The 114,412-nt window shown below is 53.0% G+C and overlaps 3 protein-coding genes across 11 annotated transcripts; 1 reads left to right on the forward strand and 2 right to left on the reverse strand.

The window, feature by feature from the left end:
- Positions 1-17,301: 17,301 nt before the first annotated feature.
- SLC17A9 (solute carrier family 17 member 9) lies at positions 17,302-34,745 on the reverse strand. Of its 4 annotated transcripts, none has more exons than XM_008011512.3 (13): positions 34,509-34,739; positions 29,026-29,223; positions 28,485-28,624; positions 25,640-25,739; positions 23,895-24,025; positions 23,184-23,280; positions 22,873-22,969; positions 22,232-22,319; positions 21,111-21,145; positions 20,552-20,667; positions 20,020-20,075; positions 19,869-19,898; positions 18,994-19,266 (listed from the first exon to the last, which is right to left on the reverse strand). In XM_008011512.3, exons 1-13 carry the CDS (start codon positions 34,565-34,567, stop codon positions 19,103-19,105), a joined length of 1,311 nt encoding a protein of 436 aa, XP_008009703.1. In that variant the 5' UTR covers positions 34,568-34,739; the 3' UTR covers positions 18,994-19,102. The 4 variants fall into 4 exon arrangements, with proteins under 4 accessions (XP_072861410.1, XP_072861411.1, XP_008009703.1 ...); XM_037982565.2 differs by having other exon boundaries at positions 19,127-19,266; positions 21,111-21,171; positions 34,509-34,742; XM_073005309.1 differs by lacking the exons at positions 18,994-19,266; positions 19,869-19,898; positions 20,020-20,075 and adding an exon at positions 17,302-17,757 and having other exon boundaries at positions 21,111-21,171; positions 34,509-34,745.
- A 7,241-nt stretch (positions 34,746-41,986) lies between these two features.
- On the reverse strand, positions 41,987-49,021 carry GID8 (GID complex subunit 8 homolog). The gene is made up of 5 exons (XM_008011524.3): positions 48,822-49,021; positions 45,999-46,128; positions 44,419-44,615; positions 43,913-44,110; positions 41,987-42,889 (listed from the first exon to the last, which is right to left on the reverse strand). Exons 2-5 carry the CDS (start codon positions 46,114-46,116, stop codon positions 42,716-42,718), a joined length of 687 nt encoding a protein of 228 aa, XP_008009715.1. The 5' UTR covers positions 46,117-46,128; positions 48,822-49,021; the 3' UTR covers positions 41,987-42,715.
- Positions 49,022-49,138: 117 nt separating this feature from the next.
- Positions 49,139-110,639, forward strand: DIDO1 (death inducer-obliterator 1). 6 transcript variants are annotated; one of them, XM_073005325.1, is made up of 17 exons: positions 49,139-49,286; positions 72,691-72,901; positions 73,582-73,779; positions 76,235-77,075; positions 77,844-78,165; positions 80,786-80,998; positions 82,026-82,239; positions 90,932-91,388; positions 91,526-91,685; positions 93,107-93,223; positions 93,344-93,448; positions 93,745-93,880; positions 94,105-94,633; positions 95,369-95,522; positions 96,329-96,418; positions 97,267-97,462; positions 105,949-110,639. In XM_073005325.1, exons 4-17 carry the CDS (start codon positions 76,237-76,239, stop codon positions 109,128-109,130), a joined length of 6,714 nt encoding a protein of 2,237 aa, XP_072861426.1. In that variant the 5' UTR covers positions 49,139-49,286; positions 72,691-72,901; positions 73,582-73,779; positions 76,235-76,236; the 3' UTR covers positions 109,131-110,639. The 6 variants fall into 6 exon arrangements, with proteins under 6 accessions (XP_072861426.1, XP_008009734.3, XP_008009751.3 ...); XM_008011553.3 differs by lacking the exon at positions 49,139-49,286 and adding an exon at positions 60,090-61,049; XM_008011543.3 differs by lacking the exon at positions 72,691-72,901.
- The last annotated feature ends 3,773 nt before the right edge of the window (positions 110,640-114,412 follow it).

The raw sequence follows: 114,412 nt of genomic DNA on the forward strand, positions 1-114,412 counted from the left end.
TCCCTCCCAGGGCCTCCCATCCTTCCAGGGCCTTCTCTCTCCCTCGCTTCCCAGTCTGGGGAGACTCTGGCTTCGCATGGAGCCTGGGCTGACCTCTACCCCTCATCCATCCAAGAACTGTGGCCTCTGTACAGTCCTGGCCCGTTTCTCGGAGGCTCATAGGGACTCTGGAGGCAGAACTTGTTCCTCCCTGCCAGCCAAGGCCCAGAGTCAGTGCCACGGAGAGGTGTCCGGCCTGCGGCTGCCTCGTGCTCTCTGTAAACCCAGCCACGAAGGCCCAGCTTATGAATATTGATGGTGCCTCCTTTGTGGTGAGCGCATGCCCAGTTACCCGGGCCTGATGCAGAGCAGCCACCCCTCGAAGATCGATCCGGCTTTGTTGAGTGTCAGGACACACGGCGGCGACAGATGGACGCTCGCCTTCAAGCCTCTGTGCGCCTGGGCCCGGCACAAAAGAGCCCAGGATGTTTTTAATATCACACACTTGCCTCAGGGCTTGTTTTAAATCCCCATTTACCAAGGGTTCCAGCTTTTTATCAGTCAAACGCCTTAAGCACTTTGTCAACCTGGACATCTGGCAGCACGTTTAAAAAATTTTTATTTGCTAAAATATTTAGTAGCGTGGCAGGGGGGCTAGCTGGAGACTTGGGCGGCCACGCATATGCTCACACCTGGCCACTCCTGCAAAAAGCTCAAGTTGCTTCGACAGCTCGGGGCTTGGCTGCTCCAGTCCAGGACGGGGGAGGGAGGTCAGGAATCGGAGAGGATGAACTCTGTCCTGGCAGGAGGGGCCTCCTATGGATAACCAGAATCTGCCCCAGTCAGGGGCAGGGTGGGCACTCTTGGGGAGGATTTGTAGCCCGCCCCACACACCAAAGACCAAGGGGGAATCTGCAACCTAGGGAGACAGTTGCAGCTGAAAACAGGGGATCGGCCAAAGCTGTACATCTGCGCATCTCGAGAACGGCAGAATTCAACGCATCTTCAACAGGACGCAGGAGCCACACAGAGGTGTCCAGCCCAGTGCCCTCAGCCAAGGACAGATCAGTGAAACGCCATCCACCCCGGCACCTCCATGCCACGGTACGCCCTTGCAGTGTAAGTGAAGCACGGATTCCTGCTACAACAAGGGCGAACCCTGAAAACTCGACGCTCCGTGGAAGAGGCCAGACACAAAGGATACTTATGATTCCACTTTCATGAAATGTCAGAAATGGCAAAGCCACGGAGACAACAAGGAGATCAGTGGTTGCCGGGGGTTGGGGGCAGGGGTTGGGAGTGATGGCTTACAGGTACAAGGTATGTTGTGACAAATTGAAAAGATTCTAGAAGTAGATGGTGGTGACGGTGGCACAACATTGTGAATGTCCTTAATGCCACTGAAAAGCGCACTTAACAATGGCTGAATTTGCCGGGAGTGGTGGTGCGGGCCTGTAGTTCAGCTGCTCAGGAGGCTGAGGCGGGAGAATTGCTTAAGCCTGGGAGGTCAAGGTTATGGTGAGCTGTGATTGCACCACTGTAGTCCAGCCTGGGCTTGCCTCAAAACAAACAAACAAACAAAACAAAACAAAACAAAAAAACAATGGCTGAAATGGTAAGTTTTCTGTTATGTGTATTTTGGCACCTTTTTTTTTGAGACGGAGTCTCGCTCTGTTGCCCAGGCTGGAGTGCAGTGGCGTGATCTCAGCTCACTGCAAGCTCTGCCTCCTGGGTTCACGCCATTCTCCTGCTCAGCCACCTGAGCAGCTGGGATTACAGGCACCCACCATACACCTGGCTAATTTTTTGTATTTTTAGCAGAGATGGGTTTTCACCGTGTTGGCCAGGATGGTCTCGATCTCCTGACCCCATGATCTGCCTGCCTCGGCCTCCCAAAGTGCTGGGATTACAGGCATGAGCCACCACGCCCGGCCTTTTTTTATTTTATTATTATTATTTTTTTAAGATGGAGTCTGCTCTGTCGCCCAGGCTGGAGTGCAGTGGCGCCATCTCAGCTCACTGCAAGCTCCGCCTCCCGGGTTCACGCCATTCTCCTGCCTCAGCCTCCCATGTAGCTGGGACTACAGGCGCCCGCCACTGTGCCCGGCTAATTTTTGTATTTTTAGTAGAGACGGGGCTTCACCATGCCAGCCACGATGGTCTCGATCTCCTGACCTTGTGATCTGCCCATCGTGGCCTCCCGAAGTGCTGGGATTACAGGCGTGAGCCACGGCGCCCGGCCTGGCACATTCTTTACAAAGATAATCACAAAGAAGAGATGGCGCTGGTGTCGATGGTCTCGGCCTTAACCCTGCCAACACTGACTGATGGTCACAGGCCTCTGCGTGCCCACTGAGGACATGACGATGGACAAGAGTGGCCTGGCCTCACCTCAGTAGAATCCCCAGTCACGAGCAGGCACAGCAGTAACTAGCCAACTCAGCCTGAGAAGACGGAAGACTTCCTGGAGGAGGTGACCCTTGGGGTGGGCATCCAGGCAGGGGAACAGCACATGCAGGGCCCTGAGGCAGCAATGAGGGTGCTCAGGGAAGGGGAAAGGCTGTGTGGGTGGGGGAGGGGGACTAAGATTGGGGAGGGCGGTGCCAGGTGCCCTGGCTGGAATGGAGGTCAGAGGCCTGTACTGGGGACAGGGAGGGGTCTGCTCTTTGCCCTGAGCGCAGGGGTTGCCACTGTAGGAAGGGGGTGGGGATGATGAGGGTAGTTCAAATATCTGTGATGGAAACCCCATTCTGTGTGCCCGCCGGGGAAGCCACGGGCCTGCAGTTTTGGGGCAGGGCCCTCAGTCCTCTGTGAGGGCAGGTAAGGAGGCATTACCATCCCCCACCCTCTTCTCAGCCACCTTTAAGGCCACCCATGGGTTCCACAGCTTCCCTATTCCCCCTTCCAGGAACAACCCGGGTTCCCTGCCCGTGTGAGCCATCGAAGTGCAGCCAGCTCCTCCGCCATCCACTTGGAGAGGGCTCAGCCCCCAGCACCTCCCCCGGCTGGGTCTCAGTCCCCCGGCTGGGTCTCAGTCCCCCGGCTGGGTCTCAGTCCCGCCTGCAGAGCCTCTGGAAGCCAACTCCAGAATGCAGGGGCCATGAAATGGATTTGTCTTTGCCTATTAATTAACAATGCATTAGCCCAATCACAATGCATTAGTTGGAAAGCCAGGAAGGACGAGAGTTATAGCCGTGAAATGGTCCCAGGGGCAGTGGCCGTGGGCCAGGCAGGGTGAGGTGGGAGGCCATCATTTGTTTTCAGGCTTAAACATGTGACCTCCTCCATGTTCCCTCCCCACAGCCCACAGGATTGGGACAGGGGAGATGGTGCTCAGCCCCAGGACTTGCCCCTAGGCCTGAGAACCCAAAGGCTTCTCATGCCAGATCCTGAGGGCAGGCTGCACTCCTGGCCCCTTGGGCTCACAGTTCTGGCATCCAGCAGAGAAGGACACCCAGCTCTAGGGCTGTCAGGGACCCCCAGAGCCTCTGAGCACAGGGAAGACACAGGGCAGGGCACCCTCAGTGTGGAGAGCCAGGTGGGGTCTGGAGAGATGAGGGTCCTCCCCAAGCTTATGGCCTGGCAGCTGTGGTCACTGGAAGGAAACCTCTGGGAGGAAGTGGAGAGAGGTGGGGAGGGGTTGGGGCATCTCTGCTGTTGGGGCACTCCTGGAGGAGGCCAGAGCTGGGCACTGCTGGTTGCCTCCCAGGGTCCCTGCACTCAAGGCCTCACCAGCCTCAGATGGGCCCGGCCTGCTCCTGCTGCCTCCTGCTGCCCCCTCTCAGCCTGTCCCCTTCTCCCGATGCCCAGGGCCCTCTGCTGTCCCCAGCCCAAGTGGAGTCCTGGTCCCCCAGTCTCTGTCCCACCAAGGGCCTGCTTATTGTCCCCCAGCAGGTCTTGGTCTGGCCGCTCCCTGGCCCACTGGACCCTGAGGCCTCACACCTGCACCCACGGTCCACAGGCTTCACGCTGGCGAGGAGGGAGACAGCCCCGAGGCCTCGGAGTGGGTCATCCTCAGCATCGAAAGGAGCACACTGAGGGTCAGAAGATTCCGGAGGGTTCCGTGCAGCCAACTCACCCTTGGAGTCCTCGCCTGTCCTGGATTCTCACAAAGAGACGGTAAACCGCCGCCCCCAAACCCACCCAGCCTTTGCCCACACTGGTCCCGAAGCCCCGCCTGCCCTCCCCAGCTCTTCATGGCCTCTCTGCCCTGAGGACACCGCGCCTGGCTTCCCCTAGCCCAGGGTCCCACTTCCCCACTGCATGAGCGGATTCATGCAGTTTTCCGAACCTGGGAAGATGGTGGGACTTCCCAGCACCACGGACAGAGCCTGGGGCCGAGGGGAGCCCCGCAGGAACCCCAGAAGGGTGCACACGACCCCATCCTGATGCACAGAAGGGACAACAGCACGAGGTGACTTTGAGGACGGGGGTGGCAGCGGCGCCTGCCCAGCTGAGCCTGCCCCAGAGGAGAGACCCACGGAGGTCACTGGGGGGAGGGGGAAAGGGAGGAAAGGGGGGAGGGGCGGGGGAGGGGCAGGGCCAGCCACCCGCCGCCACCTGCCGCCACCGCCCGCCACTCCAGAAGCCGTCTCCTCTGACACCGGCCCCGCTCACCGCAAACTTCTTCAAAGGGAACATTTGTTCTCCTCTCAAGGAGACAGGCACATCCTCTCCCCTGCTTTCAAGTCCCGGCAAAGGCGCCAGTCAGCATGAGCGCTCTTGCCTGGAGCCTGCCAATTACGCCGGTCCCGGAACGCAGCCGAGCTCTCGTGTGACCCGCGTTTCAGCGACAGGAGGCTGCCCGAGCCCCTCCCGCCGAGCGGCTCCGCGCCTGTGACCCCCGCCCCGTGCCTCTCTGTGCGCCCCGTGCCGCGCTGTGCGGTGCCGTCTGCACCCCGTCCCCGGGGGCCCCGTGGGTCTGGGCGCGCGGCCTCTCCACCAGCGACGCCGGACCCAGGCCGCCGGTTTGGACTGTGTTGTCTCCTTTACCTTTAGATGTTCAGCAGCATGAATATTCTTATTTTTTATTTAAAACTAATTTGGAGTTCTCGCTCTCCAAGGGGCTTCTAATCACCAAAAAGTGCCTCCGGCGAGAGCTGATTGACAGGCAGCGTGGCCACTTCTGAAGAGCAAATTGGCCACTGGCAGCACGGCGCACAAAGGGAACGCGCAGTGCTTATTATTTATGAGCTATTAGGGAGAATGCGATTAGCATCTGCTTCCCACATGGGCAAAAACACCTGTCAGACATCAGGAAACCGTAAAACATTGCACGTTTAACAGCTACTTTGTTTAAAAAGTCATTAAAATTGAATGTCAGCTAAAACTTAGGAAAATATTTATACTTAACCCCCTTTCAATGGTGCTGGTGAGCAAAGGAAGATGGGACTGATTTTGTCCGGGACAGACACCCGTGGTTTGAGTGCAGAGAGGGCCGCCCCTTGAGCAGGCACCGCCGCCGGGCTGGGCAGCGATGGGGGGTGCACTTGAGCCTGAGATGCAGGGTTAGGACTGCAGGACCCTCGCCCGTGGGGTTCAGACCAGAACTGGCAGCAAAGCCCCCTGTCCTTGCCTGGGGCCGCTGGAATGAAAGGACCCAGTCAAATCTGGCAACTGTGGGCTGCAAGCGTTCAGAGGCTATTCTCCTCTCTTCGTTTTTCTGCAAACAAACCAAGTTTCCTTGCCAGCTCTAGACAGCGTCCAGCCAGCAGGGTTGGGCAGGGCTGGCAGGCAGTCCTGTCTCCTCGCCTCCCCTGCAGGGTCCCCTGCACACTGGCTGAGACGGCAGCTCTCCGCCCACGGGGGGATGACCGCTGCCCCTCACTCTTCTCTCTGAGAGCTGCCAAGAAGCCGCCAATTAGGGTGATCCTGGAGATGACTGGGGACAGGAGCCTGTGGCCCAGAGCGGGTCTGCACCGCAGGCAGGGACGCCAATGAAGGAGCTGGAGCAGCCTGAGCCATGCTGAGGGGCTCTCCATGCTGGAGTGTTGAGCATCTGTCTGTCCTCTGCCGGGCCCCAACGTGCCCAGGGACAGGGCGGGCCTGAGCCGCTTGCTCTCCATGGTCACTACTCCATATGGACTGATCTATATGGAAAATCCAAGACCATCACGAGCTTTGTATTGCAGTGGGAGGCGCAGAAAGCTCCATTATGGACAGAGCTGCTGTCACCTCAGCCTTCCTGGCAGAGGGGGCAGAGAGGGCCCAGCCAGACAGAGCCACGTCCTTGGCCCTCGCTGGATGAGGGGAGGACCAGCCAGGGCATCGAGCTCTGGTCAGGCACAGGAGCCAGTATGTGTTCTCAGCTCTTATTGGGAGACCCTGGCTCAGCTGTTTGGGCCCCAAACATTTGTGATCCAGGTTTTCGACTGCTTTTGCCTGGGGCCTGTGCAATGCTGTTGAGCTCAGGGTCACGTTTGTTACCCACTAAAGGCAGATGGGAGAACAACATCCACTTGACGTCAGCTAGAGCTTCAAACCTGGCCAGGAAAATGCAGGTGCCCAAGAGAGATGGGACATGATGATTGGCAAATTTTGACAGTGGCCAAGCCTTGTTCTAAGTTTTCCACATAAAAAAATTAATGTTGGTAAAATCATTTCCTCCAATTAAACATGGAAATGGAAAATGTTTGAAAACTGGGTACGTGACTGGTGATCCTTGAGTTCCCTTGGCTTAGCTAGGGAATGTCCTGGAAAGTCCCTCCTAAAACCATCTGCTCCATGGGATGCTGGCAGAAACACAGAGACAGACTGTCCTGGGGTCAGCGTGGAGGCAGCGGTCGGTCTCGTGGTGCCTTCCCGAGCCTGTGTCCAGGTTGTCTATTTGGGGGAAAAAATGGCGGCGCAGGGAGCACATAAACAGCCTAAAGGGCGGAGGCAGCTCCTTCCCTGAAAACCCCTCGGGCCCCGTGAGAAACCCCAAAGGTGACTAAGTGTCCACAGGAAACACCCTGGCCTCCGAGGGTCCCCCCGTCCCTGGACGGCACCGTCATCCACCAAGCTCTGCCCCCCAGGACAGCGGGGTGAGGAAGTGCTGCCCGTGCCCAGCTTGTGCCCTGAAGAGGAGGGGCCCGGCTGCTCAGGGCTTGCCTCCAGCTTCCCCACGCTGGCGCAGGCTGAGGGAACAGAGGACGCTTGGGGACAGGAGGAGCTGCAGAAGCAGAACCGAGACTCAGAGACCATGGAGGAGGTGGAGGCTGAGTCTTCCTGGGCTGAGCAGGGGGAACTCCATCCCCCAATTGCCCAAACGAGCTTCAGGAAAGGCTCCGGGCCTTACTCAGGTGAGCAATCCTCTCATCCTTGCCTGGGCACTATCCTGGCTCTGGGGGAGGAAGGAAGGAGGACGGCCTGGGTATAAATGGCAGGGAGATGCCCAAAGGAAGTAGCCAATCCCAGATCCCACTCTCAGCCACCTGGGACAGTTGAGGTGGTGTCCGGGGTTGGAAGCAGGGAGCAGTTTTCTTGGCCTCTGGGGCTCACAGCCCCCTGGTGTGTGTCCCTGCCCAGGGAGGGGGTTGCTGAGCAGGGGTGTCTCAGCAGAGGGAGAGGGGGGTGGGACGGCCGCTGCCCTGGACAAGAGACCCTACGACCCGGCAGGAGAACGCTTTCCAGCAGGGGGCACAGGGGGACCACGGTGCACAGACGTCCAGCATCTCGAAGGATACTGACCAAACCCCAGAGGATGACCGGGCAGCGTTTCTTCCCTCCGTTCGCTCGTGTTTCACCTTCTCAGACAATGGTGTGCGGTTTCTGTGACGTCCATCCAGGTGACATCCTAAAACCAGAAAAAGGAAGTGCACCAGGAGGGGAGACAGCCCACGGGAGCTGTGAGACCCCACCCTGGCCTCGTACCCTCTCAGGGACTGGCCGCCCCAGCAGGGTGGTGGGGACGGTTCTGGGCCACGTCCACGTGCTCCGCTTTCACAGGGGTATCAGCAGCTCCCTGACACCAGGCGGGCTCTCGGGACCCCTCTACGGCCTCAGCCCCTCCTGATCCTCCCGTGGATCACAGTTCTAGCCATTCTAGTGGGCACGGCATCTGGTGGGGGTTTCTATTTTGTTTATGATGACACGTAATAACAGTGCATGTCGCAGGCACAGCGTCCCATTGCACACAGGGCACAGCCATCGGAACAGCGCAGCTGGCATCTCCACGCCTCAGGCGGGTTCTGTGGGGCTGACAGACACTCCAGGCCCAGCTTTCCCGGCTCTGGAGCTTGTGTCACCCCGCTCACCACAGAGCCGCGTCCCCTGTGGCAGCACCGCCTGCCTGGACCCATCCCCAGGGCTCCATCTGTCCCCAGCTTCCTCCTGGCTGGACTGAGTCCTGTGGGATTGTGGCTGAACATGTCATCTGCCGTGGTCCTCTCAACCCGGTTTAGTGTTTCTTTCCTTATTAATATGGAGGGTCTGCTGGGAGCCCTCCCAGCAAGGGGCTTGGGGTCTTGCCTTAGGCCGGGCCCCCACAAACTTGACGGAGATGGAGATTTGCCGAGGGAGAGTTCTGGGGCTGGGGGGCAAGGCAGGGCAGGGGAGAAGTTAGGGTGCGATGCGGCCCCGACAGAAGCTTCTGCGGCCCACAGGTGCTCTGGAGCCTCCGGGGCTTCGGCTTCAGGGTTGATCCCCCACACTGATCAGTCGTCAACTTGCCAGCGTGAGACCCAGGAGAGGGGCTCAGCTGTGAGCCGTCTGTTGCCACAACTCCTCAGTCCCCAAGGAGGTTGGGGCAACACCGGGGCAACGCAAGGCTGTCGTACGCTCTCGGGCAGCCTCACTGCTTGGTAGGCCCTGGGTCCAGGACAGGCAGGAATGAAGCCTTGCTGTGCTGGGCTGAACCGTGTCCCTCCCGTTCCTGTGCAGAAGCCCTAACTCCCACCTCAGGTGCAGTCTCATTTGGAGTTAGGGTCTTTAAAGAGGTAAGGCGGGCACACTGGGAGAGAGCTCATTTCTTTTGTTTGTTTTTGCTTTTTGAGACAGGGTCTTGCTGTGTCGCCCAGAATGGAGTGCAGTGGCACAACCATAGCTCATGGCAGCCTTGACCTCCTGGGGTTAAGCATCCTTCCACCCCGGCCTCTGGAGTAGCTGGGACTACAGGCTCGCACACCCACACCTGGCTAATATTTCTTCTTCTTTTTTGTAGAGACGGGGTCTTGCCATGTTGCCCAGGCTAGTCTCAAACTCCTGGGTTCAAGCAATCCTCCTGCCTTGGCCTCCCAAAGTGCTGGGATTCTAGCCACTGTGCCCTGCTGAGAAAACTCATTCTTATTGTTTAGGCTGCCCTGTCACAGGGCCCTGCTAGGGCAGCGGAGGTTAACTCACACCACACCGTCAGACCCACCCCAGCACCAGCCTGTCTGTGTGAGAGTTCCGGATTCTGTTCACGGAAAACGTTCCTACAGGCAGCTCTAAAAATAGATGGCAAGGGGCGAAGGGGGCAGAAAGACCCAGAGCCTCCCTGCTGGGGGAAAGTTGGGGGGAGGTATGGGTGTGCGGCTGGTGTAGGTGGGTCTGGGGCACCAGAGGCAGTCCTGTGCCTGCTGGGGGAAGGCTGGGGGAAGATGTGGGTGTGGGGCTGGTGTGGGTGGGTCTGGGGCACCAGAGGCAGTCCTGCGGCTCCTGTGCTGGGGTGGGAGCGTGCCCCCAAGACCCCCGCATTACAGGGGCACAGGGAAAACAGTAAAATACATTTCCAGCCTGAGTTCTAGCTGAAGGCTCTCCAAGCCGGAGGAAGGAGGGAAGATGTGAGCCACTGCAGGTTTGGAGGATGGTAATTAATGTTAAAGGCATTCAATAATTTAATGGGACAGGCTGTATTTTATCCCGCATGTCTCTGGCATTTTTAGTGGCCTCTCAGGTTTGTCCTTGGCACGGACACCATTGGCTGAGGACTTTTTCCTGAAGCAACTCTGAGGTCCAGCTGCCCACCTCAGGGGTGGGGTGGAGGTGAAGTCAGTGCTGGTCAGATTCTCTGTGAGCAGCAAACAGCCATGAGCAGAAGCCAGATAGCCACAGAGGGCTAGGGCTCTCCGGGCAGCAGCTGGCTGGCACTGGCACTCGGGCCAGCACGCAGGCATTCCCTGCCCAGCACTCCCTGCCAGCCCCCTTCTGCCACCAGGGATCCTGGGACTATTCTCTTAGTCAACAGCTTTCCCTCCTCCAACCAGCTCAGACACCCCCACCCCCACCCTAGGTGCATGTCCGGCCTCTCCCGGTGGCTCCTATGTGTCGTGATTCAGCTTCCTCACAACATGGTGGCCGGGTCCTGAGAGTGAGTGCCCAGGAGATACAGGCAGAAGCTGCAGAAGTCACATTTTAGCTTCAGAAGCAGTCACAAGCCCCCACCCCCAGATTCAAGGGGAGGGGACACAGGCTCCATCTCTTGGGGGAAAGAATGTGGGCGCCAGTTTTAAAACAGCCTTAGCAGGGCACCCTCCCACGATGGGCACAAAGGTGCCCAGGCAGTGCTGAGATGGGAAGACCCTAGAATTTCTGCAAACCAGTGTAGGAGACAAGTGTCCCTGGGTCCCCCTCAGACGTTATACTTCCAACCAGCAGATAGATAAGTTGGCGGGGGGAGCGGGGGCAGAGAAGAGTGTTTGGACCCCAAGGGGGGGTCACAGGGGCCTTGGCCTCCCCATCCATGGCTCTCTGGCCCAGGGCCCCTCCTGTACCCCACACAGCCACCAGGTTGTCCAATGGACTCCAAGGAGCTGGTCTGGAAGGCGAGGGGTGCCCTGAGGGTGGACGCCCCCGGCAGCCCCCACTCCCTTGCACGAGCACAGCCTCCCTGTCAGCTTCTTTGAAAGTTGGGAGCGTCTTTTGTATTTTGCAAAGGCCAAAGGGCCAAGTGCACCTTTAATTAAAATGCACGTCCTTTAATTAAAGGCCTCATAACACATGAAGGGCATCCACTGAAATACGATGCGTGACATAGTCATTACCCTGCTGTTAATTACTAATTAATGAAGCTATTTCAATTAATAGCTTCCCCACCGTCGCTCCCCCTCGGACAGGCCCCGTGCTGGATGTGTTAGAAGACAGACCTCAGCTCCAAGCCAGCAGCCGGCAACACTGAATATTCATGCCTCGACTTCCACGCTTTTCAATTAAACACAATAAAGTAAATTCCCGTCAAAAGTGTATTTCCAACCGCTGCCCATCTTTCCTTCTGACCGACTTGGCAGGACCCGGTGGAGGGGAGGGGCCGGGCAGCCTGGCGGTACCCACTGCCGACAGGCAGACCGCGGCTGGAGGGCTCCTGAGAGGTCTTCCCACGAGGGCGTCCCCAGGCATCGTCCCAGCTCGGTGTCCCTATCCAGGGGGACGAATGTCCAGGGTCCCCAAGGGGGCAAGCGGAGACCTCCAGGTATTGCCGTCCCACAAATGAAGGACAATGGCCCGGAAATGGGAGGACAGACAGCCCAGAGCGGAGGAGGGGTTATTAACATACTAATGATGGCTATTAAGCTGCCATTAAAGATCCTGATTTAAAGAAAAGACGGAAAGGCCGGGTGCAGTGGCCCACACCTGTAATCCTAGCACTTTGGGAAGCTGAGGTGGGCGGATCATGAGGTCAGGAGATTGTGACCATCCTGGCTAACACGGTGAAACCCCATCTACTAAAAATTAAAAAAATTAGCCATGCTTGGTGGCGGGCACCTGTAGTACCAGCTACTCAGGAGGCTGAGGCAGGAGAAAGGTGTGAACCCGGGAGGTGGAGCTTGCAGTGAGCCAAGATTGAGATCGTGCCACTGCACTCTGCCTGGGAGATAGAGGGATACCCTATCAAGGAAGGGAAGGGGAGGGGAGGGGGAGGGGAGGGGGAGGGGAGGGGGAGGGGAGGGGAAGGGGAGGGGGATGGAAGTGGGGAGGGGAGGTGGGAGGGAAGGGGAGGGGAGGGGGAGGTGGGAGGGGAGGGGAGGGGATGGGGAGGGGGATGGAAGTGGGGAGGGGAGGTGGGAGGGAAGGGGAGGGGGAGGGGGAGGGGAGGGGTGGGGAAGGGAAGGGAAGGGCAGGGCGTCTCACAGTGACCAGGAGGGGATGTGAGTAGGAGAGCCCTGGGGAGGCCGGCGTGGGGCTGTCAGGAGCCTGGGGACAGGACCTGGGGGTCAGGGAGCTAGGGCAGGAGGGCAGGAGGGCAGGCACAGCCCCAGCCCTGGAGGGACGTGCAGGGGGTGGGGTGGGAGGGCTCAAGGCAGTGGGCTTGGGGAGAACCCGGGAAGTGACCAGGGTGGGGCCTCTGGGGCTTGTGGGCTGCGAGGCCGGCAGGGGCAGTCGCGGCTCCACTGCAGTCCGCCGGGAAACTCGTTCTCCCCTCCACAGGCCTCTGTGTTTCCCAGTTTTCCAGACCGGTCATCACAATAGTCAACATTTCCAACAGGACTCCCCGTCACAGGGACTCGAAATCCTCGTGCAAAGTCCAGTGGGAAAGAGCAAGCGCAGAGCTGGGGGCCGGGCGGGGGGCACTGCAGCTCCGGGACCCCCAGAGCCGGCCCCGCCCGCGCGTGACCCCGCCCCAGCCCGTGGTCCGGAGCCGGTGCTGCACCCACAGCCCTGTGCCTCGCCAGCCTCCCCGAGGCCGCGGACCCGGAGCCGCTCCTTAGACGCTGATCGTCCTGGATGGGGCCGGGACTGCAGCCCCCGCCACGGGTGGGAACTCCCACCCGAGCCGTCTGTCCACACTGCAGCCCTGCCCGGCCCTGCCGAGCCTGTGCTCTGTGAGGGGAAGGGCACGGGGGCGAGCTGGGCATGGGGAGGGCGGCGAGGACGGCCTGTAGCTCTGCCCTGGGCCGGGATTCTGCCCCTCGTCCTTTAAGGGGGAGGCAGGGCACGCCGGACACCCAGGGAAGGACGCGCCGGGCACCCAGGGGAAGACACGCCGGGCACCCAGGGGAGGACGCGCCGGGCACCCAGGGAAGGACGCGCCGGGCACCCAGGGGAGGACGCGCCGGGCACCCAGGGGAGGACGCGCCGGGCACCCAGGGGAGGACGCGCCGTGGCGACCCAGGCTGGGGACGGAGGCGACGGTGAAATTCCCGCGTCGGTGCATCCGGCCCCCGAGGCACCCCCAGCAGTCCTGCGAGGATCCAGTGCCCACGCCTGGTCCCCTCCCCCACGTCCCGCTCGTGGGCCTCACCCTCTCCCTCCTCCCATCCCAAACTGGACGTCACTTTGCCCCCTGCCGTCCCCCAGGCTGTTCCTCCACCTCATAGGTCTCCCTTCCACCCCGTCCGTTCTCTGCCAGCAGAGCGGCCGGCGCCTCCCCGCGCGGGGTCCCGGGCAGGACACAGCTGTGCTGGGAGCGCGGAGCGGGCACAGGCCTGTCCGACGGCGCCCTCTGTCGGCCCGACCGGGAATGACCACCGCGGCCGGGTCCTGAGGTGGTGGCACACGGGCAGGTGCACACTCAGACATGAACACACAGACGCGCATGTTCACGTGCACACGCACATGCGGCAACTCGCACACTCAGGCACATGCACACTCGGATGCGTGCACACACGTGCGTGCTTACCCACACTCAAACACAGGGCTACACACTCATACACAGACACTATACACTCCCACACACACTCAGACACAGGGCTACACACACACACAGACACTATACACTCCCACACACTCACAGGGCTACACACACACACAGACACAAGCTCCCACACACAAACACAGGGCTACACACTCACACAGACAAGCTCCCACACTCAAACACAGGGCTACACACTCACACACAGACACTATACACTCCCACACACACTCAAACACAGGGCTACACACTCATACACAGACACTATACACTCCCACACACACTCAGACACAGGGCTACACACTCACACACAGACACAAGCTCCCACACACACTCAAACACAGGGCTACACACTCACACACAGACACTATACACTCCCACACACACTCAGACACAGGGCTACACACTCACACACAGACAAGCTCCCACACACAAACACAGGGCTACACACTCACACACAGACACAAGCTCCCACACACACTCAGACACAGGGTCACACACTCATAAATGCACACACAGACACATACATGCTCCCACACGCAGCCCCGGCCGGCCAGAGCCCCTGCTTCCAGGGCACGAGGGCGCCAAGGAGAGGTGCTGTGGGCCTGCTGCATCCTCTTGGCTTTCAGCTGCCCGCAGGGCTCCAACCTAGCAGCAGAGTGGTTTGTCGGGCCCCAGAACAGTAGTGAAGACCTGGGTCACCCTGGGGGTGGCACAAGAACTGCCTGGGGCTTCAGAAAATCCAGACCCAGAAATAGGAGGTCCTCATGGGCCAGCATCAGGATCTGAGGTGGGCGGGCTTCGGGAGCCGGGTTTGATGTGGCACTGACAGCACGTCCTGCCTTCTAGCAAGGTCCCAGGTGGCAGGCACCAAGCACCAGGACCAGGAGCCTGTGTGTGGCTGGGGGTCTCCTGCCCAAGGCTGTCCTGTGCTGACCTGCACAGAGGCCTCCAGGCTCAGAATCCACCCAGGCAGGCCCTGACACTCGCTCCCTCCGCAAATGACCGCAGGGCCTGGACGCTCCTCCCCAGCCTTCCCAGGCAGGTTCCCTCTCATTCCCGCCCGCGTCCCAGCCCCTCTGCCCCAGCCCGTGGCAGGACTGCCACCCAAGCCTGGAGCTGACCTGGCCGAAGCAGAGTCAGCAGCTGTGGCCGAACAGCTCGTGGAAGAAGGAGCCAGCACATGGGTGAATGGACGAGCAGGCTCTGCCACCAGCACTCACTCTGCGGCCGAGGAGCCTCCATCCCGCGGTGCATCTTACTCCAGACCGCGGGGCTCCCACAGCTCCTGCACCAAGATGCCACAGAGCTGCCCCGCAGGGTGCGGAGGGCATCTGGGCCTGTCTTCAGCGACAGGAACGTGCAGACCCCACCATCCCCTCTGCTGGAGCTGGAGAACAGGCACACCACCACAAACTTCAGGACTCCCGACCATCTCGGGTTCCAACATCCGCCTGACGAAAGGCCGGGGAAGTGGCACCCAGAAGCCGCTGGGCGGGAAGGGGGTGGGCCTGCCTGCTGTGCCTGGGCCTGTGCCCCCACATCCCACATGACAGCCTCCCCCGGCCTCCACTCTGCAAGGACGTGACAGAAACTTGACAGAATCCAGAGGGCCTAGGAACCTTGGTCCTGCAGAACTGTGCAGCCCACGGGGCGGCCCGCACTGCCCACCTAGTCCTGTATCCCTTCCGGGTTCTCCACTCCAGTTCCCTGGGCAGGCTGCCTCCTGGCTCTCAGAGATTTTACGGCTGGCTGTGGATGTTAGACGGTGCTAACTGGTTGGGCACCGTGGTTCATGCCTGTAATCCCAACACTCTGGGAAGCCATGGTGACAGGATCACTTGAGCCCAGGAGTTCAAGGCCAGCCTGGGCAACACAGCGAGAGATGGGCGTGGTGGTGTGCACCTGTGGTTCCAGCTGCTTGGGAGGCTGAGATGGGACGATCGACTGGAGTCAGGGAAGTTGAGGCTGCACTGAGCTGTGATTGTGCCACTGCGTTCCAGCCTGGGTGATGGAGCAAGACCCTGTCTCCAAAAAAAAAAATTGTAAAAGTTGGCTGGGGCCAGGCGTGGTGGCTCACGCCTGCAATCCCGGTACTTTGGGAGGCCGAGGCAGGTGGATCACCTGAGGTCAGGAGTTTGTGGCCAGCCTGGCCAACATAGTGAAACCCCATCTCTACTAAAAATACAAACATTAGCCTGGTGTGGTGACAGGCACCTGTAATCCCAACTACTTGGGAGGTAGAGGCAGGAGAATCTCTTTTTTTTTTTTTTTTTTTTTTTTTTTGAGGCGGAGTTTCGCTCTGTCGCCCAGGCTGGAGTGCAGTGGCCGGATCTCAGCTCACTGCAAGCTCCGCCTCCCGGGTTCACGCCATTCTCCTGCCTCAGCCTCCCGAGTAGCTGGGACTACAGGCGCCCGCCACCTCGCCCGGCTAGATTTTTATATTTTTTAGTAGAGACGGGGTTTCACCGGGTTAGCCAGGATGGTCTCGATCTCCTGACCTCGTGATCCGCCCGTCTCGGCCTCCCAAAGTGCTGGGATTACAGGCTTGAGCCACCGCGCCCGGCCGAGAATCTCTTGAACCTGAGAGGTAGAGTTTGCAGTGAGCCGAGATCAAGCCACTGCACTCCAACCTGGGGGATAGAGTGAGCCTCTGTCTCCAAAAAATAAATAAAATAAAAATAAAAGGTGCTAAGTGCACACTCATGCTCATAGGTCCATTAGTGGGTGAGCAGATGCACAAAACATGCCTTATCCACACAGTATTTTATTCAGCCTTAAAAATGAGAAAAATGCTGACACTTGCTGCAAAACGGATAAAACCGGAGGACACTCTGCTGAGTGAAATAAGACAGACGCAGGCAAACCCAGCATCCCTCGACTCGCACTGGTCCCCAGAGCAGCCACACTTCAAGTCGAGACACACAGTAGAAAGGGGCTGCCGGGGCTGGGGGAGAGCAACGGGGAGCTAGCATTTAATGAGCACAGAGCTTCAGTTTGGGAAGATGAGAAAGTTCTGAAGGCAGAGGGTGGCGGTGGCTGCACAACACAAATGTACCTAATGCCACAGAACTGTGCACTTAAAAATGGCTAAAATGGTGAATTTTATGTTATGTGGATGTAGGCAAGAGGAGGAGGAGAGAGAGAGGAATTCATTCACAATGCACGGACCCCATCTCTGAACTCAGCCACAGGTAGTTTCCTGGGCGTGGCTTCCTGGTCTCCAGACAGCAACTGCCAGGCTTCTGGAAGCCCCTCCTCCCCTGAGACCCCCCAGCGGTGTCCAGCAGGGCCGTCCCTAAGCCTCTGTGGGGGTGATGCTCTGGGCTGTACCCATGGTGCCACAGGGTTAGGACTGACCGAAACTGATGGTGCCACAGGGCTAGGGCTGACCGAAACTGATGGTGCCGCAGGGCTAGGGCTGACCGAAACTGGGGAGATTGTAGGAGAACATTTGTGCTCAAGTGTAAAATTCCACTTTGTCTTTCCGCAGCACACCTGGGCTGTCTGACTCCATGGGGACCCCACATCTTGGGAAAGCTGGGTGGACAGCTGATAGCGGGGCACATCGCTGTCATCTGAGACACTCAGGACCCCTGCCGGCAAAGGAACCCCAAAACCCAGCCTGGCTCTGCTGGCACACTCATTTCAACACTCCCAGCCTACGAGTCTGTTCCTGGGGTTCTCCTTTGACCTGGTTCCAACGCGTCACTAGTTTCCTCAAGAATTAGTTACAAAAAGTCTTTAACATGGTGTTCACTCTTAAAAAACAAAGGTGTTAAATAAAGCAACAGTTTTCTTTTTGAATAGTTTAATAGTTGCTATTTAAATAAGGCTTTGGCATGCTTTTCCACATTTTTAGGTTTTTTTCTTTACATGTACACCTTGCAAGATGTATCATTAACTCATGAAACCACCAGCTTGTCAGGCAATGAAAAGGGAGGTAGAAAGAACGCCAGAGGCCGGGTGCGGCGGCTCACGCCTGTAATCCCAGCACTTTGGGAGGCCGAGGCGGGCGGATCACGAGGTCAGGAGAACAAGGCCATCCTGACTAACACTGCGAAATCCTGTCTCTACTAAAAAATACAAAATAAAATTAGCCAGGCGTAATGGCGGCGCCTGTAGTCCCAGCTACTTGGGAGGCTGAGGCAGGATGAAGCAGGAGAATGGCGTGAACCCGGGAGGCAGAGGTTGCAGTGAGCCGAGATAGCGCCACTCACTCCAGCCTGGGCGACAGAGCGAGACTCCGTCTAAAAAAAAAGAAAGAGAAAGGATGGGCGGGGAGGGAGTGAGGGACGGAGAGAGAGAGAAGAAGAAAGGGAAGGGAAGGAAGGGAAGGAAGGGAAGGAAGGGAGGAAAGGAAGGAAGGAAGGGAAGGAAGGAAGGGAGGAAGGGAAGGGAGGAAGGGAAGGAATGAAGGGAAAGAAGGAAGGGAAGGGAGGAAGGGAAGGGAGGAAGGGAAGGAAGGAAGGGAAGGAAGGAAAGGAAGGAAGGGAAGGAAGGAAGGAAGGGAAGGAAGGAAGGAAGGGAAGGAAAGGAAGAAAGGAAGGAAGGAAGGAAGCCAGAAAGGTGGGTCTGTGTGTTCTGGTGCATGGGGCCCGCCCCCGAGGAAGGTGCCAACCGTCCCTGGAGAGCAGAATCACCAGGCCTGGGAAAGCCATGCAGGTTCGAGAGCCTGTGCCACGGCCATGCTGGGCAGGGCCCAAGGGGTAACCAGGCATCTGTCCACTGAGAACACTGCTAGTGCGGAGGGATCCACAGGAGGAGAGAGCGGCGCCAGGGTCCCAGAGATGGGTCAGGGTCTCTAACCCACCACCCACCCGTGCCCTGGGAGTCTCTGTCAGGCTGGGAGACGCAGAGACTCTGAGGTCGTGTCTCGAGGGTGGCTACCCGGGGAGGCTGAGCAGAGTCTGGAGACATTTCTGGCTGTTGTCTGACTGGGAGGAGGGAGGGTAGGTGCTGCTGGCAAGGGGTGGGTGGAGGCCAGGGATGCCTTTAAGCATCCTACAGCGCACAGGGCAGCTCCCACAACGGAGGACAGTCCGCCAGAGACATAGCAAAGTGGGCTGGGGTTGGGGAGGCTGCAGCCTGGTGCCAGCCTCACATCGGCAGGCGGGCGCTGCAGGAGGCTTGTGGAGAGCATGGCGGCTGCAGGACGCTTGGCGGGACCCACAGCAGCCACGGGAGACTCGGCGGGACCCACGGCACTGTGGGAGGCTCGGCGGGACCCACGGCACTGTGGGAGGCTCGGCGGGACCACGCGGAACAGATCGTGGTGGGAATGAGGCTGTGCCTACTAACAATAACTCCACTCACCCTAACGGCCACACCAGCCTGTGAGGAGGACAGGGCCAAGCCTGCTGGCAGGTGGGGAAACTGAGGCCCAGAGAGCAGCGAGCCTGGTCTGGACCCAGGCCCACCCCACCCTCCCGCCAGCTGGCGTGGACTCTCCTTAAGGAGCTTCAGGCTCTACACTGGTTTGCGTTCCTCTCTGCTCATGCGTCTGACATGGAGTGACCAAGTCCCACACACTGAGTCCCCTCTGTCCCGGGGCTGCTGGTGCCTGGGTCCTCGGAGAGGCTGTGGGGTTGGGAGCTAGAGGTCCTCGTGGGCGGAGCTCAGGTCCACCCTCTGGGCCTGTCCAAACACCAGGAAGGTGCACAGCCCCAGGTTGCTGATGATGGCCACAAGGTTGAACAGGCAAGTCCAGGAGCCCGTGGTCTCGATCAAGTAGCCGCCCAGACACACACCCACGACACCTGCCCAAGAGAGGCCCAGGCGGGCTGAGCATTCCCGGGCAGCCCAGGCCCCACGCCCACCCTAGGTCCCAGGGTAGTGCCGGGGAAGGGCTGGGGGTCTAGTGCCTGATAGAAGCCCCCATGGTTCCCAGGGCTGAATTCGGTGTCCCAGCTGTGGGTCAGGCTCAGACTTGGAGGGTGTTGGAGGGGCAGAGATCTCAAAGGCCATCCAGGAAATGGCCTGGTAATGAGTCCCCCTTGTCCCGCTGAGGGGGAAATGGGAACCACAGGCTGGCCCAGGCGAGGCTGAGCTGGAGAAGGAGCCCCCACCATCCAAGGCACTCAGCAGGGCCAGGCTGTGTCCCGGGGACCCTGGGCTACCAGGATTGGAACGTATTTGTGAGTCAGGGCAGATGGCGACCCTTGAGCCACCTGCTGTCAGCAAAGTCCAGTGGAACCTGGAAGGCAGCCACATCCTCCTCTCCTGGGCCTGCTCTGGGGTCTGTGCCCTCCCCTGACACCGGGACCCCCTCTGAAGGGAAGCACACCCCCACCCTGCAGCACCTCGGTGGGCTCAAACCCACAGACAGGCAAACTCCTGGGCGCAGAGCCCCGCCCCTCACCTGCCAACGCCCCAGCTGTGTTGGCCACACCTGTGAACAGGCCGGAGCGAGAGAGAATACGGACAGTCAGTGAAAGCCCTCTGGGATCTCCCATGGCCCACCCACCTGGAGGCCCAGGGAGGGGCAAAGCTGGGGTGGGCAAGGGCCTCACCAAACAGAAAGCCGGCGCAGGACGGGGCCAAGTCCTGGATGTTAACGGAAATGCCACTGCGGGGAGGAAAGAGGGTGGTGAGCGGCCCTGGCCACCACCGAGCTCGCGGCCCAGGGCTGTCAAGGGGGAAGCGAGGAAACAAGGTCTAAGTGGAGCCACGGGAGGGGCTGGGAGACACTCAGGCCTGCTCCCTGGCCAAAACACGCCAGCCCTGCACACCAGGCCAAGCCGAGCCCCAGCCGCCCGTCTTCATGGAGGACCTGGTGCAGGAAGTGTCTCCTGAGAGTAAAGCACTGTGGGGAAAGCACGTTCGCACCAATCACGCACACGTGCTGCTCACTGATGGGAAGTGCTGGTTCCTACAGAACTCCTATTGAGTCTTTGATGCAGTCGCTGCCCAGCAGCTTGGGAAGGGGGTGAAGTGTGAGGAAGAGACTCAGAGAGAGGCGGACAGAGATCCCTCTTCACATGCGCGGCCCTGGGGCATGCGGGCAGCACCGTGGCTCTGGTGGATGGAGCAGTCGGCCCTTACCTGTGGTTGAAGGTCTGGAGGCCGATGGAGGCTGATGCAAAGACCACAGACTCACAGAAGCTGGAGGTGTGGCCCAGGCACAGAGCAAAGACGCTTGAGAGGCCAAGGCCCATGCCCTGTAGGAAAGCAGCACTGTGACGGGCAGGCACCCGGCCTGCCTGCAGCTGGGCCCTCTCCTGACTCAGCCGCCCGACAGCTGCCCTGGGCACACTGCACAAGGGTCAGGTCAGCTGGGACCGAAAACCTCTCCCGGACCAGGACCCCTAGAGGAGATCTGGGAGGAGGCTCCCCAAGAATCAGCCCCGCTCCACGGGAGAGGCCCTATTCGACGTGGGCAAGCCCAGGCCTGGGCCCAGAGGGGCACAGGATGCTGACCCCAGCCTGCCCCCCAACAGCTGTCTAAACAGCCCCCTCTGGACCCCGGGACTGGACACGTGGAGAGGCCTGGTGTTTGCCTGGTCCCAGACATCAGGTGACTTGGGGACACAAGCCTGTGGTCCTGGGAGACCCTGAACAAAGCAGGGATATCCAGAAAGAATGACTGGAATGATTCTCCTACCTGCATGAGCTTCCGCACCGTGATGGCTCTGTAACCTGCAGGGGAGGGACGGCTGTGTAACCTACAGGGGAGGGACGGCTGTGTAACCTACAGGGGAGGGACGGCTGTGTAACCTGCAGGGGAGGGACGGCTGTGTAACCTGCAGGGGAGGGACGGCTGTGTAACCTGCAGAGGAGGGACGGCTGTGTAACCTGCAGGGGAGGGACGGCCGTGTAACCTACAGGGGAGGGACGGCCGTGTAACCTGCAGGGGAGGGACGGCCGTGTAACCTTCAGGGGAGGGACGGCTGTGTAACCTGCAGGGGGAGGCTGAGGAAGGGGCTCCCTTTAGGCCTTTCATGCTGACACCCCAGACAGTGCCCAGAGGGGTTCCATCTTGAACAGCTGCAGAGGGGCAGCAGGGGAGGAGGAGGCTTGGGGCTCAAGACAGCTATCCCGTGCTGTGGGCAAAAACGTGTGCACACACGTATGCGTGGCACAGCTATGAGGCACCGCCTGTGCCCTTGGAAGCTTCCCAAGGCGGGGTTCTGGGCAGAAACACAGAACAGCCACACAGCAGTGACAGAGGTGGAAACAGACGAGCGGCCCCACTTCCTCTGCTGCTCCAGATTTTCTAACTTTTCCACAACACGTGTGTATTCCTTTTGCAATTAGGAAAAACACGAATGTTCTAGGAATAGGCATACATGTGTGGAGAGAGCATGTGGGCACGCGTGTGCATCTGCCTGCGCCTGTCTGTGAGGGCACTGCACTAGGGGAAGAAACACGCAGCCCACTCGGGGCTCATCCCAGCGTGGGTCTGGAGCACATGGAACAAAGACAGAAGCTCTTCCAAAGGTTCTAGGATGTTTGCAACCTCTGACCCCACCAGGTGCCTTCCCAGAGGTTCAGGCGCTGCATCTGGCCCCCAGGGGCGAGCTCCACGGTCACCGTGAGACCAGACCCTCTCACCACAGTCTAACCCCACCCTTTAAGGAGGAGGCCGAGCCTGGAAAGAAGTGTCCCTCTGTCCCAGCTCTCCATGTGCTGAAGCTGCACCCCCAGGAGAGGAGCATCTTGCCCCTTGAAAGTGAGGTGAATCAGGGTGTGGCCCCCGGCCCCGGTCCCCGCCCCGGGGCTCACCCTGATTGATGAGATGATCAGAGAGAAACCCGCTGAAGAGACTGGCAGGAATCGCCACCAACCAAGGCACCACGTTGAAGATCCAACCCTGCAGGGGGGAGTGTGGCCTCAGAGGGGGCCAGGGCTAGCACCCGGCCATCTGGAAGAGGATACTCAGGCTGGACAGCCCCCCATGCCCACCACTGCCCAGGAAAGTTCTCCGCAGGGCCAGCCCTGCTCCTGGGAATGTGCAGCTCTGGAGTCTTGACCACCACCCGGGGGGGCAGCAAGACAACCTCAGAGAAGGAACCGTACTGACCGCAGGTGACCCCTCTGTCCACATCCCGGGTCCTGCACCGGCCTCCTCGGGCCCTGAAGTCGGGCTCTGCAGGCCAGCAGGTCACCGGTGAGGGCTGGGAGGGCTGCAGCCACAGCCGGAAGGCACCGAGCGCCCACATCGTTTCCAGCCTCAAACACAGAAACCTGCCCCGAGCATGGACTGGGTCCTCTCCAGAGGAAGAGCCTGGCGGTGCCAGGACCCTCGGAGTCCAGGAGGAGCTGAGGGTTCCACCATCTGCAGGCCAAGGACCCGCGGTGCCTGGTGCAGCTCAAGCCTCATGCCTTCTGGGCGCTCCTTCACCCTGCAGGAGCCCCCGACTCACCTTGGCGTCGGGGAAGGTCTCCTTGAAGAAGGTGGGCAACCAGGAGATGAGGACGAAGAAGGAGCAGGCTGCAGAGAGCTGGGAGATGACGGCTGCCCTGCGGGGCCCAATGGTGGACCATGACTCTGGTGCTGTGCAAGCTGGCCGGGCCTGTGGCACCCACCCCGAGAGGCCTCTCCTGGGGGCTAGAGTCCCACCTCTCTGAGCCCTAGGCCCTGCTGGCTCAGGGGCTGTCAGATCCAGCCAGGTTCACACCCCCATGGTCACCGGCCCTGCCACTGTTCCAAGGGGCGGTACAGGTCCCAGCTCACCAGACAGCAGGCTTCCGGAAGAGCCGTCTCCAGGGGACTCTGCTGTGCCTGGACACTGGCAGGCCTTGGGCCAGGACTCCCAAGGCCAGGATGAGATCTGAGAGAGCAATGGTTTCAAAATGATGGTTATCAGGGTGGGAAGCGCCGTCCGTTTCCAAAGGATTGGGGATTGGGGATTGGGGGTGGTTCCAGAGGGGTCAGCAGCCCTCGTCCACACCTCAGGCTGCACACGGGCGCCGGCCTCCCGCCCACACCTCAGGCTGCACACGGGCGCCGGCCTCCCGCCCACACCTCAGGCTGCACACGGGCGCCGGCCTCCCGCCCACACCTCAGGCTGCACACGGGCACCGGCCTCCCATGGCCTTCCCTACCAGGCACCTAACCGCGTTCTGAACGACCCTCCCCACAGCCTCCTCCAGAGCCCCCTCCTGGCCACCCAAAGACTCGGCTGCTCCTGCACCCTGCCTTGACCTGCCCAGCAGGTCTCCCTGGGTGTCTGCCTTAGCCCTAGATGGAACCTTCTAGACCGAATTAGGTGGCAGAGCCGCTGACAGCACAGCACCTGAGCACTTTGCCTCACTGGTGGATTCTTTGAGAGGTCAAGGCCGCTGTCTCCGGGCTCCTGCTCCAGGCTGCTCAGTGGCTGCCACCAAGGGAGGAGGCACTGGGCAGCCGTGGGTGCCCGGGACTAGCCCGCCCGGCCTGCGTTACCTTTTCCACTCAGCAGGTACCTGTACACGTACCACACCCAAAGCAAGGTGAGGCCGCCGGAGAAATAGAAGACGCTCTGCCAGCCGTACCATTCCAGGAGCAGGGAGCCCACTGCCCCGGTCAGCAGCGTCCTGCAAAGACAGGGGGAGCGTGGCCAGGCCCCTCAGCGGCACCCCTCGGGCGAGGAGGGGCCTCTCAGAAACCCCACCTTGGTGCAGGCTGAGCCCCTGGAAAAGAGGGTGTTTTCATGGCCTTCAGAGCGGCAGCTCAGAAGCCCCTGTCCCGGCCTGTTTGGTTAAGGACTCCGGACACTCGGGGCCAGTGGGGCCAGTCGGGCGGCTGCTGTGGAACTCATGTTGTTTTTCACATCTTGCTTCTAGGCCTTCACGTTGGCCTACACTTTGTCATGTGGATCCTTTTCAACTAAAAACGGCACCGAGGAGGAGACGGTGATGAGAGTATACTACAGTGAAACTCCACACGGTTTTTGTGCTTCAAATCTCATTGAGGATAAAATTCACAAAGATTTCTAGATGCAAAAATACCACGACGGCCAAATCCAACAGCCCCCATCCCCTGTCCCCGTGATCTCATTGTCCCAAATAGCTCCTCAGAGGCTCCTTCTGGGTGCAACCTGGCTGGCAGCCCAGCCCCCATCTGCTGCAGAGACCCCTCCGCTGGCACCTGCGGGAACAGTTAACATCATGGCAAAAGCAGGAAGAGAGAGACCCAAAGCCGGGCCTGGCATCCAGATGGGGCCTCCTTCCTCCCGCTGAGCCTCTGCGGGGTGGACACAGCTCCTGGGGCGGCAGAGTTTGGCCTTGGGCGCCAGGGCGGGCTGGGGTAGCACTCTTCCTGCCCCTTCCAGTCCACACTTGACCCTCTCTCTGTTCCCCACCTGCGTGCAGAAAAACCGCAGGACACCCAAAGAAACCAGGTTTTGGAGAAGTGAGGATTCATTCTTTTAGTAGAAGTATATCCCCTCTGGTTTATCTGAAATTCACATTCCTCTGGGCAGTCTGTTTTTATTTGATGAATCTGGTCACCCTGGGCCTGCCTGGGGCTGCTCCTGGCCCCACCTACAGGGGCCGCCTCCGCCCTCTGAACCTCAGCAACAGTAACATGAGGGCCCGAGCCCAGTGATTGGGAACCCCCTGTCAGCTCCTGCACCTATCCACCCTGCTACAACCATTGGGACGGTCTCCCACCCCAGGCCCGGCCTCGATCCAGGTTGCCAGCATCGCTAGAGGGTCTGGAGCTGCCCAAGGAGTGGGCACTGGGAAGGAGGACTGAGGGGCACAGGGTTACCGCCTTGTGGATGAGGACAAGCCGCCCTCCAGCCAGCTGATAGCCCACCCCGGCCCAGACGCTCCAGGGCTCACAGACTCTCCTGTCGGGGGTGGGGGCCAGCAGAGGGTGGGGACAGCATCTGACTTCGTTAGCACAGATGAAAGAAAATGAGATGATATGGCCACTCCCCCAACCCCTGTCCCCAAGTCCCAGCCTCATCACCTGCCAGCCACTCCAGAAAGGCAGAAATATGCACAAAGCAAGCACGGTGCCCGGGGCTGGCACCTGCAGAGCACAGCCTTGGGCTACAGAGCCCAAAAGGCGCCTGCCGGACCCACCTCACCCATGGTGGCCCTGCAGGCCCATGTGGCCCATCCCCCACCCAGACCAGGGGCCACTTGGCAAGGGGCTCATCTGGTGGCCTCTCCTGGGCCCCATCTGAGGCCAGGACTTACCCAAACTGGGAGCCGGCGCCCACGGTGCTGTAGGTGAAGGCTCGCTCGCTGTCCCGCACCTTCTGCGACAGCAGGCTGGTCAGGGCGGGGAAGTAAACCCCTGCAACGAGCGGAGGGAGAGTCTCTCGGGGTCCAGCCAGGGAGGCTCATCCCGGCCCATCTGCTCAGGTCTGGGCTGTGATTCCAGAGGACGTCCACCTGTCCCTCTCGCTCACCTCGCCCACCCGAGGGACCAGCAGGGCAGGGTTTTTTGTGCCACTGAGGAAACAGACTCCTTTTGGGCGAGGCTCGCTCAGGGTCGTGCCACCCGCATAGCTGCGGGAAACACCCCTGCTTCGAAGCCAGCCCTCCCACCCCACGCACACGCACACGCACATGTGCACACTCTCACCGCCGGCCTCCAGCTGTGCTCTACAGAGTCCTGGCACCAACACACACACACACGCAGCATGAGCACACACACCTGCACACGCACGGGTCCACCGGCACACCACTTCTCGGCAGTGCTGCACGGTGCTCACACTGACGCAGGTACACGCATACGCACGAAGATACACACCTGCAGGCACGGAAACCTGCCGCACGCGTGCACAGACACGTACTTCCCCCAGGAAACCTGCCTTTTCCTGTTGTAGTAACTGAGCTTCCTTCCAGGATTTCTTTTGGACCAAGTGTTCTCGGCCGCTTTAGAAGTTTGGAAACCACCTCACCACCCCATGCGGCCCCACAGCCAGAGGGCCCTGAGCCTGGCGCTGTGAGGGGAGGCACCACGAAGCCACCGTGACAACAGAAACTTGTCCCCCAAACCCACGGGCCCTGTCTACAAGGCGCTGATGCTACCCTGCGGGAGGGCATCGTCAAACAGACGGCCACACACAGGAAGCGCCTGCCTGGCTAGTGCCTGTAACTTTTAATGGCAGAGCGCTCACTCACAGGCTCACGGCTCAGAGGCAGGGCCCATCCCTCACTCCATCAAGGGAGGCTGGGGGCCGCCTGGCAGGGCTCCGTGGGGTTTCCTCCCGAAGTCCGATACCCCACAGCAAGAGCCACAAGTCTTGGGACACCCGGCGTCTCTACTCTGCCCGAGGACAGCGTGCACAAACACGGCAAAGCCAGCCGCAGGTGGTGCCCATGGTTACCACGTGGCCGCCATTGCTGCCCCCCAGACCACCAGAGTAGGCTTGTGGGCACAGGATGACATCTGACATTGAGACGTGCCAGACTTTGAAGGTTTCTAGAAAACGGAATGTACCACAGGTGCCAAGTCATCATAGCACAACAAGCTGGCCCCCACAGAGGAAGCGCAGCTGGAGCTGGCAGCGAGCCCACGGGGTCTGGCTGCCTGCTGGGTCCCCAGAGCTGCCCACGAGGACAGCTGCCTGCCCCAGGGCCGAGGGTCTTCTCAGTGACACCTAGGAGGCATTGGTCAGCCCAGTCTGAGGCAGTGCCACTGTTTTCTTCACAGCTTCAGCCTTGGGACCCTCCTCCCTCACCCCGAAGACCCTCCAGTAAACAAAGATGAGGGCCCCCGCCCCCCGACAGGCCTGTCCTCCCCTCCAGGTGGTTGCGATTTGTTCGTTCCTCCCCTCCTCCTCCAGCTCCTGCAGTGGGACCCGGGCAGTGCCTGGGGAGGTGGTGATGCTGGAGGGGCTGGCTCTGGGATGGGGTCTCACAGTAAACACACAATCCTAAGTCCTCAGTCGCACTCACTGCACCCTCTTCTGAGGGTGGGCCATGCACAGGGCCCAGTGGGCACTGGTGGTATGGCCCTTGTTCTCACGTGAGACCCTGTGACCATGACAGTGGCCTCTCCTGGGCAGACCCCCTTCCTCTGTTACGGAGAGAGTCCCAGGCAGCACCTTCCAGGCGTCGCCTTGGGGAGTGAGGGTGTGGAGAGGGAGGAGAAAGAGACCTGGGAGTGAACTCCCCAAAGTCTCTGGACTTGGGGGAGAGGGAGGGCAGAGGTTCTAGGGGAGCCATGGCCAGGGATCTGAACCTGATGCCAGCTCAGGAAGGTAGGGGGAGTCCTCAGTGGGGAGTCTGGATGGCCCAGGACACTGGGGGAGGAGTAGCCCAGCCGGGAACTGCCAGTGGGTGGGGCAGCCAGGCAGGCTGGGGTGGGGCGGGCAGGTCCCTGCAGGCTGGAGGCCTAGCTGTTTCTCCAGGGGACTTCAGACAAGTAGGGGCCCCCCAAAGCCCCCTTGGCCCCCCACCCACCTTGTTCTCCTGACAATTAAGGCGCTCCAAGGCCCTAGTATTGGAGGCATCATCAGCATACATGTGACCGAAATTCACAAACCCAGAGTCCCACAGCAGCTGGAATCCGCCACTGAACTAAGGTGTATGGTAACAAAATTCAGGGGCAGGAGCAAGTTCACTACGCAGGTGTCCCCTGTGATCCTGTGTGTCACTGCAGAGTGTGCACTTACAGAAGACACATGCATGGCCACACGTACACCTGCATATGGGCACGCTCACGCACGTAGACACGCATATGGGCATGCATATGCACATACACATGGATACGGGCACGCACACACACGCATACAGGCATGCACACCACCTGCACACACACATGCACACTCACACGTGTGCATGCACACATATGTACACATATGCACAAGCACACACATACGTGCACACTGCTTGCACACGTGTCTGCAGGAACATACGCACTTGCACACGCACACACACTGGTGTACACATGCACGCAGGCATACCCATACACACACACTTGTACACCACCTGCATGCACACGTGTACCTGCACACACATCCGTGCACACTCCCCTTGTCTCCCCACCTGGTGCCAGAGAGCGTGAGGGAAGTGCCTGAGCGCCCCTTACCTTGGAGTAAGCCCATGAGGATTCGTGAGAAGGTCATGAAGGCCAGGTGGGCACTGCTCAGCTGAGCGAGCAGCGGGGTGACGGCTGTGATGGAGCCCCAGGCAGAGGCTGACAGCAGGATGACCTTCTCACCCCCAATCCTGGAGGGGAGACAAAAGGCGGTGAGGATGTGGCTGCGCAGGACCAAGGAGCACCACCCTGACTCAGGGCCGCCCTCGAGTGGGTGCTCGGAGATGGGCCTGGCCTGTCTGCCTCTACAGGGCCTGCTTATGACCCCAGAGCTGCCTCGTGAGGAGACCAGGTACTCCAGGGGAGCCGCCTGCCTCTTCTGCCTGCAGGGCCCTGGGGCCTTGCCACACCTGGCCTCTCCCCTTCCAGCTCCCATCTTCCTCCGGGTGTGTCTTCTGCCCAAATTTATCTACCAAGCTCCTTCCCCAGGAGTTGCATCCTCTGTGTGCAGCAGCACAGCCAGCCCACTGGCCTCTGGAGGCCCCAGGGGAGCAGCCCCCACCAGCCTGGAGACGGGGAAAGGGGCAGTTACCGGTCCCCGAGGTGGCCGCCCACAACCTGCGTCAGGCAGTAGCCCCAAAAGAAGCTGCTGAGTACGATGCCGGCCTCCTTCTTGTTCCAGCCGAAGTCCTGGCTCATGGAGACAGTGCAGATGGGCATGCTGGAGCGGGCGCAGTACAGCAGGCACGTGCCCAGCAGCAGCGTCCCTGTCCATGCCTGGCACTCGGGCCTGAGGGAGAGGAGATGGTCAGGCCCTGGGGAGGCCCCACAGCCCTGCTGCTTCGAGTTCATCACTCAGAGACCTCCCCCCAAGCTGGGGGATGTGGGACTGAATGGGGACAGCTTCGATGGAAGGCAACTTGGCAGGCATTCAAATGCCTAATCACACCTGTATGCTGACCCCTGGGAGGACACAGGCAGCCAGAAATGAGGCACAGTGACGGCTGGGAACAGCCGAGTGGCCAGCACTCAGGCAGGTCACAGCAACAACTCATCCCCACAAAAGGTGCCTGGGCTGGGCTCTGCTTATTCCCCATGATGGGCAACCAGGCCACCAGGCCCCCAAAGCCAAGGACCAGCAGCACGTGGTACCACATTCTCAAGCCTTCCTCGGCCCAGGCAAGCAGCAGACAGGCACCAGGCAGGAATGATGGCTGAGAGCCCACTGACTGTGGGGGTGGGGTGTGGTGGGTAAGGGGCCCCCAGAGCGGCAGGGCTGAGGCAGTACAGGAGGTCCTAGATGAGAACCTCAAGGCAGCTGGGGCTGGGTGGCCAGGAGAGGACACAGTGCCAGGGGGACGGTTGGCCCCTTGAAGGAAGCTGGGCAGGGGTGAGGCCTTCCCAGCCAGGGCCTCCGATTTCTGCACATGGCTCCTGGCTCCTGTGCAAATGAGGCTCCTTGGCTGCTGTTGTCCCTGATTAAAGAGAGTTATAGGGAAGCTCCATCCCTGGGTCCTGTGGCTGAGCCAAAGGCACCTGTTGGGGGTGAGCTGGGAGGCTGCTGGGGTGTGCAGATGTGTGAGGAGAGGTGCACGGGCTGCAGGGCCATGGGGGTCAGCAGGACTCAGAGCCACACACAGGGCTGGACATGGACAGTCCGCTAGATACTCAGACTTCTCTCTGTGCCCTGAGATGGATGGGGGCACTGAGTGGGGCCCCAGATGGGGAGGTCGCCTGGGGGAGCGCGGTTTGGAACTTGCTGAGTCAGATGCTGGAGAGGGGGCTTGGGCAGGGTCAGCACTGGATCAGCAGTGACTCTCACAGAGGAGGGAAGGGCCTGGGAGGCAGGATTCCCCATCCCTGCCTCGAGCTGGGGGAGGGGAATTAGAGGATTTCCCACTGGCCACTTCCGATTTTTGTGAAGCAGGTAAGGATGGCCCCCTGAGAGCACAGGCTGTCAGGAGGGCAACAAGGACAAACAGCCACTTCGAGGTAGGGGTAGGGGCCAGGTCCCGATGGCACGCTGGGTGCTGGTCACCCCTGGGAGGCTGGGTCTGCACAGTGGGGAGGGGAAGCTGATGCCAGGGTCCAGCCAGGGCTCCAAGCCTGGGGCCTGAGTCTTGGCCAGCGAACCAAAGGGGTTCGAGGTATTAGTGCTGGGAGTCTTGACGAAGGGCAGGACTGAGGACCGGCAGGCCAAGGAGAGGAGAAGGTCAAGGGTGAGGGCCAGGGTGCCATATGGACAGCCCCTGTGGACTTCAAAGTCACCCAAGAGAATGGCAGGAGTCAGCCGAGGAGGCGTAGCCAGGAGCCAAGAGCCAGCATCGCCAGGGATAGGGGGACATCCAGGAGGAGGAGGCCGCATGGGCCTCAAAGAGAACAGGGAGAGGGTGACCAGCAGACGAGTCGGACACTGGAGAGTCTCATCCCACCCTTCCCAAAAGGTCCTGTCTGCCCGTGCGGGGAGCCGGCTGCACTCGGGGGATGTGCTCCCAAGAACCTGCCAGAGTGGACGAGGGTGTGCCGTGGAGAGAGGGGCAGGTATCTGGCCTTCCTGGCGCTCTCTGAAAGTCTGTGCCTGGACGCTTCCCACAGCAGAAAAGACCACCAAGTCAGGCACCTGGCAGTCTTGACCATGAGCTTGACCTTGACCATGCCTGAGGTCAGAGCCAGGCCGGCCAGCTCACACTCCCAGTCCTGGTGAGGGAGGCCCAGTGAGATCTTAGAGGCAAGAACAGCTCGCTCCAACACCTCCCGCTCTGCCAGAGGCTGTCCTGCTCCAGCCCCTCCCCACATCAGGGCCAACCATTAACCCCTGAAGTCTGGAGAAAGTCGTGTGGGAGGAAGTGCTGTCTGTCCTGGAACTTGGCTGTGAGTGTGGTTTCGCCAGCATCATTTGCAGCCAGCTTCCACTCTGGGGACAACTGGCTTGCCCCATATCTGGCTGTGGCCTGGGTCTGGGGACCAGGTCTGCTCCCTGGGTTACCACAGAAGGACACAGTCCTCACTGCCAGCCCGCCTAACCCAGTACAGCCCTGGCCTCCACGCCCTGCCCTGGCGTGGTTGATACCCGCAGCCCTGTTATTTATCTGGCCCCAGGCTCTCTGTAAACAGTTTTCATTGACTTAACGCAGGAGGCTTGCAGAAGGGACATGGGGGCCCCACCATTAACTTTCCACTAAAAGTCACACAGTCCAAAGGTGCCTTTAAAAAGGAGCTTTAGGGACAGGTACGGTGGCTTATGCCTGTAATCCCAGCACTTTGGGAGGCGGAGGTGGGCAGATCACTCGAGCTCAAGAGTTCAAGACCAGCCTGGGAAACATAGGGAGGTCCCCGCCTCCACATAAAGAAAAACACAACTTTAAAAATTAGCCAGGGCTGGGCATGGTGGCTCACATCTGTAATCCCAGCACTTGGGGAGGCTGAGGAGGGTGGATCACGAGGTCAGGAGTTCAAGACCAGCCTGGGAAACATAGGGAGGTTCCCGGCTCCACAAAAAGAAAAACACAACTTTAAAAATTAGCCAGGGCCGGGCATGGTGGCTCACATCTGTAATCCCAGCACTTGGGGAGCCTGAGGAGGGTGGATCACAAGGTCAGGAGTTCAAGACCAGCCTGGACCACATGGTGAAACTCTGTCTCTACTAAAAATACAAAAATTAGCCAGGCGTGGTGGCAGGTGCCTGTAATCCCAGCTACTCCGGAGGCTGAGGCAGGAGAATCACTTGAACCTGGGAGGCAGAGGTTGCAGTGAGCCGAGATCAAACCACTGAACTTCAGCCTGGGCGATAGAGTGAGACTCCATCTAGTGAGACTCCATCTCAAAAAAACAAAAACAAAAAAAACGAAACAAAACAAACAAAAAAACAATTAGCTGAGTGGCTGAGTGTGGTGGTGTGCACCTGTGGCCCCAGCTGGGAGGCTGAAGTAGGAGGATCACGTGAGCCCAGGAGGTCAAGGTTGCAGTGAGCCAAGACTGCACCATTGCACTCCAGCCTGGGTGACAGAGATTCCGTCTTGAAAAAAAAAGTGTGTGGGGGGGAAGGTGAGGGACCTGTGTCCAGGTGGTACCTGCCCCGCACTGTCTGGCTGTTAGCTAGAAATGGCAGAAAGCTCAGTGGCACTGATTCTCACCCCCATCGAGGCCAGCACAGTGCTGAGAACACAGAGCCACTCCCTGGCCTCCTTGGAAGGAGGAAGTCAAGAACAGCCCTTCCAGGCAAGCAATCTGCCCTATGCTGCAGGCGGCAGCCACAGCCCCTTCTCTGAGCTGGGCAGGTGGTGCTGGCCGGGGGGCACAAGGGCACCCTCCACAGCTGCTGGGAAGACAAGGATGTCAGGCTGGAGAGGTTGACCCATACAGTCAGCTGCCTGAGGGCTCACTAGGACCTCAAGCCAGGAATCCTCCATCCTGCTGGGGGCGCGGGAGGCGGGGGGTGCCAAGAACCGGAAAGCTTTGGGCAGCCTGAACAGCTTCCTCCCACCACTCTGCACTCCCTGAGCCCAGCAGGCTGCTTCCTGTGAACTTTCTAGAGCAAATGGCCCCTGTGCAGAAGCAGCATCCACGGCTGAGCAAACAGGTGGTCACATGGCCCCTGATTCAGAAAAGGGAACTGTGCCGGGGCCAGGCCAGGAGAGCAGCAAGCTGGAGAGGACACTCGAGTGTGGGTGCCACCTCTCCAGCTCTGTTCTCGCCTGGCCCAGCCTCCGTGATGTGGCTGCAGGAGAGAGGGCTAGGGAAAAGGCATGGGCGTGGCAGCCTTGACCCACAGGCCCCTCCAGAATCCTTGGCGCTACCCAATAAGGGCCTGCAAAGGAAGTTGCCAGAGCTGTGGCAAGGGCTCTTTTTGAAACATCCAGCCCTGGAGGGACGCAGTGAAGGCGGAGCCACTCAAACCACCAGTGAGGAGGCCCCGAAGCCCCGGGGAGCTGGCCCTGCCTGGCAGGCCTGGATGAATGTGGGTGGGGGAGGAGGAAGAGAGCAAGGGGCAGGCCCTCCCCTCTAACTGTCGCCTGGCAGGGAGACTCTCGGGCTGTGATCTGGGCTGCCAGCTTTTCCCACGCAGCCAGCACTCCCTTCATCTGGGTGCCAACGTCCGATGGTGGCACTGCCCCTTTGGGCCTTCCTGCAACTCTCCCCAGCACTTCCAGGGTCCTCAGCCCTCATAGAGCTGGGAACTGGTGAGGCCAGAAGGTGCCATTACCTTGCCATGGTCAGGGTAGGTACTCTGGGGACTCAGTTTGGGAGTCTGCTCTGGAACCCACAGGGCCTGAGTCTAGGCCCAGGGACAGGGTAGGTACTCTGGGGACTCAGTTCGGGAGTCTGCTCTGGAACCCACAGGGCCTGAGTCTAGGCCCAGGGTCCAGCCACTTGAGGGCTCAGCCCAAGACCCAGAGCAAGGGGGTTCAGCAGTGTGGGGGCTGCTCTCAGGAGCCCTGGCAGAGGCCCTCCCCAGCTGGCCAATGGCCCGAGGTCACCATCTCACCCGGTTTCTGAGGCATCACCTGCCCAGGGAGCCTCCTACAGGCAGCAGTGCTGGTGGCCAGGCCACCTGCCCAGGCCCTGCTTCTCCCCACCACCAAATGCTCTGAGCGCTGACGTGAGCGGGGAGCTCGTCCCCAGCACACAGCTGGCACATGGTGGCAGGACCCCCCGTCCAGCTGCAGGCTCCAGCTCGTGCCCCATACCCAGCCTCCTGACTGTCTCAGCACCTGCCTGTCGGGGTCATGCACACACAGGGTGGTCCCACCTGGCGGGGGCTATGCCTCCTGACCATCCAGGACAATGCCCCTGGCCTGGGGAACACAGCCCTGCCTGGAAGAGCCCCAGGAACACTGGCTGCGATAGGGCACTTGCCAGGTCCAGTCCTGGAATCTGATGGCAGGGAGGAAGGACACGGCACTCACTTCCTTCCACCCCCCAAAAGGAACACAGGAAGCCCCGAAGCCAGAGGAGCCTGCCCAGCTCAGCGCTCCCTGCCTAGCATAGTCCTACCCAGCAGCATCTCAGCTCCCTCCTCACAGCCCCACCCCGACTGCTCCCCCCTCTCCCCCGCTCCCCTCACCCCCGCCACACCTGGACCACTGGCTGTCCCCGGCCCTGTCCCTCTGGGCCTCGTCTGGGGTTGGCTGCATCGGGCTTGGGGTGCTCAGACGGTGTGGGCACAGCTGTGTCCCGGGGCCGCCTCCCAGCCCCGGCCGACCCACCCGGGCAGCACCGCCCAAGTCCACGTGTCAGTCCCAGCGGCGCTTCCGTCCGGTTCTCCCAGGACTCATCGCCCCCAGACGGCCACCAGGGCGGGCAGGCGGGGCAGGGCGGGGCATACCACTCGGGCGCCCGCCCCACCCTGCTGACGTCCCTCCCTACTGCCCCATAGGAGCGGGGCCGACGGTCGCCCTGGCTGGTCTGACGCACCCTGGCTCAGCCCCAGCTGAAGTTAGTGTCGGAGCAGGGGGAGGTTCCCAGCAGCAGGCCGCTCAGACTGGGGCTTCAGAGAAGGGCCCTGGTGGTGAGCCTGGTCCCAGAGGTGCCAGCCTATCCTTTGGACACCACAGGGAGCCACGGGGCCATCTATCCTCTGTCTATAAAATAGGTGGTGATGGCAGTCCCTACCTCACCGATCAAATAAAATTAGGGATAAAGTCTTTTTTTGTTTGTTTGTTTGTTTTTTGAGATGGAGTCTTGTTCTGTGGCCCAGGCTGGAGTGCAGTGGTGCAATCCTGGCTCACTGCAAGCTCCGCCTCCCGGGTTCACCCCGTTCTCCTGCCTCAGCCTCCTGAGTAGCTGGGACCACAGGCGCCGCCACCGCGCCTGGCTAATTTTTCTGTATTTTTAGTAGAGACGGGGTTTCACCATGTTAGCCAGGATGGTCTCGATCTCCTGACCTCGTGATCCGCCCGCCTCGGCCTCCCAAAGTGCTGGGATTACAGGTGTGAGCCACCGCCCCCGGCCAGGGATAAAGTCTTAACCAAGTGTAAAGAGAGTAAAAGTCCAGGGTGACTGACTTTTAAAATGGATCTCTTGGGGCAGGGATGGGTCCACTCCTGAGCTCTTGGACCAAGCCTGGGAGAGCTGGGCAAATCCAGCGCTGCCCAGTGTCTTCTCAGCAGATGCCTGTGAAGGTTGTCATTGGCCCCTGGGATCCTGGAGAAAAGGTGCCCTGAGCGCCCATCACAGGCCAGGCTCTGGGCTCAGGGGCAGGGGTGATGGGGTGGGGCCCCCACGCTGCATGCTCCTGCTGCTGTGCCGAGGACGAAGCCGGCAGGGGAAGGCCTCGACCCTGTAGCCTTTCCCCAGGAGGCAGCAGGGCCTGTTCCTCAGGCGTCACCCCCACCTCCACTACGGCCCACCTCAGTCCATCCTCCACGCAGCAGCCACCACCCAGAGGCCGAGGAAGACACACCTAAGGTGGGGCCCTGCACTTACAACAGGGCTCCTTCCCCCCACCCCCCAGCCCTCTGGTCTCCAACAGCCCAACCAACTGCACTGAAGAGCCTGCTCCCAGAGCCTAGTGCCGAACAGATCTTAAAGACACAAGCGCCTTAAAAAGCAAGGCCATGCTTTCATCCATCCTGATGTAGGGTAGGGTGAAAAGATGGTGGCAGAGAGAGGTTTATCACCCCGAACAGCCCTAGCCCACAGCCAGAAAGTTTGGAAACTGTTGCTGAACGTATCACTGTCAACAGCATCCTCTTTGCGGTGATTTGCTTCCATTCACTCTGTGATGGTGATTTCCTACCAAGACTTGTGATCACGCTGCAGCAGACATCTGCCATCTGGTTACCCAAAGTCCCTTTCCTCCTGGAGCTGATGTTCTGGGGCAGGTAGACAAAAATCAAAGAAGTGAAAGGGGTAGGGAAGGGGTGTTACTTCCAGTAGGTTGGGCTAAGGAGACACCCCTGGACACCTGAGTGAAGGCTGGATGAGCTGAAGGAATGGGCCGTGCAGGGACGGGTGGGTGGGCGAAGGGTCCATCTCACAGGGACGTTATAAAGTTGGGTGTTGGTGGTGGCCAGATGGAGGCTCTCCAGGCTTCTGGTTGATTCTGAGAGCTGCCCCGCACCCAAGCACCTTTGAGGCCTAAGGTGAAAAATTATGTACGGACAATAGACAGTCAACACCTGCGTTTTGAAGGACAGTGGGTGACCTTGTGGACAGGGCAGTCACAGCCAGCACCCACTGGCCTCTGCTTCTGGAGGGCTGCGTTCCTCCCTCTCGTTGGTCTGGCCCACCTAACTTCCACTTGTTTATTCAAGTGCTGCTAAGGGGAGCCAATGCTAGAGTTTTTTTTTTAAAGCAAATTTATGCTTCACTACACGCGTGGCTCCCGTTTTTCGGCCTCTGCCTACACTCACCCCTGCAGAGGCCCCAGGAGAGCCCAGCACAGCCTTCTGTAAACCAAGACAAGCCAGCCCTGGGCCTGGGGCTCCTCCCTGCACCCCACTTAGCCCTGCACCCTTCCAGCCCAACTACAATTCTCAAGACAAGGAGTCTGTAAAAAGGAGACTGACAGATGACACTTTCCTCCGCCATGACTGACAGGCAGCAGCAAGAGGGGAGAACGCGGCACCGGACATCACACGCAGGAACTGCCTCAAAAGTAGGGGCACCTTTCGGGCTGAGTTAATACTGTCAACAGCAGACTGGAATAAGACAAGGAACTGTGTGCTTGAAACCAGAAGATGGTGCTCGAAAACAGAAAGATGAATTCTGTGATGACGATAAATGGACTCAGTGCAATGTGGGTGCTATACAGAGAATCATTCCTCAAGGTTCTGGAGCAGTTCATTTTTTTCAGCGCCGTAAACTCATTGCTCGAATCTTACAAGCACTAGTGTTCAACATTTCTAAAACTGGAGGGCCCAGTGAGGACTGGATGGGCACACAAATCTATAAACGAGCAGGGACGAACCCTGGGCTGCTGTGACCGCCAGCACCTCTTCCCGATCCTCCAAGACCCTCTGTGGCAGAGAATCCTTGGTGACGGGTCAGCCTGCTTCACTTTCAAAGCCAGCTGGGAAAATTATCAAAGCTGTCAGTCACACACCGTGATCCACAAGAGGGAGAAAAGCTCGTCTGTGTGAGGAACGCCTGCGGATGTGTCTCCAGGAAGCAGAAGTCACAGCCAGGCAGAGACCTTGCCTGACAGGGGCAGCTCAAGGCAACAGCAACTCCACCACTTCTCCCTGGTTCCCAAGCTCATCAATTCCATCTCAAATACACAGAGACCCACACAGGAGGTACTGCTGCACCCAGCACTCTTCATCTCCAAAGTGAGCCTGTGGGGTGAGCAACTGCCTTGTTTGGGTGGACAGCCGGTGGAAGAGCCTGCAACGTGACCTGCATTTAAAAACGTGGGAAAGCCTGTGGAGGAAACCCACTCACCTTTGGTTGTTACTCCTTTTGTGAATTCTTTTGGTTATAGCTGTGCGTATGGGTCTACGGGCTTCACCAGACAAATGGTCTTCTGTACTACGGACAATATGGGCCCGTAAACCTGGCCTTCCAACTAGGCGACACTGAAATGTTGCAGGCAAATCAGAACGTCACTTCCCTTTAAATATTCCCCACACACATGCACCAGGCTGACTGGTGGATACCGGGGTGTGAAATGAGAGAAACAGCCCCCAACGCAGAGACTCGGGGACATGATTATCACCAATTAACCACAGGCTGCACTTCAGCTCCTGCGCACCAGGTGCCTCGTGCCGGTGGCTCTGTAGCACTGGCCTGTTTCTCTCCAAAGCCATTCTGTGGCTTCTGAAAAAGGCAAACAAGCTCAGGACATTGTACCTCCAAGGAGCACATCTCTTAGAAGATTCTTGCCATAGCTAGTTACACCAAAGGCCCATTCAAACCCCATGTTCTACTTTTACAGAAGTGAAAAATTACAGGCAAGGATGGCATTCCAAAATAAGGCAGAATATCCAAGACAGGAAGGTCACGTGTGCAAGGATGGTGTGAGCCTCCAGACTGTAGTGTGGCAGCTCACACTAAAGCATTCCTGGTGACGCCCACCTCCACCAAGAACTACCGTGCTGCCTTCTGACCCGTGAGGCTAACGGACTGGCAGAACACTGTGACATGCCACTGCCACGCAGGGAGGAGCAGCAGGTGAGGAGAGGCCTTCCCTGTTCTCTGATACCCAACAAACATCCAAGTGCTTGGCACCTCGCTCCATGATGCCCACTGCTCAGCTTCTGTGCACAGGCAGTTTCTGAATTTCACCTCAGGCCCTTGAAGTGGTCTGCCTGAGTCCTTTCCAAGAACCCTAAAACTGCCTTCCACTCATGAAAGCGCTCATGGACCTGAAAGCATGGTAGCCACCCAGGATCAGACACCTGTGGTTATCTCCTGCCTGGGGCTCAGGCAGGCGGTGGTAGGTGTCAGGCTGACTGGTGGATACTGGGGTGTGCTGGCATATTCCCTCTGTTTTTAATATGCTTGGAAATTTTAATTAAGCAAGAAAAAAAAGAATAATTACTTAGGCTATTCAAATCCGTTTAAAATCATGCAATGGGTAGCTCAAAAGTTCTATTTCCTTCACATCAAGGAAACTAGTTTATGAAACATTAAGTGCCCCAGTCTAGATAGCAGCTGATAGGTTTCAAATTAAACACACACAAGTACAGATTCACAAACTAAAAGGCGTGGCACTGTCAGAGCGGGAGGAGAGCCAACTACAGTTCCATGAGGCGAGCTTTCTTCTGTCCTTCCATTCCAAGATACCAACTTTCAATACAAATGCATTAGTATTTGTTATTAAAATATCCTTAGGAAAAAAGAGAGCTTCCAGATAACAGTTCTGAGAAAAATGTGAAAACTTTTACTGTTACATTAAGAACAGGCAGTAGAAGCAACCTATTCTGCACTTCTCAGAAGATACTGGGGGGCACATATGCCACGCTGGAATAAGGAATACAGAATCAAACATGTACAAAGGTACCACAGCAGGTTATGGTTCATACAGGACTTTAAATGACCAATGTTGACAATACAATTTGCAAAAAATATGAGAAAAGCAATACATATTTCTGAAACAAAAACACACCTGTTATAAAAAATAACACGCATAGTATCAGAATAGAACAGTCAACAGAGCAGCAGTTACTGAAGACAGATGGCAACAGGCAGCTGCACCAGCCATGGGTCTGCTGTGCATCCACACCCGTGAGGCCCTATTGTGAACAACGCAACGTTCTCCATCAGCGGGGAAGCACACGGACCGCTTGGCCACCATGCTTTCCGCCCGGTCTGTTCACACTCAGATTTAGCAGTAATAGCCCAGAAGGGAATGCAGCTCCACGCTCCCTAAGACATCGATGTCTTCAACACATGTGTAAGATTCTTTCTGGAGCCCCTAGCTCCTCCACTCTTCCAAACTAACAACATACAGAAATAGAAATAAGAAAGCAAAGACATCACATTGCCTTAGAAAAGCTGTCCTCAACTCATCTTCTCTACATGTTTTCAGATCATGTCCTGATGGAATGGAAAGAGCAGCTCCGCCTCCCCGAGGCTTCCGGGGACTCCTCACACACACGACCACCAGTCTTCAGTCACACACCATGGAGACTTTGGTCCCAACCAGTGTCTGCCTTTTCTAGAAACTGGAGACCCTGATTCAAATGGCAAGATTTGTTAGTTCCCATGTGCCTTGCAATAACCCTATGCTTCACAAAGATTCCAGACTAGGGGTTATTCCTCACCCAACTTCATGCATCAGGAACACAGAGTACCAGAATATTCTCACATTTTATTTCAAGGCACTCTCCACCAGAAAGTAGGAAAAGAATAAACTACTCTGTAAAATGTGACTACATTTTTATAAACCCAACAGTGAGATCCAAAATGAGACAAAGTAGAATTATACTGAATGCTCACTATCCCAAAGTGGCTTAATTTCATTTCCTTGCTGCAAAGACAAAGACTGTAAAAAGGAGCAGAGAGAGAAAGCGTGCAAAGCACTTCCTTGGAAGATCTCCAGTCCACTAACAGATCGCAAGAAAATCAGGTGTGGCCCCTCACAGAAGGGACAGCAGGCAGTCACTTCGCAGACTTCCCAGTCTCCCCGACGGCTGCTCGCGCTGGGTGCTGGCACCGGCGTATCAGTGACCCACTGGCTGAACTGGCAATCAACACCAGCACTTCACGTGACAGCCAGAGTGACAGTCCAGGCATGTGATGACCCCACTCGTGTCCCCCAGTTTGTAGAGAGACTTCCCATTGCTGTGCTTCTCACACCCTCTAGTTTTAAGAATATGTCAAATTGATTATATATTATGCAAGTAAATTATCTTATATACATGAATAGTAAAAGGTAATTAGGAATATGCTGAATCATCTGCTGTTATTGAAGAAAACGTGCAGATGTATCACTCTCACCTAACAGTTTTCTTCTAGCTTCCGCTATATTTCATCACCTATTAGTTACTCTCTTTCTCTCCAACTTATCTTCATCCTCAAACCTCAGAGGAAATAATTGCAAAGGTCACATCTGGGAGAGCGGTAGTTGGAAGGCAGCATTTCTAGGGGGCAGGGAAGCACCACCTCCCCAGTACTGCATCCTCACAAAATCCAAAGGGCAGCCAATGAGTCAGTCTGGAGGCCACCAAGTTTCTGTAACGACTGCAGCAATTTTACCTTTGCATCTCTTACTGGACTACACAAGCCATCTAGGTAAAAGTAAATACTGCCAAAAGCTCCTACCTACTGGAAAGAGAAGTAGAGGGCTTGAAAACACAACTTCGGCAGGCTTCAACGGAGAAGGAAGCATCATTTAGAGATGAGAACAATGCTATGGACACCTCGTGATCAACACTCAAGGGATGCAGGAGCTCAGTGAGGATGGATCCTCAGAGGCAGATGACCTGACCGGCTCAGGCACTGGCGAGCTGGCTACCACACCCAGACTGTGCTTGTCAAGATGCCTTGCTCCTTGAAAATAAGGCAAGATCCCAGATTCAAGTGCTAGCAGCATTTCGCCCCTCAGATGCACCTGCAGGCTCCACTGGCTCCAAAGGACGCCCTTAGATGGGTCAGCAATTCCATGAACATCCACAAAACCAACACTTAGCACTGCTCAGTGGGGTCAACAGTGCCCGTGGTCCGCTGCAACGAATCCAAACACATCTGCGCCCAGAGTTACATGGCCATGTGCCCATCAACTGTCCCGACTCGCAGGCAATGCACACAGCCCTGCACCACTTCCCTCCTGCCCACCACGGAGCAGGGGACAGTTCTGTGAGTGAACAGAAGCAGGACATCCACAGAGCCGGCTGACAATGGAAGATGAGATGCTGCCGAGATGCTGAAGGGCAGATCACTGAGGCTGAACACGTGTTCCTTCTGCCAAGAGTCGCACACCACGAGCTGGGGCCCTGCGTCCCCACTGCCCAAGGGCTGCCTCATTCTAATGAAGGCTGCTCACTCAGCACAGGGCCAAGTGGCCTTTCTAGCTGCAGGTACCAGAAAAAGCCACTGCCACTAACACGGGGGAAGAATGCCCCAAAGACAAAAGGTCATTTGAGATGATTAACACCTTTTAGAGGCCATTTTGGTCATTCTTGAAATCAAAGAGAAACCTTTATTTTCAACAAAACTGCCCAGAAGAGATGGTTCATTGATCCACTATGAACAAGTCTCTCACCATACACAGCACCAAAATATATATTTAAAAAATTAAAAAACACATAGCCCCTTACACGCATCTCCCAAAAGCCACACAACCCAGACCAAAGGGAAAACAAATCAGACTCAATGCCCTCACACACACGCCGTCTTTGAATTAGGATTTACAAATTTATATATTCTTTCCTATGGAAGAAAAAAAAACACACACAAAACCACTGGGGTAAGGAAAAACTTGTAGGTGAAGGCCCAATGTCTGCCTAAGCTAACAGAAAGCAGAATCATGATTCGTGCTTTTCCTGTATTTTGAGTGGGATGCAGCCTAACAGCACAGCCCTCCGTGGCCAACCAAATCCTTCAGCAGTCAGAGGCCCCCGGAACACTGGAAGGGCAAACCGCAGCCTTCCAGATTCTTCAGCGAGTGCCAGAGTGCAGGCTCTGCATCAGACTGCCAAAGAGACGGCAGCTTTCCTTGCAAGTTTTCCACTGCCTACAAAGGCCATTTTTCCCTATAAAAAAGATGCCAGGTCAAAAAAAAGTACAAGGGAGAAAAAGAGTTCTCTACTGCAGTGAGAATCTTGCAGTCGCAGGCTGATCTGAGGCAAGTCCCACGACGCAGGGGTGGTGCTGGGTCCACCACACAAGCGCAGGCGTTACTTGGGTTCCTCGATCACGCCCTTGCTGAGGTCTGTCATTTTGGGATATTTTACTTTCTTCTGGTCCAGCTCGTTCTGAGCCCAAAGTAGTAGTTTCAGTAATTTTGCCAGTTTGGGTGTTGACTCGCGATTTTCATAATCTAGGACAGCTTGGTTAACTTCACTCCACACCTAGAATGTAAATACATCAGATAAAAACCACCACACACGCAGAGCACCAGTAGAGTCTAAACCAGTAGAGTTTAAACAAAGATTAAGCCCTTAACTGCAAGACGCTCTCGGGACATGAAACACATAGTCCTTGCCTGGGGAAGCTCACAGTCTGGTCGGCAAATGTCACATCCAGCCTCGAGGGCAGTTAAGTGCCATGAGCAAGGCTTGAACAAAGTGCTGAGGCGACTGTGGAGAGGCAAGACCAGCGTAGCAGGACATAGCAGCGCCCTCCTCACAAGCCTCAAGAAAACATCTCAAGTGGACTCTGGGATAGGCCATCCTTCCAAGACAGTGCAGGGAGGACAGAGCCCGAGGAGAGGACCTGGGGGAAGAGGGACCTGGGTCTGGGAAGGTGAGGAGCTGTCATGTTCTGCCAGAGAAAAACAGCAGTGAGGAGAGAAAACTTTCAGAAAACAGGATTTTAAATGAAAAATACTTGGGACCTAAACAGGAAGAAGGTTCAGATAAACATGAGAAATCAGCAAAGGGTGTGAATACTCTGCAACGGACACCAAGTCTGTTGTCCCTAGTTTGACAAAAGATTAAAAGCCAGAGACGGGCCAGGCACGGTGGCTCACACCTGTAATCCCAGCACTCTGGGAGGCTGGATCACCTGAGGTCAGGAGTTTGAGAGCAGCCTGGCCAATATGGTGAAACCCCGTCTCTACTAAAAATACAAAAATTAGCTGGGCGTGGTGGCACACTCCTGTAGTTCCAGTTACTAGGGAGGTAGAGGCAGGAGAATCGCTTGAACACAGGAGGCGGGGGTTGCAGTGAACCGAGATCTCGTCACTGCATTCCAGCCTGGGCGACAGAGCAAGACTTCATCTCCAAAAAAAAAGTCATGAGGGAACCACTTAGCATCCCAGGCACAGAAGCCACCTCTCAGTCCACACCACAAAGCCACACACTTGGTGTCTTTGCGAAGCCCCCTCGGAGCATGCTGGGAGTGGAAGAAAGCTTCCCTCTGGTGGGCCCCACCTTCTGCCTCTGCATGGTGTGGAGGAGGTCTCCGAAGGGCGACTCCTCGGGACTGTCAAAGGCCAGCAGTGCCAGCGTACGCTCCATCTCTGTGAGGCACTCTCGGCTCTCCTCGCCCTGCTCCGCCAGCTGAGTCTGCGCAAACTCCAGCGCCGCCTCTGTCTCCCGCTGGCGGATCAGCTCGATCAAATGCTGTTGCTGGAGGCAGAGACAGACAAGCTTGACCCACACACACCCAAGACAGGGACTCAGGGCAGGTGGTACCAGGTCCCCATCAAAAGTACATCACAGAGGGAAGACTTTTCTTGCATCTCTGAGTTATCAAATTCCCATTTTTAAAACAAAAAATAGCTTCTGAACTACATAAAAGAGCAAACTCAAACCCCTCCCCCACACATGCATTAAAATAACATTAAAGCAAATTAGCCTAGTTATTTCTTGATCATTGCAAATAACTTTAACTTATCAAGTATCCACAAACCAGATTGCTCTCTCCTGAAACTTACCTGCAAATGGAAGTAAAGATACCGGTTTGTGTCCAAGAGCTCTGGGTGGAGGCTATTGATCAAGGCGATGGCCTCCTGAATCTGACCTTTCAGTATCATCTCCCGGATCTTGATTCGTTCATCAAGTGTTTCCAGATCCACACTAGGTTCGATCCCAGATTCCATTCGAAACTTCTCCGCTGCTTCCTTAAAGCCCTCTGAAAAGAAAAACCATCTTCACTGCTAGGAAAGTCAGCAAGGAATTAAGGCAAAGACTTTGTATCTCCAGAAACTCCAACTGCCTCAATTAATCACCTCTAATGTGAACCACACTTTCTCAGGAACCCGGTACTAATATCTTTGTAATTTACAAGTCATGCTCTCAAAATACATACAGAAAATGAGAAGAATATACTTCATTCCTTGTTATCCCATCTAAAAACTCTAACCTGTTAAGGGGTCAGAATGGCTGCTGGCCTAGTGTGTTGCTGTGGGTTCCTTTGAGAGGACAGATAATAGGTCCAGATGCCAGCAGCTGCAGCTCTGGTGCCAGATTAGGCAAGTCACACTGGCTCAGCCTCCACAGCCGGCTCAGCCTTCACAGCACAGGAGCCCTCCATGGCCAGCTCCACCTGCAGTGGCCTGGTGACTCCCACCTCTTAAGAGTGTCTATAATTTTTTAAAGCCAGCATGTGTGCCCCTTCCCCTGCCCCCGACATAATTATAGGCCTAAATTTCCTCATCACCTTCCAAAAATATTTTTTTTTGAGATGGGGTCTCACTCACTCTCCCAGGCTGGACGGCGGTGACACAGTCTTGGCTCACTGCAACCTCCACCTCCCGGGCTTAAGTGATCCTCCCACCTCAGCCTCCCAAGTAGCTGGGACTACAGGCACAAGCCACCATACCCAGCTAATTAAAAAATTGTTTTTGTAGAGACAAGGTCTTACTATGTTGCCCAGGCTGATCTCCAACTTCTAGGCTCAAGTAATCTTCCTCTGTCTCTCAAAGTGCTGGGATTACAAGCGTGAGCCACCACGTTTGGCCTAAAAAATTTTCACAGAGATTAATTTGGGAGTACGAAATGGGGACTAACAGGAGGGAGATTTTTCATGTCATGCCTTTTAAAAACATCTATTTTCTCGCCATATAAAGCACTGCCCTTCCTCCAGCTGACATCAAGAACAGCCTGAGTGTTATTTCCCTCTGCACACTTCTGCCCTTCCCCATTCTCGTCCTCTGAGTTGGGCATACCTTCTGGAAACAGGCCACCATACTTAAGCAGACTGGCCAGAAGAGATCAACAATTTGGCTTTAAATATACTTACTTCACAACAGTCTCAGTTATCTTGACTAACTGTAAAACTGTCAAAGGCTGAGAAATGGGTTTGTGTTAGGGCTCAGAGACCTGGAATAATCTCATCTTCAGAAAAGATTATCTTTCACATGATAATTTACAAACTTATCAGGTTAGCATTGTGTTTTTATAATGTCTGAACACAAATAACTACGTCATCAAACCTCATGGCTACAGCACTCCTTATGTGTTCAAAAAGGGAGAATCACATTCGCGCAACAACATCCTTGCTGTAAGCCATTACCTGTGACCAGGTAGTTCATGATGAGGCGGTTCATGTCTGCTCTCTGGACGTGCAAGTTATTGAGCTTTTCCATCCACTCATCTTTCGTGATTTCATCGGGTTTTTCTGCATAACTCATTCTGATTTATTTCTACAGGAAAAAAATAACAGCTGAGCGAGGGGTTTAGATGCTCCTCCAGGTGCAAAGGGTAGCGCTGGAGAGCTGTGAGCTAGAGAATCCCACACTGAGCATGCACTGAAAGAGAACGCTGCCATGGGACACCCACCAGACTGAGAACGCCAGTGCTTAGCAAAGAAGAAGTTCACTTGAACTTTTCTACTGCGGCATCAGGAGAATGGACTATACTACGAAAACAATCTGGCATTCCTTATGAAGCTGAATATGTGTGCTCCTCACAACCCAGGAATTCTACTTTTAATACATTTATATTCTAGAAAAACTCACCAGGATGCACCAAACACAGACAACGCTGTTCACAGAAGCACTGTTCAAAGCGGCAGAAATGTGGAAGTCACCCACCTGAGCGTTCCTTCAACAGCAGCATGGACCAAGGGACTGTGGCACACAGAACAACTGTGTGTTTAAAACCCTTGGGCAGATGGGTTTTGGAATTCAGAATTCTTCAATGTACAACGATTATTTGGCACAATTTACCATCTAACAGCCTCACTGGAGTTTGGGGGAGCTCCCCATCATCAGACATTATTTCTTCAGTGTAATGTGTTAAGTATCCATACTAAGTAGTAGAGGCTATTGAACTTCACCTGGTGAGGTTTTGGCCACCAAACAGGTTAAAAACAAAACCAGAAACTTTGGTTTTAGAGATGTTTAGATTTCAGCATTGCTGAGAAGGAACAGTGGTCATGTATTCACACAAGAGAATTTCATAAAGCAGTTAAAATAAATGAACATCACACAAAGTCACATGGATGACTCTCATAAAACAATTTGAATGAAAAAAGAGAGATGAGGGAGAGGCAAAATGTGGCCTGAGTTTTATTAGGAACAACAAAATACATGATATGTGCTTTAGCAACAAATATGTGGCAAACCTATTTTGTTTTTTAAAATAAGGGCATGAAAGCTGACACTCAGCAGGGGGTTATCTGTGGGAGGGGCAAATGGCTGAAGCCTGAGGCAGTTGCTGCAGCTATGGGAGAATGGGCAGGTACCTGAGACAGGCAGGGGTATGCCACAGTCCACTCGGTCTTTCTGTTTTGTGATGCTACTTTATACAAAGTACTGCTGAAGTGTTTCAATAAATTAAAAAACTTTGGTCTCTTGGCTGAAAATGGGATGAATGCAGGGTGGTGAGAGCTGAGCAGCAGGTCCATTAGGGAGACACCCAAGTGAGAGAGAACATCATCAGAAGAGATGGGGAGCAAGGTGAGATCAAGATGCTTTGGCCGCAGAGTCAATGGCTGCTGCTGGACAGAAGATTACCGGACAAAAGAAAGGGAAGAATCGAAGATGGTCACAGGTTTCAAGCATGAGAGGCCCTGCAAGATGGGACCACAAATAAGGAGGAAGGACTGGAACAAGAACAGGTTTGAGGAGCAGGGCAAGTTTGACGTGACTATTAGACATGCGGCTGGAGAAATCAAGCAGGTGCCTGGATTACATATCCTGAGCTCACTGCTGAAAACATGAATTAGTGAAACGGGGGGTGGGGGTGGGGTGGGGGCACAGGGATATTTAAAGCCAAGAATTCAGCAAAGACCATAGAGTGAGTGTAGATAGGGAATGAGAATCGTCATTACTTGGAGGATGCCATCCTTGAAGGTCAAGCAGAGAAAGTGGCACCAGCAGAAGAAAACTTGCTGCGGAGCGGCAGGTACAGTGGAGGAGAAACCAGGAGTCAGTCGCTGTCACACACGAACACCCATTCTCTCATATCAATTGCAAAACTCACTGAGACCAAATTTTTATTCACGACAATTAAAGGTAACTTAAGGACCCATTTTCTCTTTCTTTCTTTTTTCTTTTTTTGAGACAGGCTGGACGGCAGTGGCGCGATCATGGCTCACTGCAGCCTCGACCTCCTGGGCTCAAGCGATCCTTCCACCTCAGCCTCCCAAGGAGCTGGGACAACAGGAGCGCACCACCCCGCCTGGCTAATTTTTTTATTTTTAGCAGAGACGGGAGTCTCGCTGTTGCCCCGGCTGGTCTCGAACTCGTGGGCTCAAGAGATCCGCCCATTTCGACCTCTGCCACCGCGCACGGCCCTAGGACCAAGGTTAAGAGGTCCCTACGAAAAGGTACCTTTTTCTCTCAGCCCATTCGGTGATCGGCACTCACAGCGCTTCCACTCCGGGCAGTTACACGCGCCCATGAAAAGCAACAACTTTGTAGAACTGGCCCGTCCTGTTGTTAGCAGGAAGAGCTCGGTAGTCTTAAACTCCAGCATAACAAGATTCAACAGAAGAAAACCCTACTTTCTATGCCACACTTTACGTCCTCACCCGCTCGGTTTCTGCTTTAAAGCAGCAGATTTTGTTTAAAAGACCTCGTTACAGACGTCGCTCCTCCACAGAGACAGCTACCGCCGCCCCTCAGGCTGGCAAGGACCGCCCCTGAACACCGGCGCCTGAGGCCGCGCGCCTGGAGGCTGAGCCCTGACTGCCCCCTGGACACCGGCGCGGGGCGGCCGTCCGGAGCGGGACTCACTGCACGCCCCAGCTCCGCACCTGCCAACGCCGGCGCTTCCAAGGCCCCCAAAACGCGGGCGGCGCGCACCCCGGCCGCATCCCGCCTGCCAGCCCGCCCGGGTCCCGGGAGACGCTCGGCCCGGCCGCCTGGGCCCGCCGCCGCCGCCATCTTACCGTGCGGAACCTGCCTCCCACGCTGCGCGGTCTGGGGGGCTGCGATTCCGCAGCCTTTCCTGGGCCGGGGAGGGGTGGCGGCGGCTGGGGCGCCCGAGTAGAAGGAGGCGGAGGCGGGGGCCGCGGCGGAGGCGGAGGCGGGGGCGGGGGCGGGGGCGGGGAGCGGGAGGGCAGGCGCACCGGCGGCCGCCCCTCAGCACCTCTCGCGACAGCACGAGAGCGCGAGAGCGCGAGCCGATGACCAATGAAGCGCCCCCGCGAGGAGGCGGGGCGGACGGCCTCCCGGAAGCGCGGGACCTAGTTTCCGTCCTTGCGCAGAACTCGCCTCGCGGAGTCGTCGCGCTACGGGTTGGCGCCAGAGTCAAAAGGCGTCGGCCGCCTCTGGCAAGATGGCTGCTGCAGAGGCGTTGGAGTGCGGAAACCTGGAGCCGGGATGGCGACGTCTACACTGAGTCGGAGGCGAAGGTCCCAGCTCTTTTCCTGTCGTTTGCGTGAGGCTGGACGGAGTGGGGCGGGGGAAAGGCGCCGGGTGTCCGCGGCCGCCCCTAAGACGGGGAAGGAGTCCCCTCCCGACCGGCGGCCTTCCAGGGCTGGTGTCCCTGAGGCCCGGGGAGAGACCGCGGACCCGAGACCGGGCTGGGCGAGAGCTGTGCTCTCTGCTCGTTGAAGCGAGTTCCTCGGCTTTACTCGAGATGTTATTGAGCGCGTCCTCAATCGAGGCCAGGTGGGGAATCAGAAGGGCCCTGCCCTCAGGGCGCCTCCCAGGGGCTGCGCCGAAGGGCGGGTCGCGGCCAGGGCGCGCGGGACAAAGAAGACCCCACATGCTTGCGGGGCGGAGTCCCGGCGGCGGCGCGGGGCAGGGTCGGGGGTACTCGGTCACTGGAGACCGCCGGGCAGGAGCGCGGGTTGAGGCCGCACTTGGGTATTTGCGCGTTTACTTGCTTATTGCCTGTCCGCTCGGGAGGAGTGCAAACTCTGTCATCGCAGGGTCCCATGTTTCTGTTGCTGGGAAGTAACTTAAAGTATTTAATAGAGCCGAAGGAAGAAATAGAGTCCTTGAGGGGCAGCTCCTGATTTCATCTGCGAGGAATTGACGGGACGGCTTCTTTCTGAAGTAGCAGTCGGGGGTGAGGTGGTTTCGTGTGTTTGCTTGCAAGTGAGTTGAATAACGTGTAAGCTATGTCGGTCGGTCTACTTAGCGACAGTAAGTCCAGTTCGGCAAATAGTTTGGAGGAAGACTGGTTTTGGACATTTTCCGGTAATCGAAGGAGCTAAATCTACAGGTCTAAAGTCTTGACAACGTTATGCTTCATACACAGAGGCAGTACAAGCCAGTAATTACATCATTTGCAACTACCTAACCCTCTGGTCAACAGTTCTTGGTATTTATTTATTTGTTAATTTTAGACGGAGTCTCACTCTGTCGCCAGGCTGGAGCGCAGTGGCGTCATCTCGGCTCACTGCAACCTCCACCTCCCGGGTTCAAGCGATTCTCCTGTCTCAGCCTCTCGAGTAGCTGGGACTACAGGCGCGCGCCGCCACGCCCAGCTAATTTTTGTATTTTTAGTAGAGATGGGGTTTCACCTTTTTCGTCAGGCTGGTCTCGATCTCTTGACCTCGTGATCCGCCCGCCTCAGCCTCCCAAAGTGCTAGGAATTACAGGCGCGAGCCCCCGCGCCCGGCCTATTTTTATTTTATTTTATTTATTTTTTGAGAAGGAGTCTCACTTTGTTGCCCAGGCTGGAGTGCACTGTCACGATATCGGCTCACTGCAACCTCCGCCTCCTGGGTTCAAGTGATTCTCCTGCCTCAGCCTCCCGAGTAGCTGGAACTACAGGCACCCGCCACCACGCCCGGCTAATTATTTTGTGTTTTTAGAACAGGCGGGGTTTCACCATGTTGGCCAGGCTGGTCTCGAACTCCTGACCTCAAATGATCACCCACCTTGGCCTCCCAGGGTGCTGGGATTACAGGGGTGAACCACCGCGCCCGGCCTATTTTTATTTTTTAAGTTTTTTAGAGACGGAGTCTTGCCTTCTTGCCTAGGCTGGTCTCGATCTCCTGGGCTCAAGCCATCCTCCCACCTCGGCCTCGGAAGTGCTGGGTTTACAGGCATTAGCCACCACGCCCAGCCTGAACGTCAACGAAAACGTGTGCAAGGGGATGCAAGTGTGCAAGGGGAGGCGTGAGCAGAAAGTGTGAGTGCTAGCGCCTTCGGGGACATTCCTTAACAGTCCAGGTCAAAGAGGCTTTCTCAGTGCTTGCCTGTGGGTCACAGGTTAATACCTCTCCTCCCAGCAGCCAGCCAGTTACCAAGTCCTACTTGAGCCCCCTCCTTAATCCTCTCTAGAAACTGGCTCCTTTGTGTTGTTTCCCAGCCTCTTCCACCATAAATGGAAACCATCATCTTTGCTTTTTGGACTGCCAGGGCGTCTCCATAACTCCTGTTGAGTTCCAGAAGTCCTGTCACTACCTCTCACATAGCAGACGGGGTGATCTCTCCAAAAGCCATCACTCATTGACTCTAGCCTCCTAACATCCCTTGGGGACTCCCCAATTGCCTATGTAAAGTTAGCGCAGCTGTAAGTCTGCACTCCTGATCTTACTCTCTGCTCCAGCCATCCCAGCCGACTGGAGGTTTTCTCGTGTCAGCAAGCTTTGTTATCGCTGTGCTCTCACAGTCTGGGCCCTGCGTGTAAAACACTTCCCTAGGCTAACTCCTGCTCACCTCCTCAGTAGAGAGGAGGCTTTCTTGGGGAAGTCTTCCCTAAACAAAGCTGGATTGAGTGCCTTTCCTTTATACTTGCACACAATCCTAAATTACCTTTTGGTGGCCCTTAGCACATGGTCCGTGTGGTTACCACCTGATGGGATGTCATGATTCACCGTAAAATGGTAAGCTTCATGCGAGTTGATTATGGCTGAAGTCTAGTTCGTAATAGGAGTTCCATAAATATTTATTTGTTGAGTGATGAAGGAATAAATGAGAGAATGATTATGAGGATCTTAACTAGAAGCAATACTAGCAAAAATGGAAAGAGACCTTCAGTCAGGGGGGAAATGAGCAGTCCTTGGTGGGACTGCTAATTTGTGGGAGCTAAGAAGGAAGACCAGAGTGATGCGGGTGAGTAGCACAGCTGATGAGGTGGTGGCACCAACTGAGAATGATCATGAGGAAGAAGGAGGTGCAACAACGAGGGAAAGGTGGTGCGTTCAGCGTGGGCCTCGTTGAATTGGAGGTGCCTGTAGGACACATCTAAAGCTCAAGGGGAAGAGCAGGGTGAGAGCTGAGAGTTGATGGGTACAGTATTCAGAGGAAGTCTGTGGAGACAAGGAGTGGATCAAGTCCGGAATGCAGAGCTGCAAGCTGTATTCGCTGAGGAAGAAGTTGCCTATGAACGGGGTAGCAAGAAGACCAGGGGGGTCTGACAAGAACCAGGGGCTTCAAAGGTGCTCCTTGAAGCCACAAGGTGTTGAGTTTCAAGAAGCTATGTTAGCAGTTTCCAGCAGGGAAGTCCAGGGTGAAGCTGCCAAAACTCGTCTTTGATAGTTTTTGGTGAGAGAGCAAGAAGTTGAGTGATGTGATGGGAATGGGAAACATTGGAGTGTGTTGAACAGGGGTGAGGTGAAGACAGTGTAGTATATTGAAGGCGTTCAGAAGCTCCACGCACATATGTACTGAGAAGTGAGCAGTGAGCTAGATGCCACCAAATGCTGCAGCAGCAGGTGAGACTGAGGAGCAGGGAGGGGGGTCAAGGATAATTTCTCAGCTTCTGGCCTATGAATGTATAGGGTGGTGGGACCATCCTCTGGATAGGGAACGCCAGAGAAGAGTCTGGATGTATGTAGTAGGGAGGTCAGAAGTCCTAAGCTCATTTTGCTTGCGTTAGATAGGTTTTGAAGTGCATTTGAGGCATTCACATGGAGATGCCAGGGGAGCAGGTGAATGATGGTGCCTGGATCCAGGCGGAGATAAAGGCACCTACAGCCAGGTGTGCATGAAGTCTCCGTGGAGAAGGTATGGGTGGAGGGAGAGGAGGAGAGCCTGGGCCAGAGCTCTGAAGACACCAGCACGGAGGGTCACCAAGGGTGCGGGAGAGCAAGGAAAGAGGTAGGTGGGTCCTGGGACAGCTCGAGAGGGTGCAGGGCCACACCGGTTGACATCTGGGACAGTGACAAGGATTTCAGCCTGCTGGATTCATCAACTGCCTGAGCTTTCCTATGACAGAGGTGGGCCTGTGGACTGGAGAAACCACAGGCTTGGTTGGCCCTTACCGTCAGCTGAGGGGCAACCAGGTGTTCAGAGCTTTCAGTGTCTTGCAAGCTGAGGTGGTGGCTTTGAACTTGAGTTCTTTCATATTGAAAGAGATGAACAGAAAGAGGAGTGCTAAAGGTATATTAGTTGTAAAAGAACATTAATGAGTTTTTAAAAAGGGGAAAGCAGTTTGCCTAGGCTGGAGTGTAGTGGTGTGATAACAGCTCACTGCAACCTACACCTACACCTCCCAGCTAATCCTCCCATATTAGCCTCTTGAGTAGCTGGGACTACAAGCGGAAGCCACCACACCCAGCTAATGTCGTTTATTTTTTGTAGAGGAGAGTTCTCACTATGTTGCCCAGGCTGTTCTCAAACTTCTGGGCGCAAGCAATCCTCCCACCTCGGCCTCCCAGAGTGCTGGGATTACAGGTGTGAGCCACTACGTAGAGTGTTTCCTGTACTCAAATCATAGAATGTTTAAAAAACCAGGATATCAGCTGTGTTTCAAAACCACATTATTCCCATGGATGTTTTGTTTTACTCTGAAAACCCAAAAGCGTAAAATCAAACCCCTACATACTGGAGACTTCAGGCTTTCAAAGAGATTGGGCAAATCAAACCACCTTATTTTTCAGGATAATTGATAAACCCATCCGTTGTTGATGCTCAGAATGATTAGCACAAGTAGGAAGGAAACACGCAGACCTCAATTTTCATAGACTTCACTTTTCACAGTATTTTAAACAATTATTCTTAGACATGTTGGAAAGGGGTAAGGAAGAATTTTCCTATAGTCTGCTGCACATATTATTATTATTATTATTATTTTTTTTTTTTTGAGACAGAATTTCGCTCTTGTTGCCCAGGCTGGAGTGCAGTGGCGCGATCTTGGCTCACCACAACCTCCGCCTCCCGGTTTATGCGATTCTCCTGCTTCAGCCTCCTGAGTAGCTGGGATTACAGACATGCGCCACCACGCCCGGCTAATTTTGTATTTTTAGTAGAGATAGGGTTTCTTCATGGTGGTCAGGCTGGTCTCGAACTCCAGACCTCAGGTGATCCGCCTGCCTCGGCCTCCCAAAGTGCTGGGATGAGAGGCATGAGCCACCACCCCTGCCCTGCTGCACATATTCTGACACCATGTGTTTGGTGAACCCAGACCCTGTAGAGCATCTTTAACTGGCGATTGTTTGATATAGGTGCCCTTCCCCCTCCCTCTATTTGCCTGATTTTATTTCCCTTTCTAGATTATACCACTCAGTCAGAAAGCACTGAATATTTTGTAAGTTTGTTTGGGTGAGAGCAAGAATAATCTTTTCTTGATTTTTTTTTTTTTTTTAAAACCTTTAACTGCTGCTGAGGTTAAGACATAAGCTATCTAGCATACTGTTACCTGAAACACACATGGCGGGAGGGAAGGTGATACAGTCCTGCCATTGCAGACCAGTGGGAAAAGCCAAAGAGTGTTTTGAGTAGCAATGTACATGGTCAAAGCATCATGTATGTACTATTTCATTTGAGTTTGATTATGCACTTTGAACCTGGCTGGTTAGGATTTGATAGACAGTTACTGGTTTGGGATCTTTTTTATGAAAATTAACAAAATATATATATAAATATACACACATACATGTGGATAGTTCTTTCTGTGTCTTAAGTTCTTTGTATGCATGCAGCTGTTGTGATCACATGTCTGATGGGCAGGTAGAAGTAGACATAGAGTTCCTGTGTTTCCCAGGCTGGCCTTCAACTCCTGGGCTCCCAGTGATCCTCCCTCCTGGGCCTCCCAAAGTGTTGAGATTACAGGCGTGGGCCACCGTGCCTGGCTCTACATTTACTCTTTAAATACTTTCCTATTGGAATGAAAGAGGCAGGGTGGCTCACACCTATAATCCCAGCACTTTGGGGAGGCTGAGACAGGAGGATTCCTCGAGGCCAGGAGTCTGAGACTAGCCAGGTCAACAAAGCAAGACCTCCCTGCTGTTTCTTAAAAGAAGGGAAAAAATCTCAAGTTCCCATTTGGGTATCTTTTGGAAACTGCTGATAGCTCAGCCTTTGTTGTTATTGTTGGTATTTTCTCCAAACACACTCTCAGTTTTACCATTTTGTTTTTGTGAACTAAGCAAGAACAGGAATTAATTTATACAGTTAATCCTATCTGGACAAATTCTGGAAGGTTACTGAAGTCTCTTTCACTTCTTAAAGTGTTTTCATGTAAGACAAAAATCTGTAATTGTAGTCTGCACAATTGTAGCCCTGTCCCTCCCCGTGAGGTCCCATACTCTGGAGGCATTGAGGTTAGGCAGAAGGCACAGGAGTGGGGCCAGGGCCCATTGCTTCTGGAACTGATGGCTGCCTCTGACCTCATGGACATCCCTGCACCTTCTTTCTGGTGCTCACCAGCCATCCATGGGTTCGTTTCCCCTTTCTCCGTGGTCTATATTCCGTGGTGTGAATAGCCTGTAAGGGCAAATATCCTATTTGGGTACAACCACTTTACTCTTAAACTCTGTCAGAATCTGTGAAAGCGTTTTTTTTGGCTGTCCTGTTTGCTGTGTTCCTTTAAAGACGGTTGAGATAAAACCACTCAAAAAGAAATAGTTTTTTGCCTTATACTTACTAAAATATTAATTTATTCCAAAGTTGTCTTTATTTACTTTTCACTGACCTCAAAGGGAAAACTTAGACAACTAAGAGAAACATGAAACATTCTCAGAGGAAGGAGTAATGAGCATGGTTCTGCATTAATGTGTTCTCTCCTTAGCAGAGAATATAGAACTACTGCAGCTCGGGCCAGGCATTGTGGCTCATGCCTGTAATCCCAGCACTTTGGGAGGCAGAGGCGGGTGGATCCCTGGAGTCCGAGACCAGCCTAGGCAACATAGTGAAACCCCATCTCTACAAAAAATACAAAAATTAGCCAGGTGTGGTTACAGGCGTGCTGCGCCTGTAGTCCCAGCTACTCAGGAGGCTGAGGCAGAAGGGTTGCTTGAGCCTGGGAGGCGGAGGTTGCAGACAGCCAATATCACACTACTGCACTCCAGCCTGGCGACAGAGTGAGACCTTGTCTCAAGGAAAGCAACACCACAAACTGCAGCTCATTCTTTCTAAAGATATCTGGAAAATGACAAAAGAGAGAGTAACACATCCAGATTCAGTTCCCTACCATGAGAAGTTCCTTTTGCCTTGTTTGTGGATATTGTTGTAAGTTCATTGCAGCTGCCTTGAGTAACGTACAGAGGCTAATGTGATCAAAGAAAGATTCATCGCTTGTTTTTCTAGTTACAAGTCATAGCACAGGTTTCTAGTAACATTCAAATGATAAGACACTGTCCGTAATGCTAATTACAAAAATGCAGTATGTATAGTAATTTGGTACAGCATTTAAGGGGGGTGATGCCCTCCTCCCATCTCATTTCCCTCCCTTTTTCGTATTTCACATTTATTCTTTTGCCTAAAAGACAGAAAATTGGTATGATTCTCATATGCTGCATAGAACATGTAGCTCCATCACATCCCACGGCTTTCTAGAGGTCTTCGGGGTTGGAACACGAAGTGTAACTTCTGTTTCTGTTTTTCCTTGAATTCTTTTGTTTCCTGGCCCTTTTCCATCCTGTCAGTTCCCCTTAACTTACCACCCACTGTCGTCCATACTCCCCCTCTGTGTTGGTTGTCTCAAAACAGCATTCAGCAGAATTCACTGAGTGGGTGAATTCTGTGAAGTTGCCTTTTCTGGCAGTGCTGTTGCTCAGTGATGCACAAACGTGGCATTTGCCCTTTGGTAGACAAAGATCTGGGTTGTTTTGTTTTGTTTTGAGACAGAGTCTCCCAGGCTGGAGTGCAGTGGGTTCAAGAAATTCTCCTGCCTTATCCTCCCGAGTAGCTGGGATTACAGGCGCCACCACCACGCGCGGCTAATTTTTCTATTTTTAGTAGAGATGGGGTTTCACCATGTTGGTCAGGCTGGTCTTGAACTCCTGACCTCAGGAGCTCAGGTGATCCGCCCGCCTCAGCCTCACAAAGTGCTGAGATTACAGGCGTAAGCCACTGCGCCCGCAAATCTGGCTAATATTCTTTAAAGGAGCCAAAGGCAGTGCTTTACTATTTGCTTTGAGGGGAAGTAGTGGCCGATCTGATTGTGACACCTTTTAGCATTGGTGACTTGATTTATCTAAAGTTAACTGTCAAAGTTAGCTGGCCTTATACAATGTAAAAGTAATGAAAATTCATCAGTTTCTCCAAAACAACAACAACACACACAGAGCACACAGTGGCTGAAGTTTTTGTTAGCAATAAGAAAACAGTAGGCATATATATATGCGCATATATATACACACACACACACATATATATATTCCCCCCCCCGCCACCAGGAATCCACGTTCTCCTCCTGGGTAAAGGAGAGGGTTGTATTTTGTGATTCCTTTTTCCTGCCCCAAGTGGCTAGCGATACAGCCCCAGCGCGCCGGGCACTGAGTCCCTGGAGCACGGCGTGGGGCGCCTGGCGCAGACACGACTCAGGCCCGGGTCGGTCTCCGGCCAGAAAGAACTGTGTTCCGGCCGCGCGGGTCGCGGGCCCAGGATGCATCACTGCAGGCCTCCATCCTGCCTCGGCGGAAGTCTGCAAGAATCCTGCGGGCGTCCTCCAGAGCGAGCAGAGGAGGAGCTCAGCGCCGAGGCCCAAGCGCGCCGCCGTCGCCCCTCCCCGTGCCCCTCCGCCGCTGCTCCCCTCGCAAAGGGGAGACCTGGACGCTGCCCGGTGGCCTCGACGGGGGCCCTGTGCTTAGCCGCCCTGAATCCCAAGTGAGAAGAATGAAACGTCCTGACGCTGTCCGGCTTCCGGTTCTTGGAGAGGGCGGGAACTCTCCGCCGAGAGAACTGTGCGGAGCCAGGAAGCGCTGGCGCTCCTTCGCTTTCACGGGACTAAGCGAAATCCGACTTTAAACCAAGTAAAGCCGGCTGCCTGCTGGAGTATTTTTGTCATAGTATTTTTATTTGGGGATCAGGGTATTCTGCTGCGGACCCCGAGTCCCAATGGAGGAGGCTTATAACCGCGGAAAGCAATTTTTTTTTTTTTAAAGAATTGCTGAGTTTTCCGGATTGTACTTTCAAAAACTTTCCTTAAACTTTGCGTGGCGTGTGTGTTGCAGAAACTGGTGTCTACACGTTACAAAAGTGTACTGTTTACACCTATTTTTTTTTTTTTTTGAGATGGAGTCTGGCCCTGTCGCCCAGGCTGGAGTGCAGTGGCCGGATCTCAGCTCACTGCAAGCTCCGCCTCCCGGGTTTACGCCGTTCTCCTGCCTCAGCCTCCGGAGTAGCTGGGACTACAGGCGCCTGCCACCTCGCCCGGCTAGTTTTTTGTACTTTTTAGTAGAGACGGGGTTTCACCGTGTTAGCCAGGATGGTCTCGATCTCCTGACCTCGTGATCCGCCCGTGTTGGCCTCCCAAAATGCTGGGATTACAGGCTTGAGCCACCGTGCCCGGCGTTTACACCTATTTGTGATGCACCCATCGTGTTTTTTTTCCATGGACTACCTATTAAACTTCCTGCTGGAGCGCTCTTGGCCCCCTTCCTGCTTTCGGGGCCACATCCTGTTGTAAATCGGTGCTACTTGTGGGGTTTTGTTTGTGGATTGGGAATATTTAAGGAACAATTTATTGAAACAACAGAAGACTTTGTTTCCTCCTTTGGGTTTTACTTTTTAAATAAATTCGGTTAGGAAAAAGCATTCTTTTGCTAGTGGAGTTCAAATTCAAATACCCAGACTGTAGATTCTCCAAATGCCTTTCTCACCAGGGAGGGCAGCTCCCAGGAGTAGTGACGGCAGGTAAGCTGGGATAGGCTGACTTCATCACCTTGTAGGTGGGGAAGGCCAGAGTGGATAGTCTGGCCAGGCCTCCACAGCTGAGCCAGCTTCTGGGTGGTGGGGGAGATGAGAACGAGAGGCAGGTTCCAGTATCCTCTGGACTTGCAGGAAGGCAGGCATTCTGCGTATCGCTGAGCACTGCGGTGAGCGTTCCGTTTACTCATGTATTCCTGCCTTTTTCTTTCTCTTGGTTCTCTTGTCCCTGAGCCGCCTTGTCCACTCTTTTCTATTCCCTTAGTGCCTTTCCATCTATCTCTCCTGAGTGCCCAACCTGAAACTGCACCCAAGAGTTAAAATCTCTTAAAATCTCACCGTCTTGCAGAAAGAAATTGAGGCTGGTTTAAAGATCCTCAGCTAAAGAGAGTGGGCTGAGGTTCCCCCATACCAGTTGGACTCAGAGAGAGCCTCTTGTAGGGAGGCCTCATGTGGTCTTTACCTGGGCCTCAGCATGTGAGCCCTCCTTTAACAGAGAGCTCGCCCAAGACCACAGTGCTTGTTAAAGGTGGTCTCAACCCCGTCTAAGCTTCCCACTACCCCGTGTCTGAGGGCAAAGACCCCTCTTTGCAACCTGAAGACACACTCAAGATGGAAGACTGTCAAGGCCATCCCTGCCAGATTCCATTAATGTGGTCCTAATGGGCCACACCAGCAGAAACAAGCTGCGTTGTATTCCTTTGAAGAAAACTAAGTCCGCCTCAGAAACTGGCAGACCCTGTAATCTTCAGAGGTAGCATTTAAAAAAGCACACCTGCCTCAAAGCCCCTGGGTCATCCACGGAAGCATCGCAGAAGCCTCTCTGTATTAGGGGCAGCTTTACAACAACTCGGGGCCCCTTTTGCTCTTGACCAGGGCCGACACCAAAGGCTAGATGGTGCATGCTTCCAGGGAGCGCATCGCTAATGGTTCCCAGACGCGGAAGCAATGGGGCCACCTCCCCCTACAAGTCCCTGCCCTGGAGCAAGTGGCCAGTGCCCATGGTGCCTCAAGGCAGCAGCTGCCCCTCCTGCCCCCTCCCAGTCTCTTTCCTGCAGTATCTGGGGACAGACAGGTGATGGGGTGTCACTCTAGTTACTATTGAGCGAACTGAAGAAAATCCACATGGAAGGTTAACATCTACCATACCTCACTTTCCCCTCTCTTGATTGTAAATGTCTAATCGTTCCCTCCAACCCCTGTGGGCAAACCTATCCATGCATTCTTTTCGAGTTCTAGCTACTGGTCAGTAGTTCTGAGTGTAGGATTGACATGGTAGGACACCGCCAAGGTCCCTGGGGCCTAGAGGTCCAGCGTGCCTGCCTCCTTTCCTCGCTGTGCTCCTTCCGCTCCCCCCACCCCACGCTCTTGGTTTCTGGCGCCTGGGGCCTAGAGGTCCAGCGTGCCCGCCTCCCTTCCTCGCTGTGCTCCTTCGGCTCCCCCCACCCCACGCTCTTGGTTTCTGGCGCCGAGCTTGGGGTGGGGAGGCAGCTAGGAAGGGTCTTCAAGTTGGAGAGAAACCCCGCCCACGCCTGGACCCCGCCGCTCCCTGCCACTCCCAGCGGAGGCCGTCAGGAGCTTGCGGTTTGAGAAATACAATCTGAAAGAGAAAACTTGGGCCTTTTCTTCCATTAGCCTCTGTCCCCGCCCCCCACACCTCTTACAAATTTAGCCCAGGAGCTTCCTATCCCCACCGACTTGAAGGGTTTATCGGTCTTAAGAGCGAAATCCTGGCGGAGTGCAGTCCCTCAGGGCTAGCATCCACGTTCCGCCTTTGCCCTGCCCGAGCTGTTCCGAGGGATCCCCGCAAGGGCAGCGCTCCAGCTTTCACCCTTGGAGTCGGGGAAATAAGGCATCCACAAAGGATGCAACCAAGTCATCGTCAGTGCAGACCCAAAGGACGCACCCGAAGTGCAGGTAGGGAAGGCGGGCGCATGCGCGCAGTACGGGGTTAGGCTTCCCAGCCTGGGGCGCCGCTCTAGCCCCGCAGCGTCTCGGTGGCCGGCCTCGTCCTCCGCCTGCCGCGCGGGGGCGCCGCTCTAGCCCCGCGCCGTCTCGGTGGCCGGCCGCCCACTCCGCGGCGTTCGGGGAAATGGCTGCGAGACCCTACAGGCCTGCGGCCTGCGGTAAGTGGCGTCCCGGGCGCCGGATAGAGGAGCCGGCTGCCTCTTGGGCCGCCCTTGGGAGCGGGGCGGGGCCGGCATCGGAGCCCGGCCGGTGAGAGCCGCGGATCCCTCACAGGCCGCTCCCGCCGAGAAGATGGCGGCCGCGGAAGGGAGCGAGCGAGCGAGCGAGCGAGCGGGCGGGCGGGCGGGGCCGGTGAGAGCAGCCCCGGGCAGGGGGCGCGGGCCTCAGACGCCGGCCCTGGTGGGCTGCGTGAGGTTGAGGCGACTGGCGAGCACTCTGTGGTCGCGGCAGGAACGGTTTCGAGGGTGGAAGTCGGGGCGGCCGCTCGCGGGGAGGAGCTCAAGACTGGCCTGGGCGAGTGCGGCCCGGGGCTCGGGGGGCTGCGCAGCTGGTTTTCCTAGGCATCCCCGGGAGCCTTGGCGCTTCCTCCCGGGCCTTGGGTGCGGCCACCCCGTGGCCGGCTTAGCTTCTGGCGTGCCTTCGGGGGATTCCGGCACTGCGGGGCGGCTGGCGCTGCGGGAAGCGCGAAGAGCGGGGATTCGCTCCCTAAAGAATGTGTCCTTACCTCCCCGCGCTGGTTTTCAGTTTTTTTGTGGAATCGTTTGTTGCGTTGGTGTGTACTGGCCGTATCTGTGACACATTTTGCCTTCCAGTGACCCTGGAAGCCGAAAAGGCCAGTTCCTGCGCTGGGCGGGAGGGGTGCCCGTGCTGCCTCTGCTGCGGCGTCCGGGGCTCCTCCTCGCGGTTCTGAGACAGTGGAGGTCAGGGCCGGCTTTTCTGCTGTAAATAAAGCACCTTAATATTTAAGTTTAGAGTTTGGGCCATAGGTAGCAGTAGCGTACAGAGTTACCAGTTATTGAAAATACTCTGTAACTTGTGCCTGGGCCATCGATATCCATGTCATCTGCCTGCTGATGGAATGAGATTTGATCCTAGTGTACTCAGGAACTTGGAGAAGGGAAAGGCAGATGGGAACGCCTTTTCGGTATATTCACATAGCCTAGCTATACCCCGTTTTGCATGGTTTCCCTAGGGCCACGTATGACTTGGTTGAAATACAGTTCTCAGCAGTGAAAAGGTCCTTAGCAGTGCGTTTTAAGGAGTAAATAGAGTCCTTTTATTAATGGACATTCATTGCATATTGTGTTAGCACGAGGGATACAGCAGTGACCAAGGTGGCCCCTGTCCCAGTCCTCCTGGAGACAAGTTCAGTGGGGAACTTGAGATATTATTCCACCTCCTTCCTTTAAGTCAGGTGTTGCCAACCCATTTACCCTGGAGCCTAGGGCTCGTTAGTGGCCCTTTGGGTTGCTGTTTGTGTCTGTATGTGTGTCTGTGACTATTCCACTATTTTTCTATTTTAAATACAGCATAGACATCTCAGAAGTGTCACCCAGGAAGACAGACACAGCCCTGTTGTGAAACTCCCTGCCTAATGCACACTTGGTTTCCTACTTGCTGTGTACATGGAGAGGAGGTGTCTGGTTTTGTAGACTTGTTTCAACAAGTTTCATGAGTACGATACTTCTTATCTTGTTTTGGAAAAGCGTGTATCTTGAATTTTCTTCAGGCTTTCCACCAGAGGCTGACCCTTATTAGTAGGTGGTTGAATTCAGACTATGTCAAGCAGAGCAAATTGTGCTGTGATGAGAAGACAGGGCACAAATAAGATAATTTGTGATTGACTGCCCAGCTGTACCCATGGTTACCAGACAGCCCAGCCCATGTTGCATGTGTATGTGTAAGCATCACAATGGCTTGTCTAGGACGTGTGTATCATCAATTGGGCCTTGAAGGGTGGTGGAGTTTCTTCATGTGAGGAGGGAATGATGGGAATGGGCATTGGCTCCCGTTTTGTTTCGCGGTGAAGTTGGCAGGTTCTGCTGTTGATACTGTGAGTTTTTCTACAGCCTTAGGGTCATAATTCCTTAAGGTCAGTTCTGTGGAGCCCAGTGGGTTGCTTCTTTTTAGTGTTTATTTTTAAGCTGTGCCACGTCTTCATTGTTTGGAATCTCTGTAAAAAAGGCACGTTTTTCCTTTTTGTATACCTGTCCCATGATACCAAGTGGCTTGTTTGGTTCTTGAAGAGCAAAGATTGAATGTGTTTAACAGGTGACTCTCTACTATCTGTGGTCCCTGCACTCTTCACTTGCCTGAGAGGTCTCATCTCTGTCTGGCAGGCTTAGAAGACCACTAGGAAATTCTCTGTAAACAGTCTCTCACTTACTTTTCTTATTTAAATGATGGGGTCTCTTACAGTGGTGGATACTAAGATCAGCCTCTTTATGGCTACTATCAAATGATGTGCGTTAACTGCATTACAAAGGTTCTGTGATAAACAGTTAATGGAAATGTACTAATTGGGAAAGAGGAGGTCAAATAACAAAGTCCGATTTGCTTATTTCATGTATGTGTAGAACTCATCTGTGAGACAGTCTGTGTAGGCCTCATTTTATTTTTTGAGTAGTAATTTTGAGGGTAAGTTGTTATGTGAATAGGTAATTGTACATATTTTGATAAGAATTCTGTAACCATGACCATAAAACTTAATAGGTGGTAATAATCGTGTGTGAAATTGTAAAGGAGGCATTTCTCTCCTTGGGTATCAAGTTTTGATGCCGTGGTTTTGTTTTGCATATACTGATAGAGACATTTAAGTGGTATTTAATATACCTTTTTAATAAGATAAATCAACTTTTTTCCCGAAATGAAGATACCTTAATGTGTTTGGTTACAAAAATAATACACCTACGGGAAACTTAAACATTATGTAAAAGTAGTAAAAACACCAGAAAGGGCACTGTCCTGAAAAGCTCCACATTACAGCTGTTTTGCACTGGTTGAACGGGATGTGTTGGAGGCTGTGGCCACTGCCCTGGCCAGCTTGTCCCCGGCTCTCAATCACGTGCCAGGGAGTTTTTCTCACGGCTGTGCATGTGATGATTCATCACCCTTAAATCATTCCCGGCCAGGCATGGTGGCTCATGCCTGGTATCCCAGCACTTTGGGAGGCCAAGACACTTGTCAGAAGTTCGAGACCAGCCTGGCCAACATGGTGAAACCCCGTCTCTAATTAAAAATACAAAAATTAGCTGGGTTTGGTGGCACCTGCCTGTAATCCCAGCTACTTGAGAGGCTGAGGTGGAAGAATCGCTTGAACCTGGGAGGTCCAGGTGGCAGTGAGCCAAGACCGCACCACTGCACTCCAGCCTGGGTGAGAGACTGTCTCAAAAAAAAAAAAAAAAAAAAAAAAGAATTCCTGGCCGGGCGCGGTGACTCAAGCCTGTAATCCCAGCACTTTGGGAGGCCAACACGGGCGGATCACAAGGTCAGGAGATCGAGACCATCCTAGCTAACATGGTGAAACTCCGTCTCTACTAAAAAAAAAAAATACAGAAAACTAGCTGGGCATTGTGGCGGGCGCCTGTAGTCCCAGCTACTCGGGAGGCTGAGGCGGAAGAATGGCGTGAACCCGGGAGGCGGAGCTTGCAGTGAGCTGAGATCCGGCCACTGCCCTCCAGCTGGGGTGACAGAGCGAGACTCCATCTCAAAAGAAAAAAAAAGAATTCCCTTAGGCCAAGCGTGCAGATGCGCTCCTGTAGTTCCAGCACTTTGGGAGGCTGAGGCCAGAGGCCAGAGGATCTCTTGAAGCCAGGAGTTCCAGGCTGTAGTGAGCTGTGATTGTGCTACTGCTCTCCAGCCTGGGTGACAAAGCGCAAGACTCTGTCCACCCCCCATCCCCCCCAAAAAAAAGAATTTCACTATATAGATGTTTCTTGATTTTTCGAAGTAGTCTGTTAGTTTGTGTTCAGTTTGTCACCTTTCTGAGAAAAAAAAACTCATAAGTTTGTGTGTACTTCCTGCTTATTTCTTCTGGGTCACCGTGAAGCACTCCCTGCCCTCCATGAAAACAGTATGTCTCCTGCTCTTTTCCCTGTGCCAAGCCCATATGGGGCTGTTGGCAAATATGTCGGACAAATAGACTTACCTAAGAGGGCATTTCTCTCCAAACCCTTGCCAGCACAGGCTGTGTCACTTTCTCAGGTGGCACCTACCATCTGTTGCACACTTGCCACAGATGATTTGGCACTTGACGTGTCGCTTCAGAAAACCTTGTAGGAAGCTGTGAGGTCATTACCATCCCCATTTCACAGACAGGAAAGTGCAGTCCTTAGAAGCACTGCCTGGTACCCTGTGGCCCCTTACCCCCCGCTCCCCCACTGCCGCTGTTACCATTTGCAGCTGGGGTCTAACCCTGCATTCATAGACAGGTTCACCCTTGAGCTCCCCAACCTCCCATCTGCTTAACTGAGGACTTGTCCTGGTTGTAAATGTCTGGGTGGGGGTGGGCACTGCTGGCTGCAGCTGTCAGGCCTGGGAACACGCAACCTGCACCAAGGGGAGTGGGCCCCAGAGATACTCCCAAGACCCTGGAGACACAGGCCAGGTAGACACTAGCCTGGCCTCTTTGGATTTGCTAGACTGTAACTAAAACATAATGTTTTCCCTTTCACATGTTTGAGTAGTAAAACACCTTTCTGCTCACTTCTTCCTACCCATGCAGCAGTGATTGGGGGCCCGGGAAGTTGTTTGTCATTCATGTTTGACTCTGTCGAATCCAGCTGTACATGTAAAAATGGATACAGAAAAAAAAAACCCTTTTATGTCAAAACTCCTCTTTGTCTTCAGCTGGGACCGTCCCCCTACCCCCTAAAACAGAACTAGACATTGGCCTCTCAATCCCTGGGAAAGAAAGGAAGATTCCAGCTGAAATACAAAGTTAATTCTTGACTTTTGAGTTTACAAGGTCCCCAAGCAGTAATTTTGCCCCTTAGGCTGTGACCTTCATGAGTTGGAATTCCAGGCTGGGTGTGAGGGCTGACGCACTTTGGGAGACTGAGGCGTGATGATCACTTGAGCCCAGGAGTTCGAGATCAGACCGGGCAACATGGCAAAACTCTGTTATTGGTTGGGGGGGAATATATATATATATATATATATATATATATATATAAATTCACATATATAATTTATACATATATGTATAACTTATTCATAATTTATTTATATATATATAATTTATATTATATATGTAATATATAGATATACAACATTAATTTATAAATTTATATATATACAAATAGCCGGGCACTGTAGTGCATGCTTGTAGTCGCAGCTACCAGGGAGGCTGAGGGAGAAGGATAACCTGAGCCCAGGGAGATTGAGGCTGCAGTGAGCCCTGATCATTCGCTCCACTGCCCTCCAGCCTGGGTGGCAGAGACCCCATCTCAACAACAACAAAAAAATTGGCTGCAGCTCCAATTTGAGAAGCAAATTCATGTGAGAGAAGGGGTTTTAAAGAAGAAACCGCATTCTCTCCACCTGAACTTAGGTGGACATCATCTCACTTGGCCTTGTCAGTAATCACATGAAACTGAATGAGAATAGACGGGGTGTCTGGAACAACCGAATGTGAAAAACAGTACCTGTCACTGCCACGAGGATCCTGACTGAACTGGAATGGCCTCGGGGTTGCTCTTGTGAGTCGGGGAGCAGCCTTTCTGGCTCCAGCAGTGGAAGGCGCTGCTCTGTGTCAGTGGTTCCCAGACTGGCTGGACCCAGGACTGCTTTACACTCCTAAAAAGCATGGAAGACTCCTAAGAGCTTTTGTTATATCTGTTGATAGTCACCATGTTTGACATTTAAAAATGAGTCATTTAAATGCTTAAGTGCCTTCCATTTAAAATTGTAAACCAGCCTGGCACGGTGGCTGGTGCCTGTAATACTAGCACTTTGGGAGGCCAAAGTGGGCAGATCACCTGAGGTCGGGAGTTCAAGACCAGCATGGCCAACATGGTGAAACCCTTTCTTTACTAAAAACACAAAAAAAGTAACTGGGTGTGGTGGCACACGCCGGTAATCCCAGCTATTCTGGAGACTGAGGCAGGAGAATCCTTTGAACCTAGTAGGCGGAGGTTGCAGTGAGCCAAGATCGTGCCACTGCACTCCACCCTGGGTGAGAGCGAGACACCATCTCAAAATAAATAAGCAAAATTGTAAACCATTATATATTAACATAAGTAACATTTTGTGGAACCTGTTTTCAATGACCAAAACAATTTAATGAGAAAGATGGTTTTGTTTTGTTTTCACAAATCTCTTTGGCTTAACTGACAGCTGCTGGATTTGCACATCTCCTTCCGAATTCAAACTTGGTGTCATCTTCGTTCAGCTTCTGAAATGCTCTAGCATATACTCAGAGTGACCGTGGAAACAGCACGGAATGTTAGTGTTGTGCAGACTGCTTTGATCCTGGGGGCCTCCCAAAAGGACCCCTGGACCACCCTTTTTGAGAGCCACTTCTCTAGGAGTTGTAAAATAGTTGGCTGTAAACACTTGGGGAAATTGATGACTTCTAGGAAGAGAAGCTGTGTCTTTGAACAGTTTTTAGTGGTTCAACCACGTGCTTGCCACTTGGGGGCAAGTGTGGAATCAGTCTGATTCGCTGTCACCTGTAAAGCTGTTCCAGTACACACCTCTCCCTCAGAGTGCCCTACACATCCGCTTGCTGAATCCTTAGCAGCAACTCTTGCAGCAGTGAAAATCAGGGGTTGGGTGGGAGGCAAGAGTAGGCTGTGCCTGGGGCCATGGAATTATGCAGGTCTCTAAGGGTGTGGACCAAGGAGGACAGAAAGGAACAGTGATTTAAACCCGTAATAAACAGATGCGCTTGAGGGGAAGCAGCCCACGCAGTACCCTGCGGGGATGATCTCCCGAAGCGCACCCTATCCCGCACGGTCTCCAGAGAGCTCACACTGCCACACATGTGGCATGAGGTGGATTTCTTCATGGGGACAAGAACCTGTGCCTTGTGGTCCTCACCAAGGCCCGGGCGGTAACCTTTTATTAGGCAGCCGGAATCCTGGAATATAGAATTGGGGCTGTATCTTAGTGTTTGAAACCATAGTTTCTTTTTTGCTGAGAGACAAGAGGAGCCCATCAAAGGTAGTAGTTTAGGAGACTTTCTGTCCAGCCATTAAATAGAGAACAATAAACCTCACTTCTCCTTAACCTCGATAAATGATTTTATATGACTGTTTCTGGTTCCTGGCATTCATTTGGAGAGTTGAAATTTCCCACCTGAGTTGCCCACCAAGGTCACAAGCCTGTGTTTTGCACGAGAAAGTGGATAGAGGGAAATGGCAGGATTGTTGCAAGCTCACACCGGGGAGCTTGGGAGCTTGGCAGCCTGGCTGTAGCCCAGGGCTGACCAAAGCGTTAATCCTCAGCAGGTTTTTCAGTAACAAGTTTTGCTTTTTGTCTCCGTGTATCTATAAAAACACAAATACCCAAGAAATGTAAAACAACAATATATGTTGTTTCTGGATTTTTCTCTGTATTTTCCTTGTGAAAAACATACTGTGTTGTGGCACCCTTGCTGCTTTTTTTTTTGAGAGGGAGTTTTGCTCTTGTTGCCCAGGCTGGAGTACAGTGGCACAATCTCAGCTCAGTGCAACCCCCGCCTCCCCGGTTTAAGTGATTCTCCTACCTCAGCCTCCCAAGTAGCTGGGATTACAGGCACCCGCCACCACACCCTGCTAATTTTTGTGTTTTTAGTAGAGATGGGGGTTTCATCATGTTGGCCAGGCTGGTCTCAAACTCCTGACCTCAGGTGATCCACCTGCCTCAGCCTCCCAAAGTGCAGGCATGAGCCACCGCATCCGGCCCAGAATAATTTTTATAATGACAGGGTTACTTGCAAAACTTTGAATTTGCCTTCTGAAGGATTTAAATGTAATCTCTGCAGTTGAGTCAGAGTCTGCATAGATACTGAAGTAAATGAAAGTTGGGCTTCTCCGTTTCCTTGTGGGCCCAGACCTCTCTCTCCCGGTTTGGTGAGTGCATGCAGCACAGTGTTTCCCGCTGCAAGCTGGTAAAGCTTTGAGTGGGCCGTTGTGGTACAGGAACGGCTGCTGCTGGTGACTGGAGAACACATCGCCTTTGGGGATGTCATATAGTTTTTAGGTATATCCTCCTAGTGACTGTTCTGTTAATGAAAACTGAGCTATCAAGAGTCTTTTATTGGGTAATCTTTCCTTCATTTGTGGTAGTTTAAAGAACTTTTAGTGTCTTCTCTTTCCCTCCTCATCTGCATAATAAACAGATTGATGAGCCAGGAGGCCCTTAATAGGCAAAATAGAAATAAACGGAAACTTTGGCCTCTACCCTGTGAGAGTTAACAAAATAATGAAGTTTAGAATAGTGAGGTTTTACTGTAGCGTTATAATTTCTGACTGGTGGGTTAAAATTGTTTTGAGTATTGTTTCAGGGGAATATGAGGTTTGAAGAAACAGAATGTTTGCCACCAGGCGAGGTAAAATATGCATTTTTGTTTTATCTTTCTGCTTAGAAGTCAGAGCTCTTTTCCTGGAGGTGTGATGTTATGAAAATAGAAACTTAATTATGGTCATATGTCATATGTTAAAGTGTCTTGGAGATTAATTACTCAGAAACTAGTCTCAGGTTTTTGGAACTGAAAATCTTTAGGTGGGGGCTGGGCACCGTGGCTCACACCTGTGGTGTCCCAGCTCCTCAAGTGGAGGCGGAAGGATTGGAAGGATCATTTGAACTTGTGTGGTGGAGGCTGCAGTGTGCCCTGATCATGTGGCTGCACCCCAACCTGGAAGTGGGCACGCTTGAGTTGATTACTCCAAGCAGATTTTAGAGTAGTACAGGTTGAGCGCACAGATTTGCGGTGGTTGCACACCCATGCTTTTGTAATAGTTGTAGTTGGGCTTTTTAAAGTAACATAGAGCTGACCTTTCAGGAGGATATTTTTATTTGGTTTTTAAGAAATTTCACTTTTGGCTGCTTGCTGTTTTGGTGAGTTGGAGAATCTGTGGGGAGATTAACAGGTAGTTATAGAACACTTGTGGAGGGAAATGTTTAAAGTCTCTTCTGATGTCTGAAGCGTAGATATGTATTATTGCTTTGCACATACCCAGTGTACTCCTAAACTGGTAGAAATGGCATGTTGCCACAGTTCTCTGTGTTCCATGGACCCCTGAGGGGGAAGTCCTTGAAGACTTTTCTGGGGCTAAGAGGTGAAGATGACTTCTGCATAATAGTCATTTAATAGTACAGGCCTGTTCTGTTGAGTTTGACATTTGCGCCGGTGGCACAGGGCAGATTGGAGCCTCTTCAGCACCGTGCATGGGCACCAAATGTTTAGAATATGCCAATTTTCCCAAATAATGTCCCTGATGATGCAGTAAATATTAATTTTATTCATTTGGAACCCCCAAACATACATCTTTTTAACTTTCTGTGTGATTAAATGTCAAGTCACATATAAAGCTCCTGCTGCACCCCCACGTGGATGCTGTCCACGCACAGCCCTGGGGATTGAGCTGGGAGCTGACAGAACAACAGACGGAGGACAGTTTTCAGACTTGGCATTTGGCAGGCGTTTTGTCCAAAACGAATGATGTCTCAAAGAAAGAACGAACAGTATTTGTTGCTAAGGATAAAATTTGAGCTTTGGGGTAAAAATTGGAAGTTTAGAAAACTTGTATCTGCCATCGTAAACTTGATGGCTTTCTAGTAACTAAAGTCTTCGTGGAGATTGGACCTGACATTATCGGCCAGGTGAGGTGACTCACACCTGTAATCCCAGCACTCTGGAAAGCGGAGGTGGATAGATGCTTGATCCCAGGAGTTCGAGACCAGCTTCAGCAACATAGTAAGACCCTGTCTCTACAAAAAAAATGTAAACATTAACAGGGCATGGTGGCATGACCTGTAGTCCCAGCTACTGGGGAGGGTGAGGTGGGAAGACCGCTTGAGCCTGGGGGCAGTGTGGGTGGGGGAGGTGCTGAGGCTGCAGTGAGCCTTGATTGCACCACTGCACTCCAGCCTGGGCAGCAGAAAAAAAGAAATGTTTGTTTTATGCTATCTGATGAGATGTGTGGACATTGAGAATCTCTGTCTGCAACTTGAACCCGTGTCATCCAGGTGACCAGCATGCACATGGGTCCAGAGTGCAAGGACGTGTTCAGAGTAAACACAGCAGTCAATTTTCGAGTAAGAAACTGCTACTTGGCGAGAGTTGGTGTAGTATCAGTGAACATCCACAGTTATGTGAACATGGTTACAATACTCCATTCTAAAGACTTGTCTGTGTGAGGCGAGATTTTGATGACGTGTTTTAGCTGAAACACTCTGTGGGAACAAATTGAAGGCAGAAGTAGACATGAACGTGGAGCTATCTTCTGTTAAGCCAGAGATTTGCAAAAATATACAACAGGGCCACCCTTCCTGTACGTTTTTGTTTTAGAAGTAACTTTCATTAAAGATACTGTTAATGTATTAATAGGTTTATTTTTAATACATATTTAGAATTTTGAAAATAGCAATATATTCCACATAAACAAAAGCTGTTTGGTGTTCTCAACTTGTAAGAGTAGAGGTGTCTTGAGACAAAAGGTTTGAGAACCACTACTCAAGCATTCGGAAATCAGTGTGTGTCCTCTGCTTGAATCACCACTCATCAGCTGCTTCTAGTTAATAGGAAATGAAGCAGTTTTCAGCTGGGGGAAAAAATGTGCTTAGAAATGTAGAGAAATATTAAATTTGGTACATTCTGTTTTAACGTGTAGTTTGTTCACTTCCCAGTTTCAAGGATACCCACAGTTTTCTTTCTGGGGAAAAGTCGTTACTGATACAATGTGGTTGCAGTTTTCTGAGCACATTCCCTCTGCGATGTGCTGTGTGGTGTGTAGAATCACACACTAATTCTGCACACACACAAGTTATGTTAGAAAATGGTGTTTTTTGCTTGTGCCTTGATATACGTGTTTTTATTTTACAAGCTGACTGAAATGTTATAGTACGTTTTCTTTATTGAAGACATTATGAAAATAAATGTTTTGTAAATGGAAAGTGATCTGATCTTTTCTGAAGGTATATCCTTCATTGAATTCTACTTAACAGAAATAACTACGTTTTTCTGATTACTCAGAACTCAAATCTAGTAGCGTGTTTATTTTGCAGATTAACGTAAATTGAATTTTTAGAAATCAGTTTTCATTCCGGAGAACTTCTTAATTTGTTTGCTTTTATAAATGTTCAGTGTTGGCTGGGCACAGTGGCTCGTGCCTGTAATCCCCAAAACTCTGGAGGCTGAGGCAGGAGGATTGCTTGAGGCTAGGAGTTCAGGACCAGCCTGGATAACATAGCAAAACCCTGTCTCTAAAATAAATTTTTTCAAAAATTAGCTGGGCATAGTGGCACGCATCCGTAGTCCCAGTTGCTCATGAGACTAAGCTGGGAGGATCACTTGAGCCCAGGAGTTTGAGACTGTAGTGAGCCATGATCGGGCCACTGCACTCCAGCCTGGGCAATAAAGCAAGATGCCAACTCTTTAAAAAGTGAAATAAAATAAATTAAATGCTCAATGTTGCGAAATATAAAAGTTTATTTCCAGTGTTTTCTGAACAGTCATTTCTGAATTCTTGAAGGAAGTAGTTGTTTTGAGTATGATAGTTGTACCACATCGAAGAGATAGTGACTATGAAGATGCCATTTGGCTCATGAGAGGGAATGTCTACGTGATCCTTGTCTTATTTTTATTTTTTGTAGAGATGGTGTCTACATGCTGACATGTTGCCTGGGCTGGTCTTGAACTCCTGGGCTCAAGCAGTCCTCCCAAGCAGCTGGGATCACAGCTGCGAAATACTGTGCCCAGTTGTCACTGTCCCTTAAGGAGGGGAGTTGGAATGTTTGTCCCTTGTTCTGAGGTTGCCAGGGAGACCACAGAGGGAAGGCAGTTGGTCTTGAGGCTGAGGAAGAGGTGAGAGCGGGGGCTCGGCTTGGGAGTGTGGGCTCTGGGGCTTTGGGGCAGGGAGCTAGCTAGAAACCAGGCACCTGGAACCTCTGAGTGTTTTGATATGACTATTTGAAAGAGGATATAGGAGAAGTGTTTTTTAAATACACGTGGTGAACTGTATCGTGCTGATTTTAGTAAGTCAAACATTAGTCTTCTAAAATTTTTCTTGAGTTTTTAATTAAAATAATACAGCTACGATATTAAGAATTTTCAGTAATTACATTCGTATATAATTTCGTTATTCAGTCTTTTCACTTTTTGTTCTTGTTCTTCTGTTTTGTGGTGGATTTTATTGAGTGGAGTCCATCTCGGACATAGGCTCCAAATGGAAAAGAAGCTGATGCTTGGCAACTCATCTGTGGCCCTGGTCTGGCTGTGCCTCTGTCTGTCTCTCTGGGGCAAGCCTAGGACTCCACTCCTTCTTGCGCTGCCCCAACCCCTTTCTCTCGGGGGTTGGTAGCATCTGCTGTCCTGGGTAGAAGTCCTTAAGGACACGGCTTGCATGCTTGTTTTCAACCCCCTCTGTCTTTGTGGGTCACACAGTATAACTCAATAGGTTACTCGAGAATTCAGTGCTCCCTTTTAATTGTTGTTGGTACGTAATTTACTTAAGATATGTAAAATATTTTCTTATTTTCTTTTAGGAGCTTACTCCATGGGAACAGCCTCTAGATAATCCGAGTTGTTGAAAATACGAAGCCTGTTACTCGTGAACAGTGGCTGACAACAGTGTTGTTGTGAGCCTGGCTGTCTGCTTGGACCAAGAGGTTTCGTCTGCCAGGGTTTTTTGGTTGTATTTAGGATTTCAGGGAAAAGTGTCCAAGCTTTCAGTGTTGGAGCAGGTAAGGTATCAATACTGTCAGTAGCAACAAAATTTTAACTGAATAAGTCTGTGTTTGCTATTTATAAAGTGGCATTTGTAAAGAAACTGATGGAATGTAGTACTCGTATTTATTTGAAATACACTCAGCCATTTGTATCAGCAGTCTCTGTAGCAGCAGATTCTGCATCTGTGGATTCCACCAGCTGCCGATTGAAAATATTTGGGGGGCAAACAATAAATAACAATAAAAAATAAAAATTTTATGAAACAGTGTAGTACAGCAACTGTTTCTATGATATAATCTAGAGGTGATTTAAATACTTGGGAGGTTGTGCATAGGTCATATGCAAATAGTCTGTTCTCTCTTTAATGAGAATCCAGTTTTATAAACTAGAGCTCTTCCCATAGAAAGCTACCAGCATGGAGGCACCAGCCCTTTTCAGCTGGGTTGGAACTTCATAGGCCCAGAGGCAGAGGGGACTGCAGCTTTGTGCCCTTCTGGGCAAAGGCTAGTGCGAGCCCTTCAAACTCCATCTTCAATAGAAACTCCAGGTGTTGCATGAAAACATGGGCTCGACCCTCTTTTGAGATGACTGTCAGATTTCTTGCAAATATTTTGGCTTGCACAAGCAGAAAAACTTTCCCTAAATGTAAAATTTCCAATGAGAATGAATAAGCCATTTTAACTGATGGTGGTTTAATAATTGCTCTACCATTTATATTTGTAGGCAGTATTCTCTGCTTTGCCCTTAACCTTTGAGGTCAGCATTGCCTCCTGGATCAGAGCAGTTCCTTGTGACTTGCCTGGAGTCACCTGGCTGGTGAAGGAAGCCCCCTTTCTGTTTACCACCGTCTCTAGTGCCCCCCTCACACAGCAACCTCCAGAGTTTGCACCCTGACTTGGAGTCGCTGCTGGCACCCTGATCCAGTTTAACTGTGTCCTTTAACAATGGGGTCAGCTCAGGCGAGCAGAGAAGTGATGGGTCCCTTATCTCCAAGTCTTCTGTGGAGTGACCTGGGGGTGTGGGTCACGTTTACAGAGCATGGAGGCCATGGCCAGGCAGCATCACAGGAAATGAGAAGTGACAGCATTTAGAGGGAAGCAAAAAGAACAACACAGGTTGCAAGTAATTTTCCATTTTGTATTTTTTTTTCTTTTTTTTTTTTTTGAGACTGAGTCTTGCTCTATCGCCCAGGCTGGAGTGCAGTGGCGTGATCGCGGCTCAGTGCAACCTCCGCCTCCCGGGTGCAAGCGATTCTCCTGCCTCAGCCTTCCAAGTATGTGGGATTACAGGCGCCCACCACCATGCCCGACTCGTTTTTGTATTTTTAGTAGGGACGGGGTTTCACCATCTTGGCCAGGCTGGTCTCGAACTCCTAACCTCCAGTGATCCACCTGCCTCGGCCTCCCAAAGTGCTGGGATAATAGGCTTGAGCCACCAAGCCCGGCCCCATTTTGTATATTTTTTAAGGCTTTCATTTTATGCCTGTCCTTCCCCCAGGATGGAACATGGCATAAAATCAGAGACATCATTAGCATTTACATATAATTAAAACTTGGACAGCTTGGAAAAGAATTCTCAAAGTATATACTATCTTTTTCAGATTTTTGTCGTTTCAACAAGACTAAAAGTTTCACAAATAAGATTCTTTAATAATGTATTAGAATGAAAGTGAAAAAGAATACAGAAAAGTAATGTATTGGCCTGGCATGGTGGCTCACTCCAGCCTGGGGACACAGCAAGACTCCATCTCATAAAGTGATCGCCTTGACCATATTTTCTAAGTGTCCCAGTTGTATGTTGCTGCTAACAATATCTCCAAAGCTTAGTAGACTAAGACAAGGTTTGTTTCATCTGACACAGTCTGTGGGTCGGGAGTCGAGCAGTTCTCTCACGTTGTGCCCATGAGGGTCAGTGAGGGCCATTCCCTTGGCAGCAGGGCTGGCACGCAGGGTCCCAGATAGTGAGAGCATCCTTCCTGGCTCAGCCCCTGGTTGGGGACTCAGCTTCTTCATACCCTCTTTTCAGCATGGTAGTGGCCAGCCCATGCTTGCAAAGTCCAGAACAGACTTGGGTCCCCTTGCAGGCCACATCCAAACTGGCACAGCATCTTGTTCACTGTGCTTGTGGTCAGAGCAGCCCATCTGCCTGCAGAGGTACTGAGGAACTCGTGCCGCCTCTGAGCTACCCCACTGTACTGTCCATTATTTCATATTTATCCCTGCTACCTGGCTTGTGAAGCCTTTTCCTAAGCAGTTAAATGATGAAATTGTACATTTGATTTGCTAGCTGTATTTTTGTCTAAACATTAGTTGTTTATTAAAATTATCTTTACGAGTCATCTCGAATCATCTCACATAGCACACATTAGGAAACACTGGTCAGAAGGACTTGCTTTGCACGTGTTTGGCGGCAATGTCATCTTTTGTTCTGTGGTCGGTTGGTCACGATGTGCTTATACTTTTCCACTAGGTATGGATGACAAAGGTGACCCGAGCAACGAGGAGGCACCTAAGGCCATCAAACCCACCAGCAAGGAGTTCAGGAAAACATGGGGTTTTCGAAGGACCACTATCGCCAAGCGAGAGGGCGCAGGGGATGCAGAGGCTGACCCACTGGAGCCGCCACCCCCACAGCAGCAGCTGGGCCTGTCCCTGCGGCGCAGTGGGAGGCAGCCCAAGCGCACTGAGCGTGTGGAGCAGTTCCTGACCATTGCGCGGCGCCGCGGCAGGAGGAGCGCGCCCGTCTCCCTGGAGGATTCTGGTGAGCCCACATCCTGTCCCGCCACAGATGCTGAGACAGCCTCCGAGGGCAGCGTGGAAAGTGCTTCTGAGACCAGAAGCGGCACCCAGTCTGCTTCCACGCCTGTGAAGGAGCGACCAGCCTCTTCTGAAAAGGTGAAAGGAGGGGATGACCATGATGACACCTCCGATAGTGACAGCGATGGCCTGACCTTGAAAGAGCTTCAGAATCGCCTTCGCAGGAAGCGGGAACAGGAGCCCACTGAGAGGCCCCTGAAAGGGATCCAGAGTCGCCTGCGGAAGAAGCGCCGGGAGGAGGGTCCTGCTGAAACTGTGGGCTCCGAGGCCAGTGACACTGTGGAGGGTGTCCTGCCTAGTAAGCAGGAGCCCGAGAATGATCAGGGGACTGCGTCCCAGGCTGGGAAAGACGACAGAGAGAGTAAGTTGGAGGGAAAGGCGGCTCAGGACGTCAAAGAGGAGGAGCCTGGAGACTCGGGCAGACCGAAGCCTGAATGTGAGGGTTATGACCCCAATGCCCTATATTGCATTTGCCGTCAGCCTCACAACAACAGGTAGGTCATGTGTGGGCACGCTGCCTCGGCTCCCACGGAAATCCCAGGGTGCAAACAGAATTTCCCATTTGTTTTCGTTTTAAAGGGCTACAGAGCTGGGCTGGATGAGCCGTTTGTTAAGTTGGAAACAATGAACAAGTCATTGTTAAAAAAGAAACATAGAGTGGCTAAGGACTTCCTAGAGCCACCTCTCCACCCTGGTTGCCACCAGCCACGCATGACTGTTTCCAGTCAAGTGAGGAGATGAATAGCCCCCCACCCCAGTCACGTGAGCCGCATGCAGCCAGTGGCTCTGTGTAGACAGCACGGAGGAGAATGCGTCTGTCACTCGGGCGACTGTCTGTCTGAGACCACTCCTCTAGACTGTCCCTTGGGAGACTTAACAGAGGGCCATGTGCAGACTGCAACTGGCCTAGTACAAACATTTGGGGTAGCTCAAAAGATTTCTGCTAGGACTGGATGTCAGATGGTGATAGGCAGCCTGTTGGCTTGGTGCTGGGATAAAGGCATTGTTGCAGTTTTGAGGGGAGACTTGCTGAGGTATTTGTGGTGGAATGTCTTAGAGTTCGCTCCTAAAATGCCCTACTCTTAAAAAATGGTGAACCAAATTTGATTGAATGTTAAAATTAAGGGAAAGGCATGAGGACGTTCTTATTCTCTACTTTGTATATTTGCATTTTTTCATAATGTTAAAACCCGTTGGCTTATTAATATGTTGAAAAGTGCTTGTCACTTCCCATTACTAATACCGTTATTTTATAATTTCAGGTTTATGATTTGTTGTGACCGCTGTGAAGAATGGTTTCATGGCGATTGTGTGGGCATTTCTGAGGCTCGAGGGAGGCTTTTGGAAAGGAATGGGGAAGACTATATCTGCCCAAACTGCACCATTCTGCAAGTGCAGGATGAGACTAATTCAGAAACCACAGATCAGCAAGAAGCTAAATTGAGACCTGGAGATGCTGATGGCACCGATTGTACAAGTATAGGAACAATAGAGCAGAAGTCTAGTGAAGACCAAGGGATAAAGGGTAGAATTGAGAAAGCTGCAAATCCAAGTGGCAAGAAGAAACTCAAGATCTTCCAACCTGTAAGTGTCCGCTGAGACAAGCATTCAGCGGTCGGCCTCGTGGGTTTCCTCGCTCTCGCTCTCGATAGGAATTCCTCCCAGGACGGGAGCTGCACCCATGTGGGGCAGTGCCTCTCCTGGGTTCCTGCCTCACTCCACCTGGGTGAGGCCTTTCTATTTTTATTATTACCCTGTCTACCTCCTCTACTATTAATGACTTAATTTTTGAAATCAGCCCATCTTTGAGGATTTGGATGTTGCTTATGTGTTTTGTGTGCACTAGTGGAATTGTTTCTGAACGATGGGAGTGGCGGTACTCCTGGGTCACCTGCCATCTCCGGCTTCCTCCTGGTTCTGGTGCTGGCTCCTCAGGGTGTTTGTGTTGAGAGTGTGGTTTGTCTTGTGGCTGTGTTGACTTAATTCTCTCCCCCTGGTGTTTATGACATTTCCCACACACTGTTGGCTTCTGATGCTGTCTTGTGTTTGCAGTCTCCATTCCAGTCCCCACAGGGCAGGTCTGACATGGTGTGTTTTCACTCTGGGCCTTCCCGGGTCCCGGGCCTGTCCCCACCCAGCTACCTGTCCTCTGGCAGGTATTGGAGATTGATGTGTCTAGAAGCATCTCTGCCTTCACACTCTTGCACTGGGTTAGCTGCAAGGTGAGGATGTGGGAAGGCCAGGCTGTGCACATAGGAGCGTGCCCTGGAGGCATGGAAGGGCTGAAAGCTCATGCTGCAGCGCTGTCAGGGACCACATCTAGGCATTCAGAGATGAGTGGAAATGGGAATTCATGAGAAAAGTCAGTGATTTTATGTCTTTCTTTTTAAATGTATTGATTCTGTTTTTTGTGCAGTTGAGGCTTCGCTCTGTTGCCCAGGCTGGAGTTCAGTGGCACAGTCCCAGCTCACTGCAGTGGGCTTGAGTGATCCTCGCACCTTAGCCTCCCAAGTAGCTGGGACTACAAGCACACACCACCATGCCCAACATTTTTTTTTTTTTAATTGTCAATGTGCTTGACATAACCCTGCACAAATCTAAATTGTATTCCCAGTAAAACTGAGATTCTGTGGAGGGAAAACCAATTCTGTTAAATATTTAATTTGAGAAATAAGGTTTTGCTTATGTATGTGTGAAGGACACATTCATGTGTGCTGAGGCCTGATCATCGAGACAGACTCTGTAAACAGCAGCAGTCGCGCTGCCTGTGGTACGTGAGTGTCCTCCTGCTGCGTAGTGAGTGACTGCAGTCCTGGCTTGAAGGAGCCCACATTTATGCCTCCATTTCCATGGGAAGCCTGGGCCTGCTGCTCAGGTCTTACAGGACTGCAGTCACGGTGCAGCGGGGGCTGTGGTCTCGAGAGGCTTGGCGGGGGATTCCCTCACACTGTTTTTACTATATAAGTGTGTCTGTCTGGGTGTTGTGGCTCACACCTGTAATCCCAGCACTTTGAGAAGTCAAGATGGGAGGATCACTTGAGGCCAAGAGTTCAAGACCAGCCTGGGCAATGTAGTGAGATCCTCATCTCTACAAAAAAATAATTAGCTGGGCATGGTGGTATGTGCCTGTAGTCCCAGCTACCAGGGAGGCTGAGGTGGGAGGATCACTTGAGCTCAGGACATCAAGGCTGCAGTGAGCTATGATTGTGCCACTGCTCTCCGGCCTGGGCAACAGAGCAAGACCCTGTCTCACACAAAAAAAGTATGTGTCATGCAATTTGGGGGGCATACTTTTTTTGTTTTTTTTTTTTTGTTTTTTTTTTTTTTTTTTGAGACGGAGTCTCGCTCTGTCCCCAGGCTGGAGTGCAATGGCGCGATCTGGGCTCACTGCAAGCTCCGCCTCCCGGGTTCACGCCATTCTCCTGCCTCAACCTTCCGAGTAGCTGGGACTACAGGCGCCCTTGGCTAATTTTTTGTATTTTTAGTAGAGACGGGGTTTCACCGTGTTAGCCAGGATGGTCTCGATCTTCTGACCTCGTGATCCGCCTGCCTCGGCCTCCCGAAGTGCTGGGATTACAGGCATGAGCCACCACGCCCGGCCTTGGGGAGCATACTTACACTGAAAAATTACTCATTGTTTATCTGACATTCAGATTTCATTGGCATCCTGTATTTTACTTGGCAACCTTGCCCTCAGATCCTAGCTACAGGTAACCCTCTCAAAGCAGGGAAGCTTACTTCAAAACCAGCTCTGAAGTCTTCTCTCTTCACAAAAGACCCAGTTCCTCTTTTAAGGGTTTTTACCTGATTAAGTCTGACCCATTTGACTTGCAGTCATCCCAGTTAGAGCAAAAGCCCTGCATGGGGGTCCTCTAGCTGAGCCTGTTTGTGGATGTGAGGTCCCGTGGGCCCCGCCCACCCTCGGAGGGTGCACCTAACTAAGGGCGGGAGTCCAGGGGTCTCCTCAGACTCCTGCCCCCTGCAGGGCATGACGGGCAGTGACAGTGTGAATGCCTTACCTGGAGCAAGGGGATTTTCATAGCTTGAATCAACAAAATACATGTTTCTTCATATTAAAAGTACTACTAGTATCTCATTTTAAAACTGTGGCCTTGGTACTATAAGTGGTGATTTTACAAGACACACACTTAACTGCTTAAAATTGGCAAGTACATTGTTTGAAGTCATCTGTTTCGCTCTGCAGGTGATAGAGACGCCTGGTGCCTCAAAATGTATTGGCCCCGGGTGCTGTCAGGTGGCGCAGCCCGACTCCGTGTACTGCAGTAATGACTGTATCCTCAAACATGCCGCAGCGACAATGAAGTTTCTAAGCTCAGGTAAAGAACAGAAGCCAAAGCCTAAAGAAAAGATGAAGATGAAGCCAGAGAAGCCCAGTCTTCCAAAATGTGGTGTTCAGGTGAGTGAACTGGGACCAGCTGCCCGGGCGGTGGACGCATGGGCGCGAGAGCATTTGTTGCAGATCTGTTGGTTTGTCGACCGCGTGGGGGTGGCAGGTGTAGGTGGTGCACACGTGGTGTCGCCTTGACCTTTGTCTTCCACCTTCCCACCAGTTTTCCCTTTTCTGCCCGTTAGCTGAGGGGTTAATTAATACAAGTGCAGTAAAGCAAATGCTGACAGTGGCACTGCACGAGGGGCATAAGACTTCAGGACACACCCTGCTGTCTTGCGAGAAGAGTTGGTAACCACCCAGTGGAGTTTGTAAAGTGTAGACTTGCAGGCAGGCAGGAGTGGGAGGTGGGTTTGGGGGCAAGGCCATGGGTTTCATTTAAGACCCGGCTCTCAGAATTGTCTCATGTTTGTACTCCATGTGATTTGGAAAGAATCAAGGATGTTCAGAAATCACACTCGTGTCTTAGACCTGAAGCCCTTTCTGAGGCTCAGGTGGCTGTGGTTGTGTCACTGCCCCTGTTATGTTTGTGACCGGCAAAGCATAACTAGCACTGTTTGAGGAGTTTTCTTGATTATTTTCAAATTGATTCCATAGCCTTTGAATGACTTAATTTTTAAGGCTGGTCCTTTTGAACCCTTGGCATTGGGCAGCCTCCCGCGCAGGCCTTTCCACTCATTTGGCTCATTTGGTTCCTTTGGTTCATTGCCGCACTCTTCCTGTCTTGGCAGCCTGTCCAGTGGCTTCTCCTCCTGCCTGTCATCTTGGCAACCTGGCACCTCATCAGGGTTGCAGGTGACTCCATGCCAGGCGCCCTTCATGGAGCGCAAGTGGCTGAAGTCCTCAGTTTTACCCCGGGACACTGCGGGCCCACTGGATACACAAGTGTGTTGAACGGCTGCCAAGCAGGCGCAGGATGGGTGCAGGGTCTTCAGATGGCCTCAAGAAGACATTGGGTCCCCACCTTCATTTCTTAATGAAGTGAAGATGTAATTTCTTACCTTCTTAATGATTTGGGGTTTTACTGATTATCCAGGCAGGTATTAAAATCTCTTCTGTGCACAAGAGACCAGCTCCAGAAAAAAAAGAGACCACAGTGAAGAAGGCAGTGGTGGTCCCTGCGCGGAGTGAAGCACTTGGGAAGGAAGCAGCTTGTGAGAGCAGCACGCCGTCGTGGGCGAGCGATCACAATTACAATGCAGTAAAGCCAGAAAAGACTGCTGCTCCCTCGCCGTCACTGTTGTATAAATGTATGTATCACCTAGGGGTTGGCCTCCTGGACCCCTCCCGTTCTTTCTGGATAGCCATCCCCTGGGCCTGTCCAGGACTGGGAGTTGCAGCTGTGTGTTAAGCTGATCACAGACACCGGCTGCACCATCAGTGGGAAGCAGAGCCCATGTCCAGGATGCCTCCTGCTGCCCTGTGTCCATCCCTAGTCTGTCGGGACTTCCTGTCACTGTTTTCCAAAGCTGTACAAACCTCACTGGTGAACGTTCACCTTAACGATTGATTGATTGATTTTTAATCTCTGTTTTCACTGTCAGGCTCTGGTAAGTATTCGTACTCTCTTCATGCCAGTCTAATTGCATAGCCACACTGCCCAGCACTCCACATCCACCCCTGTCTGCACCATCAGTTGTTTGACGACAGCGCTGTATACGCTTCAGTTTTTCCACATTATCCACAGCCAGCACATGAAAGCATCACTTCTTTTTTCTGTTGTGGGAATCTTTGCAAGTTAGTGTTGCATCTGATGCTCAACTTACGTATGCTTTTCAGGTGTACATTTATTTTTGACTGGGCAGATAGGGGATTTTTTTTTTTCATGTCCAATTCACATGCTACACACCTGCATGAACACATTCGAACTTCGAAGGCCACGCACTGCTGCTTCATAGGCCCCACGGTAAGTGAGTTCACACCTAGAACCCTGTCCTGACCGCAGGACGCGTGGCTTGGACTTGGTATTCTACATGTGACTGGCTTTCTTGCCCTCCTCTCTCAAGTGTTTAGAGTGTTAAGATCATATCCTGCTCCAAATTTCGAATTAATGAGACGAAGATATTTCAAACAGATCTTTGAAACCTCAGATTCTGTAGTGCAACTTTAATGTTTTCTTGTTTCTCAGTTTTCTGCTATAAAACTATTTTCAGTTCATTCTTTAATGCCTTCTGTCTATAGTGCATTTTGTGCTTTTTAAAAAAAGCACTGAAAGGTTAAATAGCCTCAATTCAGAGACGATCACAGAGTGCCCCGCTTTCCCCGTCGTCAGACTTTGAGCAGATTCCCTAAGGGATGGCGCTTATGCAGGTGGGCAGACCTGTACTAGGTCTGGTGTGCTTTACAAAAATATGCTTGTGTGTGTGTGTGTGTGTGAGAGAGAGAGAGAGAGAAAGAGAGAGACAGAGTCTTGCTCTGTCGCCTAGGCTGGAGTACAGTGGCGCGATCTTGGCTCACTGCAACCTCCACTTCCGGGTTCAAACGATTCTCCTGCCTCAGCCTCCCAAGCAGCTGAGATTACAGGCCCTTGACACCATGCCTGGCTAATTTTTGTATTTTTAATAGAGACTGGGTTTCACTATGTTGGCCAGACTGGTCTTGAACTCCCGGCCTCATGTGATCCGCCCAACTCGGCCTCCCAAAGTGCTAGAATTGGAGGTGTGAGCCACTCTGCCTGGCGAAAAATATGCAGTTATTGAGTATGAATAACTGAATAAAAGAAGAAAAATATGTCATTCGTTTTGATCATGTAAACAGCCTAGACCTAAGAAATTGAGCCGCACATAAATTGAACCATGCTATTGCTGCATTATAATGAATCTTGAGATACCTTACATTGTTTGAGCTGAGAATTTTATGCTAGCAAATGTCTCAAATGTTCATCAGATTCTAGCACCTCTACAATAGAACAGTGATAATTTCAGCTTGGTTAATTTCCATCTGTGTCAACCAGAATTGAAAAGCTGCCAGAGACTCCACACGTGTAGCTGGAAGAGTCCGAGTACATTGCGGGAAGGGAGCATTGGTGGGAAGATGGAAGATGGGGAAATGAGGGGCTCTCGGCCCTGGGTTATTGCTTCCTGCCTGCCTCCTGCACTATGAGTGGGGAGAGGTCGACCAGGAGGCTGCTGCTCTGCCCATAGCGGGGTCCTCTGACCTTTTCTCCTTCTTCCCTCCTTTGCCACAGATCAGCTCCTCTGGGAAGCTGATTTGCTCCAGGGACAGGAAGTGGGGGAAATTGCCTGTTAGCCTTCCCAACACATCACCTCAAGTTAAAATTGGTGGATTTCCAGAATTTATACAGGGTGTGAATGGGGACGACACACTTTTGAGCTAGTAGCTTTCTGCTCATTTTGTTATCCCAGAAATGTCGTCTTCCCAAAAGGTGATTGATTGGAGCAGAGTTAGAGGCATTGGTGAGAGCAGGTACCATGTCTCTGTCTGTCTCCTAAACAACCTCTGCACTTTCGCGGGCTCGACAGCTACTGGGGAGCCTGCCACCACTGTCCGCCTTTGAGGCCCCCGCCCTACCTCCCTTGCTGGCCACAGAGCTTGCCCTCCCTGGTAGGGGGTGAGATTGGAAGTGAGAGGCTGGTGTGGGTCTGTCCCATGAGTTGATTCACACTTGCCTCACCGTACATGCTGTCAGAAGACCCACGTGGTGGAGCTGCCACTGCTGCTCCCCAGAGTGCACCTAGGCACCCTCCTGTCCTTCCCATGGTACTCGGTTGACCTGGGGGCTCCTGTGCAACAGGCGAGGTCTCGTGTGCACAGACGTTCTGCTGCTGCTGGAAGGAGGCTGTGCCCCCCACTAAGGTATCAGGAGGTCCTTCACAGCCTCAACTTGTTTCTCCCATTTGTTTTTAAAAATTGTTTCTTATATATACAGTTTCTTTAGCTTACGTAAACATTTGGCACATAACTTCTCAAAGATCATGTTTCTTTTGTGTTTTTATAAATTCTTGTTCCATTTTTTTCTCTTTATTTCCACTGTTCACTTCCCATTATTGTCCAGGCATGAAGTCAGTTGGAAATTTTTTTCTGAGATATACCTGACTGACCAGAATTTTGAGATGGAATTCTGGTATTTATGGGTATAATTCCTAGTATTTTGGACTCCCTAAATGGCTCATTAAGTGACTTAAACACTGAGGATCTGAACAGATTTTGACTGCAAAGCAGATTCTACAGTTTGTTTCATCTAACCGTTGGAGTTAAAATGGAAAACCTTGCCAGTTTGTAAACCCAAATCCAGATGCTGTGTTAAGCATGGTGCCCAGGTGGAAGCACTGCCTCTTGTTCCCACGTGCTGCCACAGAGATGGCCCTGGTGGCGTGAAATGGACGGAGAACACCGTTCACAACGATAACTCATGGTGTGAGCTCCAGAAGCACATGTCACTGAAATCCTAAGAGGATCCATTTTCAGTTTTCAATAATAAAACAATACACGAGGGATTCTAGAATCTAAGAATGTTTTGCAGGAATTTAAAGCCGGGAGAGGAGGGTGGCTTGTTCGCTGGTCCCGTGAGCTCTTTTTTGTCTGTCTCCTCCAGAGTTGTCAGCGGCAATAAAATGAGGCTGAGAGAGTCATCAGACTCTACGTGTCCACCAATCTCTTCCTCCCAATTAGAAAAATCAGAATCTGTACTGAGAAAGGCTATAGCTTGAGAGTTGTTTTTTCTGTTATCCATATAACTGGAAGTTTCTTGGGCTGTCAGTAGTAACATTCTTTTGGTATTTTTAAGTGTTTTACTTTTTATAAACTTAAAAAGCAGCCTGCTGTTGAGAAAATTACACCAGGAAAAGGTTTCACACCTCCGTAACCGTGAACCTGCACGGTAAAGCCCCACGTCGTCACCGCCCTGTGGCACCCCTGTCGGTCCCTCAGCTGCCCCCTTTGTGCTTATGCTTCACCCACCTTGGGCAGGTGGGGTGCAGGGATGGAAGTTTCCAGCAGGATCAGTCCCCCTGAATTCACCACCTCTTCAGTGACCTTCATAGGGCCTTTTGGAGCTATGGATCTACTCTAATAGTCTAAAGATGAATACTCAGGAAAGCCTCCTTGGCATTATCGGTGTCACAAAGTGCAGAGGTCAGCTCTGAAGACACCTGCTACAATTCCTCCAATGTGGTACCCAAGTTTCAGGTAGATTTCTATGAAGTTGTGGAATAATACTGGGTTTCTTTTTCTTTTTTTGTCTGCTAACACATCAGCATACACATTATATTCTTAGCTTCTGAAAGTTAGAGAAGTAACTTAGAAGATTGACAAGAATTTTTGCACTTATTTAAATGAAGGTTGTGGCAACTTTCATTTGCCGCAAACCTGGAAGAGTTCGGCAAGAAGAGCGTAAGGTAACTGACTTTATCCTCAACTGACCTGCTTGGTGCTGTCAGCTAGGGGCTTTATACTGAGTATGGCCCTTTGGGACTGGAGGGATTACGGGGGAGGGTTGTGGACTAATTTAACCTACCCCTAACATGTTGGTTTAAGTAGTAAACAATTTAGATAAAGGTTAAATTACTGGTGTGGGAGATCTTGGGAAGAGCAGCAGCTCTGCTCCCAAGTGGGTTTGGCAGCCAGGCACACACCATGTGCAGCTGGGCACAGCTGAAATTGCAGTTGAGTGGAACGTCCATCTGTCTACGTGGCCCTCACACGAGTTTCTTAAGGAGAATGACCTCTCCATTAAGTTGGAAGGCACTCAAATAGTGGGTATCAGTAAGAAAACTGACCAAGGAAGGCTTTGAGTATTCCAAAGCGTGGCAGTCTAGCTGTGGACCCTGCAAGGGTGTCCTGGCTGTAGTGATGGTCTCCTCTGAGGAGCATCTGGGATGTAGTCTGCCTGCTTTATTTGGGAATTAACCATTTCCCCCCGACATGAAGGCAAAGCTAGTAACTACTTGTAAGAGGCTAATTCATTTGAACACATTTTAGCACGTTGAGAAGAGCAAAAGCAGAACATTTTCTCTTGCCACTGTCACCTTGATTGTTCCCACTGGGGGCAATCTTGGTAGTGAAGAAACAGGTAAAGCGGGAAAATGTGTAAAACATTATTGTACACACGCCTCACTGAGGGCTGGAAATAGGCCTGACGTCACAGTTTACAGAATTTACTTCCACGGTTCCTTCCCTGTGTCTCTTGAGTGTATTTTCAGGTGCATAGCATAGGAACAGCCCTTAGAGCTGTAGCGGACGGTGATAGGCAGCATCAGGACACCGCGGGAGGCCGGTTGGAGGTCTGAGCACCCCAGCTTCCCTAAACCAGCCAGCAGTACTGCGACAGGGCAGGCCACTTCATCGTTAACACCTATGCGAGGGCAAGTGGTGGCTTTTAGTGATTTTTATAACCAGTTCCTTTCCCTGTGAGGAGCCATCCAGCACATAAGGTCGCTACACGTGGGCCTCTGGACAGGCCAGAACTGAGCAGACTTGGGTCTCTTGCCCCATATTTTAATCCCTGTCCTGCTAAAACTTCCACTGGGGCAATTGGATGGGTTCTACAGAGAGGAGCCAAATAGCACCATCCTCCGGTGGGGGCCTGATTTTCTCCTCCCCGTCTCAGCTCAGGCCCTGGTGCCACCCTGTGGCCAGCGGCACAGTAGCACCCAAACCAGCCAGCCTTCTGCTTTGGGGGAAATTGGCCAATTAGAGTGTGCTGCTGATCCATGTGCACGACGACGACCTGCTTCATTCTGCAGTTGGCTGAAACCCAGACCCGGCAGCAACAGTTCATCTGGGCCAGTGGCCTAGGCGGGCCCCCAGAATATGGGAGCTAAAGGAGACAGCACTGCGACCAAGGGGCAGAGAGGTGGGAGGGGCAGGGAACCCGTAGCTCTCAGGCATCAGTGCTGTGTGGTGTGACCAGGTCACCACCACTGCTGCCCTCAGGGAACCCAGCAGCGTGTAGGGGAGGCTCATGCCCTGACAGGGCCCTGTTTCTCTGCAGTGGGTTTTTTCCCAGGTTGCTTGGAGTTGCTGCTTGCCCCTCTCTAATGCTATACACCATAATAGTTAAAAGTGAATTTGGATGAACTTGCAAATCGAATTTTAGCTCTACTAAAAAGTGAGTTTCCCTATTTCGTCAGCAGCTGACTCAAGTTGAGCACCAGCCGTGCTGTCCCACCTGGTGTGGAATGGCTGTGTGCTCGGGTCCCTGGAGCAGTCGCTGGATGGAACATGTCCCTTCCGAGCAGGAATGGGGCTTTGTGTGTTGCAGGACACTGCTCCCAGAGGCCCGGCTTGGAACATTCTGCCGTTCAGTCACCTGACTGCCCATTTCCATGCTCTTTAAAGCACAGGTGAGGGATGACAAAGGGAGCAGTTAATTTTCTAAAATAGCAATGGTTAAGGAAAGGTATCTCCTGCTTTTCAAATAAATTACGTTCATCTGCTGTCCCCACTCTTGAGTAATGGGTGGTTTTAATCCCGTGTATTGGGAATGCCCTAAAATTCGTGTCTCAACTTGGGTTTTCCCTAAGTGAGGGAGACAGTACTCTAGTTACACGAGCAGAGATACTGAGCGTGGCCATGGACATCTCATTCCAACACTTAGGATCTGTAGAAATGGAGTTAATGTTTTTAAAGTTAGCATATAACCCTAACTTGAAACAAGGTGAACGTTAAACCACTAAAGATATCGTTCAGGTCACAGCACACAGGTGTTCTGTGTGTGACAGCCAAGGCATTTTGTTGAGGTTTCTGGAAATGCCTTAAGCCAGCTTTTTAGAGGTCTTTAAACATGTGATATTAAAACACTCCACAGTTTTCTAGTGCAGGCACTGAATTGGTTTGAGGTTTCAGTTTGAATCACGGTGGCTGGCTTCCTGGCAGGTGTTTGCCGCCTCTGGAGACCAGGGCTTGGTTCTGGGTGCCTGCCTGGTGTCAGCTTCCTGCCTGTGTGCCTCCAGCGCCCTAGGCCTGCTGTGCCTTTTCATTCCATCCCCACCCCACCCCCTCGCTGCTTCCCCCAAGAAAAAGGGCCTCCACTGATTTTTTTTTTTAGCCTGACTGACCTATTGAAACCCTGCAGGCCAGATGCTGCAGACCTGTGAGCTAAGTCTGAGTTAAACTGAGTTGTTACAAACAGATTTGCAAACACTAAGGTAGTGGCTACTTTGGTGTATAGACCTGATCTGATGAAATAGTACATGTAGAATTAAAAGCAAAGTTTCCAGGACAGGTAAAAACTAGCTGTCACCTTTGTTCCTGTTTTATTAGACATTGCCATTGCTCTATAGTGCACTTTGAAGATCCAGCTCCAACAGGAATGAGTGTTTTGGGGTGCAGTTGTGGGTGAGCGAGGCAGGGCCTGGCAGCATTGCCAAGCAGGGCGTCCTGTGGCTGGACCACATCTGGCAAGGGGTAGGCAGGGGCCATGAGGTTCGACGGGCTCTAAGATGAAAATACAGGATTTGCCTTTACTTAGTTACCATTAAAATGATGGTTAGGAAAGAACACATGGAACTCTTGAAAGTCGGGGTGAATATATGTTAACAGTGACACCATTGTTTGGAAGTCGGGGTATCTGTTAACAGTGACACCATTTTTTGGATCCATGTCGTACTGTTGCAAGTTTTGTAACATGGAAGGAACTGTACTTATCTGGGAAGCTGGGAAAACTCACAGCCCTGAGGCTGCTGCTTGATGGATTGACTGCTGGGGAGGACTGGCACCCACTGCCAACATGGCCAAGCCTGGCAGCACATGCAGGGCATCCTGCAGGACCAAGCTGGGGCAGGATGTTGAATCAGGCCTTATTTGTAGAGTCTTGGCTCTTTCCTGAGCTTTCAGACTTCCCTCATTTATTGAAAGCAGTCAGTAAGACGACAGTGGAGGAGCGCGGTTTTGTTTTCAATCCCTGGATAAAACCGAAGCGCTCTTGAGAGCATCTGTCACGTTCTCCCATTAGGCCTTTGGGAGTTTGGGAGGCTTGCTGCTGCACAGATCATTGGAAAAGCCTTTCCCTAGGAGGGGCCTTGTTTACTTGATCACCCAAGGTCCCAGGCACTTGCCCGTGGAGCTGAGACGGCCTCTGCTGTCCTGGGGCCCTCACGGGGGCCCCCTATTCCCCAGGCGCTTCACTCCTTTGTCCCCACTAGTTGGATCCCTGCCCTGTCTTGCGGTGCACCCCAGTGAGCCCTGTCCACTGGCATGCCATCTGTCCCCTGCTCGAGGGCCTTTGAGCTCTGACAGTCTCACACGGGGTTATAAAGTGATTGATTCTCCACTGGCATAGAAGGCTTTTTGTGCAAGTTGAGGGGGTTTGACATCTTTGAGCTTTTAATTATAATCCTTGTTTGGACTAATACTTAATGGAATTACAGCGTGAGGGTTGTGAATGGAAACATTCCTGTAACAGCACTGCTGGGTTTTCAGCTTCTCACTCTTCGTGTAAAGGTGTGGCTGCTCTTCCCATGGTGCAGGTGTATGCCAGCTTTCCTTATTTTTATTAATGGCATCACCTCCAATGGACTCCAGTCTGGAAGGACAATGAAGTGAGATGTGTCAACCCCACCCACCAGGCTAAGAGAACCTGTTTTACCCTTCTAAACGATCTTTTTCACTGAAGTTTACAAAAAAGCCTGCAGTTGAATTAATGATGTGCTGTTCTAAATCTGCCTTTTTAAAATTGATAATGTGAGATTGTCCTTCAGTTTTGAAGCTTAGTGCTCAAGTCAAGCCTTTAATAACTAGAGTTTGCTGGTTGAAGGTAAAAGATGTAATAAAGCATTTTTCTTTCTGAAATAAAATGTAGTCACCGTCATAAATGCTGCTGGCGGTCTTCCCTGACACTCCTCTGAATGTTAAGATTTTACAAATCCTTTTCTCTATGTGTGTCCTATTCAGTAATGCCAGGTGAGCGCTTCCAGGTTTAGAGTCAGGTGACAGCACCCCGCGGTGTCCTCCCTCACTCAGCGCCTGTGTTCTCCTTTGTAGCCACGAAGGAAGACAGGAGGTCCGAGGAGAAAGCGGCAGCCACGGCAGCCTCAAAGAAAACAGCCCCTCCGGGCTCTGCGGTGGGCAAGCAGCCTGCACCTAGAAACCTCGTGCCAAAGAAATCTTCTTTTGCTAATGTGGCAGCAGCCACACCAGCCGTTAAAAAGCCACCCTCAGGTTTCAAGGGCACCATCCCCAAGAGGCCATGGCTCTCCGCTACCCCATCGAGTGGTGCTTCAGTTGCCAGGCAGGCAGGACCGGCACCTGCAGCTGCCTCCAAGAAGTTCCCCGGCTCTGCTGCCTTGGTGGGAGCCGTAAGGAAGCCAGTGGTACCTTCTGTTCCAACGGCCTCGCCAGCCCCAGGACGCCTCGGGGCTATGAGTGCTGCCCCATCGCAGCCAAATTCACAAATTCGGCAAAATATCAGACGCTCCTTAAAAGAGATTTTGTGGAAAAGGTGGGCTGTTCTGCTTGATTTCTTACCCATTAAAATGGAAGGGCTTTCAGTACAGTGTGGCTGCAGGATTGCCTCACTGTTCAAAAAGTTTAATATACGCAAGTGTCTTATGTAGTTCCTTTTTTTATTCTGTTCAGAGTCAATGACAGCGATGACTTAATCATGACAGAAAACGAAGTAGGAAAAATCGCCCTCCATATTGAGAAGGAGATGTTTAACTTGTTTCAAGTTACAGATAATCGCTACAAGAGTAAATACCGCAGCATCATGTTCAACCTGAAGGACCCTAAAAATCAGGTGTGTGCCTGGTGTCCGTGCATTGGAGTATTCCTGTTCTGTTCACTGGATGCTAAAGGGATAAACCAAACAGTATTTTGAGATGTTTGTGTCCTTTCCAGGAAAGCTGAGACATCTCCTTCTCCTTTGTGACCCTTCCGCCAGCCCGTGTATTGTCGTATTGGTGTTGAGGGTCCTGGAAGGCCCTTTCCTTCCCTGCCTTAACTGGGGTCCTGTCTGCTATTGGCTTCCCTGAAGTCCACGTTTTATCACCAGATTAGCCTCCTCTAAACATTGCTGTAAAATTACAAGCCAGTCACTTCACTTCACTGGCTCCAAAATAAAGTCCAATTCTTTTTTTTTTTTTTTCTTTTTTTTTGAGACGGAGTCTCGCTCTGTCGCCCAGGCTGGAGTGCAGTGGCCGGATCTCAGCTCACTGCAAGCCCTGCCTCCCGGGTTCCCGCCATTCTCCTGCCTCAGCCTCCCGAGTAGCTGGAACTACAGGCGCCCACCACCTTACCCGGCTAGTTTTTTTTTGTATTTTTTAGTAGAGACGGGGTTTCACTGTGTTAGCCAGGATGGTCTTGATCTCCTAACCTCATGATCCGGCCGTCTCAGCCTCCCAAAGTGCTGGGATTACAGGCTTGAGCCACCGTGCCCAGCCAAAGTCTCAATTCTTTGTCCCAGTATATGAGGGTGCCCATATTATGGCCTCAGACAGCCTTTTCCACCTTATTTTCTCATATTGCTCACCAGCTGAGTGAGCCTGACGGTTTGGGCTGCTTTAGTGAGTTCTCACCACTTGGAGCAGGGGCTGCTTATGCCCAGGTTGTGGAATCAGTCCTTCCTCACTGCAGTGTGGGGTGGGCGGTGCTCGGCCCATGCAACAGGGACAGAAACTCCAGCTGGGAGGGATAGGCCGCCTGCCTGGTGGCCTCTCACCGCCAGGCTTACAGCCTTCTGGTGTTCTCTCTCCATCGGCCTCCAAACCCCTCCCTGTTTAGAATTTTAGAATATTGAAAGACCCTGACTTTGCATCTCACCATTGAACAGCCACAAACAGAAATGATTTCTTCCTTCTTTTGTCGCTGACACTACCTTTTTGACTTGTGTCCACCTTGTGTACGTAATTGTTTTTCCTGAGGTGTTGTGTGTGGTTTTTTTAGCAGAGCCAGTGCAGCATGGGCCGTGAGACCCACTGTTTAACCTTATGACTTGTGCTCTCTGGGCCCCCATTTGCTCACAGCAGGGATGACCCAGGGCGCACTCTCACAAGGCCGTTTGGGGAGTTAGAGAGGTCTGCCCAGTGCCACACGCAAGTGGGCCCTGAGGGCGTTTGTCCTGTGCCCGCTAAACTTCTGGGCAGCTCTGTTTTCTATAAGCTCTCTGTATTGACAGATACAGGAATAGTATTTGAGTAAATGAAAAATATTTGTTTATAGGGACTCTTCCATCGTGTTCTGCGTGAGGAAATCTCTTTGGCAAAACTTGTGAGACTGAAGCCAGAAGAACTTGTATCTAAAGAGCTTTCCACGTGGAAAGAGAGGCCGACAAGATCTGTGAGTGCGGAGGCACCTGGGACTTGAGTTTAGCAGAAACAGATTCATAGACGGCTGCATGAGCAATGCTTTCCTCCTAGAAAACAAGGCTTAAGCTCTGTTGTGTCTTTTTCATTTCAGGTGATGGAGTCCAGAACTAAACTGCACAATGAAAGCAAGAAGACGGCCCCCAGGCAGGAGGCCATCCCCGATCTGGAGGACTCTCCACCAGTGTCAGATTCAGAGGTAAGCATTTGGGAGCTTTTGTGTTCACCAAGATAGATTAATCCATCCCAAATGTTTTGAGGTTATCTTAAATTATTGGGCAGGACACTGAGCTTACAGCAGGTGTATGTCATTGTGGCATTCCTCAGTCCTTGTATTCGGTGTATGTCATTGTGGCATTCCTCAGTCCTTGTACTCGGTGGTCCTTTTTTCTCCCCCGTGGGTCTCAATCCCATGAGACCACTTTTCTTGGGTGTTGTTAATTTGGAGCTGAGTTTGGAGAAGAAATGACCTCACCTTTTTTCTTTTTCTTTTAGGAGCAGCAGGAGTCAGCACGTGCTGTCCCTGAGAAGAGCACAGCGCCGCTCCTCGATGTCTTCAGCTGCATGTTGAAAGACACCACCAGTCAGCACCGCGCACACCTCTTCGACCTCAACTGTAAAATTTGCACAGGTGAGCACGGTTTGGGGGGTGGAGCCTTGAAGCTGAGACTAAACTTAATTTTGTTAAATGTCACTGAATTCTTCTACAAGCAACTACACTTAAGCCAAGCTTAAACATGCAGAAAGGCCAGAATGATTTCCTGCCCTGCCTTTAGAGTGTTGCTTTCGGCTTGGTGTGAGAAACAGTCGTGTGCCGGCTGGGTTTCTCACAGAGCCTTTCCTTGCCTTCTTCAGGCCAGGTTCCCTCTGCAGAAGATGAGCCAGCTCCAAAAAAACAAAAATTGTCAGCTTATGTTAAGAAAGAAGACTTAAAATCGAAGCCTGACAGCTCTGCCCCTGACCCAGCTCCTGATCCAGCTGATGAGGTGATGCCGGAGGCTCTGCCTGAAGTTGCCTCTGAGCCAGGCCTGGAAAGTGCTGCTCATCCAAACGCGGACAGAACATACTTCCCTGGGCCTCTAGGAGATGGTCATCCCGAGCCCTCCCCGCTGGAAGACCTGTCCCCCTGCCCAGCCTCCTGTGGGAGCGGGTTGGTCACCACCGTCACAGTGTCCGGCCGGGACCCCAGGACTGCTCCAAGCAGTTCATGCACAGCCGTGGCCTCCGCAGCAGCCCGCCCAGACAGCACCCACGTGGTGGAAGCCAGACAGGACATGCCGAAGCCTGTCTTGACTTCTGTGATGGTGCCCAAGTCCATACTAGCTAAGCCGTCCTCATCTCCTGACCCAAGATACTTGTCAGTTCCTCCGTCACCAAATATCAGGTGGGTACTTCAGGTGTGGTCTGAACAAGCCAAACTTTTTTTTAGATTAACAAAAGGAAAGATAACTGGTGACTAAATAGTTGAACTCGGAAATTTAACCTGGAATACAACTTCACTCTCATCTTTTAGAATGTCCCAGTTGTAGGGTGCCTTATTGTCCTTTTGGAAGTAGAGATCTTGGAAATTTACATTTAGATTTGTGCTCATCCAGTTTTGTTGTCTATTCACTTTATTTTTCTTTAACCAAAATGTCTGTATCATTATAATTAAAGTAAGTAATTGGCAAAAGTAAGCTACCAAAAACGTAAAACTTACAAGAGTTCACTTTTGCTTTTACATATAAAGTCTTTGTACTCTTGAAGCCGGGCACAGTGGCTCACACCTGTCACCCCAGCATGTTGCAGGGCAGAGGTGGGAGGTGTGCCTGAGCCCAGGAGTTTGAAACCAGCCTGAGCAACATGGCAAAACCCCATCTCTACAAAAAGGACAAAAATTAGCCAGGCATGATAATGCACGCCTGTAGTCCCAGCTACTTGAAAGGCTGAGGTGGGAGGATCACCTGAGCCTGGGAGGTGGAGACTGCAGCCAGCCGTGTTACCCCACTGCACTCCAGCCTGCACGACAGAATGAGATCCTGTCTCAAAAAATAAATAAATAAATAAATAAATAATCTACTTTTGAAATTCTCATTACACAGAGGGACATTGACCTTTTTTTCATGGTTTTGTTTTACAGCACCTCAGAATCACGGTCCCCTCCAGAGGGAGACACGGCCCTCTTTTTGTCTCGACTCAGCACCATTTGGAAAGGATTTATTAACATGCAGAGTGTGGCAAAATTTGTCACTAAGGCGTATCCTGTCTCTGGGTGTTTTGATTACCTCAGTGAGGTTAGAACCAAGAAAATGTGTGTGCGTGTGTGTGTCTTTCATAGGAGTTTCTAAACTAGAGTCAAACACATGACTTTCAAGAAGTAGGAGAGAAACAGAAATGCCTGACACCCTTGCAACTGACTGGATACAGAAATGCCTCTAAATGCAAAGTGGTGATGGCTATGATGAGTCCACAGGTTCAGCAGTTTGGAAAGGGTCAGAAATGTGAGCCTGTAGTCTGGCCTGTCAGTGACCGGTTTCGCTGGGGCACTGACCAGATGGCTGTGCGCACAGCCACCAGCACAGCCAGGTGTTCGGAGCCAGCTTTACACACACCTGGCCACTTGTGGGGTGGCGCATATGACCCCATGGCAGGCCTTTTAGTTCCAGAATTAACCAGAAAACAGCACTGGCATTTATGACTTTAATGCAAGGAGTCACCCTGGCTCATACGTGAATCGTTACTCCCTGTGTGTGTACATAAAGACAGCATAGACGTGTTGGGCAGTGATTTCTAAACATAATCTTTACGTGACTCGTTACTCTCTGTGTATGTACATAAAGACAGCATAGAAGTGTTGGGCAGTGATTTCTGAACATAATCTTGTTTGGCAGAAGGTTGGCATCATACCCCCCTCGGATTTGGTAACTTGTAATCCTGGATTTAATACAGCATTGAATACATTTAATACAAGAGTGACTATTTTCCTTGGAATAGTTGTGGTCTTCTTGAATCTTGGATAGTATGTGCCTTCAAATGACTGCATTCATCTTTTTGTGACTACTACAGTTCAAAGTGATTTACTCCAGTGCTTTCTGTTTAGGATTTGCCTGACACGATCCACATTGGTGGGAGGATTGCACCGAAGACAGTTTGGGATTATGTTGGCAAACTCAAGTCTTCTGTGTCTAAGGTATCTGCTTATAGTATAAATTCTGCAACCATGGAAAATCGTGTTTATTTAAACACATCTTTTTTTAACCTCTTATTTTGATGGGTTAACACTTAAAATGTTAGCCTGTAGCTTATTAGATATTTCCAGGTGAATGTTAAAAATTAAGTTTTGCAGTGAGCTGACATCACACCACTGCACTCCAGCCTGGGAGAGCAAGACTGTCTCAAAAAAAAAAAAAAAAGTTTATACAGTTGTATTACTATGTGAAGGTGTTTGAGTATACAGTGGTAGGAGGTTGTTTCTAATATAATAAATTATATAATAATGTATAATAATGTATGTGCAGTTAAATTTTAGTAAGAAATATATAAGCTTTATTTTCTTGTTTTTTTAATGATTGAAGGAGCAGGTGGTGTCTTTTGCAGGGGTGATCAGGCTCAGGGCACTCAACCTGGGCTCTTAAACGGTCTTGGTTTTCTGGGACCCGCTGAGATTTAGCTACAGCTGTGTGTGTCTGTGGTTTTCTCTGGGGAAGCTCTGTAGTCTTCGTCAGGTTCACAAAAGGGCTAGATCCTGTCGTCTAGTTTAACCCTCCTCTGGGGAGGTGCACAGCCAGCCATTGCAGATCATGCAGCTGGTTCCTCGTGACCGGGGCCATCGTGCATGTAGGAAAAGCCGGCTCTGCTCCAGACACTGCTGGGCTCACATGTCACGCGAATTGCCTCACTGAGACAGGAGCTCTGTGAGATCATGGCTGTGAGTAGGAGAGATTTTACAAGGTTTCCTGTTGAAAGCAGGATGTGAATCGGGCGTGTGATGCTTGAGCCGCATTTTCTTTATGAGTGCTTCCCACTCTTCCATTGCAGGAGCTCTGTCTGATCCGCTTCCACCCTGCCACAGAGGAAGAGGAGGTCGCCTATATCTCTCTCTACTCCTATTTTAGCAGCCGTGGCCGCTTTGGTGTTGTAGCTAATAACAACAGGCACGTCAAGGACCTCTACCTGATCCCACTGAGCGCCCAGGACCCTGTTCCATCCAAACTCTTGCCCTTTGAGGGACCAGGTAAGCGCTGGCTTTCTGGGTGGAGGTGAGGCCCACCTGCACCTGCACCCCTCCTCCCACTGACGTGCCCCGCTGGGTCCTGACCAGCCCAGGGCTCTCTGGGAGCAGGAGTTAGGAGCACAGACTCAGCGGTTAGCAATAGGATTGATCTTTGAGGGCGTAGGACTGTGGCACTAGAAGTGCCCCCTATTCACAGCATAAATTGTCTTAGAAGAGTTTTTTAGAGAGGGAAAAACCCACAGCTTGCAACCAGCTCATCCTGGCCTCAGGTCAGAGAAGACGCAGTGCCCAGGAGCCCGAGGCTCAGCCAGAAAGGGAGGTGACACTCCCAGCTGCCTTGTTCTTTCCTCCAGATAGACTCAGGAGCCAGCACACACCAGGAAGTGGCTCCATCAGGGGTAACTTCTCTAACAGGGATGGATTTCCAGGAGATTTAAAAATAATGACAGAAAACTATTTCTGGAAAGAATTACTTGCAAATCTGTGGCTCAAATTGTAATAGCTTCATTCATCTTTGGCCAGCTACTTTGTGTTTGTACATTCCTTGGGAAGTACTGTACTTAAACGATTATTTACAAATAGCCTAAAATATATCTTTGTCAAGGGTTGAGGGTGGTTCCAGGGGCCACATGCTCTGTCAGTGACCAGCTCTTTCATAGCCCCTTAGCAGAAGCTGATGTGACTTCAGTTAGGGATGAGTATCCGCTGCCCAACTGCAGTGTCTCCTTGGCCATGCAGTCCCCAGAGGATCAGTGTTCTCTAAAAGTGGGTGCGTGAATCACACAGTGTCCTCTTAAGTGCTTCGTCATAAAGGCAGGTGCTGTCTAGACCCTGTGCCTCAGTGCCCTCTGTCCCTGTCACCAGACCTCGGCGGGTGTTCCTGCCACAGCTGTGCAGGGTGCTCCCACCCACACTCCTCACGCCACACCCTAGCTAGCTGGGGTCCTGTAGGGGCCACTCCACATCTTGGGCGAGGCTTCTGTCACCCCAGGCACAGCCCATGTTCCTACTGGAGCCCATTTCACAACTGGAGTGGGCTCGGCCTGTGCCTGTGTTGTGGAATTGTATGTCCATAAAGGGATTGGTTGGTATCAGTAATTTCAGGGTTAAATATTTGCTGGCATGATGCATTAAATTATTTTAGTGCCAGATACATTTTTAAAAGCAAAGTGCTTTAGTGTGTCCCCTCAAATCCTACTTGGGATAAAGAGATGCCACCTAATGGGTGGCAGAAAGGACCCTGGTAGAGGTTCTAGGTGATGCTTGTGAAGAGCTCTGGCCAGTTCCACGTGACCAGGGAGAGGAAAAGCCCGGCCCTCCTGGAGGTGAAGACCGAGAAGCTGACCTCTCCAGCACCTGTGAAGACCCCCTGGTCAGTTGCAAGTGCAGCAGTGTGTGTGCAGAGTCAGTGCAGACACTGCGGCGCCTCAGCGCCTCACTGCTGGGGTGAAAAAAGCACTTTTTATTTACAGAAACGTGAATTAATAGATAGCGAGCCTCCCCTTTTTAAAAAAATTGAAGCGATATTTCATCCTTTTTTGAGCTCCTTTCCCTACTCCATCTCCAAACTTGGAGCTGTCAGGTGAGCACAGGTTGTAGAGTGTTGAGCGAGCCCTGGCACATGCCGGGCACAGGGTTCCCCACACTGGGCAGTGATAGGGCCCAGGGAGGGCCTCGGAGGGGGTTCCCCACACTGGGCAGTGATGGGGCCCAGGGAGGCCACCAGAGGAGCGGCACCCCCGTTCTCCCCACAGCAAGGGCTGGCTGGGCAGGTGCAGCCCTGGGGCAGAGGGAGAGGACAGGTCTCCCGGCACCTCCCGGATGGCACCGGGACAAGGAGGGCTGGGCTGGGGTCACTCACCTTGTCTGTTGAGTGCGACGGTGCCAACCACCCACACTGTCAGCTCCGCGACCAGCTGGGGAAACGTCACACTCGCCCACCAAGGCACTCGCTGAGGCCACAACGCCGCCTGACGGGGACACACAAACGCTCCGGGGACTTTGATGCACCATAAAGAGCAGAGGCGTCTGGGTAAAGTAACACAGGGCAAGGGACTTTAGAGAAGTAACAGCGAGTGAAACTTTTCCATACACTTCAGAAATGTTTTAACTTAAGGCTTCAGTATAATGTTAAATTCTCCTGATGTCCTTGTTGACATGAATATGTGTGCGTGAAATTTCACACACTTCCATGGTCACTAAACAGCCTTTTCCCCGGGCCAGGCCATTGGGTACTTGGCCCACTTCACGTACTGATGACTTGACTTGGCGTTTTCTAGATATAAACATGTACATGTGTGTCCTGGCTTTGTGGTGTAAATGTGTAGTGCATGTGTGTGTGTGTGTGTGTGTAAGGCTAGGTCTTGGCACGTTTCCTGTCTCAGCGGACCCTGTCCTCATGGAGTTAGTCTCTGCCCAGAAGCCCTTGGACAGCACAGGCCACACCTGAGGGCACGGATGGTGGTGGCCACACCTGAGGGCACGGATGGTGGTGACTCCACAGAGCTGTGGTCAGGGGTGAGTGTGTGCCGCGTGGCCTAGAGTCATGCCCCTAGAAGTGCTGGGCGAGGGTCTGTAGGGCCCAGTGCCATTCCAGAGCCTCTTCTCTGCAGCACATGCAGCACAGGCCTGAAGGAGACCTGGCGCCCCAGCCTTGAGCTGCCCATCTGCATCAGGGCACCGATGTGGGAGCATCTTCCCCTGGGGGTGTTAAGGAGAAGGTCCTGTTGGGGGTAGAGATTCACGCAGAAAAGAGTGACAGACTCATCCATGTGCCTCAGTTTATACCACACAATTGCAGGTGTCCTGCCTCCCACACATGGGGCCTAATGGGTTCTGACAGCGTGGTGTCTAGTCCCAGCCCCGTTGGTGCTTGCTGTTCACATCTAAGCAAGTGAAGGACTGAAGGTGCCCAGCTGTGCCCTCAGGGGAAACCAAGTCACCTGCCCTGTCAACACTTGGCCCTTCTTGGGCAGTGAGAGTGGAGCTGCCCCCGCAGCACCCTGGGGAGCCGTGCAGTTCACAGAAGTAGCTGGATCTCCCCGAGGACATTTGTCCTTGCATGTCTTAATGATTTGTCCACAAAAACACCAGGTTTTCTTCTCTGCCCCTCTGCCCTGCAGTGGAGGCACTCTCCGTAACTCAGCATCACTGGGGGGCAACTGGGAGGCCTGGGTCCGGGTGACCTCCACCTAGATATTTACCCAACTCAGTTCCAGCTCTACCAACAGGGCCCCCTGCAGGGACTTGGGGTGGCAGAGTCTAGGCCTGTCTCAGGGCCTTGTTCATGGAAGGGAGATGAGTCGGGTTGAAAGCTCATCGTGGAGGGTTCTGTATGGGGCCCTTACAGGACTGGACCACAGCCAAGATGCCTGCCTGTAAACCATGCCCAGCCCCCGTCATTTCCACGTGAAGCCGCAGGCCTCGGAGCCTTGGTCTGAAATGCCTGTCAAGTGACCTCGGTCCATAAACGTGGGTGCACAGTCTGTTCCCCCCAAATACAGGGCAGGAGGAACACCGCCCTCTGTAGCTGCTCCAATGGAAAGGGCTCTTTTCTCTGAGGTCTTTATACATTAGAAAGCTCTTCTGGGAAGAATGAATCCATAGTGTCCTTCTGTATTCACTTTTAACTGCTTTCTAAATTAGCTGAGAAATTCTGACTTGAAATATTGTCAGGTAAGCATTTCTTCAGTTTTCATGTGTGTATGTAACAGTAGCTTTGCATGGAAATTGTAATCAGTATTGAATGGAATGTACTGCCTTCTCCTCCTAAATCAATAAACATATTTCGTGGAAACTGGTCCTTGTTTGTTTGAATTGGAACCATTTGGTGGCTCCTGGTCACCTCTCCTAGGCCCCCCTTTGCTTTCCATAAGCCAGCGCAGCACACCCTGGTGGTGCCCCCAGCCCTGCAGCCCGCCTGGCAGGGGCTGGAGCTGACGCAGTGCAGGCTGGTGCTGCCCTGGGGCCCTTCTCGGCACCCCGGCACCCAGAAGAAGATGGACATCGCTCTCTCACCTGAGGCGTGCTGGACCCAGCTGCTTTGTGCAGGTCGTAGGGATTCCCAGTTGGTACGAGGGAGGGTCTGTGTGTGTGTGAGTGGGTGTGTTTGGTGGGCTGGGGGAAGTCACTTCTTCCCACCTTAATTGCCAAGTCTTTCTATCCAAGTCATACTCAGAACCCTTGTTGATTAACTTCCACACAGTTTCTGTTCCAGCAGGTGTGAACATTTTGTTTTGACAGAAGCAGACCATTGAGAGAGTTTTCATTTTAAATCACTGATAGTAGGATGTGCTTGGTGGGTGAGTTTAGGGGTAAAGGCCTCATTGTGATAGTTTGGAGTTGGGAGGAGTCAGGTTTCAGGTGGTTCATTAGTTAAGAGGGAGCGTCTTCCTGCAGCCTCAGGTTCAGTACCAAGGGCGCTTCCTGCAGCCTCCGAAGCAGGTGGTTCCCTTCGTCAGCTGCCTTGTCCCCCAGTCCCTATTGCCGACACACCTGGACACAGATCCTGGTTTTGGTCTTGGCCCACACAGCTTTTCGAAAACGCCCTTTGTCTTCAGTGTCTTGCGTTCTTTTCCTGTGCGTGTGGTCTGATTCTGACCACTGAGTCCAGACGCCTCCTTCGTGAATACGCAAAGGACACAGACATGGTGCTAAAAAGGCCTGTTTGCTTGCACATGATACGCCCAGAAGAAAACCATTTCGCCCTCTGGCCTTTCAGAGGGTGTTGGGGGAACGTCCACACGCTTGTTCCAGGCCTGATCAGTACCCTTCAGTGGAAGTGCAGGGGCACGTTTAGCCACAGCTTGCATCTCCGGGCCCCGGGCCCTGGTTGCTCCTGGCCGCCTGCTTTATGAACTGAGGGCCTCAGTAGCCCTCAGGAGGGAGGTGGGTAAGTAAGCCTGCCGTGCCCTGTGCTGCCTGCGGCCTGGCTGGTGCCTGCTTCACGCAGGCCTGTCTCTGCACCTTCCCGGGGCACACTCCCTCCCAGGGTTCACACACACCACGGGGCAGTTGCCGAGGGGAGGGGTGAGCCTGGGAACAGCCCCTGGGCAACCTTGATTGCCCCTCCTGAGGTGGGGGCTCTGTGACCTTTTGACCTTACTGGTCTGCTGGACATGCCAGGCACTGCCAGGCACTCCCTCTCCTCCAGGGAAGATGGCTCCCAAGGTCCAGTCAGGTGAACGGCACTGCTGCTTCCATGAAGAGTTATTTCCAAGGTGCTGGCCACTTTTCACATATTCACGCGACCGTAGTAACAAACAGGAGTGGGTGCCGGCCACGTTTTACATGTTCATGCAACCATAGTAACAAACAGGAGTAGGCGACAAGTTTGTTTCACAACGGGTGTGCCTTTTTGGACAGCCCAATTTAAATTTTAAATGGCGGGGAAATTCAGAATGAACACCCATCTGACTCTGCAGCTTTATTTAGTCACCAGTGTCTGCAGATGAGAGCACCAACAGCTGGGAGCATTTACACGTGCCAGCCGCGTGTTTGATGCCAATCTCCAGATAGTTGCTGTTTTCAAGACTAAAGGATCTTGCCAGAGCTGGGATATCCTAATTATGTTTTTCATTAACAAGCAAGTTAGCCATTAAAAGTTTGAGTTGGAGTGACACACCACAAGACGGGACCACGTAACAGTGATTTTGTACATCATTCCGCCACCCTGACAGCCCTTTAGAAGCTGAGAGTCTCCCTTGGGCGGCATGTCCCCTGTGTGTCAATGAGTCAGCACTAGGCTCCCCCAGGTGACTTCCCCACACAAGGCCCCACAAGCCCTACTGCCTGGGATCCCTCCCGAAGCCTAGCCCATGCCTGTGTCTGTTCCCCGTGTCAGTTCTGCAGGGAGAGGGCCTGGCTTACAGGAACTCAGCCTGAGCCTCAGTGCCCTTCCCACCAGGGCATGGTGGGCTCTGCAGATGTATGGTCCAGGAAGGCCATAATAGCCAATTTCACAACTGACCATACCCGAAAAGTGGATTTGAGTAAGCTGTGTAATAGTTCATTCAGTAAAAAGATAGCTATTGTGGTGAGAGAAGTACTATTTTAAACTATGTTTAACTCATGTTAATCAGAATGTGAACTTGACAGGTTGCCCTTCGTATTTGCTGAGCAGCAGAGCTCAGCTGTGCCCTTCGGTGTGGCCTGGCTGGCTTTCCTGCTTCCCTCCTCCTGTGCCCACCCAGCCCTTTCACTGGCACCGTGCTACCATCCGGGGAACAGAATGAAGAGGAGGTGGAGATGAGGTGCTGGGATACCTCACCCCTCTCGCTGCGCTCGAGTCTCAGCTCTGCCAGGCAGCCTGTGAAGGAAGAGGCCTTTGGCCCTCTCGCCAGGAGGGAGGGAGCATCCCATGAGCAGGCTGGTCCCAACTCAGTCTGGCAGGCCTGGTATTCCTCCCTTAAGGGTGAGATGGACACCCACCACCCTCTGTGCTCAGCCTGCCCATCAATTCCTTAGTGGAATTTAGGGAGATTAACAACAAATGTGTTTAGAACTACAGGGTGGTGCCTGTCCAAACAACCTGAAGCGATCTGTGATGATCTTTAACATCACCAGAGGCACGGGAAATCGTACTGGTTTTCATTGTAAGGGAAAAAAAGCTGTAACGTGAGCACCTTTTGTATACCACAATAATGTTAAATTATCTGTACATTGAGTTTTTACGGTTTAGTTTCATATATTGTTACGCTGCCAAAATGCTCTGCCCATGTGTATCATTTTTCCCTCAGCTGCTGTTTTGGGATGTGGGTTTTTCTATTCCCCTTTGGCGTTCTTGATTGATTATGAGTATGGGGAGGGTTGTTACTGGAACGTTAGTACTCCTGATCTAAGTTACCACAGCTTACAACTTTGGGAATAGTTCTCTTTGAAGAATTTTTTTTTTAACTAATACTGTGCCTTAAAACCCCCAGTGCGCGTCGTTCACCTGCTCTTTTGCCACCCGTTTGCTGAGCACCTCTGGGCTTTACGTGAGCACCGTGTCCTGTGTTTACAAGGACGCAAGCCTTAGGCAGTCTTTGATACGTGAATGCTCACTGAATTTCTTTCTAAACCTAAAACATTTATTTTTTTCCCAAGACGGAGTCTCACTCTGTCGCCCAGGCTGGAGTTCAGTGGCACGATCACGGCTCACTGCAATCTCCGCCTCCCAGGTTCAAGCAATTCACCTGCCTCAACATCCTGAGTAGCTGGGACTACATGCACACGCCACCACACCTGGCTAATTTTTGTTTTTTTGTATTTTTAGTAGAGACAGGGTTTCACCATGTTGGCCAGGATGGTCTTGATCTCTTGACCGCATGATCTGCCTACCTTGGCCTCCCAAAGTACTGGGATTACAGGTGTAAGCCACTGCACCTGGCCCAATTTTTGTATTCTTAGTAGAGACAGGGTTTCACCATGTTGGCCAGGCTGGTCTTGAACTCTTGACCTCATGATCCACCTGCCTTGGCCTCCCAAAGTACTGGAATTACAGGCATGAGCCACCACGCCCAGTCCAAAGCATTTATTTTAGCCATTTCATTTAATGCCGTTTTTCCTGTCTAGTTGTAATTCTGACACCAGAGACTAATGGATGACCTCATGCTTGTGCTTTATTGATAATTCTGAATTGAGTTGAATTGGCACCTAATCAAACATTTAATATTAGTATATTTAGGGTAATTATGTGTTGCAACTCCTAAGTTAAAGACAAAAAGGGGGCCAGGTGTGGTGGTTCATGCCTGTAAGCCCAGCACTTTGGGAGGCCGAGGCGGGTGGATCACCTGAGGTCAGGAGTTCAAGACCAGCTTGGCCAACATGGTGAAACCCCTTATCTACTAAACACACAAAAATTAGCAAGGCATGGTGGTGTGTGCCTGTAATCCCAGCTACTCAGGAGGCTGAGACAGGAGAATTCGCTTGAACCCGGGAGGCAGAGGTTATAGTGAGCCGAGGTTGCGGCAACAGAGCGAGACTCCATCTCAAAAAAAAAAAACAAAAAAAGCGCTGTTACCTTCCTGCAGTGGCACGAGGGGAAGAAGGAGCATAGCTGAGCTGTTGTGTTAAGGGCAGCTGGGACAATGCCCTTTCCACCCCTGAAGGTTCCCACCACAGCCGCCCTCCCCTCCACACTTCTGCTCTAGCATTACAGATAATTTCTTTAAACTATGGAACAAATTCCGACGATTGGGATGAATTCCCTCGTGAATTGGGCCTTCAGTTCTGTGGTTGGTGACAAGGGGTTAGTCGCCCCCTTCACATGGCTCCGGGAGGACTGGCTTGGTGCGTTCTCGGGATGGTGCGTTCCTGGGACGGTGCGTTCCTGGGGCAGAATCATCCAGGCTTTTGCAACTATCTTGACACTTGATTTTATTTTGCCACAGAATGGCTTATTTCTGTCTATTAAACGTTCCCCATGAAAGCCCTTAATAAAATTCACCTCTGAAGGGTGAAAGTTGGATTTAGATTCTAAAATTTGCAAATATTTTGTTTTTCAGGTCTTGAGTCACCACGTCCGAATATAATTCTTGGATTAGTAATCTGCCAAAAAATAAAACGTCCCGCAAACACTGGAGAGTTAGACAAGATGGACGAAAAGCGAACCCGACTTCAACAAGAAGAAGTGGACGTTCCGGCCTATCCAAAAGTAACCACAGCCCCGCAGTCCGAAAAGAAGCCCTCCAAGTATCAGCTCTACTCTGCAGACACGGCTGTCAGCAGCACACCCCCTGGGTCGCCTCCCCCTCCGCCCCCTCTTCCAGAACCGCCGGTGCTAAAAGTGTTGTCATCCCTCAAACCTGCAGCCACCAGCCCAGCCACAGCAGCCACAACAGCAGCAGCAGCCTCCACGGCAGCTTCCTCTGCCGCTTCCTCTGCTTCCAAAACAGCGTCACCACTGGAGCACATCCTGCAGACTCTCTTTGGAAAGAAGAAATCATTCGACCCCTCTGTCCGGGAGCTGCCTGGGTCCACCGCAGGTCTCCCCCAGGAGCCCAAAACCACAGCAGAGGACGGGGTGCCAGCGCCTCCGATGTTAGATCCGATCGTCCAGCAGTTTGGTCAGTTCTCAAAAGATAAGGCTCTAGAGGAAGAGGAGGATGACAGGCCATACGACCCCGAGGAGGAGTACGACCCCGAGAGGGCTTTCGACACTCAGCTTGTGGAGCGAGGCCGGCGCCACGAGGTGGAAAGGGCTCCTGAAGCAGCTGCAGCCGAGCGGGAAGAGGTGGCCTACGACCCCGAGGATGAGACCATCTTAGAAGAAGCGAAAGTGACGGTTGATGACTTGCCCAACAGGATGTGTGCCGATGTGAGAAGGAACTCCGTGGACAGGCCTGCTGAGCCGGTGACTGGGGCCTCCACGCCCTCCTTGGTGGAACAACAGAAGATGCTAGAAGAGCTGAACAAACAGATCGAGGAGCAGAAGAGACAGCTGGAGGAGCAGGAAGAAGCTCTCAGGCAGCAGAGGGCCGCAGTCGGGGTCTCCATGGCCCACTTCTCAGTGTCAGACGCCTTGATGTCTCCACCACCAAAGTCGTCCTTGCCCAAGGCGGAGCTGTTCCAGCAAGAGCAGCAGCCCGCAGACAAGCCCACCTCCCTGCCCCCCGCCAGCCAGGCATCAAACCACAGAGACCCACGGCAGGCAAGGCGCCTGGCCGCCGAGACCGGTGAGGGGGAAGGGGAGCCTCTCTCCAGGCTTTCGGCACGTGGTGCCCAGGGTGCCCTGCCTGAGAGAGATGCTTGCAGGGGCGGCCTTGTGGGCCAGGCACCCGTGCCAGTCCTGGAGGAAAAGGAGCCAGCCTCTTCCCCCTGGGCTTCAGGCGAAAAGCCCCCAGCGGGGTCCGAGCAGGACGGCTGGAAGGTAGAGCCTGGGGAGGGCACCCGCCCTGCCATGGCTGGAGACAGTTCAGCCAGGCCTGCCAGGAGGGTGCTGCTGCCCACACCACCCTGTGGTGCCCTGCAGCCCAGCTTCCCGCTGCAGCACGACGGTGAGAGGGACCCTTTCACCAGCCCGGGGTTCGCGTCGCAGGACAAGGCTCTTGGCTCAGCTCAGTATGAGGACCCAAGAAATCTTCATTCTGCTGGAAGGAGCAGCAGCCCTGCAGTTGAAACAGAGGGGGACAGAGAGCCACAGGCCAGACCCGGCGAGGGCACCACCCCGCTCCCCACACCAGGACAGAAAGTGGGGGGCGCTCAGCCCCAGTTTCAAGGTCAGCGTGAACCTGGACCTCATGCTTTGGGGATGTCAGGGCTTCATGGCCCCAATTTCCCGGGACCAAGGGGGCCAGCCCCTCCGTTTCCAGAAGAGAGTATCGCCTCTAACGATGGGCCACGAGGGCCTCCGCCAGCCAGATTTGGAGCCCAGAAGGGGCCCATCCCTTCCTTATTCTCGGGGCAACATGGGCCACCTCCTTATGGGGACAGCAGAGGCCCCTCACCCTCTTACCTTAGTGGACCACGAGGAGTGGCACCATCCCAATTTGAAGAACGCAAGGATCCCCATGGGGAGAAGAGGGAGTTCCAGGACGCCCCGTATAACGAGGTCTCGGGCACCCCCGCCCAGTTTGAAGGGACAGAGCAAGCCCCGTTTCTGGGAGGCAGAGGCGGCGCGCCTTTCCAGTTCGGGGGCCAGAGAAGGCCGCTGCTGTCCCAGCTGAAAGGCCCCCGAGGCGGCCCCCCTCCCTCTCAGTTTGGAGGTCAGAGAGGACCAGCCCCTGGCCATTTCGTGGGCCCAAGAGGGCCCCATCCTAGTCAGTTTGAAGCTACCCGGGGCCCTCATCCCAACCAGTTCGAAGGACCCAGAGGCCAGGTCCCTAACTTTATGCCAGGTCCCAGGGGCATGCAGCCTCAGCAGTTCGAAGACCAGAGGGTCCATTCACCACCGAGATTCCCAAACCAAAGGGCGCCAGCACCGCTGCAGTTTGGTGGACTACGGGGGTCTGCGCCCTTTTCTGAAAAAAACGAGCAGACCCCGTCGCGATTTCACTTCCAGGGCCAGGCCCCGCAGGTGATGAAGCCGGGCCCCAGGCCCCTGCTGGAGCTCCCCAGCCACCCGCCGCAGCACCGGAAGGACCGCTGGGAGGAGGCCGGCCCGCCCTCCGCGCTCTCCTCCAGTGCGCCCGGACAGGGCCCCGAGGCCGACGGACAGTGGGCATCGCCCGACTTCCGAGAGGGCAAAGGCCACGAATACAGAAACCAGACTTTCGAAGGGAGGCAGAGGGAGCGCTTTGACGCGGGCCCCAAAGAGAAGCCGCTGGAGGAGCCCGACGCCCAGGGCCGGGCGTCCGAGGACAGGAGGAGAGAGCGCGAGCGCGGCCGAAACTGGAGCCGAGAGCGGGACTGGGACCGGGCCCGGGAGTGGGACCGACACCGGGACAAGGACTCCAGCCGGGACTGGGACAGAAACCGGGAGAGGAGCGCCAACCGGGACCGAGAGCGCGAGGCCGACCGGGGCAAGGAGTGGGACCGCAGCCGGGAGCGGAGCAGGAACCGAGAGCGCGAGCGAGACCGGAGGCGCGACCGGGACCGGTCCCGGAGCAGAGAGCGGGACCGAGACAAGGCCAGGGACAGGGAGCGGGGCCGCGACCGCAAGGACCGGAGCAAGAGCAAAGAGAGCGCTCGGGACCCGAAGCCCGAGGCCTCGAGGGCCTCGGACGCCGGTACCGCCTCGCAGGCCTAGACGCCCCGGCCCGGCAGAGACCCTTTTTAAAGCCACGTTCGTAACATGCGTTGAACAAATAGCTTTTGAAATAGCCACGATCTTAGATTCAGGATAGAATATTCTGGACTTAAAAATGACTGTAATTTTGTGTAAATGGTTTCTTACTAGATTTCACATCTTTACAATTCTGATGCTTTTTAAAAAAAAACTAAACTTTAATATTTCCATTTAAAGTTAAAGAAATGGGAAATTGCCTACAGAGCATATTGCTTTTTCAGATCATAAAGTTACCTTTTCCAATAACTTGACTATTGTAAATTTTAAGGGAATTTCATTGGACCCTAGAGCCATACCTTCACTGACATCTCATCTGTTTGTGTTTCCAGAAGCTGCTTTTACAGGTCTTAGCCGCTGTCCCGGAGGCCGGTGTGGGTGTGACCCGCAGGCGTCCACCCTGCGGCTGGGGAGAAGTGTTAGTAGCTTGTATCTGGAGTCTTGAGAAACACAAAACTTACAAATGCATCTTTCTTTTGTCATAAAATTTGAATTGCAATTTTCAACTGGGAAACAAACACACATTTCTTAGCGAGCTCAGCTTTTATATGTCACCTTATCAATTTTTTCAAAAACATGATTTAAAGCAACATCTGTCCTAGTATAATTGTTGCATTTTAAATAACAATTTATTGAAAAACGTTAAGTTTGACCAGCCTAAAAAAAAGTAACAAACCAATTAAGTGTACTTTGGGGGCGGGGAGGAGTCCTTGATCTGAATAATCGGAACGTTTTGTTCGTCCAGTTTCACCTTCTGAGCAGTTCTGTGTCCCGAGAAAAGTGCAGTCAGCCTCAAACTGGTATTTGTCAGATGATACATTTAAAAGTTTGTCCTTGAAAGTGGAACAATACTCGTATAAAGTCTGAGATGAGAAATAGTGATTATTCGCTCAAGAACTGCAAATGAGATAGGAAGCTGTTCACTGTGAAACAGTCTCTTGCTTGTGTATTTTTTGAGTACTTCTGAAGTGTGAAGTAAAAAACATCTGGCTAATTTATTTGTACAAATACAGTTTGATAATTTTTTATATTTTCATAAAGTTACTTTTACAGATATAAAATTAAAGAACTTCACTTGTCCTTTGGAGTCTGTTATTCCATTGTACGTCACTACAGATTTTTCACTTTATAGCACAGATTTCTTAAGTTAAGAAAACATTGAGAACGTAACAGTTTGAGATGTTTGGTGTTGAAAGCCAAGTGTCCATAGGTTAAATTACATTAAAGTAGGTGTCACTTTCCAACATCTAGTACGATGTGAAGGTTTTTTTTGTTTGTTTGTTTAACATATAAAGCAAATTTTTCTAATTTAAATACACAAATGTAAAAATCAAGTGTGTTTCTTTAGTGTACTTGATAGAGATTCCTGTAAATTGTATTTTATATTGCGGAGGCTTAGATCACTGTACATGAGAACATGGGATGACATAGGTTTTGTTACTCGCAGTAGAATAAACAGCCACAGGAAGTTTCTGTCTCGGGTCTTCATCAGCCTTTTTCTAACGCCGAGAAGTCTGGGGTCATGCACGGACGCCCTGGCCACCCAGTTTCTTGTTGCTGGTTTGCCTGGGCGTGGGCAGGAGTGCCCTTTGGACCCCTCCCTGAACTCATGCTGAGCCCAGGGTGAGACTGGCTGGGTGCGGGTCCCCACATCCTTCCGTCACGGGGCGACTCTCTCGCTGCCTGTGGGGACTCAGTGCCATGCAGCTCTGGAGACGATGGGCAGGAAGCTCGGGAGGAGGGACTCACCCCCTTGAGACCCTCTCCTGGGGCTTTCAGAGTGGGAGCCCGAGACCACCGCGACAGCCTCAGCTGTGGTGAAGGGGCCTCGTGGTTGAGGAGTGAGCCCTGAAGCCCCATCCCATCCCGGCTGCAGCAGAGCGTGCGCCCGCGGACTCGGCTGGGCGTGGGCTGCAGCACAGAGTGCGCCTGGTGGCTCTGCCAGGCGTGGGCTGCTGCTGAGGACACAGGTGGGCAGGCGGGGTTGGCGGCCCAGACCCAGCAGTGCCAATAGAGGAGACATGGTGCCCCACGTGCCTGCACACAGCGTGGCTGCAGGGACAGGCTCCGTGAGCTGGCGCCTGGCCTGCGCTTGGCTTCTGAACAAGCCTATGGGTCTACAGCCCAGCCATGAGCAGACGCTGGTGGGACGTTCCTGTGCAGACCAGTGCAGCCCCCTTGGCCAAGTGTCTGGTGGGACAGCAACAGCTCTGACCAGCCTCCTCCAACAGCTCCAGACCGTGACCTGTGCAGCCAAAGGGCTCACTGTGTGGAAAAGTGGTGAGGAAGACTCAGCTCCAGTCTGCCTCTGGGCTCATCTGCGGCCCGGTCGGCCACACGAAGCAGGGAAAGGCCCAGGCCCCGGAGCCCTGGCACACCCACAGGCCCACAAGGCACCACAGGGTCACTGAACTGTGGCTCTCTGTTTCAGCAGGGAGGCCCAGGCAGCTGTCAGGGAAAATGGAAAGAGCCATCTCACTCGAGAACTCGGCACGGGGGCCTCCAACAGGCGGTAACACCCAAAGCAGCAAGCACCTTCCCTGCCCAGCCCTCACATCAGGCGTCAGTGAGTCCCAGGGAGGAGGCGGCAGTGGGGGCCGTGGCTATGACTGAGCTCGGGGTGCCTAACCAGAAGGGCAGAAAAGACAACAGACATGCCCAGATGGACAGTGACCTCAGCCCTCGGTGGCAGGGCAGGGCCAGTAAACAGGCTGAGCCAGGGCGAGATTGGCTGGGTGCGGGTCCCCACACGCTGGGTCTGTCTTCCTGTGGGACACCTAGCAAAAGGGAGAAGAACCAAGCCTGCCCAAAACGTCAGACCCAGCAGTCACCGCTGTCGTTATTTTGGTATTTTCCTTAATCTTTTTCTCTCTCTGCATCTAAATTTTGACAAAATCAGGGTCCCTCCAGGAGCACGCTGTGGCCTGGGGTTTGCTCCTCCTCCGGCTGCTCTGCTGCTTCCAGCCGACCTCACTCCTGGGCTCCACAGGAGGCTGGGAGGCTCACTGAGCTTACTCAGAGGAAAACCTGAACCAACTCCATCACCCGCCTCCATAAACCACAGCTCTGCCTGGCATCTGGGCCTCCTTTCAGATCCAGGGTCTAGAAATTCCTAAAAGGCCTGATTATTTCCCATCCCCGTTGCACAGACTCCTGATAAATAGAGAAAGATCCATTTGGGAAGGGGTGGTGGGAAAATTAGCTGCATAATTTTGGCATTTAGCAGGGCCCCTTCCTCTGGGAGACGGCAGTCTCTCCTCCATTTCCTTCATTCCAGGGGCCTGGGTCTGTCCAGAGTCTGGAACTTGGCCGAGGGCCCGGAACTGTGTGCTGGGCCTTCCAGTCAGAGCGCAGGACTCCTGCTCTTGAACCTACAGCCTTTCTGCCAGCACAAAACGGGGACGCCTTTGGCAGGATGTCCATTTTTTTCAGTTGTAGGGAAGCTGTGCCCATCAGGCAACGCGGGAACTATGTGGGTCAGATGACTGCGCCTCTGCTGCCCCTCACCGTTGTGCTGGGAATCACGTCGGTGGCATGGCTCCCGCCAGCCCGGAGCTTCACCATCCCCACTGCATTGGGAGTCCAGCTGCATGGCAGCAGTTCCCACCGCAGTTTTTGGCCTACAGAAAAGAATGATCATGGAGCTCTTCCCAGGGGCGGGGGAGGGTGAGGGTGTGCGTGACGGTGTGGGTGAAGGTGCGGGTGAGGGTGCGGGTGAGGGTGGGGGTGAGGATGTGGGTGAGGGTGTGGGTGATGGTGCGGGTGACAGTGTGGGTGAGGGATCAGGTGTGGGTGTGGGTGACGGTGCGGGTGAGGGTGAGGGTGCGGGTGAGGGTGGGGGTGAGGGTGTGGGTGAGGGTGAGGGTGTGGGTGATGGTGCGGGTGACAGTGTGGGTGAGGGATCAGGTGTGGGTGTGGGTGACGGTGCGGGTGAGGGATTGGGTGCTGGTGCAGGTGAGGATGCAGGTGAGGGTGCGGGTGTGGGTGAGGGTGCGCGTGAGGTTGCAGGTGTGGGTGACCGTGAGGGTGATGGTGAGGGTGTGGGTCAGGGTGAGGGTGAGGATGATGGTGAGGGTGGGGGTGAGGGTGCGGGTGTTGGTGAAGGTGAGGCTGGGGGTGAGGGTGAGGCTGGGGGTGACGGTGACAATGGGGGTGAGGATGCGGGTGAAGGTGTGGGTGAGGGTGACAATGGGGGTGAGGATGCGGGTGAGGTGTGGGTGCGGGTGATGGTGTGGGTGAGGGTGAGGGTGAGGGTGAGGTGTGGGTGTGGGTGATGGTGTGCGTGAGGGTGCGGGTGTGGGTGAGGGTGTGGGTGAAGGTGTGGGTGAGGGTGCGGGTGAGGGTGCAGGTGAGGGTGAGGTGCGGGTGCGGGTGATGGTGTGGGTGACAGATCGGGTGTGAGTGTGGGTGAGGGTCCGGGTGAGGGTGCGGGGCTACCCCGTGAATTCACTCCTCAGAATCCTGGTGAAGGGGTGACCTCCAAGCCCCAAAGACATCAAGCTGGTCTTGCGTGATAAATCCATCCTAGCGTTCCACTGTCCTCTCCAGTATACTAGGAAAGTTCTGGATTTCACTTAGTTTAGGGTAGGCTACCTGTGGGGCAACAGTTTCGGTGATTGATCAAGAAAATGGGGGCCGGGCGCGGTGGCTCAAGCCTGTAATCCCAGCACTGTGGGAGGCCGAGACGGGAGGATCACGAGGTCAGGAGATCGAGACCATCCTGGCTAACACGGTGAAACCCCGTCTCTACTAAAAATACAAAAAACTAGCCGGGCGAGGTGGCGGGCGCCTGTAGTCCCAGCTACTCTGGAGGCTGAGGCAGGAGAATGGCATAAACCCGGGAGGCGGAGCTTGCAGTGAGCTGAGATCTGGCCACTGCACTCCAGCCTGGGCGACAGAGTGAGACTCCGTCTCAAAAAAAAAAAAAAAAAAAAAAAAAAAAAAAAAAGAAAATGGGGGCGGGAGGGGTGGTCACTCCCAGCTGTTCACTCCAACACATCAAATCCAGAATCTCGTATCTGAGTCCCTGTCTCACTCATGCAAGCTTATATTCCTTCCACCCAGATCCCACACTCTCAACATCCATTTCCACACATTTTCCCCAGGTTTTGGTAGGGAAGCATTTGTGGGCCACACCTCACACCTTCTCTTTTGGGGCCTGCTGGAACTCCAGTCTGGATCTAGGTCTAGAAGGAAAACAGAGGTGGTGGTGGGTTCTGGGCAGGATGGTGGCACCTTACAGGGCA

The sequence above is a fragment of the Chlorocebus sabaeus genome, chromosome 2, assembly GCF_047675955.1.
Source record: "Chlorocebus sabaeus isolate Y175 chromosome 2, mChlSab1.0.hap1, whole genome shotgun sequence".
NCBI classification, from domain to species: Eukaryota; Metazoa; Chordata; class Mammalia; order Primates; family Cercopithecidae; genus Chlorocebus; species Chlorocebus sabaeus.

What these genes read in the sequence shown, in the direction of transcription:
- GID8 (XM_008011524.3), bottom strand. Translation starts at nt 46,116, where the DNA reads ATGAGTTATGCAGAAAAACCCGATGAAATCACGAAAGATGAGTGGATG. An exon ending in CATGAACTACCTGGTCACAG is followed by an intron (nt 44,616 to 45,998) that starts GTAATGGCTTAC and finishes TTTTCTTTTCAG; the next exon opens with AGGGCTTTAAGGAAGCAGCG. An exon ending in ATCTTTACTTCCATTTGCAG is followed by an intron (nt 44,111 to 44,418) that starts GTAAGTTTCAGG and finishes CTCTGCCTCCAG; the next exon opens with CAACAGCATTTGATCGAGCT.
- DIDO1 (XM_073005325.1), top strand. Translation starts at nt 76,237, where the DNA reads ATGGATGACAAAGGTGACCCGAGCAACGAGGAGGCACCTAAGGCCATC. An exon ending in TTCCAAAATGTGGTGTTCAG is followed by an intron (nt 80,999 to 82,025) that starts GTGAGTGAACTG and finishes CTGATTATCCAG; the next exon opens with GCAGGTATTAAAATCTCTTC. An exon ending in GCCGTCACTGTTGTATAAAT is followed by an intron (nt 82,240 to 90,931) that starts GTATGTATCACC and finishes TCTCCTTTGTAG; the next exon opens with CCACGAAGGAAGACAGGAGG.
- SLC17A9 (XM_008011512.3), bottom strand. Translation starts at nt 34,567, where the DNA reads ATGCAGCCAACCCCAGACGAGGCCCAGAGGGACAGGGCCGGGGACAGC. An exon ending in CCTCATGGGCTTACTCCAAG is followed by an intron (nt 25,740 to 28,484) that starts GTAAGGGGCGCT and finishes CGCTCGTTGCAG; the next exon opens with GGGTTTACTTCCCCGCCCTG. An exon ending in TTCCGGAAGCCTGCTGTCTG is followed by an intron (nt 22,970 to 23,183) that starts GTGAGCTGGGAC and finishes TGGGCCCCGCAG; the next exon opens with GGCAGCCGTCATCTCCCAGC.